At 33.4% G+C, this 107,551-nt stretch overlaps 7 protein-coding genes, 1 long non-coding RNA gene, 2 other non-coding genes and 2 pseudogenes across 36 annotated transcripts; 5 read left to right on the top strand and 7 right to left on the bottom strand.

Annotated features, from left to right (window-relative positions):
* Positions 1-12,062: 12,062 nt before the first annotated feature.
* LOC123883588 lies at positions 12,063-17,349 on the bottom strand. 24 transcript variants are annotated; one of them, XR_006800254.1, is made up of 10 exons: positions 16,813-17,190; positions 16,563-16,673; positions 15,404-16,139; positions 14,718-15,154; positions 14,195-14,330; positions 13,925-14,109; positions 13,639-13,676; positions 13,103-13,205; positions 12,420-12,534; positions 12,063-12,320 (listed from the first exon to the last, which is right to left on the bottom strand). It is a non-coding gene; the product is annotated as an uncharacterized LOC123883588 (long non-coding RNA). The 24 variants fall into 24 exon arrangements; XR_006800252.1 differs by having other exon boundaries at positions 16,010-16,139; XR_006800241.1 differs by having other exon boundaries at positions 16,010-16,139; positions 16,563-16,698; positions 16,813-17,183.
* A 2,408-nt stretch (positions 17,350-19,757) lies between these two features.
* On the top strand, positions 19,758-21,529 carry LOC123883587 (phospholipase A1-Ibeta2, chloroplastic-like). Its single transcript, XM_045932435.1, has one exon. It carries the CDS (start codon positions 19,957-19,959, stop codon positions 21,499-21,501), a length of 1,545 nt encoding a protein of 514 aa, XP_045788391.1. The 5' UTR covers positions 19,758-19,956; the 3' UTR covers positions 21,502-21,529.
* Positions 21,530-25,521: 3,992 nt separating this feature from the next.
* TRNAE-CUC lies at positions 25,522-25,594 on the top strand. Its single transcript has one exon. It is a non-coding gene; the product is annotated as a tRNA-Glu (tRNA).
* Positions 25,595-29,412: 3,818 nt separating this feature from the next.
* LOC123883586 (ras-related protein RABD2b) lies at positions 29,413-32,962 on the bottom strand. 2 transcript variants are annotated; one of them, XM_045932434.1, is made up of 8 exons: positions 32,779-32,962; positions 31,508-31,580; positions 30,958-31,005; positions 30,822-30,869; positions 30,349-30,420; positions 30,100-30,255; positions 29,906-30,009; positions 29,413-29,717 (listed from the first exon to the last, which is right to left on the bottom strand). In XM_045932434.1, exons 1-8 carry the CDS (start codon positions 32,790-32,792, stop codon positions 29,624-29,626), a joined length of 609 nt encoding a protein of 202 aa, XP_045788390.1. In that variant the 5' UTR covers positions 32,793-32,962; the 3' UTR covers positions 29,413-29,623. The 2 variants fall into 2 exon arrangements, with proteins under 2 accessions (XP_045788390.1, XP_045788389.1); XM_045932433.1 differs by having other exon boundaries at positions 30,100-30,420; positions 32,779-32,948.
* A 12,759-nt stretch (positions 32,963-45,721) lies between these two features.
* Positions 45,722-49,569, bottom strand: LOC123883583 (putative glycerol-3-phosphate transporter 4). Its single transcript, XM_045932430.1, has 3 exons — positions 48,462-49,569; positions 46,691-47,233; positions 45,722-46,571 (listed from the first exon to the last, which is right to left on the bottom strand). The coding sequence occupies exons 1-3, from the start codon at positions 49,393-49,395 to the stop codon at positions 46,534-46,536; spliced, it is 1,515 nt and encodes a 504-aa protein (XP_045788386.1). The 5' UTR covers positions 49,396-49,569; the 3' UTR covers positions 45,722-46,533.
* A 2,870-nt stretch (positions 49,570-52,439) lies between these two features.
* On the top strand, positions 52,440-56,130 carry LOC123883584 (vesicle-associated protein 2-1-like). 2 transcript variants are annotated; one of them, XM_045932431.1, is made up of 8 exons: positions 52,440-52,635; positions 52,771-52,888; positions 53,649-53,719; positions 53,842-53,923; positions 54,493-54,608; positions 54,698-54,826; positions 55,288-55,362; positions 55,854-56,130. In XM_045932431.1, exons 2-8 carry the CDS (start codon positions 52,825-52,827, stop codon positions 55,989-55,991), a joined length of 675 nt encoding a protein of 224 aa, XP_045788387.1. In that variant the 5' UTR covers positions 52,440-52,635; positions 52,771-52,824; the 3' UTR covers positions 55,992-56,130. The 2 variants fall into 2 exon arrangements, with proteins under 2 accessions (XP_045788387.1, XP_045788388.1); XM_045932432.1 differs by having other exon boundaries at positions 52,444-52,635; positions 55,857-56,130.
* A 2,861-nt stretch (positions 56,131-58,991) lies between these two features.
* Positions 58,992-63,881, top strand: LOC123883582 (probable inositol transporter 2). The gene is made up of 6 exons (XM_045932429.1): positions 58,992-59,236; positions 60,307-60,377; positions 61,682-62,017; positions 62,127-62,234; positions 62,415-63,011; positions 63,332-63,881. Exons 1-6 carry the CDS (start codon positions 59,104-59,106, stop codon positions 63,806-63,808), a joined length of 1,722 nt encoding a protein of 573 aa, XP_045788385.1. The 5' UTR covers positions 58,992-59,103; the 3' UTR covers positions 63,809-63,881.
* A 4,078-nt stretch (positions 63,882-67,959) lies between these two features.
* LOC123883581 (F-box/LRR-repeat protein 3-like) lies at positions 67,960-70,415 on the bottom strand. Its single transcript, XM_045932428.1, has 2 exons — positions 68,691-70,415; positions 67,960-68,241 (listed from the first exon to the last, which is right to left on the bottom strand). Exon 1 carries the CDS (start codon positions 70,161-70,163, stop codon positions 68,694-68,696), a length of 1,470 nt encoding a protein of 489 aa, XP_045788384.1. The 5' UTR covers positions 70,164-70,415; the 3' UTR covers positions 67,960-68,241; positions 68,691-68,693.
* A 2,913-nt stretch (positions 70,416-73,328) lies between these two features.
* Positions 73,329-75,568, bottom strand: LOC123886819 (annotated as a pseudogene).
* On the bottom strand, positions 75,164-75,236 carry TRNAE-CUC. Its single transcript has one exon. It is a non-coding gene; the product is annotated as a tRNA-Glu (tRNA).
* Positions 75,569-76,547: 979 nt separating the features above from the next.
* LOC123886818 lies at positions 76,548-83,332 on the bottom strand (annotated as a pseudogene).
* A 15,667-nt stretch (positions 83,333-98,999) lies between these two features.
* LOC123883580 (GATA transcription factor 26-like) lies at positions 99,000-104,972 on the top strand. Of its 2 annotated transcripts, none has more exons than XM_045932426.1 (8): positions 99,000-99,639; positions 100,842-101,219; positions 101,776-102,208; positions 102,680-102,752; positions 103,045-103,148; positions 103,343-103,529; positions 104,020-104,131; positions 104,271-104,972. In XM_045932426.1, exons 1-8 carry the CDS (start codon positions 99,600-99,602, stop codon positions 104,570-104,572), a joined length of 1,629 nt encoding a protein of 542 aa, XP_045788382.1. In that variant the 5' UTR covers positions 99,000-99,599; the 3' UTR covers positions 104,573-104,972. The 2 variants fall into 2 exon arrangements, with proteins under 2 accessions (XP_045788382.1, XP_045788383.1); XM_045932427.1 differs by having other exon boundaries at positions 99,037-99,639; positions 103,343-103,505.
* Positions 104,973-107,551: the final 2,579 nt, after the last annotated feature.

Raw genomic sequence — 107,551 nt, 5'->3', positions numbered from 1 at the left:
ACAAAAATTTATATGGTAGTAGATCTATGCAAAAATATGAAAAAAATTGATTCACAAAAATAAAATAAGAACTCAATATTTTTTTTAACCTGTCCTTGTTAAAAAATAATTTCAAAGGCCTAACTAAAATGGCTAAGCTTCCGGAAAAAACATAAAGTGAACAAAAAAAAAATACAATATGAAGATTTGTTTCGATGAATTTACTTCAAAAACCGCTATAGAAGTTAATTGTTGCGTTTACGTAGTTAAAATATATTTTATTGTGATTAATTAAAATATGAATATTTTGTATGTTAGTTATAAGGATGACAATATTTTATATCATTAATGTTATTTACAATTTAAATAAAAATTATTCTTTCTAATTTTTTTGCATTTTTTTTATTAAGGCTTCTATTCTTAATATTCGGAGTCGGGCCTCCAAATTGTCGGGACCGGCCATGTCTTTTACCCTAACTCTTCAGTTGAATTACTCGCTTCATCTTTAGTTTTTCTTCTATTAATTTGTTTCAAAATTAACTTACACGTGCTTGGCATGTTTTGTGCATAGATGATTGCTCAATCCTCCTAAAATCATTTTCTTATAAGTAATATTTATTAATTGTTAATATATTTTCTGGCAAGAATATCTTGGTATACAAACTTTACCCGTGAAAGGATAAAGGTTCAGAATTGTGTACATCTGGAGAGATGTAGTGTACTATAACCCGGTTATATTTATATACGAACTGTTTGATTAAAATTAGACGACCTAAATTTTCAGCTCGAGTATTATATATTTAAAAACAATTAAAATTTGATCCTAAAATCTAAACCGTCTGACATTAATCAAACAAATAAGAGTAAAATATTGTAGTGAGTGATACATGACATGTCCGACCCTGACTATTCAGAGGCCCTATTTGAATAGTAAAAAACGGTCCCTAATAAAAAAAAGCAAAAAAAAAAGGCGTCATTATATTTAATTATAATATTTTAAAAAATAAATATATACATATACAATATATATAATAACAAAAAAAAAAAATCGAAATTAGGCATAAATGTAAATAACATCCAAAAGACATATTCTAAAACTAGTCAATAACATCAAAATATAACTTTAAAGCTAATATTGTTATCAACCTTCTAGCTATTTAAAAAGAGTCATCCTTCTAACTCGTCTAGTTAACTCATTAAGTGTTTTCTTTTTTCGTATGTTTCTTGCATCCAAATTCAAACTTCCTATCACTACTAGAAAATAGCATTTTAGAGTCCATTTTTAGCGTTGACCCTCGACACAAACGATATTGGAGGCATAGTCGCATAGAAGAAGGTGAACTAGATAGACAATATTGAAGATGAACCGATAAATAGAATTTATTGATAACTAGTGATTAGAATTAAAAAATTAAATATATATTTTTTGTTTGACTTTAATGCACTTTTGATCCCACTATTTTGAAAAACCTGAACTTTTCCCGGTGTGCATTATTTGTGGTCATTAGCCTTCAATAATGCTTATTTATTTTTTTTAACCATTTTGTTGACGGACTTTGTACATTATTGAGGGCTTCTAACCCTCAAAAAATTTGGTCAACAATTTCATGTTTTCTTGTAATGTTTGAAAAATCTGAACTTTTGATCTTCCTATTTTAAAAGCCAACTTTTTTATCCTCTTATTTTGAAAAACATGAACTTTTGATCCGCTATTTTAGATTTTTCTGAATTTTAGTTCCCGAACTCAATTTGGTCAGAATTCTGCTAATGTGTCAAGCTTATTAATGACGTGGCAGTGTCCATATTCACAAAACGTTTTCATGTTTTTCAAAATAGAGGGATAAAAAAAGTTGGCTTTTTGGGCTAAATTTTAAGAGTCCTGGGCCTGACGGGATAAATTTTGGTTTTATTAAGGACTTTTGGGCTGAGCTTCGGGGAGATGTTATGCGTTTTATTTTAGATTTTCATCGGAACGGAAAATTATCTAAAGGTATTAATTCTACTTTCATCGCGTTGATCCCGAAGGTGGATAGCCCCCAAAGGTTGAATGATTTTCGGCCGATCTCTTTAGTAGGAAGCCTCTATAAAATTTTGGCAAAGGTTCTCGCGAACAGGTTGAGGCTAGTTATTGGTAGCGTGATCTCCGAGACTCAAACGGCATTTGTTAAGGATAGGCAGATTTTGGATGGTATTCTTATAGCTAACGAGATTGTGGATGAGGCTCGAAAATCTAAAAAGGAACTCATGCTTTTCAAGGTGGATTTTGAGAAAGCGTATGATTCGGTGGATTGGGGCTACTTGGACAAGGTTATGGAGAGAATGTCATTTCCAACTTTGTGGCGGAAGTGGATTAGAGAATGTGTAGGTACGGCCACAGCGTCTGTTCTTGTCAATGGCAGCCCAACTGATGAATTTCCTTTTGAGAGAGGCCTTAGACAAGGAGATCCTTTATCTCCTTTCCTTTTTCTTTTGGCTGCTGAGGGTTTGAATGTTTTGATGGAGTCTTTGGTAGCGAGTAACTTATTCGATGGGTATAGAATTGGGGAAACTAATACTATTTCCGTGTCTCATCTCCAGTTTGCTGATGATACTTTGCTTCTTGGGGGGAAGAGTTGGGGTAATGTCCGGGCATTGCGAGCTGTTCTAGTGTTGTTTGAGACTATGTCTGGTTTGAAGGTTAATTTTAATAAAAGTATGCTGGTGGGGGTGAATATTCCTGAATCCTGGTTAGGCGAAGCTGCGTCTGCTCTGTGTTGTAAAGTGGGAAAGATTCCTTTCATTTACCTGGGGCTTCCTATTGGGGGTGATTCGAGGCGTTTGAGTTTTTGGGAACCAGTGATGGATCGTTTAAAAAACCGATTATCTGGGTGGAAGAGTCGTTTTCTTTCTTTTGGTGGTCGCTTGGTTCTGCTAAAGTCTGTCTTGACATCTTTACCTGTCTATGCTCTCTCCTTTTTTAAAGCTCCTTCAGGTATCATTTCCTCTATTGAATCTCTTTTAATTAAATTTTTTTGGGGTGGGTGTGAGGATAATAGGAAAACAGCTTGGATCAACTGGAAAACTATTTGTCTACGTAAGGAGTATGGAGGCTTGGGGGTTAGGCAGTTGAGGGAGTTTAATTTGGCACTTTTAGGTAAATGGTGTTGGAGGATGCTAGTGGATCGAGAGGGGTTGTGGTTTCGGGTGTTGGCAGCTCGGTATGGGGTGGAAGGAGGGAGATTGCGAGATGGAGGGAGGCGAGGATCATCGTGGTGGCGAGAGATAGCGAGGATTAGGGAGGGTGTTGATGAGTCAGGGGGCAGATGGTTTGGGGAGCATGTGGTGCGGAGGGTTGGAGATGGCTCTGATACTCTTTTTTGGACAGACCCTTGGTTGGATGAGACTCCTTTGTGTGAGCGATTTGGTCGTCTGTATGTCTTGTCAGAGACTAAGTCGTTTACGGTGGCTGAGATGTTTTCTTTAGGATGGGGGTTAGATGGGGCAGCGTGGGTGTGGCGGAGGCAGTTGAGGGCGTGGGAGGAGGAGATGCTGGGGGAGTGTCAGACTTTACTTTCTAACATTTCATTGCAGGCACAGATTTCAGATAGGTGGCAGTGGCAGCCAGATCCTGATACAGGCTACACTGTCCGGGGAGCTTATGAGCTTTTGACTACTCTTGATTCGGTTATTATGGATGATGCGGAGCACCTTGTTTGGCATTCTCAGGTTCCTTTGAAGGTTTCCATATTTGCATGGCGATTGCTGCGGGACAGGTTGCCTACAAAGTCCAACCTGATTTCTCGAGGCATTTTATCTTCTGAAACACATTTATGCATTTCTGGATGCGGGGAGGCAGAATCAGCTTATCACTTATTCATTTCTTGTAGCTGTTTTGGTTCTCTTTGGGCTTTAGTGTGCACTTGGATTGGCATTCCATCGACGAGTTCTACTACTATCCGGGATCATTTTGTTCAGTTCACTTATTTAGCTGGTGGATCTCGAGCGCGTAGGTCTTTTCTGCAACTTATTTGGCTTGCTAGTGTGTGGGTTATTTGGACAGAAAGAAATCACAGATTGTTTACAGGCGCAACCAGTACTCTTATTCAGCTATTGGACAAGATCAAGCTTTTTTCCTATAGGTGGTTGAAGACGACGAGTGTTACTCTAGTTTTAAACTGCCATAGTTGGTGGTCTAGTCCTTTGTTATGTTTGAGCCTTGTATGATTTTGATTGTTGTATTTCTTTCTTGGTCCCATTGTAAACTTTGTTAGTCTATCTTGGCACACCTTGTGCTGAGGAGGCTGTTTTACTTCAGTTAATATATATCTCATTTTAGCTTTTTCAAAAAAAAAAAAAAAAAAAAAAGTTGGCTTTTAAAACAAGCGAATCAAAAGTTCATATTTTTCAAAATAGGGGATCAAAAGTACATTAAAGCCTTTTTATTTTGTATAATTGTTTTTTATCGCCTGTTTATTTAGGCCGTGTGACACATGAACAGGGCCGAAAATAATAAATGTACATATAGTAATTTGTACATGAGCTTATATTATAAGTACAATACCTTTTTAATAGGGGATTATTATTTGGAATAGAGTGAATAATTTTTCTAATATTAATTTTTTTTCTAATATTAATTGAAAATTTTAATATTGTAAAAATAGTTAGATATAAAAGGCCTTCAATTTTATTATTTTGTTAATTTTTTGAAGTGTTTCATTTTAAATTTTGCTTTATGTCTCTATCTAGCTTTATTTGGCCGGCCATGATATTAGTGGTGGAGAATCATTAACATGAAATGATTCAAAAAAAAAAGTACACATGAAAAATATTTTCTTTGTTTCGTACGTTTTTAATATAAGAGAGAGTTTCCTTTCTAGATTCATAAAATATTGAATTTATTTGGTCTATTTCTTAGTTCAAATAAATAAAATATTTCATGAATCTAAAAAGTTAACTTTTTCATTTAGATACGACATCGAAATTCGTACTTGTGGATACACTTCTCAATTTTAACGGAGAAAACACGATTTGATTGGATTTTGGATTTTCGCGATTTTAAAATATAGAAGTAGGGCGGATAATGAGTGCACTAGTATCTGTTAAGAAGTCTCACATCGGTTGTGAGATGGCCTTGACAAGTGTTTATAAGCAGGTGACAATCTTCACCTTACAAGCCGGTTTTGTAAGGATGAGTTAGGCCAAATACTCATTTATAAGATGGTATCAGAGCCTCTCCCCGATCCGTTGGGCCACCTGTTATCAGGTTTTCGCTATCGGACCACCCACCGTTTATATCCACGCACCAAGCCCAATAGTGTTGGGCGTGAGAGGGTGTGTTAAGAAGTTCCACATCGGTTGTGAGATGACCTTGACAAGTGTTTATAAGCAAGTGACAATCCTCACCTTACAAGCCGATTTTGTAAGGATGAGTTAGACCCAATACTCATTTCTATTAGACATTAATCCTCGAATTTGCTATGTTTGTACCAAAATTATATTTTTACTTCGTCTAATTTGAAAACTCTTCAACAAACTCTTAAATTGTCTTAATAAACACGTTGTTTCCTTATTTATTTTATTGCATAAAAAAATCAATATGTTGAAACGACATAGTTTTAGACCTTTTACATTTTTTTGATAAAAATATATTAAAATGCAATACAAGTTTACGTTGGGATGGAACACAGATATCTGAATTCGATTGAATAACATAATGTGGTTATATTTTTTATTCCCACTAAAAATCGAAGCAGATATAGAAATACTTGAATCTCATAGAATTTCAAAATGAAAATGGTAAAACTCATGTTGTCATGCTTACTTCTTAGTTCTTATAATATTGACTTAGGATCAAATTCTGCATCCGGCGGCAATTTCTGAAGGTCAAGGCCTCTAGATCATGTACACACTTCATTAGACCGGAGGAAAATAATATATGCTATTTAAAATACTTCTTAGTTCTTATAGTATTTTATAGATTTTTTTTTCTAGACAAAGATGATACACGTCGTATATAATTTCAAAACACAATTATTTCTTACAATTCCTCCCCCGTCCCTACTTATAATAAACCCCTTTGAAAAAATATTGTCCCTAAATATATATAAAAAGATATATAAAACGTGTCATGTAAACTTAACTGAATTGGTAAAGATATTATATTATATATGAAAAAATGAAATTCGAACTTCAGTGTCGGTGTTTACTGTTTTGAGGTGGTCTGCGAGCTGAGACTTGTCTGCCGGTTACTGCTGCGTGTGTGTTGGCTCTGCCGTCGTTGGAAATGTAGGGCGTCTTCGAGCTGAGACTTGTCTGCCTAGGTTCTCATTCTACCGTTGTCTCATCAGCTTTTAGCCTGAAGGAGCTGTTTTTTGGATTCTGATGGGCCGATCACTTTTGATTCGAGATCGGGAGTTAGTGTCAATCTAGTGGCAACTTTGGGGCTGGGTTAATGTATTTGGTGGCCTGAAATCTGAGAGGTGTCTTTCTGATTTTGGGATTAGGAGGTGAACCTCTATTAGGTGGTGTTTGTTTTGGTGTTTATTTTTGGCGTTCCGCATATATACGGCGCCCTGTTATGTAGTTACTTTTTTACCGGTCTCTGTTCGTCTTGTGCAGAGACCTAGTTAATAATATATTTGCTGTTCAAAAAAAAAAAAAACTTCTGTCATTCACCTTAAAGATAGAATTATTAGTTTCTAAACTACTTGACAAGAAAAAAAAATACATAAAACCTAAAAATTATACACTCCCTATTCTGATATATAAACAACAAAAAAATATTTCTTACTTTTCACACGGGAATTTGCTTCATGATAATAAGAGTTGTTAGAAATCGCGCCTATTTTCGTTGGCTGAGACCAAATCGCGCTCGGTCGCAGAGATGTTTGCTTTAGGGTGGGGGGCAGATGGAGAGGCGTGGGTGTGGCGGAGACAGTTGAGGGCGTGGGAGGAGGAGTTGTTGAGGGAGTGTCAGTTTTTACTTCTTGACATTTCTTTGCAGGATCAGACTTTGGACAGGTGGCAGTGGAGCCCAGATCCTGATACAGGGTATACTGTTGGGGGAGGTTATCAGATTCTGACTCATCAGGTTCATGCTGCCTTACATGATGCGGAAAATCTTATTTGGCACCCTCAGGTTCCATTGAAGGTTTCCATCTTCGCGTGGCGCTTATTGCGGGATAGGTTGCCCACGAGAGCCAACCTGGTCACTCGTGGAGATCTGTCTTCTACCGTTGACTCTTGTGTGTTTGGTTGTGGAGGGACTGAATCGGTCCATCACTTATTTTTATCTTGTAGCATTGCTGTCTCTCTTTGGGACTTAGTTTGTGTGTGGGCTGGCATTTCTTCGTTGGAATCTACTACTTTACATGATCATTTTGTCCAGTTTACAGCTTCGGCAGGTGTATCTCGAGCACGACGGTCTTTTCTACAGCTTCTTTGGCTAGCTTGTGTTTGGGTGATATGGACAGAGAGAAATCATCGTTTGTTCAAAGGCTCAATAGGCACACCTCATCTTTTGTTGGATAAGATCAAGCTATTCTCATTTAGGTGGTTAAAGTCGACGAGTATTACGTTAGCTTTGAACTACCATAGCTGGTGGTCTAGTCCATTGTTGTGTTTGGGCCTTGTATGATATGATTGTATTTGCATCTTTTTGACTCTATTGTAAACTTTTTTAGTCTACCTTGATACGTCTTGTGCTGAGGAGGCTGTTTGTGTTAATATATTTCATTTTGGCTTCTTCAAAAAAAAAGAGTTGTTAGAAATTACGATCTTTATCAATGGAAGGGTAACTTAAGAATAATAACAATAAGTGTATTGTATGATTATAATTAAATAGTCAACATTTATTAATATTTTAGATCAACAAAAAAACATAGCATATAAAATAGACACATTAAATTCCTAATCTAGTTTTTTTTTTTGTTGTTGTTGATTACTATCTAGTTTTCTTAATACATGTTAATAAAGTAGGAGGACATATGTTCTCATGAGCTTAGCTAGTTGATAAGGAACATCACATTTTATATGTAGGGATCGAAATTCAAACTCCGGACACTCCACTTATTATCTATCTTAGGGTGGAATTTCTAGCCACCCGCTATCTGACAAAAAAGAAATGAAAAGTAGGAGGACTTATAATTAACTAATAAGAGTATTCACATTGAAACCAATAAAAAACAGCAAATAAACAAAAAAAAATAAAATAGATATGTTTAGATGTGTAGTGAAAACTACTTATATTGAATTTCGGAATTCTTTTTCAAAAACGAACCAAACCACATGTACAAATATTAGAGTTTAATTGATATGCACCGATAGTATAAAATAGTTTTGCACAATCGTCCAATAAACAAGCATTATTTTGCCATGTCATATCAAGAAAGTCGGGTGGAGTGGGGTGATGTGGCGGAAAACATGGTTGATATTGATTGACAGTGTAAAATTATTTTACACCGTCAGTGCATATCAATTAAATCCTAAATATTAATACTTTTATTTACCAGTGTGATATATTATTAGTTGGATTTTATTTTTTCTTATAATGGATTTTTTTTAATAATACGTCGTTAGCTAAATTTAATATACTATTTTATATTTCATGTTTTAAATATATATATATATAATCAATTATTATCATACTTATTGTTAAGAAGTCTCACATCGTTTGCGAGATGCCTGACTATGTGTTTATATAGTGAGAACAATCATCACTTTACAAGCCGATTTTGTAAGGATGGATTATGCCCTTCTAGGTATCCGATCGGGCCATCCACCATTTATATCCGCGCTCAAGCCTAATAGCGCTGAGCGTGAGGGGGTGTGTTAATAAGTCTCACATCGGTTGCAAGATGGTCTGACTATAAGTGTTTATAAAGTGGGGGCAATCCTTACCTTACAACACCCAATTTAAGACTTATTATTTGGATGTACATGTTATATCTTAAACAATAAAGTTCATCTAAAGAAATTTAAGACTTATTGTTAATTTTTAGTATAATATATGTTATGTTTTTCATCAAATGTTGACTTTACCGTATTATAAATTATTTTTTTACGCAATTGTAATTTGGATATTCAAAAATCAATTCAAATTAAATTATTTTTTTAATGACAAATATAATATATTATATAAATATAAAAACAAAAAAGGTATAAGAGAAAGTTCAAGAAAAAAAAAGTTTCAGAAATACACTCTACTAGAATCCAATAATCTCTAAGGTAAGGCAAGAAAACAAAGACAAATAACACTGCAATGAAAATAAGGAGGTACACCACCAACAAACTAGAACCCCTCAAAACCACCATCATGAGAATAAGAAAACTCCTCACCAAGAGAGAGACAAAAATGAACTACAAGTAGGACAAAACAACAAGAAGACTTCCTATTCCCCTACCCTTCAAGGTACACAAGGTTACACTTTAACAAACTGTAATTTTTCGGTTTTGAAAATCGTTTTTAAAATAATAGCAACTGTGAATTTATTGGCCGAGTCGCGGTTCGATATGCTCTCTTTAAGACGTTTCACGGCACTACCCAAATTGTGCAAGGTAGACTATCAACCGTGAAGTCCCCAGGATAAAACAGCCAATTCAAGCGAAATACCGTTAACTACTGCACTGTAGAAAATTACGGTCAGAAAAACACCTCCGATGGTTACTACGAACCAGTCTAGATTGATATGCAAATATCAATTCGAAGTGGTAAACCACTTTCTCTGAAACAACAAGAAAAATTAATTTGAAGTAAGAATAATATTGAGAGAGAGAAGAGAGAGTTGCAGTTTTTGAACGTGAAATTAATTGTGAGAAATGATGTGTATTTATAGGGAAAGAATGCAACTGATGTGGAGCAAGAAGTGGGAGAGAATCAGGGCCAGCACATCAAAAACGTGGCCACGATTTCAGGGATCTCAGTTATGACTGAGTTCAAATTAATAACGGTAATAATTCCGTTTGACTTGACATTAAGCACAAAAAACATGTGCGTTTTTGTTGAACCGGTCACACTTAGTGAAAATTAATTATTAATTAATTTTATCACTTCTGAGTATTAAAAAATTAAGATATCACCAAGCCCAAGCCCAGGCCCGGCCCGACGGCGCGCGCGCGTGTGTGATATTCGACATTGTGTGCGGTCTCCCTTTCTTACAAAAGTGGGTACCCCAAGGGCACACCCTTGGTTGCCACTTAGTGGTATATAAACACTACTAAAGGTAGTGACCCATCCAATGTGGGACTTAAATGTGAACTTTTTCAAATTCACACCTTTAGTTCTTTCACTTGTGTTTACATCTATGCCAAGTTCATCATACAAGTAGCTAAGTTGCTAACTTGTTCAACAATGTTCCAACACAAACTCTATCGGTTCTGACATAAAGTATGATGGATACCCCACCCATAAAAGGGACAGGGGGAGTAAGAGTTTTTAACTAGAAACTACATCTAAAATAAAAGTTTCATCCTATCAACCTAAAACTCGACAGAAGTGAGTCATTCAAAACTGAATTGAACTCAGTGTTGGGTTGGATTTTTTTATTTCTTGAAACCAATCCAAAACGACTATCGTGAAATATTAATTAGGGACGGATGAAGTACTACCGTAATCGTTATAGTTCTGACCAGGCGTGGTACTGGTAGGCTCGTTAAAACTTTTGAATATTTTACAAATTAAAAGCTAATTTTTATTAAATTATAGCTTAGTTCAATTCATTACAACTTAGATCCGAAGTAAGATTGCGTCAGAAATCGTGAAATATATACTTGGACCTGTTCGATTTCAACAAAAATATAGTATAAATTACCTATAAAGTGAAGATAAATATTAATTAAAATGTCTAAGTTGAGGAATTTTTTCCTTGAACGCCTAGCTATAATTCAATGTTCAAACAATTTTAAAAACAAATTTAATACTTTCGATCAAACATTTTAGACTATTTGGGCTCTTGAAACTTGAAATGATCAACCTACATTTTACTTTATCTATTGTTTAAAATATATTAATCAAAGAGGTCTACATATACACGTACGATATAATATAATTTGGAGCCAATGTATGTAATTTCCAAGTTCATCTCAAAATGTGAAAACTTTTAACCAAATCGTTTTATATATTGAGATCTAAAGTAATTAGGTGAGAGTAACATGTGGTTTGACTTCAAAAGAATTTTCATTTTTTTCTCTTATCCACGCATGTATACACATTATGTATATAGTATTATTCTTAGCCACATTATACGAAAATTCATTTTCGTTTTATATACTAGTACTATTATTCTTTCGTATAATAGTGTATATAATAGAAAAAATAAAATTGATCAAGCCAAATTCATTTTTATATATAATGAAAAAAAAAATAAAGAATATAATATTATATGAAAATGAATGTTACCCAATTCAAGTTTATATTCTTTATTTTTTGTTAAACTAAAATTGATCAAATTCACCGTTTTATAAACTTTCATGGTCTCTTTCAGCACGCATTATGCTGTGAAGATTACTTTGTTGGTGTTAAAAATTCACAGTCTAATAACTCACGAGAACAAGAATAATAATACATTTCAACTTCTAAAGTACAACATTAGTCACTTTTGATATTTTAATTAATATTTTCAAGTGTTGATATATCATTCGACATATATTTATGAAAATACACTACAAGAAAAAAGGCAAGCGACGACCCTTGAAAAAAAGCATTAGCGTCGGTTTTTTCCGTCGCTAATTGATTGCTGCAGCGGTTGGACAAGTGACGCAACAAGCAGCGTCGCTAAGGCATACAGCGACGGTTGACATAAACCGTTGGAATAACCGCCGCAACAACGATAGCGTCGGTTGTATTGATTTTTGCTGCAGTTTCCAACCGTCGCTATTTGTAATTATTTTTAAAGTTTCTTGAACTTTTAGCGTCGGTTTAAACCGCCGCAACTTACATTTTTTTTTTAAAAAAATGTTTTTTTTTTTTTTTTTTCTGTTTCCTACAAAAAAAATTACATGCTTTTTTTTTTCCACAATTTTTTTTAAATGGTGTATTTGACACTCTTGATTCCCATTAATATCAATATAACAAAATCTAAACACATTATTTTACTAAACACATCATATCAAGTAATTGATTCTCACAATTCATGTAGAAAACAATACTCATAAGTTTACATCAAAATTGCTTTGAGTTAACACACAAAAGCAATATAGAAAATCAACTATATAGATCATCTAATTTCACACTTGAATTACTGTTGGTATACCTTGAAATCCAATTCTATAAAAAAAAACAGTCCCTAATTCCAAAGCAAGCTTTAACGCTTGCAACCGCGCATCCGTGCACATCGTCATCATGTAAACCACCTTCACAATTTGGCCTTCAATTAAATAAAGTAGAAACAACCATCAAGGACAATCATAGAAACTTGACTATAATCATAAAGCTCAAAAATTAATTACAACTTTTGAAACCTCACCATGATAAACAATAAGGATAGGCAACTTCCACTACATTAGCACCATGTGCCTTTGCCTGAACCATGTCAAGAGAATAAGTTCTACATTATATTGGTGAACTCCAAGCCTCCCACCCTTCAAGCAGATAAAGAAACAGAAATTGGTAAAATGAGTTCAATATGCTCAATGACACAAAGATATTTGAACCTAGTAAATGTTAATTTAAATCTCAGGTTCTTACGTAATAATACTAAAATTGAAGAAATGAAAAACATCCTTTATCGAATGTTGAAATTGAAAACAGATGTCTACTGCATAGTTCAAAACAGATCATTAACATTGCAGTCCATGGATCAATACTAAGAAAAAACTAACATTGACACAATAAGAAAAATAACCACTAAGAGAACAAACATGAAACTGACTTATAATTAACCAAAACAATAAGAAAAATAAAATGTGTAACATTGAGAGTTAGACAGAGCACATACTTATAACCATAACATATAAATGGGAAGTATAACAAAAATGAAATAGGCCATGGGAAATAAATTTCAAATTTAATGTCAAAATTATATAAGATATTACTTGTTAAACCTTTCAAGATACAGCAGTACCACTATTGCTAGGCCATGGTAAATGTAACATTCGTATTGAAATCATTAGCGTCACATAATCTAAAAAATCTACAGTTAACACATACCTCGTTCATTACTGAATGCATCCGATTAACAAATTTAGTTTAAGAATTCAGAATTTCATGCATATTGATCCAAACGCATCCAACTTCATCCTCCATGCATCTCCTACACAGGTTGCAGATGAGATGCATAGTCATTATTTAATTATACATACATAAATCCTTATAACAAAGATTAATTATGACATTTCTACTTCCTTAATAACAAATGTAATAATTAATTGGAACTCTTGTAAATAAAAATGAGATTCTATTAAGAATGCAGCGGCGGTTCATAACCGCCGGAGTACATCTGGAAAGCGGTGGCGGCTTCCCAACTGCCGGTTTAATGGGAAGGCGGCGGCGGTTACTAATCACACGCCTCAATATGTGTGCCGCTATATTCTCTTTTCCTTGTAGTGGTTATTCATATGTTAAGAAACGAGCAAAACTATTACAAGCAAGGAAGCATCCAAGTTATAATTATGTTTCTAATACCTACGTCTACCATCAGTAACAATTTCTAAATGAAATTTATCATGAAGATTTGAATTGTTTACCTCATTGTTTATCAATTCACTCCTTGGTCTAGGCATTTCTGCAAAACAAACAATAAAAACAATAAGCATGAGAATATATTTAAATGTTCTATAGATAGACACTAATTGATGATGGTGTTTAAGAAAACTAGCAATGTCAGATAAAACCCTTCATAAGCAAACTAGCAAATGAATATGCATAAGTAACCTAGCAATAACATATTTCATAAGAAATAACATGTCAGATCAAAAACTTCACAAGACTAATTGAAATTTCAAAACTAATTGCATGACCATAACACGCAACTTCCAGTTGTTCATCCAAAGTATTTAGAGAGCAAAAGGCCTCTTGATTATCATCCACTTTCATAGTATCAAGTTTATCTTCCTGGTTATGTGAGCAACTTTTAGATGGTAAATCACATTGTAGAGCAGAAAGTTCAGTCGGAACAGAATTATCAGCAAGGTTAAGCTCCTCCAGGTTGTTGTTATCTGATAAAAGAGAACAATATAACTATAGGAATTACAATATAACTATTTTGAAAAACCAACAACCACATATGATTTTTAAGTATACCTGCAAGAGCCTCAATTATGTGAAGAACTCCAGCAAGACCAAGTTGCCACTTCCTACCAAGTTGACACTTCCTTGGTATCGAAACTTTGAGACAACACTCTGGGTTTATGAGAAGCGGAAATAGAGTATTGCTGCCCTGTATAAATTAGAGAAATTAAAACACACAATGATAATAAAACTTGTTGAAATCACAATTAACAGTAAAGCAGGCACAAACATACCTAGATCTATATAAACTGCAAACTAAGGCAAAGGATAATAAAATTGAACAATACCACTAAACTCAAAAACCTAGATTAATGGATACAAATTGAACACAAATTGAACAATACCACTAAACTCAAAAACCCTAAATTGAAGAATATGGAAATTGAACACATAAACTCAAAATCAAACAAGAGAAGAATCCAGAAATTAACAAGAGAAGATTCCATAAATTGAAGACAAAAATTAACATAATTAAAAATTGAAGACACAGGGAGAGAGAGAGAGGGAGAGAGAGAGGAAAAGAGAGCTGTGAAACCTTCGTTGAGGAAGAGATATGGCAGTGACGAGAGGAACTGCTGTGGCAGAAGCTACGACGAAGAAGAACAAGGGCGAAGAAGAAGAGCTAGTGCGAAGAAGAATTATGGCAGCGAAGAGGAACTATGTTTCGTTTCAAGGGAAATCGTGAAAAACAAAGATGAGGATTTAATCTGTGCCACAGCTAGTTTAAATGGCTAGGGGTGGCGGTTTGTAGACCACCCGCCCCAGTTTGCCCGCCACTATATGCTATTTTTCTTGTAGTGAATGATCTTAAGGTGAATGAATGAATGACCTGCAAGTGCCTTCCACATCTTTCATTAGCTTGGAAACAAGATTATCGTGAAGATTACGACCAAAGTAGCGTGGATGCAATTGCATGTTTCACTCCAGCACAATGTGGAAAAACATTTTCTTATTTCTCCCTTTTCACCCAACCTAGATTCAAAGAATACAGTCAAATTCATAGAATAGAACGGAAAATCATATCGTAGCAAAGCAAGAACTGCGAACTAGTGAATGGAGAATAAACAACAACAAAATCAATTCATGTTTGAACTATGTGAACTAATCATGCTACGTGCTTCTCCAATGAGTGAACTCAACACTAGTCCAATTCCAAATTTCCAATCTAACACACTTTGACAAAAAAGAAAAAAAAAATCAATACTTGTTCATTCATCTAACCTTCTCACTAATGGCATCTTGGACCATGACAACATTAGTGTTGATTGCAAAAACAACATCAGAAGTCCGAACTTCGGTGTCGAAGAATTCAATGTCTTGTTTCAAAGTATACTCATAAAAAAAACTCATACAGAGCTCAATGCAATACAGAAAATGCATTACATCCAGTTAAATTATAAAGTATATTATGTATTGAAGCTAAGACGACTGTTCTACAATCACAATGGAAAGGACAGATCATAATCATATAACTCAAAATCTCAAATAGAAAGAAAACCTATATGAAACTTGCAGTCAGGTTCATTAGAGTCATTACTCAGTACCATATTAATACTAATTAGCACAACCAAAGGGCCAATGCAAATGTACAAAGAACTGCTTGTGACTCAACGTAGAGCATAATACAATCGATGAATATCTAGACAATGACATGATTGGAAACTAGAATAGCCCCAAAAATTAGCAGGTGACCAAATTCAGTTAATGCTTAAACATGATAAGGCAGATGCAAAGCCTAAAATTTAATCTGTCAGTGTCAAATGCATCATCAAATTCACCAAGAACTCGTAAAAATCATAAGAAGATACTAATTGTAAAAGGGTATACCATTAAGAATTTTAGCAAAAGTAAAACATATAGTCACTGCTGATCAACCTCAAGAGATTTGCTCTCAATTGCCCTAACCAAAGCATATATGCACTAGACAAATCAATCCATTCTCCAATAATATCTTAACCTAAAATAGTCCAAAGAAATTGTATTAAAAATTGAATACGTCTAAATGAGCGACGGTTCTAGAAGGGATTACACATTGTATTAGAAATTGTATTTATCATATTGCTATGAATTATCCAATGAATATAAGAAATTATTAACATCAAAGACCTCCTAGTGAAAATATTAGTCAAAACTTGTGGCCTTAATTTGTTAAGTCCAAAATTTGATAACATTTTAAATGTTTGTGTGTGAACTATGATTATACTATTAACCAATTAACCACAAATTAAGCATTCTAATAGGCAAGATATCACTATAATAGAACTAAAATAGGGTTTCAAAAACCTATTTGAACAACATTGAAATTTCAAAAACCTAATTACCAGATTTCAAAATCATATTAAACTAAGTGAACCTAATTACCAAATTTAATCAAATGAACCTGAATTATGAAGATTGAAGCTAAAGGTTGAACGAATTTGAGGAGAAGGGTGAACGAAGGTGAAATCAGAGAATGAATCTGAAGCTTGAAGGTTGATGAGGAAGAATGAATCTGCAGCTTGAAGGTGAAATCAGAGCTGTGGTGAAAATGTGAATCGTGAATCGTGAATCTAAAGCTTGAAGGAAACGTGAATCGAAACGTGATGCGGTGAAAAAGAACATGAATCGGAAACACCGAATTGTGAACGAACCTGAATCGGAAACACCGAATTGTGAACGAACCTGAATCGGAAACACCGAGAGAGAAAGAGAGAGGAAGAGAGGTGGCGACGATCGGAACGGCAGCTATGGAGAAAGAGTGTTCTTTTGAGAGTTTAACATGATGAGGGAAAAAGTGAAGAAAAAAAATTAAGGGGAAAGTAATAAAAGGTTCTATTTTTTCCTAAATTTCTGATGAGCAAGCAGCGGCGGTTCTATCCGCCGGCATTACCTATAAGTCATACGCCACTATTACATGTACAGCAGCGGCGGGTAACTAACAGTCGGTATATGTAGAAGCGGCTGCGGTTCCAGGTCAATTGCCGCTAATTGACCATCGCTAAATTCCTTTTTTCTTGTAGTGATAGTTCACCGTATAATTAACTGTCATGAATTAATATATCAAATGTATTTTATTTTTTTTTGATAAATTATATCAAATGTAATTTTGAAGTAGCAATACTTTAGGCATAATCTCATGTGTAACAATCTAATAAATGAAAAAATTGATGGAAGTAACATATATACTTGAATTTAATAGAAATAAATTTCACTAGCTAAGGCCATGACTTGAATATTTACGTTAAATTTCCGCAAAGAATAAAGTGCCAGACTGTATACGAAGTTGACAAATACAAACTTTTCTAATAGTTGAAACTTGAAAGTAGTTAGGTGATACAAAAAAATTAATGTCAAACACAACATTTTGTGTACTTGTGGAATCTTGTTTCCCAAGAAGAATGAATGAATAAACATAAACCAGTCAATTCAGGCTAAATAGAAATGATACCGTTTCATATTGGTCGTAGACATATTGGAACATGACTACTATATAGGGTTTCATATTCATTTCATTTTCGGGTGAAAGTTTAATGACTTCAATATTTTTTCCATCCACACAGTAGTAATACTTAATGTATTCAATTTAATTGTATTGATTGAGTCAAAAATATCTATATTAGCAAAAACTTTGATCAGACCATGTTTCACCCAAACAGTGTTTGTAAAAGTGATTGACGCTGAACTTGGTAAGGAGAACCACAGTTCGATCCCCGCAATTGCGATCGAGAGGGGGCTGAAACTACTTGATGCCAGAACTGACCCCCGAACCAAATTAAACTGGTGGTGAAAGTAAAAAAAATAAAAAATCTCAAGAGCGTTTAATTGAGATTAACTCAGTTGATAGAGACGTCGTATACAAGAATTGGTTCTCTCAAGTTCTCGACACTCAATTTATTGATCTTAAATGTAGAATTTTAATCACTAGGCTGTTTGAGAAAAAATAAAACTCGCAAACTGATAATAAAGACGTGTAAACCTAGTAAAATATTGCAATGATATGTTGAGACGTATGATCGAACTCGTAATTTTTCACTTCTCAGTATATTAAAAATTAGAAAAACATAGGGCCTGTTTGAAACAATTTTAGATTTTAGTTTTTAAAATGTGCTTTATAAAAGTGTTTTAGAAAACTGTTTTTAAAAAGAGAAAAACAAAATTTATTTAACCAGTTTTACTTTCTTAATTTTAAAAACTGATAAAAAGAAAACAGTTTTTGAAAACACTTTTGTAAATTTGAATTACCAAATCATGTTTTTTAGTTTTTAATTTTTACAATATTTTCATAAATATTTTCTTTTTTTTGATTAATTTTTATTTGAATGTAAGTGAACTTAAATGGAGCTCAAATTGTAAAGAATGTAAGAATAAGTAGGTGTATCCGATTTAAATCTATATTTCTACATATTACGTACAATATTTTTACTAATTAAGTGAAAATAGTGCTCACAAAACTATTATGACAACTTATTAAAGATTTGTCTATTAAACCAAGGTCAAATCACATGTTACCCCTTCCGATCTCATCTAAAAGAAAAACAAAAAATCATTTTTTAAGTTTTTCAATAACTAATATTAGTTAATGTATAAACATAAAAAATAAACTTTTGATTATACATAGGACTGGAGAAATATTACTTTTGTCATTTTTTTTAAAGGCTTAATTAGTCTTTTGGTCCCTTAAAGATATTTTAGGTTTCACAATGATTACTTAAAGAAAAAAATGTCAGGATTGGTCCCTTAAAGACACATTTGTTTCTCAATTGGTCCTTTCGGTCAATTTTTTACAAAAAACGTTAGTTTTACTAGACTGAATTGTGGATGTCATTAAGTGTAAGTGGTCCACCAAAAACCTTATTAATTTTTAAAATTTTAACCATTGGAATTTTTTGTTATATTTGGAGTTAAAATTTAACGGAAAAGACCAATATGGCAAAAATATATGTTTTTAAGGGATCCATCCGGGCCTTTTTTTTTAAGGGACCAATCCGGACCTTTTTTTTCTTTAAGGGACCATTGTAAAACCTAAAATGTCTTTAAGGGACCAATAGACTAATTAAGCCTTTTTTTAAATGACAAAATATTAATTATCATTTAAATATTACTCTCTCCGTCTCAAAATATAAGAACTAGACGACCACTACATGCACACCAAGGCATAACTTTGATTACGAATATTTTTAATTGTGCATTACTAAAAATTATAGAAATTTGATATTTTAAAAATACTAATTAAACAAGATCTTATATAATAATATTTACATTTATATACTTTTAGAAAAATACGGTCAAAACAAGACATATGAATAGTACATTTAATCAAACGAACTCTTATAAAATAGAACGGAGGGATATTTGTTAGTATAATACTAGTACTTTGAACCGTGAACCTCAACTCTTTAATATTAACTCAAGTAACTTAAACAATCGAGCTCTTCATATCACCTTATTACTTTTAATTTTATCATTGAAAACGTTATTGCTCTCTATACACAAGACGAGTAGGATATTACTTTTTGTTTGAAAAGAAAAAACAAATTCCAGCGTGTTGACTCAAACATACATAAAATATTTCCCCCGTTTTAGTTATTTTATCACAACAATGTCACATCAATGGTTTTTTATTCTTTCATTAAATCAACAATGTCAATAACCAACCAAAAACTCTTCTTTATATACACTTCTTCATCCATTCCATTTCAAATTAGTTGCTAAATTTTTCAATTAGCTATCTTGGAAGAACAAGACAGCACATCACAACACATTCTCATTCTTTTTGCTGTCTGTCTCCAACCATTATGCAAACAATGAATTCCACTTTACCACCACACATGTTCCAAACCAAAAACACCACCTTCACATGTAGAGCCTCTTCCATCAACAAACATCTTCCACCCATCTCTCCTCCACGAAAACCACTTTCTTCAACCACCACCAAGTTACATCTCTCCAATCTTGATAAACTCCTTCAAAAACAATCACCAATCCAAACAAACGACACAACAACCACCACAACAACCATAACTGAAAAGAAATCAAAGAACATTTTGGAGGGTCTTGATTTGTCTAACCTTATATGGTCAGACAAGAAAACAACCGACGATCAAATGTCGCCACACCATCTCAAAAACCTTCAACATCTCCTCACCAAAACAGCGGAGTATTCTCCCCGGAACACGCTCGGCAGCCACTGGAGACAATACCATGGCTGCAATGATTGGAAAGGTATGTTAGATCCTCTAGATGAGAATCTCCGGCGAGAGGTTGTTCGTTATGGTGAGTTTGTACAAGCTGCGTATCATTGCTTTCACTCCGACCCCGCCACATCACAATACGAACCACCACAATCACGCCATGTGTCACTTCCTGATAAATCGTATAGAGTGACAAAAAATTTATATGCCACGTCATCAATTGGGTTGCCTAAATGGGTTGATGACGTGGCTCCAGATCTTGGGTGGATGAGCCAGAGATCCAGCTGGATTGGATACGTTGCAGTTTGCGATGACAAAAGAGAAATTTCACGGTTAGGTAGAAGAGATATTGTTATATCTCTTCGCGGAACTGCCACGTGTCTTGAATGGGCCGAGAATATGAGGGCCCATTTAATAGAAACTAATGCTCAACACGGAAAAAACTCCAAAGTTGGGTGCGGTTTTCTTAGCTTATATAAAACCAAAGGGACTCATGTTCCGAGCTTAGCCGAGTCAGTGATCAAAGAAGTGAAGCGGCTCATGGAAGTTTACAAAGGCGAAACACTTAGCGTAACAGTAACCGGTCATAGTCTCGGCGCGGCTTTAGCTTTATTAGTAGCCGACGATCTCAGTACTTGTAGCCCAAATGTTCCACCCGTGGCTGTTTTTTCCTTTGGTGGACCCAAAGTTGGTAACAAGGCTTATGGAAACAAAATCACAGCACAAAACGTGAAAGTTTTGAGAATAGTAAATTCTCAAGACGTGATTACTAGAGTTCCTGGAATTTTCGTTAGTGAAGAGTTTGAACAAAAATTGAGAAACTTTAAGGCTGTTAGCGAAAACACACCATTGGCTTACTCACATGTGGGAGTCGAGTTGCGCGTCGAAACAAAGATGTCGCCGTTTTTGAAGCCTGATGCTGACATGGCATGTTGTCATGACTTGGAAGCTTACCTACATTTAGTTGATGGTTTTTTGGCTTCCAATTGTCCTTTTAGAGCCAATGCTAAAAGAAGCTTGGCTAGGTTAATGCAGGATCAAAGTTCTAATGTAAAAAAATTGTATACTAGCAAAGCTAAAACAATGAGTGTTAATATTGAAAAACAGAGAACTTTTTCGATCTCTGATTGTTTGCCTAGTCCATCGTAAATGTGAATACGACAAATTTTTTCCTTTATTGTTGTGTTTTTGCATGTGTTTATTATGTTTAAACCACTAAATTAGTCTCTTACATTATAGAGCACTCACGTATAAGTTTATCGTTCAATATTTTATTAAGTAGAGTGTCTGAGATTTAAACTCCAACTCCTACATATATAATGTGATGTCGTTGCAAATTAAATTAAACTCATAGAGTACGACACGTACTCTATGAGTTTAATTAAACGACATATATCTGGAAAAAGGCTTAACCAAGAATGAAATCAATTGTGTTTTGTGTGACCTTAAACTATTTCAATATACATACTTACGCGTATGTGTATGTGATGATTAATTAAGTATTGCACATGTGACATCATCTTGAGTGAGGCACAAAAGTACCAATAGATCGAGATATTTAAAATGTGAGCGCGTATGCTGGGCCAGGCCTGGACATGTGAATATGAATGAATTTTTAAAAGTTATTGCGTATCATCTTTCATTCAGATTCCGTCATTGAAGTACTACTACCAAGTACCAACTACCAACAATATAAACAATCCTCTTATTTTTAAAACAAAAATATAAACAATGCTTCTAAATTCATTTCTCATAATTTTGAGAATGAGTTCTTTTTTTATTTGTTGTAAAACTTAAGAATGAGTTCTCCGTCTAATAAAAGAATCGATCAGTTCTCATGAGCATAGCTCAGTTAATATGGATATAGTATTATATATGCAGTGATCAAAGGTTTAAATTTGAGATCCACCACTTATTAATTTCATTGGATAATTTTCAGCTACTAAACTAGTTGGAATGTCTTTACTTTTTTTCCTGAGTTTCTCCTCTTAGCTTAAAAAAAAATGGTCTTGCTAACGAGTGTCCCCGGGACATTCTTTAAGCATTTCACTAAAAGAAATTTTTTATTCAAAAAATTAAATACTCTAATTTCCAATGCGTTGACTTTACGCATTTCCATAAAAATTCTATAAAAGACTTACTATTTAAGGACTTAAAGAATGCCCCGGAGGCACTATTTAGCATTTGCCAAAAAAAAAAAGATAATTTCCAACTTCAATTTCATTGGATAATTTCCCCACTTGCAATTTTGTCAAGTGCATGTTTTCAAAAAATTGCACTTTGATAGTCTTGTTATGTGTTTGTTCTCCTTTGAATTAGTACTCATAATAAGTGCTGATGTAGTGATGTGGGGATTTGTAGTAGTGTGGTTTGGTGATATTCTCTAAGTTATAGATTAGCTAGTTTGATAGTCTTGCTTTGGATCTGACCTATCTTGCTTGCAATATGTTAGTTTTGCAAGGCTTTTGTATTTGACCTTGTATCTTTGTTTTAGCATATTCTTTGTACATCTCATCTTGTGTTTGGACTAGTTCTTAAGATGATTAAATTTTTCTTATTTAAAAAAATATTGGCTTAATTGCAGTTTTGGTTTCCGTATTTTTACTCTTTTGCATAATTGATCCCCTATTTTAAAACTTGACAGTTTTTGTCCTTCTATCAAATATTTTGTCTAAAATATGGTGATACTGATACAACATGTTTTAAATTAAGTTTATAAAGAAATTTTCTTAGAATTTCATCAATATTGACATTTTCTCATCATCACATCATATATACCATATCGTTTAAAACATATTATATTGTCAATTTATAGTAAACAAATATGATAGAGGGACCAAAACTATCAAATTTTCTAAAAATATCGTACCTCGTACCAATACCCGTACCAGATACCAGTACCGTACCTAGGCAACATAGCTCTCAAAAGTGTTTGGACCATTTTTTACGAAAACGAAATTCAGAAATTTTTTCCATTGCATCGTATGAATTCAAATGTTAGGCAGGACCAGGATGCTCATGTGTTTTAGCAAATATATACTATGACACAATTTTACAAATACAATACGTGTGATTGATCATCAATATTGGATTAAATCAACATTTTGAATTTTGAATTTTCAATTGGAAATTGAATCTTAATTTGAGTTGCTTTGATTTATCTACCATGCATTTATTGTTTCTAAAATGTATTCGCATGAATTCTCACTTAGAAGATTTATTATAAAGATTAATCTAACGAATTAGGATTTTTTTATAATCTATTTTGATAAGCTTATGAATAATGCATAAAAGTTAATTTATTTATATAAATTATTTTGTATAAGCTTAAAAATATGTCATTTTAAACGAACTCCATGAATAAACAAATAAGCAAAGATATTTTTATTAATAAATCTGTTATGTCTTTGGTTTTGTGAAAAAAAAGCGGAAGGAAAGAAAATTACGGAAATCGATGGATGAATTCATCCATCGATTTCCGTAATTTTCTTTCATTCCATTTTCTTTCCTTCAAACCAAACAAACCCAATTACCTAAACAAAGGATTTGACTAAAGACTTTGGTAAAATAAGTCAATTACCTAAACAAACTAAAGGATTTGACTACTAAAAGCTAAGCTCGAAAAATGCCTCTGATGTATTAGCTTTCAGCTACCACGAAGAAATATTTAACTTTTGTCAACCATGTGAAGCAAAGGCATTCCCATTCTACCTAAGAACAATACAGTGAGTATAATTGATTATTATAGTTCTCATTAAATATATGGTATATTTACTTCCACTATACAATAACTTATATGGCAAGTATACGCTTATCAAATCGTTAAACAACCTTTTACACATACATACATGATTTTAAAATTGAAACTTAGAAAGAAAAGAAAGATATTTAATCTTCAATTAGGCTTTGACAAGGCTAATCACAATTCTAACACTATAGTCGTCGCCAGATGTAACCCCTTATTCAAATAGACCATCATGATCATCATTTATTTTTCAATTAAAAGTCAATTATGCAACCAGTTATTAATTTGCTAAGACTAAGCAATTGTTATTGTTAATTATGAATGAGTGCGAGTGTGCATCAATTAATTCAACTTCATACGACTTTTATATCTTTCACATTTTAGAAAATGAAAACTATTCCAACTATGCAACATTGTTTGTGAAGCAACCGTGTAAGTAAAACAATTTCGTGTTAATTTACCGTTTTTGACATTTTAGGAACAAAACTTAAGTGCCATGCTTTTCTTTTTAAAATAAAGAGTTTCAAAGTGCCAAGATTTTGCGAAAGAGCACCAAATATTTTTAGTCTCTACACAACAACCATATCCATTAGAATGAGAGACACTCAATACCATCCATATATGATTTCACATTGAAAACAAAATTGATGTACTTCTAATCTAAAGTTACATTTTGTTGTAACTTCGATAATTCTGCATTAGAAATACACATGCAACAAAATGACATCCTATTGTCCACTATAAAAATAAAAGGAATTATTTTTTTATATCCTAAAGTTTAGTTAGATTATTGATTTTTTTTTTAACAAGTAAATTATTGATATTGTGTACGTTAAATTCATTCATAATTTAAATTAATTTTAAAATAATTAAATATAAAAAATAACTTGTCGATTGGATAATCAGTACATATTCAATTAAATTTTGTGGTACGAGAGAGTGTTCATCGGAAAATTTCTTATAGTATTCCATAGATTCAAAATAAAATCTTACACCAATATATACTTTATCAAAAGGCGTTCAAGAGAATTTATGTTCAATACTTTGATGGAACAACTTATTAGTCATATTTTACTTATTTCACGACCGGACTTCAAATTACCATATATAATCTCCTTTCCCTAAAAATCGGAAGATTGACACAAAAGACAGAAAGAAAGGGGAACTCTTGAGTTGACACACAAACAACCAATATAATTGATAGATAGATAAGTTAATTGGACAATCGGTTAATGCAATATTTTATGAGGTGAATTATGATAGTAACTATCTTAAGCATAAATTTAACATACATATACATATGTTTTTTTTTTTACAAGAACATACATATGTTAAAATCACCTCTTACGATATGTTAAAATCACTTCTTACATATGTTGTGTAACTTACATTATAAAGTTACTAAGCGAAAACAATAACATCAATCCGTTGTAGTCTAGTTGGTCAGGATATTCGGCTCTCACCCGAAAGACCCGGGTTCAAGTCCCGGCAACGGAATTTTATTTTTCTGATAATTCGTTTTTTATTCATAAAAATTGACGACTATGTATTTTCCCTGGAACACTATTCTCGCTGCATTTGCAAAGAAACATGGGAGTTCTGGAAATGCTCGTCAACTGTTTAAGAAAATTACTGAACCAAATACTGTTTCATATAACATTATGTTGGCATATCATTGGCACCATTTTGGTATTCATAACGCTCGTGGTTTCTTTGACCGTATGCCCGTTAGGGATATAACATCGTGGAATAGTATGATTTCGGGTTATGGATGAGGCGCGTAGGTTGTTTGCAGCAATGCCGGAGGAAAACTGTGTCACGTGGAGTGCGATGGTATCTGGATATGTGGCTTGAGGGGATATAGATGTTGTTGTGGAGTGTTTTTATGCTGCACCTATGAGGAGTGTGATTACATGGGCTGCCATGATTATTGGGTACACGAAGTTTAGGAAGCTTGAATGGGCGGAAATATTGTTTATGGAATTGTGTTTGAAGACTTTGGTCACATGGAATGCTATTAATCGTCTAACAGATTCACTTCTAAAGGAAGGAATGTAGTACAATAGTAAGGGAATTAAAATACTGCAAAGGTGGAAGAAGGTTCAGTATAACAGAAAGAGAGAGAGACTGCTTCCAATTATTCCACACCCTTTCTAATGATATGACTTGTTATTTATACTAGAGGTCCTTGAGCCTAACGTTTGGTTCACGCGCCCTGACACTGCGTCTCACTCCTTGAGCTGCCACTTCTATTGTAATGTAACAGAATTTGTTACCTCCTTTCCTCCACTACTCTTCATTACAATACCTCCTCCTTTAAACGCAACCTTGTCCTCAAGGTTGAAGTGTGGATAGTTGTCCTGAATGTCTTTAAAAATTCTCCGTCCTCGATGATGTAGGAGAGTTTCCTTAATAATTTATTATTTTAGCTATATTTAGTTTTATTATATTTTAGGCGGATTTCTTGTTTTTATATTTCACCTAGATTAGTTATTTTTATATTTTAGGTAGATTTGTTATTTTTATTTAGTTAGGTTAGTTATTTTTATTTTTACAATCTTTTAGGAGATTTGTTATTTTTATTTTTCACTACTATTTAAGCTAAATTATTGTAGCCTTGAAGGCAACCTTTTGATTCAATAAAAATTCAGAGATTTTTCTCAAATTTGGTGGATTCCAAATTACTCTTTCGGTGGACTCCGAAACCCTATTTTGACAAGTTTGTGTTTGCTGCTTGTCTTTATCCATTAGGTTTAGCGTTTTGCTAACCTAGCGTTTCCGTACTGCGTCAGTTGGTATCAGAGCAGGTTTCTCCTGTTCTTTTCTAACGTGATCAGATGGGAGATCAACCGGTGACGAAAGCAGAGTTTTACGGTGCCATGACGGCTTTAACCGCGGCCATCACAGCTCTGACAACACAGGTGACAACGTTATCCAACAACAACCGAAACTACAACAGCAATAGAAACAGTAACAACAACAGAAACGGCGACAACAACCGCAACAACCCATCTACTAATGACTCGAGTTCTGAGGATGAGGAAGTTGTGTCCGAAAAGGGAGGTGAAGAGAATCCAACTAGGATAAAAAAAATTGTCTTGTGCAAGTCTGGCGATCCACAACTTGATGTCGACCTACCTGTGGCGGCTCCGTTTAGGCCAGATGTATTTGTGCGAAATCCGGCAACAACCTCACCGCCACTAGAACCTCCGGACACTAGGATGCAGGCGGCGACTTCCATCTCAGCAAATCCTTCGCATCACAGCCGTCACATTGAACTCAAGGATTTTCTTATAGATCGGGTTCAATTCGGGTTTTACCTTAAATCTTATGGTTTAGGCACTAGCTCAAACCTGTTAACTGAGTTGGGTCAAATACCCTTTTGTGATAAATTTCCAATTCTGTGTTCTATCTTTGAGCAATGGAACCCCGGTGGTCATTTGGATGTGTTGACACGAGACAGATCCTCTCACTTAATTCAATGGGATCCAGGAGGGTGGTCTCTTGTTCATTAGAGGAGTCAACCTGCAAAGGAAGCTCTTTATCAAGAAGAGAACTCGGGGTCGAGTTCTTTTGAGGTAGAGGAGACTGATGTAGGAGAGTTTCCTTAATAATTTATTATTTTAGCTATATTTAGTTTTATTATATTTTAGGCGGATTTCTTGTTTTTATATTTCACCTAGATTAGTTATTTTTATATTTTAGGTAGATTTGTTATTTTTATTTAGTTAGCTTAGTTATTTTTATTTTTACAATCTTTTAGGAGATTTGTTATTTTTATTTTTCACTACTATTTAAGCTAAATTATTGTAGCCTTGAAGGCAACCTTTTGATTCAATAAAAATTCAGAGATTTTTCTCAAATTTGGTGGATTCCAAATTACTCTTTCGGTGGACTCCGAAACCCTATTTTGACAAGTTTGTGTTTGCTGCTTGTCTTTATCCATTAGGTTTAGCGTTTTGCTAACCTAGCGCTTCTGTACTGCGTCACTCGATATGGCAACCAACTTCATCAGAACCTCAAGTGCCGAACACACTACTACTCCTACTCCTCCTGAATCCATATACCTTTGTAAGGCCGTTAGTGTCACGTGTCATGGAAAACAACCTCTAGTTCTCGGCATAGATGACAACTGTGATCGCTTAATGTTGAAATGCGGCAATGAGAATTGGAAGGAGATCCGCTACATGTCAATGAGAATCGGAGACATCTGCATTCTGCCATTTCAAACGCCGGCTTTATGCCGTTGACAATACTGGACGGACAATTATGGAAAAAGTTTTTTCATGGTGGGTTCTTTAAACGCTTGGTGGAGAGTGGGGGTGATTTGTTGTTAGTAAACACTGATAAGTCGCTTGAGAGGTTTTGCTTGTTTAAGCTTAATGAGAAGGAGAATAAATGGGTCAACTTGACAACTCTAGGCGATAGGATTTTAATCTTGGGACATGGATGGTTGTTTTCTGCTTCTGCTTCGGATTTGTGTGTTGCCAAAGGGAATTGTATAATCATTGTGAATACAATGAAACCTGAGCCTGTCTATGTTTTTGATTTGGATCAACGTCGGCTTTCGCCTATTGTTGATTATCCTGAATATTCTAGCTTGTTCTGCAAGCCTCTGGGTGGATCTTCAAAAGCTGGATTCATAATTGACTATGCCATCTTAAGGTTGATCTTGGCTTGTAATCTAATTACAAAAACTTTTGAGTATATAAATCTACAAAGTTGAGTATACAAACTTTTTACAATTATTATAGATAAGTCATTAAGCTATAATTAATGTTGTAGGCTTTAGTACTAATCATCTCTATCTTATTGCTTAATTTTATTTCTAGTCAGTCCCTTCTCTTCGGTTGAATGATTCAATTATGGCAAAGCTCTTGTATTTTTAAAAATTGTTATCATTAATAATTTCATTTTTTTTATTACTGTCAAGCAGGTTGGCTTTAAATCTGTTTGTTATGAATGAAATGATTTGTATTGTCCAGCAACAACAAAAACAAAGTATGAAACTAATGAGTGAATGACTCTTTTCTAAATTTGAGTCATTTAAACAGCCTTCCAGTATGATCTGGCTTGAGGAAGGCTGCGCTAGAGCCCAGAAGCTCTTTTCAGAGAAAAAAAAATACGTCCAAAGAAAAAAAAATAGAAACTGGTAATAGGGGATCCTTTTGAAAAAAAATAATAACTCAGTTTCTATATATTTTATTTCATAAACTTACAAGAGTGTGGGGATGCAATGGAACAACATTCAAACTCCTACAGAGATAAGTGAACGAGAATACAGGAAGAAGCTATTGCGTAATGTTAAAATGCACTTGAGACAAAGAACAAGGTAAATACTGCTTTTCAACAATATTCCTAATTTTGTACATATTTTTTTTAATCAAATACATTGAAAAGAATGGAAGTTTTAAAGAGCTGAAAGATAAAGAGTAAATCATGACGAACAATCTTTATATGAAAGCATTATGTAAAAACTAGTTTTACATGCCACAGAGACACATATGAACGTCTAATGAATAGTCTCTAAGATGAGCAGCAACCACCCTTCTGGTTCACTGGCTGTCCTCGAATTTGGACTGTCGGAGGCCTGGCACTGTTCGCTGGTTGACTTGCCATTCTGTGGAGAAAAGGTACCAGAGACAAAGCAAACGAGGTCAATCATCAAGGTAGATCAGTATCCATTGACTCGACAAAGTTCTTTGAACTTCACAAACTCAAACGAAAAACTCAACAGTTGTCCCATCCTAAGTTCCTAACAGTTCCATCCTAACAAATTTAATGACATTATATACATAAATTGCATACCTATTTTTTATTTCAGCAGCCATGGCCATGAAAGCCTGTTCCACGTTGCTGGCATTTTTAGCACTAGTTTCCATGAAAGGAATTCCAATTTCATCTGCAAATGCCTGAAAAACATAAAAACGTCAGACAAAAAATTCAAAAACATGTTAGTGGGAAGAGGAACACGTGTACATAAATGAACAAATTTAGATCACCTTAGCTGTTTCAGAGGACACAACTTTACTTTCCGATAGATCACTCTTGTTTCCAACTAGAAGCTTATTAACATTTTCACTTGCATAACGATCAATTTCGTTCAGCCACTGCTTAACATTGTTAAAGCTCTCTTGGTCAGTGACATCATAAACAACCTGCAACAAATTAAACAAAAAGATTACACCATTGTTCCCTAAGATAACATAAAAAGGAAATTGCTGACGAACAACCAGTTTAAAAATACTCACAATTATGCCGTGAGCCCCACGATAGTAGCTGCTAGTGATAGTCCGGAAACGTTCTTGACCAGCAGTGTCCCACTATACAGTAAAAAGATGTAGAAAAAATCTGTCAACAATTATAGAATACAGTAAAGCAACTTACCCAGATAATTGGGACGGAATGTTTGAAAAGGAAATTCATTTCCTAATTTTTAATGAACTGGAAAAACTTGGAATGAGCCACTTATCACATGAACATGTAATAATTACCCAAAAAATTAACAGAAAGATAGCCTTGGTACATGGGAGATTAAATTCTAATGGATCATTATTTCAAGGCATGTTCAAATCCATTTTTGTACATATAATAGAGACAAATTCAAAAATGTAATTTAGATGTAGAAAACAAATTGGCATAGATAGAATCGTGTAAAACTCCCATTAAAATAAAAAACAACTTGTACAACATTCAAATAACATTAACTTGATCAGTGACTTACAATTTGAAGTTTAATGGTCTTCCCGTCCTGCTCAACAGTGCGGATTTTCTATAAAAGGTAGCATGTTAAATATTGCCACATTTGTGTTGAAAATAACATGGAAAAAAAGGTTAAGTGGTGGATGTTGAATGCTTACAAAGTCGACTCCAATTGTACTGATATAGCTGTCAAGGTATGAATCATCCTGTTTCACAGAAAAATAAGATATTAAGAAGTGTAACATCCACTTCTCAAAATATAATTCAAGGTAAAAGCTTTTGTTTGACATTGTAATCTTCAGCCATCAAACAAGAGAGTCATTTGTATGTGAGAAGGAGTAAATCTTGCTATTGGACCGAACCATTAATTGATATGAATAAAGCTGTGACTATGTGACATGATGATGCGACTAATTAAAGCTTTTGGTCTTGACTCTTAACAATATATGGTTTATGGTCAAGATTAACTCCTTTCACTCTCTAATGCACATAACCCTCTCAGTCTCATTGTGTGTGACATCTCACAAACAAACATATAACACACACACACACACATATTTTCAATGCCTAAAAAAGTATCCAAAGTTCTAAATATTCCACTTCAAACGGAAATGAAATAGTGGGAAAATTCAACTTCATTATTTTTTAAAACGGTGGCCAGGTTACCTAAAGAAGGAAGAAACAAAAGGAAAGAGCCTCAAAACTTACAGCAAACCTCAGGAGGAGACATGACTTGCCCACACCAGAATCTCCAATCAACAAAAGCTTGAACAAATAGTCACTGAAAATAACATATGGAAGCTCCAATCAAAGATATGATATTATTAATGAATGTCTATCCTTTTCTAAAAGGGAATGGCCAGAGCAAGGCAGGTGAGTATGATATGATCCAAATAAGTTTTAGTATGTCTACAATGGACCAACTTTTAACAATCATTGATATACTATGAGGAAAAAAACTAATTAATTGATACTCCCTCCAAATTTTGAATATAAGCAAAAAAACAACTTTTTTTAGGTTCATTAAATAAAACATGTATCTGGACCATTTTATTAATATAACAATGGAGACGATAAGTTGAATCACGTAGACCCAAAACTTAATTTGATCATGATATGCAATATGCAATGCATATCCGAACTAATCAGCAAAACTCAATCTCATGTGTACCACAGTAGACAGCAAAACAGCCACGTATATAAATAAGACAACATTTATAATTAATTAATCCTATAGACTAAAGTCATGTACGGACAACACATTCTTATTTATTAAATTATTTGGTGATCTGTACAATGTTTGTTAACACATACCCACATGAACTTCACTACCTTTGCACAAAATCTTTTGAGTTTTGTTCACTTGGGAAACTCCCTAATACTAAAATACAAGATACACAGCTAAAAAAATGCCTCTAATAAATTTTGGTGAGGACCACATTTTCCTTAGACATCATATTCATAGATCTATCTATCTATAAGAACATCAAAGATCCCCTTATTCACATCGGTAAATAAATCCAAATTTTCAGAAAATCATGCCGCCCCCCATCAAATAAAGAATACCTAATGACTAATGTCACAGCAAATTTATGAAAAGTGCACCATGCTGCTCTGTGCTAAACTGAATTGTTTAGCTAATAGAACAATTGGACATCTCTTACTTAGATAGTACTCAACCGAATTTCAACAGTGATATCATCATCATCATCATCATCATCAACACGATCATCATCACTATATATAAAATTCTAAAATTAAAATTAGAACCGAAACGGGATCACATAATCAAACAATTAGATGAACATGATAGGTAAACGGATCTATAATCTAAAGTAACGGATCTAAATCAGAAATTAGGTTTCGAGAAACACGATCCATGCATGAGAGAAAAAGTAAAACAAACACAAAGGCGAAGTAGGAGTTGAGAAAGCAGTAAAATTCGGTAGATCTAAAAAGCGAAGAGGATTGGGACTTACTATTCAGGATTCATGATTGGAATCGGAGGAGAGGGAGGGTTTGATGACGGCGAAGGGAGTTACCGGTGTGATCGATCTTCGCCGGAGAAAGAGAAAATTGAGAAGTTGAGAGAAAAGAGAGAAGAAGAAATCGATGAAACGTGTGAGGAAGTGGTGTTTTAAAATGACCCGCTGGTGTCGGAGTTCTACGCATCAAGGGAGTGGGGTCATGACGTATACCAATAACTTCGGTGCTTGACACGTGTTCTGCACCATTTACCGAATTACCGAATTGGATAACTTCTAAAAAAAATAATATTAACGACACCCGTGCGTCCGCACGGGAGTCGCGGCGTTGCCGCTCCTCACTTGGTAAGATGAAAGGATATAATATTTGGTAAAAAAAAATAGAAAAAGAACAATGGTAAAACCATCATAAAAAAACTTTAGGTCTCCGTATTAATTTAGGAATATAAATATAGATAATGTAGAAATTATGAAGAAAAAAAATAGGCTACCTTATTAATATATTAGTAAAAACATAGGTGTTGAAAAATCACAAAAAAAAAAACTTATGTTCATGTATTAATATATGAGTATAAATATAATCCCGTAAAAATTATTAAAAAATAGGCAATCATATTAAAATGTTAGTGAAAATATAGGATAGGTCTCGCAACAGTCATCAAAATAATTAGGTCATCGTATTAAATATGAGTATAACCAGAAAAATTGTAAAAAAAAATAGACAACTTAATTTTTATTTTATTTTTGTTTCAAACAACTTAATTAATATATAATTAAAAGTATAAGTCCCGTAGAAACCACACAAACAAAAAAGTTTCCATATTAATATATGAGTTTAAATATAGGTCCCGTAGATGTTATAAAAGAATGGACAAACTTATTAATATGAGTAAAACACATAGGTTCCCATGTACCAAAAAAAAAAACACATAGGTCTCCAGAAATCACACAAAAGATTAGGATCTCGTATTAATATATAATTATAAATATAGGTCTAAAAAAAATAGTAAAAAATTGAAAACTTCACTTAATAACATAAAATAGTAATTTATTGGGAAGTAGATTAAAAATTAAAAAAATAGAAAGATATAATATTTGGTAAAAAAAATAGAAAAAGAACAATGGTAAAACTATCATAAAAAAACCTTATGTCTCCGTATTAATATTTGAATATAAATGATAATGTAGAAATTATGGAAAAATAGGTTACCTTATTAATATATTAGTAAAAACATAGGCCTTGTAAAAACCACAAAAAAATTAGGTCCCAGTATTAAATATATGAGTATAAATATATCCTTTTAAAATTATTAAAAAATAGGTAACCTTGTTAATATGTTAGTGAAAATATAGGTCTCACAAAAATCATCAAAATAATTAGGTCACCGTATTAAATATGAGTATAACCCGTAAAATTGTAAAACAAAATAGGCAACTTAATTAATATATAAATAAAAGTATAAGCTCCGTAGAAATCACAAAAAAAAAGTTTCCATATTAATATATGAGTATTTTATAGGTTCCGAATATGTTATAAAAGAATGGACAAACGTATTAATCGTATTAATATGAGTAAAAAACATAGGTCCCGCATAAACCACACAGAAGATCAAGTTATCGTATATTAATATATGAGTATAAATATAAGTTCACAAAAAATAGTTAAAAACTGTAAATTTTATTAATAAGAGTAAAAACATAGGCCCTGCGTACGTGTATGATATAAACTGTTGTTGTTTTATTTGGCACACCTTGTGTCAATCAGGACTCATTATTAATAATAAAATTCATTTTAGTTTGTTAAAAAAAAACACAGGCACCGCAGAAATCACACAAAAGATTATATCCTTCTGTTAATGCATGAGTATAAATATATGTCAAGAATGAGCAACTTTATTAATATATTAATAAAAAAAATATATGGCTCGTAAAAATGAACAAAATAATTAGGTCCTTGTATTAATATTTGATCTAGTATAACCTGTAAAATTATAAAAAAAATAAACAACTTTATTAATATATGATTAAAATTATAAGTCTCGTACAAATAAAAAAAAAGGTTATCTTATTAATTGATGAGTATAAATATATATAATCCTACATAAATTATTAAAGAACATGAAATCTTATTAATAAGAGGAAAAACATATGCCACTTTTTGCTTTTTCATAGCCGCCCCACAACAACAACATAGTAAACCCTACTTTTTGCTTTTTATTCTTGTTCATCTTTCAAAGAGGGATGATTTTGGATCAATTTTGATATAAAATCACCCCTTTTTGATTGTTTTATATATTTTTTTTATTTAAAGGCTTTAATGCAGTTTTGGTCCCCCTATTTTCAATTTCTTGAAGTTTTGATCCCCCTATTTTAAAAACCAACTTTTTGGTCCCCCTATTTTAATTTTTCTTGAGTTTTGATCCCCACTCCATTTTAGGGTCAATTTTGATGACATGTCAAGGTCATTAATGAAATGACATTGCACACTTGGCAAAAACATTATCCATGTCATCAATTTGGTATTTATCTTGTTTTATGGATTAATGTTTGTTCTTCATTTATTTTCTGCAACTCAATATTAAAAATATGATCTTCCACTCTTTGAGTTTTAGGGTTTGTTGTTATGGATGAAACTTATTTTGAAGGAAGGGTTAATAGTAATGGAGTGAATGATGGTGTTGATAGAAACATATGACGAAGGATGACGATGGCGTTGAAGATATATTAAAGAGAGGGATAAAAAATATCAATCACTAATTAATATATTTAATTTTTTTTATAGATTCTTTTAATTTTCTTAATATTTAAAATATACTTATTGAAATGGAAGAAAAAGTTTAATGACATGAATATTGTTTTGGCCAAGTATGTCATGTCATTAATAATCTTGACATGTCATCAAAATTGACCATAAAATGGAGTGGGGGACCAAAACTCAAGAAAAATTAAAATAGGGGGACAAAAAAGTTGGTTTTTAAAATAGGGGGATCAAAACTTCAAAAAATTGAAAATAGGGGGACCAAAACTCCATTTAAGCCTTATTTAAATAAGTGATTTTTCACACATTCTTATGTTTCATTTGAGTTTTCTTTTGTTGTTTTTGTCTGATGTTGTTTTAATCCAGTCTTAGTGCAGAGTTTTTTTGTCTTGAGTTGGCGTCTTGGTACGGTGTCCGGTTTAATTCCGTTGTAGTACAATGTTTGTTTTGTTCAAATTTGCTCCGATTCAGATTCAGTGCAGATTCACACGTACTCTACTTACTTGAATAAATGAATATTGTTTGTTGTTAGTCTAAAAAAAAAGAAAAACATAGGTCCCGTAGAATTCACACGAAAGATTATGTCCCCATATTAATATATGACTATAACTCGTAAAATTATAAAAAAAATAAATAAACAACTTTACTAATATATGAGTAAAAATATAAGACCCGTAGATATATCCATAAAAATTAGGTTCCCGTATTAATTTGAATATAACCCGTAAAATTATTTTAAAAAAATAGGCAACATAATATTTTAGTCCTTTTTTTTCTCCAATAATTTTCTTCCGCATAGAAAAATCTCATAAGAACGAAAGTCATATCTTTCTTATTATATCTTTCTTGTGTGATTTGTTTATGGTTTTGTTTCTCTGACTCTTTGTAAACTTTTGTAGTCTACCTCGGTACGTCTTGTGTTGGGGAGGTTTTCTATGTTACTGTACCGGGCCATGGACCAGGGTGTGATTTGTTAAGGCCCAATACGAAAAAGCCCAATGGGAGCATCTAAAGGAGAAGCATGAAAACAACCATGAAAAACACATGATAAGCATGATCCACCATGACTTGGAGAAAAAGGAAGAAACTTGGAGAAGAAGGAAGAAGCTTGGAGAAGAAGGAAAATAAACCACCCACTACCCATGACTTCCTCTCCAAGCAAGGCAGTTACTTAAGAAACAAGAGGAGATTTTTTGCCTATAAATAGGGTCTGTTTCAAGGAAGAAAGGGGATGATTTTTCACTGATTCTACAGAGGCTCTCATTCTGAGAAACCACCATACTTTCATTCTTGTAAAGACACAATTCTTTCAATCTTGTAAAGAGAAAATATTTTTCCTCTGATCATACTTGTATCCATTATCAATCTTGAATAATACAAACCCCCTATGTTCTTCACCAGAACATTTTGGCGCCCACCGTGGGGCTGCGGTAAAATCATTTGATCCCAGCCTATCACAGAAACTAGACAAAAATTAAACATCACCCGGTAAAACGATTCCCAGGCCTCAAAGTTTCATCTTGTTCATCGACACAACAACAATGTCTTGTCATACAAGCAGCAGTGATTATCTCCCAACGTCGCGAGAAAAAATTGATTCGGAAAAGTTTGAAAGGGAGACACGTACGGGGCAATTAGGAAGGGAGCAATTTTGGATATATGGCGAGAACAGGTAGCCTTGGTTTGTTTCGCAGTATCCATTACCATCGAAATCACCAATGGAGAAGAACTCCTGGAGAATCTCAATCCATCGTGTCGTCGCCGAACGAGTTCGTTCTAGTTGCCAACCACGCCATATCGTCGCGGTTTGATTTATGAAGGATTTGTCGCCACCATCGGATTCATAAAAGAACTGTCCTCGCCGCTGATAGATTCGTGTAGGAACCACTGTGTCGTCACCAGGTCTATGAGGAAACCGGTCTAGTGACCAGGCTTGGAAAGAACGATGAAGAACAACAATCTACTTAGAATCTACTCTGTTCATAATCCTCAGGAAAGTATTCTAAAAACATGTTTTAACTGTGAAACTTTCCTACAATTTATTATTTTGATTTATTTAGCAGTGGCATTCATGCCGTATTACATCAAAACGTAACACCACAAGACTAATGAAAAACCCATGGTTAATAACATGTGGATTGATCAAGTTGGTGTTAATGGCCGCATAATAATGATATGAAGTGGGATTTTCATTGTCACAAATACATTAAAACATATGAAATATAGTAGTGCTAGTGTATATGCCTGTTTGGTGTTTGCTAAAATGTAGACAGGCCACATAGCAAGAATTATACATTGTTGTTAAGGAAAATAACACAGTTCGAGGACGTTTGATCCAATGAAGCCATCAAACTCTAATTTGGATTGGATTATCAATTACAAATTCACACATGGAAGGAAAATCAACAGTTCTGTCATTCAGAGGGAGACTAATGAATAAAATTATAGCACCAAGTTAGAAATATGGCCAGGCTTTGGAAATAACAGGGAGAGTATGCAGCGTTTTGATATCTCAAAGTCTGATGTTGTCGCAAGCTCTATCTCGTTCATTGTCACACGCTCACAGCATATCAACCGGTCTCGGTCATCATCCAATGGCGTAGATCCGATGAGCTAATCAGCTCGCACACTGCTTCAAGCGACAATCGTTCGTAAAACCGATGTTTTGGTCCTTCACGATGGAAATGATTCATCGCCCCAACAGAGGTGATAATAAAACACGAGTAATTGGTCATTGGTACCACTCGGCGAGATACAAGTCGCCAATTAACATTCCAATTGAAGCATGTTCCGTGATGACAACCGCAATGGAACTCAGTCACGCCGCGCCAAAACAGGCGACTCCCGATCCAGGTGTTAACGTTCTTTTCCTCTAACTTACCATTTAATCATATAGTTCTCGCTCTCTCTATTGTGATAATATATTATTTGCGCATATATACGTTATCGGTTTTATTAACATGGTTAATTTATAGTTCATGAATCACATTCTATCGCCATCTATAATAATAATAATAATAATAATAATAATAATAATAATAATAATAATAATCTCATCAATGAGTAAAAGAAAAGAACATCGGTACTTATGTATTTCAAGGTTAATAATCACTAGAATGAGACTTGTTTTTCTTTTGGTGTGCCACTTTACAAGATCTAAATTCAAGAATCGCTGTTCTGTTTGGTTCAAAACTGTTTGTGCTTATTTGATATATGATATCTTTAATCCTGCTATAAATTATTCTAGCACACGATAAAATATTTTGTGTGATTGTATGAACTAACTTTCTTAAGACCTCAGGTAAACATTTCAAACATGAAAGAACTTTTGCATGAAAGAACTTCAACTCTGATAAGTAAGTCAACACTTTAAATTAAAATGACCAAGACAAATATAACCATCAGAGAAAGTATAAAAATTTTCATATGTTTCTACATTTTTTCGGTTAAGAACTAAATCAGTATTCTTCTTACAAAGTATTTAGCTTTTAACTTATAACTAACATGAATATGCTTTCTCTACGTATCACATTTTTATCTGTTTCGTTTATCGATTAATTAAAATTAATCATACATGCAAAACTAATGGAGTATATGAGACTTATTATTAACCGACCTGTTTTTAGTGCAGATACTTGAAGCACTTGCTATAATGTCACCTTCTTTGAAATTTATTCTTTTGAAATCTTGATTAGGAAATTTAGTTTATTCATCTATGATTTCTATTTTGATTCATTGATGTTAATCATAGTGCAGGACAACGAACAAATGTGGAAAATTAACATGAAAATTCAATAATTATCACTCGGCGAGATAGAAGCCGCCAACTAATATTTCAGGTTGAAGCATATTCCGCGATGACTACCGCAATGGAACTCAGTCTCGCCACGCCAAAACATAATTGTTTTTCTTGCTAGGCGAGGAGCGCCGCGACAAACCGCCCATGGCGGTATCATTTTCGTTTGTTTTATTTTTCATATATTATTATTGTTGAACTTCTAATGTATTAAATCTTGTTTGCAGAAAATAAAGGAGCAATGGGACACTCTTTTCTCTTGAGAAAACAGGAGTTTTTATCGAGGCTCATTGAATTTCAAAATTCTAGTAGTTTATATCTTCTTGCATATGTCAAAATATTTGCGTCAACCTGATTAAGTTACGGGCTCTGAACCAACAAAAATGGTTATCTCAAACTTGAGCTCTGAATCTTTATTAAAGATCAACTCAGATGTGAGCGCTGAACCATTAAACAAGGTTGCAAGGCCTTGGCGTTACCTGTAAGTCTTACGAGTTGGGTACGTCAGAAAAAGAAAAATTAAACAAGGTTGCAAGGCCTTGGCGTTACCTGTAAGTCTTACGAGTTGGGTACGTCAGAAAAAGAAAAATTAAACAAGGTTGCAAGGCCTTGGCGTTACCTGTAAGTCTTACGAGTTGGGTACGTCAGAAAAAGAAAAATTAAACAAGGTTGCGAGGCCTTGGCGTTACCTGTAAGTCTTACGAGTTGGGTACGTCAGAAAAAGAAAAATTAAACAAGGTTGCGAGGCCTTGGCGTTACCTGTAAGTCTTACGAGTTGGGTACGTCAGAAAAAGAAAAATTAAACAAGGTTGCAAGGCCTTGGCGTTACCTGTAAGTCTTACGAGTTGGGTACGTCAGAAAAAGAAAAATTAAACAAGGTTGCAAGGCCTTGGCGTTACCTGTAAGTCTTACGAGTTGGGTACGTCAGAAAAAGAAAAATTAAACAAGGTTGCAAGGCCTTGGCGTTACCTGTAAGTCTTACGAGTTGGGTACGTCAGAAAAAGAAAAATTAAACAAGGTTGCAAGGCCTTGGCGTTACCTGTAAGTCTTACGAGTTGGGTACGTCAGAAAAAGAAAAATTAAACAAGGTTGCAAGGCCTTGGCGTTACCTGTAAGTCTTACGAGTTGGGTACGTCAGAAAAAGAAAAATTAAACAAGGTTGCAAGACCTTGGCGTTACCTGTAAGTCTTACGAGTTGGGTACGTCAGAAAAAGAAAAATTAAACAAGGTTGCAAGGTCTTGGCGTTACCTGTAAGTCTTACGAGTTGGGTACGTCAGAAAAAGAAAAATTAAACAAGGTTGCGAGGCCTTGGCGTTACCTGTAAGTCTTACGAGTTGGGTGCGTCAGAAAAAGATACAGCAAAGAAAGGCGAGATTATCAACACCGCCAGAAGAAGCTTACACACAACCAAAGCAAGGCGATTCATTATAACGCCAAATCATTTGCAACCACCAAAAGGCATCAGGTATAAAGTTATTCATAAATGATATATAATTATATTTAAAGTGCTAAAGACATTGTAGGTGCAAAGTTAAAAATTTCAAAGGCGAGATTATTTTCAACACCAAACACAAAGTACAGTGGAAGGGCGACTCCGAGCAGCGCCAATTCTTTTTAAAATCGCCAAGAAGTTACAAAATAAGGCGTGCAAGCCTGGCAGTACGAAAATCAACTACAAGTGGCGAGACAGATTACGCCAGAATACTTACAATCCTCAAATATAGAGTGTCAAAGAAAATAAGAAACTCATGTTGAGTAGAAGAAGCAGAAGTATAAACTAACAAAGTTACTAGCCACAAAGTTTTAATTCGTTTCCAAGAAGGAAAGGCGATCCGCGAAAGACGAAGAGGCGAGATTGGTGACAACGCTGGCTCGAAAATGCAAATACGATGGAAAAGAAGGAAGGGCGACTTGCCAACTTGCTCAAAGTCGCCAAGAAACAATGACAACAATATTCAAAGCCACAAATGGCGTGCATCAAGATATTCAAAAGTCATAGAAGGGCGTACAAATTATCTAAGAAATATAAACAACAAAAGGAAGGACAAGGCGACAAGCAAACAAAGAGTATGAGTCAGCAACAAATAGGCGACATAGAACCACGCCGAGACATAATAATCGCCAAGTTACTTCATTCAAAAGCACTTCGCCTTCTTGAAGCCTCGTGCTTGGGGGGCTGTGTACCGGGCCATGGACCAGGGTGTGATTTGTTAAGGCCCAATACGAAAAAGCCCAATGGGAGCATCTAAAGGAGAAGCATGAAAACAACCATGAAAAACACATGATAAGCATGATCCACCATGACTTGGAGAAGAAGGAAGAAACTTGGAGAAGAAGGAAGAAGCTTGGAGAAGAAGGAAAATAAACCACCCACTACCCATGACTTCCTCTCCAAGCAAGGCAGTTACTTAAGAAACAAGAGGAGATTTTTTGCCTATAAATAGGGTCTGTTTCAAGGAAGAAAGGGGATGATTTTTCACTGATTCTACAGAGGCTCTCATTCTGAGAAACCACCATACTTTCATTCTTGTAAAGACACAATTCTTTCAATCTTGTAAAGAGAAAATATTTTTCCTCTGATCATACTTGTATCCATTATCAATCTTGAATAATACAAACCCCCTATGTTCTTCACCAGAACAGTTACTATATCTCATTTTGGTTTGTTAAAAAAAATATTAGTCCTTATATCAAAAACAAAAAATCTTAAAAAAAAAAAACTTCTAAAAAATATCATTTATTTTTCAACTATTTTCAACTTTGTATTTAATTTTTACTGTTTTTTTTAAACTAAATGTATCATTCACGCGCAACTATAGAGAATAATCCTCTTGAGGTAACTGACAATTTTTATTGTTTTTGTCTCACCATTTTTTTACGGGAGTTTTTCAGTTTTTCTCCCACCATATTCTTGTATTAAATTAATTGAGTTGAACTACAGATTGAAAATTAACTTAATTAAATATTGGATTGAAGTCCATAAATCAAGTTGAGTGAATCTAAAATAACGAAACATAAACAATAAATGATAAAATTACACTAAAGAAAGGGTTGGACTCAAATAAAATATCATAAATAAATGGAAACAACACCATGTACCTCTATATTGTAAAAAAAAAAACCATACATTTGTTGTCTTATTTGGTATAATGCACTTATGACGTTGAAATAAAGAATTTCATTGAATCTCTCATTTTATTTGTACATGAATTTTACTCTCTTATTATAAAAAAGAAAAAATAAATAAACACTTCCCCTTTCTTCTTTTAACTTAACTCATGTTGATTATATGTTGGTTCCAAAAATATAACAAATTAATTCATATGGCTTAGTGGTAAATCTAATAAGAAGTGTAACTAAAAGGTTAAGGGTTCGATTCCTACTAAGAAATTTTTTAGCATTTTTCTACTAACTTTTTTTAATAAAGACACAAAATAACCCTGAATTGATTATGTGTCAAAAAATGAAAAAGGGGCAAATTAGGGATTTCATATTCCCCTTTCTTCTTTTAACTTAACTCATGTTGATTATATGTTGGTTCCAAAAATATAACAAATTAATTCATATGGCTTAGTGGTAAATCTAATAAGAAGTGTAACTAAAAGGTTAAGGGTTCGATTCCTACTAAGAAATTTTTTAGCATTTTTCTACTAACTTTTTTTAATAAAGACACAAAATAACCCTGAATTGATTATGTGTCAAAAAATGAAAAAGGGGCAAATTAGGGATTTCATATGTACCTTCTTTTCTTATATAGTAGATTTTTTTTTTTGTTTTTTAATATTAATATTTTATTTAATAGTGAAGTAGTATTTGATGTATTTGGTCTATAATATAAACAGAATACATTAATTATTTAATAAATCTTAAAAGTTACTCCTTTCGTACCATAATATAAGCAAAAAAAATATTTTCACATTTATTAAGAAAAATAAAATATGATAATTTCAAAGATGACTTTTGCTTATAACTGGGACATGAAAAAGTGATTTTTTTATAATATGGGACGGAGGGAGTAATTATTTTTTATAATAATACTCTATTTTTATTTTTTTGATAGAGTTCAACCTCCCAAAGGTAGTACTCTATTACAAATATAAATTCATCACATGAATGATTCACATAAGAACAAATATTAATAATAATATAATTTGTGAACTTATCCAATTATTATTTTTTAAACATCAAAATTATCTACTTAACGGTATACAAATACATATCCAAACTCTTTGTAAACAAAACAAAAAAAAAAAAAAAACAATACATACCCAAACAAAATTCTTTGCCAAAATAAATCACCATATATATCTTATAATCTGCTTAATTACAATTTTGTTCTTCCGTTTTCACAATTTTACAGAATTGGTCTTTCAATTTTAAAATTTGACAATTTTAATCTCTACAAATATTTTGTCTAAAAATTAGTGATGTGATGTGATATGTTTTAAACAATATGGTATATGATCTGATGATAAAAAAAATATATAAATAAGAAAATACTAGTTAAATACTATATTATTATTAATAAGAAAATTTTATTTTTGAACTTTTTTTAATACCTTAAAAATGTAAAAAATTATCTTATCAAAATTAATTTTGTGATGCATTTCCTTTTTTGCATGACCCATTTTTCTAATATATTTTTGGTCCCTAAAAAATTGTTTCACTTTGGTCTCTTAGAATACATCTTTTGTTTAGGTCCATTAAAGATATCTTGTTTACCACAAAGATCCTTTCTATTAGTTTTTTTTACCGAAAATATTAAGTGATGTACAGGTAGCACTATAAGTATTGACGTGACAATGTTGTGTGGCAGGACAGGAGGGACATTTTTGCATTAAAAAAAATGAAAGGGAAAAACTGCAACCTAAAATTTGCAAATCCATAAAAAACCTCGAACTCCCACCACTTTCTCAAACTCGTACAACAATGTAGTAGCCTTTGATTTTTACATTTGTTAACCATGCATACCTCAATTTTCTTATGAGCTGCAGTGATAACCACATTTGTTACCTTCCTTTTAATCATCTCTACTCTTCAATATCACTTTGCAGTGTGGTTCCTCCAGTGTCATGTCGGAGAAGGTTAAAGCTTGATAACTCAACAACGACGAGATTTAGTTCAATAACTGTGAAATTGATTCACTGATTGATGAACATGGTGATGATGATGTTGATAAGAAAATGATGTCTAAAACGACGCCGTCTTCTACGGTTGTTTATGCTAGACCACCTGTTCTTAATGTTTACTCTCAACAACAAAAGAGGAGTTCGTTTCTGACGCCAAACTCTGATGAGAGGACGGCGTTGAAGAGGAGGAGAATTGGGAGCAATGAGTTGGAGAGTTTAGGGATTGATTGGGATGTGTTGGGGAAATTCGATGGACCTAGATTGAGGGAATGTCATAATCAATTTGAGAATTCTGAATTTGATGGGAAGAACATGGTGATTCGGGCAGGGAAGATGAAGATGAACATGAGGGGTTGAGAGAGGTGGGGATGAAGATGAAAAATCCTAATTTTGTTTCCAAATCGCAAAATTCAATTTTATATAAAAATGAGTTGGATTAATATCCCTTCTGCCGCATAAGTCATCAACGGTGCCACATGTGCATCACTAACATTTTCTTAAAAAAAACTAACAAAAGGAACATTTGTGGCAAACAGAGATATCTTTATAGAGTATAGACGGAACATTTATTCATTGAAGGATCAAAGTGTAATAAAAAATTTCTTTAAGGACCAAAAGATTAATTAAATCTTTAAAAAATTTGGTGTTTGTTGGTGGAATCTCTTCTTTCTTGGCTAGCCATGATATAGCCATGATCAATTAGATGTGTACCAAGTCAGAAACAAAACTTGTGTTTAATGGTTTATTTTTTCAATTTCTGCATTAATCATGTCCTTTACTCACTTATGGTAATACTATTTGGCTAATTAGCTACAATATTTGATTGAATGGAAGTTTGAACGTTAACCAAAAAAAACTTACTCTACACTATCAACTGAATCGATGTCCCATTTTTTTACTCCAACTATTTCATCACAAAAAACAAAAAAAGGTGTGAATCATATACACAAGTTATGAATAACATTATAATAACAAATATATATTTATAACTTGTGCACCACTTAAACAACTCTTTTAAGGGAAGTAGTAGCAGTTAAACACACGTTTTTGCTGTGAAAAAAATATACAGTACTTCATAAAAAGCAATAGAGTAGGGCAAATGATAGAAAAGGCGAAAAGCCCATCGCCGTGGTTATAATTTTTGTTTCTAAATCACTATGAGAGTGTAATTTTGTAGAAGCTCCAAAATGTAGTTTTCGGACTCATGGTGATAGATAACATGTAATCTAAAGAAAAATAAAATCTAAACACAATTTGGGTTAAAAACATTCTGGCTTCATGAATAAAACATACACACAATTTATACAAACATATAGATCTGATCTAGTAATCCTTTAGATTTGATATTCACATGCAAAGAACTCTACAAGTTGAGCTCACACTTTCAATTTGAGCTCATAATTTTTTATGGTAGTTCACCTATTTATTATTATCTGTTAAAAATACCGAAAATGAAGACAACAAAAATGACTGTCTAACCGCTACTCAAACTTCAAGCAGAGTTAAACAAAAACAATACAAACCACACATATCATAGGCTCATAGCTAGTATGTAGCGAAAATTATCTAATTATTTGCCTATACAAGTTTAGTTGAGGAACATTTTTTCTTCTAAATCTCAACAAAATTTGAGATAGGTGGAGGATTTGGAATATGAACAAGATAGGAACTTATTTGTATGTCCTAAACCTGCTGCAGACCGAATTGAAAACAAAATCTCTTCGAATATTTTTTGAATGGAAATTTCTCTTCGAATGTGAGTATGACACAAGAAGAAAAGAGCCTCTACATGCCAGTTCTATCCCCAATAAAGAACCATGAATCCTTATGGAACCCTCTAGAGTATACTATAGATAACTAAATGGATGCAATCTACTACTCGACTTACTTATCAGCAGAGGCATATATCATCATCATTGAAAATATGAACAATGAAGTGGCCGCAGCAAGCTAAAGTCGGTGAACATTAACAAAATCTTACAACTTTCACATATATAATTACAAGACAGCCCAAGTACCAAGCACTATACTTTGACGATTCATGATGTACCGGTCAGTGTCACTGTCACCTTTCTTCTTGCAAAAGCGGTTGAGATGCAGCGGCTGAAAAAAAAATCCCAGTATGCCAATAAGATTATTAGGGATAATAAGATAAATAGACAAATAACAAAGTTCAAAATTCAAGATCTGGATTCAAAGTAATTCAAATATTTGATACTTACCTCCAGGATTTTGGGGTCTACCATTGGTCATAGTTTTGGACGTTCTCTCTGAGATTTCGGTTAAGATCAAAGGAGACAGAAGAAGGCCAGCAATAAAAGCCCCGAGAACTAGCATCATGAAAACGTCATCCCATCCCCTAGTTGACAAAAACCCTGTAAGAAGAGGGCCGATAGCTGCACCAACCGATCCCGTACCATCTATGATAGCCGTCACTGTGGCCAGAGCACGAGAGTCGCCTTTGAGAGAACTATGTGTACCCAAGTCAGCAGAGACAGCAGTAGTGATAAGCGCATATGGCCCATTTACGAATAATCCGGATACTATCATAAGTCCAATGTTAGCATGCATAGAAACACTTCCATATGATCGGTATAAAAGCATAGCAGGAATTGACGCATACATGAAGGTGGCTGCGGTTATAGCACGGGCACTAAGTTTGTCAGACATGTAGCCAGCAAGTATTCCCCCAAAAATACCCCCCACATCAAACAACGTTGAAAGGTTCCCAGCAGATTTAACAGACATATACTTCCCACCAATTTCTGCAAGATGAAAATTTAAATTTTTAAGGCAGACAAAGGTTTATGACCAGTGGAATTTGAAAAACTGGTCTATAAAAAGAAGCAGAATAGACATTTTGATAGGTTTTTTAACCAATGAAATGAACCAAAATAAGCATGTTTTAGGGACATATGCTTATTGATCCGACTGTCCGTGTAACATACTAACATGTAACTATAAACATTGAAAACCATTATCACCCTAGGCTTGGATAACATGTATATCAACTTCTCAATTGAATTGCAATCATATATAAAAATCTAACACTTCGGTATTTGAATTGCAATCATATATATCAACTTCTCATTTGAATTGCAATCATATATAAAAATCTAACACTTTGGTATTTGAATTGCAATCATATATATCAACTTCTCATTTGGATAACATATATATAAAGCTAACACTTCTGTATATGAAACTGCATTTGTAAAGCTTGATTGATCTATCTTATAAGTTATAACTCTCCTAAGTTGAAGCATAACTACTAATGGGAAGAGCTTGCCATCCCTAAAAAAGCTAGTATTACTATGTTGCTAATTATAAGCAAAAATGAGTAAAAGAAAGTTTTTGCATGTGGTCCAAAATTTGAATCAAATAAATCAATTTTTTTTACTTATTTTTGCCGAGAATTAGAGACGTAGGTATATCCCCAGCTTCCAAAAAGTTCACACAATCCAAAAAATGGCCAATTATGCAATTTCAGTTATGGTCTAATATATACAGAGTGAATCACTAATTTAGTCATGTAACAATATAGTTGAGCAACTTGATCCTTGAAACTAAGAAAGATATATAGAATTGAAAATCTACAATCATACTGGCGGAGCCAGAAAAATTATAGAGTCTGGGCGGTAAAATTTCACATGTGACATAATATATAAACAGTCCAACAAAATATCTCAGTTTTGCCCAAAACTAACCCCTAAAAATACCAAAACTTTTGGCCAGAGTCCGGCCAACTGCCCAGGCTTGCTGGGCCTTGGCTCCACCCATGATACTCGTTCTCATTCTATGAATTTGGACTAAATTAACATACTCAAAATGATTAATGTAATAGAAAAATTATAATTTCAAAGACTATAGAAACTAAGTGTCGTGTCCATGTCACATCAGGTGTGTTTGATTGCCAATTTTCTTAAATTATTATCGATATCTCTAATACTAAAACAAGGTAGAATGTAATGTAGGTGATGGAAGATTGATTACCTGTCTGAGTCAAGTAAAACGGCAACCAATAGAGAAAAGTATAAGCTACAAGCTTAGCAAAGAAAAGACACAAAGCAAAAGTAATAACACCAGGTATCATACAAGCTTCAACTAGTCCAATACTCTTCCCTCTCCCACCACTTTCACATCTTTTTTGTCTCTCTCTTTCTCTCTCCCCTTCAACACCACCAACACCACCAACACCAACACCAGATTTAACAATTTGAGCTTCTTCATCTCCATTTATAAAAGAAAAGCCAACATCTTCCGGATAAGCAGGTAAGAAAAAAAACACAAGAAACCCACCAAGCATAATCAACCCACCAAGTAAAACAAAAGACCAACCCCAACCATAATCCAAAACACTAGCAGCAAGAAGAGAACCACTAATATTACCAACAGAAGTATGTGCATTCCAAATCCCCATTATTAATCCTCTTTTCCTTTTCCCAAACCAATTCCCAATAACCGCAACAACTGAAGGCCAACCTGTTGCTTGAAACAACCCAGCAATCATTTGCATTGTTAAATAAAACCAAAACTCATGAACATTCCAAAAATACCCCATTCCAAAAACACCAACAAATATTCCACTACCAATCATACCCATTGTTAAGAACAAACGAAGATCCAACGAATCACCTAAATGACCTGCAACATACATACCAAGAGAGTAACATGCAAGAAATGCTAGATCGATTTCTCCTAATTTTGAAACGCCGTCAGGTCCGTTAAATGGGGCCCACCCGTGATAGATTGTTTTGTTGGTGTGTGTTGGATCAGGGCAGAGAATTGATTTAACGATTCCTGTTGGTTTTCTTGAAGCGTGGTAACAAACGTAAGCGATGAATGTTATTAGTAAAACTATGTAACGATATGTTTGTATGTTCCATTCTCTGTTTCTTATTAGTTTGATTCCTGGTGGTGGTGACATTGGTTGTAATGTTGATTAAATTAATTAATTGTGGTGGATGTGATGGTGATTATGATTGATTAATTAAATGTGCAGAAGAAGAAAGTTTAGTTGAAATGTGTAATGGAACAGAAAAAAGGAGAAGAAGAATTGGAAAGAGAGAGAGAGCGAGAATGGCGGGGGGAGGTAGAAAACGTGGCATTAACTAATGTAGAGACACGTGGATTTTGTGACGGGTGGTGAGGAATTATTCGGCGGTGTGCCACTGTTCTCTAAGCCGGTTACATGTGGCTTTTTCTTTTTCTTTAGGATTTTTTATTTTTTTTTTGGTTACAGAATTTTTTTATTTTTTATTTTTTTTAATTGGAAAATTTCCGATTTTCATATAGATAAGTGAGACTAATATGGAATAATTATAATGGATAATTATGAGTGTTTTAGTAAGATGAACATTAGGATAAGAATGAATAAGTATTACCGATCACACAACTCTGTAAATAGAACTATAGGATAATTATGAGTGTTTTATGGTATTTGATTTTGTGACTAATGGTTTAATCAAAATTCGTTTATTAGGGTTGTTCTGATAAAAAGATTAATTTTTTGAAAAATCTCTCTTAAATTTATATCAACTGAACTAAGCTCACGAGAAATAAACATAAGTTTTATTTGTATACAATTTTTTTTTTTCTAAATTATATTTAGTTAAATTTGAAAATACTTCCGAAAACATTTTTAATAGAAAAGTTAAGGAAAATGCTAAACAGTGCCCCCGGAGCACTGGTTAAGGATGCAAAAATAGTAATTTGGCATTGGAGTTTGTGCAGCCAACTCCTCGAAAGTTTAAAAAACGTTCTTTTCTTTTCAAAACTCTCTGTTTTTGGTTTCCTTAACCAGTGCCCCGGGAGCACCAGTTAGCATGACCCAAAAGTTAATAGTACATAACTTATCATCATCTTGTAAAAAAAAATTATATGCACTTATTTTTTTTTACACCTGCAAATAAAATAATTATGTGACAAACATGGCAATATATTCAGTATTTTTATATTTGTCTATATATAACTTTCACAAAAGCACGTTGATTGGGGTTAACATTCCTGATTCTTGGTTAGGTGAGGCGGCGTCTGCTCTGTGTTGTAAAGTGAAAAAAATTCTTTTCCTTTATTTGGGCCTTCCTATAGGGGTGATCCGAGGCGTTTAGGTTTTTGGGAACCGGTTTTGGATTGTTTAAAGAATCGTTTATCGGGATGGAGGAGTCGTTTCCTTTCTTTTGGTGGTCGTCTAGTTCTGCTTAAATCCGTTTTGACCTCTCTGCGTGTCTATGCTCTTTCCTTCTTTAAAGCTCCCTCATGTACTATCTCTTCTATTGAATCTATTTTGATTAAATATTTTTGGGGGAAGTGAGATTTTTAGGAAAATATCTTGAATTAACTGGAAAACTATATGCTTACATAAGGAGTATGGGGTTTGGGGGGTTAGATAGTTGAGGGAGTTCAACTTAGCACTGTTAGGTAAGTGGTGCTGGAGGATGCTAGTGGATAGGGAGGGTTTGTGGTTTCGAGTGTTGGCAGGTCGTTATGGGGTTGAGAGAGGCAGACTGTGTGAGGGTGGAGCGTGTGGGTCTACGTGGTGGAGGGAGTTGACACGTATTCGGGATGGAGGAGGTGAGGTAGGGGAAGGGTGGTTCAGAGAGCATGTTTCGAAAAAGGTGGGGATGGGTCCAACACTTTTTTTATGGACTGATCCCTGGGTGGATGAGACCTCTTTGAGGGAGCGGTTTGAGCGGCTGTTTGACCTGGCAGAAAACAAATCGACTTATGTGGCTGAGATGTTTATGCAGGGTTGAGAGGCTGGAGGGGAGGCGTGGGTATGGCGGCGTCAGTTGAGGGCGTGGAGGAAGAGATGCTGGGAAAGTGTTAGTCTTTACTACTTACCCTCTCTTTGCAGAATCATGTTTCAGATAGGTGGCAGTGGCAGTCTGACTTAGACGATGTTTATACTGTTCGTGGTGCATATCAGCTTTTGACGACACGAGATGCAATTACTTTGAATGCTACGTCAGGCCTCATTTGGCACTGACAGGTTCCTTTGAAGGTTTCCATATGTGTCTGGCGACTCTTGCGGGACAGGTTACCTACCAAAGCAAACCTGTTACTTGAGGGATTTTATCTGCGGCGGCCCATCATTGTGTTTCTAGTTACAGAGAGGTTGAGTCGCCTCAACACTTGTTCCTTTCTTGCAGCACTTTCGGTGCCCTTTGGTCTCTTCTCGGCTCCTGGACCAACAACATTTCCCACCCCCAAATCAACAACAGCAACCCATGAACGTCATCAGATTGCTTCGTAGTTAATTTTAAACTAAAATAATGTCAAAATCATTTTTGTTGTGGAATGGTTTCACATTAGATGTACTTAATAATGCCAAAACCATTTTTACTGTGGAATGGTTTTGTGTGTTATTTATGCATGGTGCATAAGAAATTTGCTTATGCACCATAACCGCTCCCGGAAAGAGTTGAGAAAATAAGGGGAGTGGATCTCCATCCTAGCCTCAACCGTTATTCTTAAAAATATAAATAGGAGACTAAAAATTAACAAATGATTCATTCACCGTTCATTATGACAGAAGCATGACACTAATATAAGTTTTATGTAAGAGGAGAAGCATAATCAAAAATTGCTTTTTTTTTTTTGGTAAGGAATCAAAAATTGTTTTCATCAAAATTTAATTTAAATTTTATCAAATAATTTATTTTAAAAGAGCTTATTAGTAATTACTTGAATTCGATTTACTACTAATTTTTTTTTACTTTTTTTGGTTGACAGACGAAATGGTAAAATCATTGAAAACTCACACACAAAATAAAATAACACGGATTTGAATCTCGATAAATACGGCTAACGCTATTTCTGTCGGTTGAGGTATAATTTATGAAACACCAGAAAATTAAAAAAGTGCAGATTTCACTGAGGTATCATACTCACTTTTGAAGCGGACGCCAATTTCAGTCCTATGGACACGTGTAGTGTTTCTCCCTCTTTTATTTCTTTCTCTCTCTCTCTCATGATGATTCTGTCATACATTCCCATGACATCACAGCGAGCGAACACAACTTACCATCACCACCGAACTACTCGTCTTTTTGTCTTTGTCTTTCCGCCATAACCAGAAACACAACATAACATAAACAAACCATTGCAACTCACTTTCCTCTCAGACTCAGACAGACTAACATATGTTTTTACCGCGATCTCAAAGGTTACAACTTTCTTAATTATATATATTTTATTATTATTATTTTTTGTAGCATTATTATTAATTAATTAATTAATTAATATCAGTTCATTTCTCTTTCACTTACTAACAATTTTTTATTTTTTGTTTTTCACGCAGTTTTTTTATTGATATTGTTGCGGTTGTGATTCTAGAAACTTCGATCCCTTCGCCATGACTACTGCTTCTATTGGAAATTCATTCATCACCATCAATCCTCCTGAGCTCCGTTTCCAATGTATGTAATCTTATCTTATTTGATAATCCAGTTCAATCGTATTAACTGCAACACTTTTTTCTATGATCACTGTGGTTTCTTGTCAATCCAATTTCGTGAAATTAATCACAGTTTACAAATTTCTCCATATATTGTTAATTATTCATGCCATGATATACTTGCATACATAATTTGGCTTCAAATCAAATGGAACAGTAACAATGATGATTTTTTAATAATTAGATAGTGACAACTGAGTAATTAATCACCGCTGTTTAATAGTCACTTATTTCCGTGGGGCATACAAAGTGGGTTCTCCCCTCTTAACAATTTTTTTTTGAGTCCTGATCGAACCTCTAACCATCTATTTAAGAGGTCCAAGACCCTTACCACTGGGACCAAAGTCAGGATCGAACCTCTGACATCTATTTAAGAGGTCCAAGACCCTTACCAATAGGACCAATTCCTTATTGGTCGGTAGAAATTGGACTAGTAAAACTATTGTTGATAAAAATATATGCCTTCTCTTTGATTAGTTTGAAGGTTTATTTTTTTACCACTTGAGAATTGGTTTAGTTTTCTGTAGTTATTAGTTGCATCACTTGTTCTTAACTGTGAATTTTGTTTAGATATATAACATGTTTTGTGAAGTTTGAAAGCAATGCTTATAAAACTTTGTTAGTGTCTGTAAACTGTGTGTAGCGGTAATCCTAATTCATTTCCATTATGTTTTCCTTATTAGTCTTGTGAGTTCTTATACTGCTAATGTTCATGTTACCAGTTGAGCTAGAGCAGCAAACATTTTGCGATCTTAAAGTTTCGAATAAGACAGAATACTTTGTTGCTTTCAAGGTATTCTTTTAAATCTCCTTACAGCGATCGACGGACAATTGTTTACGGAAATGCTTTTCTGCTTGTTATTTAGTGGATGGCTGCATATTGATTCCACTGTTATGATATTTTGCTTTTGCTAGGTGAAGACCACTTCACCGAAGAAATACTTTGTACGACCTAACACTGGTGTTATTCATCCATGGGACTCATGCATCATCAGAGGTGATTCTTGTCACTATTACAGAAACAATTCTAAGTCATGTTCCTTTTCTTATTTATTTGGGAAAAACAATATTTTTTTAAAACTTGCATTAAGATCTTTGATAATATGAATTTTGTTGTTGGAATACTGAAGTAGGCTCACCAAACGGTCTGCGCTGCACGCCTTTTAGAGATATTACTTAGAACAAAGTACTAGATATCCATCGACTATCGATTAAGCAGTAATTTGAAGATACTGTTTTATATTTTACATGAATAGATCTGTATTAGCCTTAAGACCTATTTGGTTTTTGACAAAATATGTTATGCGTTCATTTTTTTAATTACAAAAATGTTATTTAGGAAATAAAAGTGAAAACAAGGTGATATTTTAAAATCTACGAAGAATGTTAGCTTAACCAATTAAAGATCACAAAATGGAGTTTTGTTTTCCACATCGCAAGGACTATGAAAAATATAATACTAAGTTGCAAACCAACCATATGTATTATCTGCTTGTTTGTGATCTTAGGGCTATGACAATAATGTAGTATTAGCATATATCATATTCTCCAGTTTTTGTGATGCAGTCACCCTCCAAGCACAACAAGAATATCCTCCTAACATGCAATGCAAAGATAAGTTTCTCATACAAACTACAACACTGGATTCAAACACTGATGTTGATGATCTTCCACCAGATACTGTACGAGAGCCAATAACCTTGTTTTACAGGGTCATATCTACAAATTTGAAAAGAAAAAATGATCAAAATCATGTTATTTTTGCTTGCAGTTTAATAAGGATAGTGGAAAGTTAACAGAAGAATTGAAACTAAGAGTTGTATATGTCTCTCCTAACTCACCTCAAGGAAGCACTAGCGATGATACAAAGTACTCCGCACAAAAACTTGATACTTATTCGGTGAGTTCTTATGGTTCTCCCATTTACCCTCCCCTTAGGGTAATCAGTTTCCAGTTTTATTTTTATGCTTCCTCACAAATTTGGTTTAGATGGGATTATTTGCTAAGGATTCAAATGAAAATTTTCTGTTCATTTGATTGGCCATAGGTTATATGCTGATTGAGGTGTATGACTTCTGGTGCGACACCAGTCTTCATAATATTTATGCTGCCCTGGCAGCTCGCCGATAAATTATATTCGCAAACTGTAAAATATGAATCGATAGTTTAGTTGCTTGATGACCCCTGTTGCTGATTGTGAGTAGTTATCTCTATACATTACTTAGTATTACATAATATAGTGTTTTGCTTCACTATGAACCATTTCCTTCATTGTAGCATTTAATAGCCGTTGGTTAAAATTCTTTACAAATCCATTACTTAATTTAGATTGAACTTAATTAAATCATCTTTTTTTTGAAGAGTCAAACCTTGCAACAATTGAAGGAGGAAAGAGATGCTGCAGCCAGAGAAACGCGGCAACTGCAACAGGAACTGGTAATTATGCTACATCTTGTCCCTTATTATACTATGATCGTATGATTTGTGTTAAGATTTGATTTGGAGTTTAACTTCCTAAGTATAGAATGACTAAACTTGTAGTTGATTGAAAAAAATTCTAAAATTTTGAGCCACCGCCTCATAGCAAAATTCCAACAGTTAGAAGGCAAAAATTAGATGACTTATAGACAATACAGGTCAATGTGAATTATGACCTATTTCCTGTATCAAGATAGGAATAATGTTATTTATGCTAGTACTTTTATTCTATTGTGAGTAATGTTAACTCAATTTTCACACCTAGAAACGTAAAGTTGGACGGTTCGAACGATGGCTGTGAGGTTTTTTTACTATTTCCTGAGGGACTTTTAGCTAATGAAGAGCATAGTTTAATGTTAATTATTTATTTCTTTTGTTATACTGGTGTTTGAGAACTATGGCTAAAATAGCACTATAATCCAAATCCATGTGTTTTCTTTCTGGATAAGCAGGACATGCTGAAAAGGCGAAGAAATCGTAGAAGTGATCCGGGTCTCTCCTTCACCTTTGCCATGTTTGTTGGCCTTATTGGAATCTTGTTTGGTTTTCTTTTGAAACTTTCATTGTCTTTACCACCTACACAATGATTTCATACCGTTCAGAACCTTTGCATGCCGATCTTTTGGTGTTATTTATTTATTACTGTAAAGTTTTTTTTACATTTTTTATTATATTAATCATTTTGGAATCCTAATATGAAATTTTACTATACTATTCTCTTATTAATTACGGATAAATATCACCGTGAAATGGATAATAGCAAAATCAAACAAATGGACTGTTCTATAGAAACTTATGGGGGAAAATCCGTCTATTACTTTGTTTTTACTCCACTGTGACTTCATGGTAAAATAGCAACTGTGACTTCATGGTAATATAAACAATTGTCATTATTACTAGTTACTCCCTCTGTCCCAAAATATAAGGGAAAATTGGTCAAAGAAAGTTAATGTATCTGGTTATAAATTTGTACTAAATACATCAACTTTGATCGACCGATTTTCCCTTATATTTTGGGACGGATGGAGTATGAAATTGTTTGTTTGTTTTTTTTTTTTTTTTTATTGAGAGCATAAAATAATTAATTTTACATTTTATTATTGTATAAATGTAACATAAGCATAAGCATAAACTAAGAACAAAATCAGAAAATGAAAGAAAATAACTTTTCTTGATTTGCAGAGAAGTGTACACAATGCAAAGCTTGAATGATTTTTACAAAGGAAGTGAGACCTTTATATAGCCATAGGGTACATAAATTCATAGCATTTCAATAGATAAGAGTTACAATCCAATAAATGGGAAATAAGAAGGGAAATAGAAGGCCAAAAGTTGACGTATGCTAACAGTAGAGGCTGTCACGGCTGTGACATAGGCTACAGAGCGTGCTCCTTGCTTCTGCAAGGCCTGGCACGAACGTGACCAAATTTGCACGGCCGTGACAGGCTCCCAGGTGCAGAACTTTTTTGCCTCTAATGTTCATCTTCACCCACACATTAGCCATAATCTTCATCCCAAAGCTTTTGTTTTGCCTCTAGTACTTTTTTTTCTTCATCCAACTCCATTAAAAATTGCTTACGCAACTATTTAATACAAAGGTGAGAAATCCAGAAAGTGTTAATGACATCAAATATGATCACTTACACTTATTTTCTTATTTTTCTTCTTTTCAAATTCAAATCCAATTTAAAAGATAAATTTGTTACCAACAACATTATAAATTAACTTATCAATTACCATAGTTGGAAATTAAGAATATGTATAATAAATATATGAACCCACCCAAATTCGAGAGAAGTGAACTTAAACATCTCATCACAGTCATGTAAAAGATAATTTTAAAATGATAACGACATCGTCTCGCGCATTTAGGCTCTGTTTGAGAAGCACAATAAACTAGCTTATAGCTTATGTCTTATAGCTTATAAGTTAAAAGACCTGTTTGATAACATACTTTTTATTTGTATACTCTTTTCTATTTTTATGTTGATTTTTTTTTTTTGGAGGGAATTGTATAATGGTTGGCCTGTGCTGTGCCATCGAACTACAGTTAGGGATTCCTCCAATGACTAATGAAACCCATAAGAAGAAAAAAGAGATCTGGTTGGACCTAAAGACTGTACCAGCACATGTTCTTTATTAATGTTCTTATTCACAAACAAAACAACCATTGGGAGACTCTGATTTCTTAAGCATTGGATTTAATGTGTTTGTGACTTAAGCATCGTTTCGTAATGCACAATAGCCGCTTGACTAGTTCAATCTCATTACGTAGTTACTAGTATTCCCCCTCATTCATTTTTTTTTTGTTTACAATGAGTTGGAGATCGAACTCAGGATCTACACATACTACCCAAATCCTTCACCACTAGACTAAACCTAATGATTTCCCCTCATTCGTTTATCCACAGATTTTTATATTGGTCATCTTATTAAGTCCAGTCGAACTAACACAAGTTCGGCTCGACTTATTCCTAGTCCTATTTATGATATATTAGCATATTGGTGATATTGATGTGTTCTCAAAGTCACCAATCCCGTACCTAGGACAAACATGAAAGAAAAAAAAAATTATGAACAAATGACTTTTCCAAAACTCGGTGATTGTGAACACAACTTGATATCAATTAAGAAAACTTGAATTTTATGGGTAAGATGACCGACCAACCAACACTTTCATAAAACTCAAAATGGAAATTTTGTTTGTGATTTCTCACTAAACCACTAAATCCTAATTTACCCATATTAGTTAATGAATGGATTTCACAAATAGATCGAGAAGTAGGAAGGGGAAATTTGGATTTTTAAAGATAAAGTATCCTAATTTAAGTTGTAAAAATGAATAAAATATAATGACAAATCATTTTTAGAAAATGTGGAAGAGGAAACCACTTTAATTATTAATTAAAGTGTTCTTAAAATCATTTTTTAGAATTAATCATGAGTTGATTTGACGGTGAACAGAGTGAGATTTGGTATGAAAGACCACAGTTTGATCCTCCACAATTGCGATTGAGAGATTATGAAACCACTTGATGCCATAAATAACTATAAATCAGATTAGCCAGTCCAGTAGACTGGATACTGATAATGAAAAAGGAAAAAAAACCATATTTTAGGAATTTGAATCATTCTTATAATAATAAATTAATATTGATTAATCAAAACATTAACTTGATTTGATCTAATGAGAAAAATAATTTATTCATATAATAAATTAATATTGATTAATTCATAAAAAAATATTAATATTGATTAAGAAAAACCTAAACGAAAATAATTTTAATGGTTAATTTTTTTATTTGATAGGTTTGAGTTTGATCTAGTGATAGTGATGAGAGAATGGTTAATGAAAATTATTTTTTGTCAAATAAAAAAACTTTTAATACTAAAAGTCCAAACCAGTCAACCATATCATAAAATGAAAGTAACTGTGACGAGATATTAGTTGACTGATGGAAAAATGAACCAGTAATTGGGGGAGTAAATTTAATGTTAATAATATTAGAAAGGAAATAAATAAATGTCCAAAATGGTCATCTTCACTTTTCTCCATCTATAAATATAGCCAAATTTCTCCAAAACACAACAACACTCTAAACAAAACAAAACAACACAAACCAAATAAAACAAAACTGGGTTGAGTAGTAGTAGTAGTTTGAGTTGTTCTTAGAAAGAGAGAAAAACAAAGACATAACCATGGAAGGAGGTGTACCAGAAGCAGATATGTCTGCTTTTAGAGAGTGTTTGTCTTTATCCTGGAAAAATCCATATGTTCTTCGTCTCGCTTTTTCAGCCGGAATTGGTGGCCTTCTCTTCGGTTATGATACTGGTAATTACTAATTACTTTTTCTCTGCTTTTTCATTCTATGTTTCTTCATAACTCTTCTCTTATGATCTTAATGCATCATTTCATGTTTTACTTACTGAAAATGATTTTATTGACTGCAAATAGTTTTATTGAATTCTTGTTTTTGGCTTTTTTAAAACTAACTAAAAAATTGAATATTTTCATGTTATCAAATTTTTTTATCATAATGCATGCAAATGTGATTTAAAGTTGAGTCAAAGGTTAAAGAATTGAATATTTACGAGATCTGAATAGAAACAAATATTTAGACAAGTCATTAGGTTTCATCTCGTGTTGAGTGAGATTTAGTCATATGTATGACGTCTCAAATTATAGTCTTTTTTTTGTCAAACATTGATGTTTTTTTCGATTTTCTTCAAAACAAAAATTCATGTTTTTTTATAGAAAAAAACTATGTTTTAATGATTTTCTATAGTTTATTCTAGCATTATTTAATCTCAATTACTACCTGTTTTTATAAGAAATAATAATTTTTTTAGATTAGTTGAATAACTGATGTATATGATCTATATTATAGTTCACATACATCAATTATTTAATGAATTATTATTATTCCTCCGGTCCTTTTTATAATAAAAATTAAAAAAAATTGATTTTTTTTTTATAAAAAACTTTGACCAATTTCAAATGTTTTAAATGTTTAATTTTTAAAATGTTTCTCATAAAAAACAGGAGAAAATATTATATTTATTTATTTTTTGACTAATTTTTTTTTTGGTTACATATTTTTTGACTAAATTAAAGGAAATATACAAATAATATCAAACAATGCTAGACTAATCTATAGGGATTTACATGGTGTCTCATTATTATTATTATTATTATTTTTGGTGTCTCATTATTATACTCCGCACATAAATGCTATTATTACTCTCTTTTTTTTTACACTATTATTACTCTTTTTTTGAAACAATAAATGCTATTATTACTCTTTGATTGGATTATTATTATATTTTATTCTTCTATAACTAAAAAAAATATTAAGAAAAAGAGGAAAATATTGAGGTTGATAATCGGTGGGGTATGTGCAGGAGTTATATCCGGAGCTCTTTTGTATATTAGAGATGACTTTAAATCAGTAGATAGAAAGACATGGCTTCAGGTAAATGCTTAACTCTCTTTAGAATTGTGATCATAGATAAATCAAGAGTAGACGCGCACACAATTGTATGCACGCACCATGCACACATGATGAGTTTAGGTTTATTTTAAATTTTAGTTTAATAACTATTTTATTTTATTAATAAATAAAATAATTATCTTGAATCTTGGATATACTATATATTATATAATATGGAAATAAAAGGAAATAAAAGACAAAATTAATAGAGATAAACTAATTCAAAAAGTGTTTCTTCTTCATAGAACAATAGTTAAAATTAGTGAAAAATATAGATCTGGTGTAATATGACAGCAATGAAATTATGTCACTTTAGTCTAAAAATAAAAATTGTTTTTTAAGTGAAAATTTTACATGGGAAACAAGTGTTTGCTTCTTTTTTAAACATCTATATTTGTCTCTCAAAGAATGAATTTTTATATTTTATTTTATAATTGTCAAAAGTAATGAAAAAGATGCACCGGGAAGCACATGCTTATGGAACAAATGTTCAATTGGGCCAACAAAACTGGTGCCCAACAAATCAGTTCAAGACTGAACAAACACCAACTAACAATGAAAAGTTGAAAACCACATATCCTATCTATTATATTATATTTGTAAAAGGACTTATTTATAAGTTTCTTTGATTGAAATTGAAACACATTAAACATGTATCGGTAAATAACTTTTTTGTGTCACATATAGAAATGTTTATTCAATTAATTATAATCTAAATTTATTTAAATTACCTTATTACATTTAATATTTTTTGCTGGTCTTACTACATTTAATTAAAACATTTAAAAGGATAAAATAAAAATTACGTATATCCTCTTTTAAAATGAAAAATAATTTAAAATATACTAAATATTGGAAAAACAAAAAAGAAATTTTCTAAATCTGCTACAAATGAAAAAGAAGCAATTTATTTCCTGAAAAAGGTAGTAACGTAACAATTTTTGGATGGTAGTGCAATGTAACAATTTCATAGCATATGATTTGATAAAATTTGTGAAAACATGATCTAATGCTGATGAAAAAATGCACTCTGCTTCACAATCATGAATGTCACCCGCGTATGAGTTTAGGTTTATTTTAAACTTTAGTTTAATAATTATTTAATTTATTAATTTTAACACACGCACACACGATTGTATGCACGCACATGAACACACACTAAGTGGAAAAAAATTGATGCCCTAAAATTGTGGAGCCCTGTGCGCCGTGGAAGGGAACGTTCATAGCATATGATTAGATAAAATTTGTGAAAACATGATCTAATGCTGATGGAAAAAATGTAACAGGAAGCCATTGTGAGTACAGCAATAGCTGGGGCAATTATTGGTGCTGCAGTTGGCGGATGGATCAACGATCGATTTGGACGAAAAGTATCGATCATTGTAGCCGATACCCTCTTTTTTATAGGGTCAGTTATCATGGCTGCTGCTAATGGTCCAGCTGTTCTTATTGTTGGTAGAGTGTTTGTCGGTCTTGGCGTTGGTATGGCTTCTATGGCGTCGCCTTTATACATCTCGGAGGCTTCACCAACTAGAGTTAGAGGTGCTCTTGTTAGTCTCAACAGTTTTCTCATTACTGGTGGACAATTCCTTTCCTATCTCATCAACTTGGCCTTTACCAAGGTAACAAACTAACTATGCCGCACGCATGTCTCTCTTGTTACTTACTTAACTCCGTTCTTTTTAAAGTGTCGTTTTTATGATATGCTCTAAAATAATTTGACCATGGCAGGCACCAGGGACTTGGAGGTGGATGTTAGGAGTTGCAGCTTTACCTGCTTTGATACAAATTGTACTCATGTTGTCACTCCCTGAATCGCCTCGTTGGTTGTACCGCAAGGTTAGTTTATCATCGTTAATCACACATTTTACGCAATCACATAATCCATACCACCAGATCGATCAAGATCAAACGATCCACATTCTAACCTAGGTTAATCTGAAGCAAAATAAAGTCGGAATGTGCATTATTATTATTCTTATTTTGTTTTTCATGTTATCTTTGTCAATAATGTAACAGGGAAAGGAAGACGAAGCAAAAGTTATTCTGAAAAAGATATACGAGACTGAAGACTATGACAACGAAATTCAGCAGTTAAAAGAATCAGTTGAAATGGAACTAAAGGATACAGAAAAAATCAGCATGATGCAGCTTATAAAAACAACATCTGTTAGAAGAGGTTTATATGCTGGTGTAGGACTTGCATTTTTCCAACAATTCGTCGGTATCAACACCGTCATGTACTACAGTCCTTCCATAGTTCAGTTGGCAGGTTTTGCATCAAACAGAACAGCACTTCTTCTGTCATTAATCACTTCTGGCCTTAATGCATTGGGTTCGATATTAAGCATATATTTCATTGATAAGACTGGTAGGAAAAAACTTGCATTGATAAGTTTGACCGGTGTTGTGCTCTCTTTGGCGCTTTTAACCGTTACTTTTCGTCAGACTGAGATTCATTCACCTATGGTTAGTCCCTTTGAAAGCAAGCAATTTAGTAATAACACATGCCCGGAGTTCCATACGGCAGCTCTCAATAATCAGAAATGGAATTGTATGAGGTGTATTCAAGCTACGAATAAACCTTCTTGTGGATTTTGTGCCGTTCATAACAAGGTAACTCACATTTCTATTTCTATTCTATTTGCTTATAGTCTGTAATCATATAGTCCTCGTCAGCATAACTAAGTCAAATGATTCAAGGGCTACTGATAACCTGATTACGTGAATATGAACTACTAGTATAAACAAATATAGTAATTAACTCGAGTTCAATTCCTACTTCCTAGTGAGAACAATTTTTGGTCAGGTATTATTAACCTAGTGGCCGAACTCTGGATTACCGGGGCTCTTTTCCCCTGGCAATCAAAGGGCTAATGCCAAAAAAAGTAGTAATTAACAAATATTAACAACATTGTTAAATTTGAAATTTGCAGGTCCAACCAGGGGCATGTGTAATCAACGATGATTATACAAAAAAACAATGTGGCAATGAAAATAGAGCATGGTATACAAAGGGGTGTCCAAGTAATTTTGGTTGGATTGCACTTGTTGGTCTAGGACTCTACATCATTTTCTTCTCACCTGGAATGGGAACAGTTCCATGGGTTGTTAATTCTGAAATCTATCCACTAAGATATAGAGGAATCTGTGGTGGAATAGCTTCTACAATAGTTTGGGTTTCAAATCTTGTTGTTTCACAATCTTTTCTATCTTTGACTGAAGTAATTGGCCCATCTTGGACTTTCATGATCTTTGGAGTTATTTCTATTGCTGCAATTATCTTTGTTATTGTTTTTGTGCCCGAAACTAAAGGTGTTCCGATCGAAGAAGTCGAGGATATGCTGGAAAAGAGATTTGTTCAGATTAAGTTTTGGAAGAAGAGAGATTATGATCAATATCAGAAGCATTGATTATGAATAATTATTGAGACTATTTTATGTTTAGTTTCTTAGTTTTTTAAGTAGTATTGTGGTTTTTCTTTTGCATATGGATTATGGATTATGGATTATTATTGTGTGATAGCATTTTAGTTCAAATTAGTTGGCTCGAAAGGCAAACGAGCAACAAGCTGCGTTGCTAACCTTTTTTGGATAACAAAACTAATCCTTTTGAATACTATATCTTGAGACCTAGAATGCACCACATTATGCATGACATAATAATATAATAACTATTAAATAATTTTTATTTGGCTATTGTGTTGGATTTTTTTATAAATATTTCATTTCTTTGCTTTATTATAATTACAATTACAATAGATGAGGTATTCTGTTCGATCTGTGACTTGTATATAATTTTGAGTTTAACTAGTATAACTTATCTGTGCTATTGGGTTAATGTTCAATAAAAATATTATTTTTTAAATATTTATAGTTTTATTTGTTAAATTTAAATTATTTTGAAATTTAATTTTTTGTAGGTTAATAGTAGTTTTATAGAGCAAAATTAATAAACTTTGTAAATTTTATGGATACTTAAATGTGAAAATAGTACATGTACACTTGTAAATTAATTTTACACTATAATTTAATGACTACCAAATCACATATACATTCTACTTTAATTGTATGATGACATAGATAATTTATTCATATTGGATGTTACTACAAAATTAATTTACACTAATAAAACATATATATAATGTGCGTCATATATGTGTCACTTACAAGTCTGAGTAGAATCATGTGTCTGACAACTTTGGAGAGAGTTGTTAAAAAGAAAGAGGTGAACCAAAGGAAAGATATATTGTAGGAGCTTTCGTATGCTATGAATGGTTGCATCAAATTATCAATGGTTGCAATGCAAGTTATGCAACATAACTTGCCACCATGCTTCCATAAAGTTTATGGATTGTACAAGTTGTAGGTATTCCATAAAGTGATTGGTAAGATTTAGATCTTTATTTGAATTTTTATTTTCTTTTGAAAGGAGATTTTTATTTGAACTTTCAACCGTTCTATATTTGCATATTTTTTCAACTTCGATGAAAGTCTTATTTTTATTTTTAGCTCTAGTGACATATTGAATGGAAATTATAATTTTTGCTAACAACATTGTAAATTTTGATTAATATAAGAATCAAAGGGTTCAACGTGTGATGATATATGGCAGATATACGTAGCCTTCTCATTACCTAAAACAAATAATAAATCCAAATCATCCCTTTTAAATTACTCTTAATCAGGGTTGTTCCCGACAATTTGAGAGTCCCGTGCAGGTTATAATTTTGGTGTCCCGTTTTTTTTTTATAAGCCGTATAATTATAGATATATAATATGAAATAAAAGTTACAGATATATTAATATCGAAAAGTTCACATCAAATAGATTCAATTGTTAGAATTTAATAACTTTTTATTCTTCAAATAGATTTCACTATTAAAATCATAAGAGCCTAAGTTTATTTTAAAATTGAGTTATAATAATTATATAATTTATTTATTTTAACACACACGAAAGCACACACGCACGCACACGAGAGTGCACGCACATTAAACTCTTTCACCAGCATAAATCACCACCATTAAACTCTTTACTATCATAGATCCGGCCGGGTCAAAGCGGTTTATGTCAGTTTGGTTAGTGAACCAGTTATGCATATGGACCAACCCGGACTGAGCACTGGTTTCCGGCTGGTTTCGTATCTTATTAGTGAATTGAATACTTGAAATTCAACTGATCCGGGGTTTTCCTCTTTTTTTTTTTTTTTTTTTTGAAATAACAGGTATAAATGAATTTTTTATCATAAAATGATTTTGTCTCCCCCTCCTTTTTTTTTTTTTGTAGATATTTTTATTCATGAGTAATAGTAATAGTAATAACACTCATTTTGAATTTAGTATATAATGCAATCCAGAATTTTTTTCACAAACTAAAACTTATAAATATGAAACCAAGTTTGATACAAAAGAAACAACGACTATTCACAAAATCATCACCAATTAGTGCAGAAAATTCACTTGACTTACAGCCAAAATACAGAAAATTTCCAGCATGCATAGTCTAACACGTTCAATATCTTTTAAAGCTCAACACTCAAAACTAAAAATCAGGAATTTAAATAGACTACTCCCTAACTTACATATAAACACATGACTCAATAAAAACAAATTAAATTTAAAATAGAGAACAACCTGAAACCACTATGCATCGTCGCTTCATTAAAGTTTGATCTGTCGGCAATTTATTATGTGTGTTACGCCAAACCACAAACGAATTAGATGGTGGAATCATCTTATAGCAAAGAACTAGTGTCCAGTCAAGCAGTTCATATGGTTCTTGCAAAAATTGAAACGCTTGTCTCGCCGTCAAGTTACCATCTTTGGAGGCCTGGCAAACCAATTTATCTACAAGAGGTTGTTTAGGGAGCACAACCTTTGTAATTCTATCCACTAAATTAGGATCTTTTTTCCTCAATACAACTAGGAATATGACAACTACCATTATGTATTAACGAAGAAACTTTAGCATCAAGAAAGCAAGCTGCTTGTGGCGGAATTTCTAATGCTTCCACCAAGAGAAAGCCTAGCCAATTGTCTTGCCAATAAGAAATATACTCACCCGCACTAATCAACCACCTAGTGTTTTTATGAAACGTGCCAATATGAGGTTTTAAACTGTGCCAAATATACGTTCTCAAATAGGAACTAACCGGCATATTTTCCTTCAAAAATTGATCTCTACACATACAAGCCCATTGCTCTTGACTAGAAGAGAATTTCCAGGACAACTGAAGAAGAAGAGATTCATTCATGTGTGAAAGAGAATGAGTGTCCAGCCATCTGGCATCATAAGGCTTACACACTTTAAGCCACGCCACCGTGCAAATTTTCTTGACATGAATATTGCCACTCCACATAAAATCACGGATCCAAGCTTCTAATTTCTTCACTAGGTTTTTAGGCCATAAATTTAAGTGGAATGAGTAAATTAGCATATCATAGATAATAGATTTTATAAATTGAACACAACCTATGACTGATAACAGCCTAAAATAAAAGTCAATTTGACTTTTATTTTGTCCGCAACAGCCTGAAAGTGAATTGTCTTAGGTTTGCTCACAAAGATAGCCCTGAGTGAAACCAAGAAAAGACGAAATGGCCAACGCCCGAGAAGGAGATACAGAGCCAGCATAAAATTTACTCTTCATCTTATTAATAACCTGACCAGAGGAGTCACCATAATGCTCAAAGATTTGTAACAAATAATGATGTTCTGATTATTTTAACCATGCAAATCACCACACAAAAAAAATACACAAATTAACCAGGCAAATGATGTCTGATTTCTACCATATTTTACATGAACATTACCAACATACATTAACATATTTTAATTTAGATTTACTCCCCTCAAATTTATCTAGAAAAGTAATGTCAAATAATGTTTCAGGCCAGAATTTTCGAGCAACATCCTATTTGCACTATATGCAATCCAGAATTATTTTTTTCATATAGAAAAACTTATTATAATGCAATGATTTTTTATACACAAGGTGTTAACACAGCCACATAATTTTAAATTCACTTAATTTTTGGGTTAAATGTAGACTATTTCTGGCATGCATTGTCCTTAACAAATACTATAAACTGAATGCAAGTGATTCCATGTCAAATAGTTCCCAGTAAATTGTCCTTAACAAACATACTACTATTAAAGTCATACATAAACAAAATTTAGAAGTCATACATAAACAGAAGTTTAGCATTAATCTGTTTTAACAAAACTTTAAATGGAATATTATTTTTTAAATAGAATCAGATATTTATTTTAAAAAAATTAGTATTGGAGTTCTGTTTCAAAAGTCCAAATGATGACTCCCACTAAAATTCAGTCCCAGCAACCGTCACAATCCAGCTAGTCATTTAAACACTAAACAGTTTCATGGAAACACTGAGAAATCAGATTGTGGTTAGTGAGATTCATTATAAACATTAGTCGTAAAAATCAAACTTCGGATGTAATGAATGCATCCCACATTGTATTGAGAATGTGAATTTTTCTAAACCAGATTATGCCAAAAGATGTGTTTCATCGAGTTAGTGAATGTATCAGACATTAGCTTTGCATTCATACAAACTTGGCACTCACAAATTAAGAAATGAAAAATACTAATAGTACTAATTGATAGCAACAGAAAAATAAAAAACACTGAAAAAGGTTTTACAGAAAAATAAATAGCCAAATGAAACTCCAAAAAAGCATTAGATGCCAACAAACACTGATTTAGCTACATCCACATCTGCAAGCTTCCCCTAACGTAGCACGACTCAGTTGAAAACCAAACCAAAGTTGCATTAGCATCTTTAATTCCTTTCAAATGTCCTCAAATGGATTCTGAATCCCTGCCGTCATGTTAAAGAAGTAAAAATTTCAATTCAGTTCACAAAACAAATGATGAAACACCTAAAAATGAGTCTAACAAACTAGATTTTGACGAGTCTATAATATGAACATGACTGCACCAACTTAAATAATTCAATTTGTAGCATAATATCAACCATATCATCCATAGAAGATATTCACAGATTGCAAGTTGAATCAAAATAGAAATTGTTATCGGTCGAATTCCAACCAACAAAGAAGATCATATCGACATATATCTACATAATCTGGTGGTGGTCAATTATTTAATTCAGTTCGGCCAATGATGTCTTTGATTTCAAATCACATGTGTGTCCACAATATATAACACAATTACATAGGCAATTATCATGTACAGATGAGCAAATACACATTTGTAAGTTTATTTTTAAAAAAGGAAATTTCTAAATGAAGTAAATATAAATCTTACATTTCAGAGTTTAAGGTTTGTAAGAGCAGTTTCAACAAGGCATCGTCGACGCAAGAAGAGTTTCATCTCTGTGTCACTAAAACAATAATCGGGCTGTGGAGCAACTATTCTTCTCAATGATGGCCTTGATAATACCATCGAGGCAATAACATTAGCATGTACTTTCTGACAACCATTTAAATTGATCTCTCTCAGTTGTGTGCAGTTTTCTACCACATAATTTAATCCTTCCTCTGTGACATGGCAACAATGTTCCAGTAACAGTTTCAAAAGTCCACGACAACTCTTTGAGATGACGTAGAGTGCTTCATCATCAACTTCTGTATGTGACAAGTTCAACACCTCCAGGTTGGGAACATCGAAGTTCATCACACGCAACTTCATTCTTGAAGCCTTGGCTAAGTTCAACTGTCTAATCTCAGTACAATTCGTTAAAACTTGGCAAATATCATCTTCATATAGGTCAGGGCAAGCACTAAAATCAAGCAGCTGCAAATTGGGGAAAATGGAAGCAAATAGTAGTCCTACTATGCCTCTATTACTTAACTTATAGGAAGTAAAAGCGAGAGAAGTTAATTGAGGGCATGCAATAGAATTTTTTGCAGCATACAATAAAAAATAACTGGAACCGGAAAAGGAAAAAGACCTCAAAGTTGGTCTCTCAGAGAGAGCAGAAGTAATACCGTTGTTAGTTAAGTGCTTACAACCAATTATGATAGCTTCTTCAAGAAACTTCCAGTTCTTGAACAAGTAACAAAGGCATTGATCGTTGATGTAGTAATGATTAGTTAGATCAACCTTTCGGAGTTTGAGAAGTGATGATGAAAGAGCCTTTACTCCTTCAATGAGTAATGAGTCATGTGACCTTCCGTGGTAATCAAGGTTAAGGTTAAGGTTAAGGTTAAGTTGTTCGAGCAAAGGAAAACATTCCGCGATGAGCAAGAGATAAGTGGACGAAAGAGATCGAAGGTGGGAAAATGTGAGTGAGGTCAAAGTTGTAATATTTTGGGAGACAAGTCGTAAACCTTCTGTGGGAAATTCGATTCTGAAATGAGTAAGTTTAAAGTTGAGATGGAGTGATTTGAGAGTGAAAAATGGTAAACGAGAGATTTTGCAGAGAGTGTTGTTGAGGTTGTTTCCGGTGAGATGAAGAGAGTTGAGATTGGAGAATCTACGAATGAGGCGAGAAAGGAAATTGGACGGACGGATGAAATCATTGATGTTGACGGTTGGTTTGCAATTGATGATAGTGACAGACGGTTTAAAATTGGTACGGACATTGAGTGAGAATAAAAGATTATTGGTGATAGAGAGAAACTGTTTCGAGACGGCTGAGAGTGAGTGGATGTGGTGGTTGTTGTTATCGTCGACGTTGCCGTAGTCGTTGTTGATGAGGAATTTGAAAATAGTTTCCCAACACTCATTAGGTAAAGAATAATCTACTGCTGCAACTTCAAGCATTCTTGTCGCCATAGTCGCTGTTGATTTTGTGAAGGAAGATAAGCGGAGATTTGATCTTAGGGTTTTGATCTGTGAGGGTTTTGATTTGAGTGAGGGGTTTGCCGCGTGAAGTTAGGGAGGGAGGGAGGAAGAGATTTGATCTATTCTCAAGGTTTGCTTATTTATTGGGGGTTTTGCCTTTTATTTTTGGGTTGCAGGAAATGGGTCGAATTTGGATAAAACTAAAACCCAAACCACATATATACTCCAAATAGATTTATTTTTGCTGCTGTACCGGTTACTCATGCGTTCTACGTTTTTTCTTATTTTTCATTCTGCTACTTAAGTAGCGGACGTTATAAAGTTATGGTGTTTTTGGGATCTCCGCTACCTAAATAGCGGATGAGGTATTTTGGTAATTTTGTAGGATGCGCGAGAAAATTAATAGAGTGGCTGAGGGTATTTTGGTAATTTCGTAGAGTGACAAAAGTAAATCTCACTTCAAATTGAGTGAAAGAAAATGATGACCCATTTTAACATTGGATCAGATTGGATAATTCCATTGAGTTGGGTAGTCAATGAGTTATCAATTTGTTTTTTTTCTTGGGACAAATCAATTTGTTTGTTGATATTAAATGACTAAATGACGAATGATTATATTTTTTATAAAATTTGTCGACAAAAAATATATCCTTTTATAAAAATAATTAAACCTTTTTATTTTCTTAAAAAATAGTGTAATCTAATTGCACTTTTTTTTAGCAAAATAAAATGATAACCATCATTTTTTTTTCATAAAAACAACATATTTTTACTATTTTTAAATAATGATATTTTATTAGCATCATTGTTTTTAAATGATGAAAGGAAGTCGAAAAGTGGCGCCCAATTGATAGTAAGAATGGATTGAACATGTATATTATTCTCAGGGTACATGGTTTGATTCCCACAGAAGGCAAAAACATCACTAGAGAGGAGGTGGAGAAGATCGTGAAGTGGCAGTGTCAGGACCGCCTAAGATGGGGCCTGAGTTGTTACGATAACCATCTTAACTAACATTTTTCATGACCAGTAGTTTGTAACGTAATATCAAGATTCAAGATAACTTACCTGAATTATAGAGCTTATGTTTTTAACTAATACAACCTTTGCCAAATTAGTCAAGGGTCCATTGGTCATAACTGTAATCTTAGACCCTTGTTTCAGTGTTTATCTCTAGGTGCTCCAAACTTCACAGAGTTTTCTACCGTGTACCTGACTTATGTAAAAAAGTTATTTTGTGTGCATAATAGAGTGGTATACAATCCATAAAATTCTACTGATAGGCGGTACATCATGTACAAAAATTTTCAAAACTCCTACAAACAATGACAAACATTGTCTTCTAGAAATAAAAGTTCACGGTCCTCCTCATTCTCATAGATGAGACAATGACTTGATTGGTGTCAGTTTAACAAAAATAGGGGAAAACGAATATGTGTGCCTCAAAACTCAACTCATTTATTTTTCCTTTTATTCATCGAACCCAAATTAACCAAGTCACCGTCTCATCCATATTGACGAAGAGAACCGGGAGCTTTTACTTCCCGAAAGCATCATTGATCATCGTTAGAGTTTAAATGAGATTGATCTACTTGATAACACCTATCAAGATAGTCCATAACAAATCTCACCTACAATTCCAATAGTATTCACGTGGTAATACTCTTAATTCATTCTGTTATAGTTTTTAGATAAACAGTACCATTATTTCTTTCATAGAAATATCAGTTTTCATTTCCCACAAAAACATAATGGTTTCAATAATGTCCTATGAATCATAATGTAGATGAAACTAACTAGAAAGTACCTTCTAGGGCTTCGAGGCAAATCACGAGCAAGTCCAAAGAGAGTGTCAGAGTCAAGAAACCCACCATTGCCGTGAGGAATGGCTTTAACATACTTGCAGTCACCAACAAGCGGGAAACTTGGGTTTGATTGGTTCATTGCAAAAAAATCACCAATACCAACTTTGATATCATCACGACCCATCATGTGCAGTAAGTCATAGATTATATCTATTGTTGCTGCATTTGCCCACCCTGTTGGGCTTGCAATGATTGCCTAAACAAACAAAAGTAGAAAGAACCAACACCAAAAGTATTATGTGAGTCTATGTCCCAACACCCTCTATGAAGTTTTTTCATTTGGCACACTTTCGATGTAGTATAATAGGCCTAATTCAAAGAAATATAAGCATGAAAAATCAAAATACCTTAGGTTGATCACTTCAACAGGAACTTTAAGGAGGTAAAATAGAGCAAGAAAATCCCCTGCACTCATGTCTCAATCTTTTGCCTATATATAGGGATTTTATGTACGAAATCACGGTCACAAAATCATTACCTTTGTTATTTACCCATGCTAACGACAGAAACAAGTATCAAAGGCCCAATGTATGATTCTGTGTGTCATTTACCTTTGTTATTCTAATCGAATGCAATTTATCTTTCAAAGTTCTTTTAAATTTCATTGCAGTTTACTTCTACTTTTCTGCAAATTTACTTTTCAAAAGCCCTTTAGGTGCAAACACTTTTAAATTCTACTTCGACTTCATCAAAGCAATTGTCTTTATACTTGAAGTTTACAATCAAACTCATAAGGAATGATGAACATTCATATTTTTCTGGAAAACTGTGCACAAAAATGCTCCAGGATTTCTAAGTTGATCCTTCAAGTAATTAAATTTAAACTAGCGTTTGTTTACCAAAAACAACGGTAAACAAATTGGCACGCCCAGTGGGACCCTTTTATGCGTTATTTTCTTTCAGAAATTTGTTATTCCTTGTAATTTATTTCAAAAATCTGTGTTGGTGTTCTATAAATATAAGTTATTTTGAAAGTGTATGCGATTAAGAAGTGGTAGAATCCTTCTAGAAATGGTGAGACCACCCCCTAACAATGTTTTCACATCCAATAATCAGAATAACCCATCAAATGCTAGTGCTAATTACTTTTAGAGTTAATTTACAGCACCATTGACAACTAACTCAACAGGAGATTTAATTAGATGCTAGAGCAATGAAATTTGCGGTGTTCCTTTTGTGAATAACTGATACCAAATCGACTTTAAGGTGAAGAGCGTGACAGCATTTCTCTTGTAATAAAAACATATACCCTTAAATATAATACCATTGTGTAAGCTGCACGCCGTTGAGCTTACCAGTAATCACTGCAGGAGCAGAACCCATCTTTGAAATGATGAAACCTCGTGGTATCTCTAACAATGTTCTTTTCCTTCTATAGCTGAGATGTACTTGATTGCAGAGTGGCAATCTCCACAAACCCTCAAATTTTTAAACACCCGGATTGGAACCCCAAATGGTAAATTCAAAAGTCCAAATGCAATTGCCAGTTTCTCACTATGGCCATAAAAGAGGCTTTTCTTTCAACTCCTCTCCTACATCATGCAATGCAAATTCAAGATCTGACACATAGCCTGTCACTTGACCTAAACTCATGTACAACATTGCTTATTTCAATTCAACTATATCCAGGGGACTTCACAACGTTATTTTCTTTCATTAATCTTCAGATCCTAGTAACATGTTCCCATTTGTTTTGTGCCGCATAAACATTAGCCAATTGAACACATCCAGTTGCACTAGTTGCATCAAGCTCAAGCAGATTCTTGGCAGCAGACTCAGCCAAGTGCAAGTTTTTATGGATCCTACAAGCACCCAGAAGTGTACCATATATAGCAGGATGTGGCTTAAAAGGCATACTTTTTAACATATCTACAGCATCAGATCAACCATACATGCATAGTGCTCTGGTCTAGTTTTAATACTAAAATCCTTAACTATTGAGTTAAAATATTGGATCCCATGATTTACCAATCCCGCATGGTTACAGGCTAATAATACAGCAACAAAAGTAATCCAGTCTGGCTTTATATCTCCATTTTCATCTCATCAAACAAACGAAGAGCCTTTTTGCCAGTCCATGTTGAGCATAACCAGAAATCATTGCATTCCACGTTACAACATGACATCTTTCTGCGGAATCTGAACAAATAGCTCCCATGAATCCTTAAGATCCCCACACTTGGAATACATGCTAATCAATAAAGTTACTGCAGTTGTATCCCTACTCAATTGAGATTTACAAACTAATTGATGAACTTGTTTACCGAACTGCAAAGCTGGTAAATCACTACAACCCAACAACACACTAGTCAAGCTCAATTATTAGGTTTAACCCCCGTTTACAACATTGTCTTGAAAAGCTTTAATCCATCCTCTGCCCTACCATTATCAACATACCAAACAATCATAGCATTCCATGTCACCAAAGTCTTCAAACACAATTCCATAAACAATCTTTCCACCAATTCAACCTTCCTAAACTTAATGTACCCAGTAATTATGGCAGTCTATGTAAACGCACTCCTCATAGGTGCAGCATAAAAACACTCCACGGCAACATCATATCCCCGCAAGCCACATATCCAGACACCATCGCACTCCACGTGACACAGTTTTTCTCCGGCATTGCTGCAAACAACCTCATCCATCAACCCCACCTGAGCATAACCCGAAATCATATAGTATCCCACTATACTGTATCCTTGACGGGCATACGATCAAAGAAACCACTAGCATTATGGATACCAAAATGGTGCCAATGACATGCCAACATGACGTTATATGAAACAGTATTTGGTTCAGGAATTTTCTAAAACAGTTGATGAGCATGTTCGAAACTCCCGTGTTTCTTTGCAAATGCATGGAGGATAGAGTTCCAGGTAATAGTGGATTTCAATGTCATGTTATTCAACACACGGAGAGCAGAATCAACATCACCGGATCGAACGAGTAACTGGCTATTAGTTTTGTTGGAACCAATGACATTGTTATGCTCTTGGTGGGTTTGGGTGAGTGTTTAATGCAACAAAACATGTATTAAGAATGAATAATCACAGAGATTCTGATCCTTAGACCTTAGTTAAGAATGAATAATCACAGAGACTCAATGTATAAAAAAAAAAAAAATTCCGTTGCCGGGACTTGAACCCGGGTCTTTCGGGTGAGAGCCGAATATCCTGACCAACTAGACTACAACGGATCGATGTAATTTTATTCGCTTAGTAGCTTTATAATGTATATTATAACAACCACATAAATGTATCCTTTAAAAAAAAAACCACATATGTAAGAGGTAATTTTAATTTTTAACATATGTATGTTAAAATTATCCTTAAGTTGGTTATTATCATAACTCACCACATAAAATATTGTATTAACTAGTCCCCGTGAACTTAGCTCAGTTGGTAGGGACATCACATAAATTATGCAATAGCTAAAGTTCGAACCCCGGACACTCGCAAGAAAATCCCCTGCACTCATGTCCATGTCAAACACAACAGGTTTCCCTAAGAAATAATTGAAAGAGCTCATTTTGGTGATCTGGACTATGTGAGGCATGCATTGACCTTGTTCACTGATTTGGCTGTAATTTTTGTGTGGATTCTCGTTATATTGGTGAGTTGAGTTGGACTCAACTTTTTATATTTCTTAGTTTGTAATATTCTTTGTGATTTTGTAATGACAAAGTTTCTATATTCTTTCACGGATGAAGAATTCAAATGTGAAAAATGAGAGGAAGAAGAAGATGAGGGATTGATATCCTTCTTTTTTTTTTCTTCTGGTAATGCAACTCATGGAGATGAAAACCAATAGCTTGTCTATAAAGTTTTTGTTTTTCTGTTGAAATTGTCTGACGTTGGTTTATATCATGTAAAGTTGTAAGTTGATTGAATTTAGTTATATCCCTTTTATCATCATGGTGATTCTGCATCTATAGGTTGTGGATCTGTCTGTCTTTCTTATAAACAGAAGTAACAAAGTACTTTTAACACGTTTACTTATTCATTTGGTGTTAAAACATTAGTTTTGTTCATTTGGTCAGATTGTTAGAATAATCGACCCTAAGGTGACGGAATAGGGTTGCAATTGCATTGCCATTTGCCAATTCCTACTTCACAAGAGGTTTTGATTGATTTTAGCACCAAAATCTACGATTTTAATTGTTGTATGTAATTTGATGTAATTTCATGCCTTGGTCGAAATTTGGCTTTGCTATATCAATGCGCACACAGTTTCTACTGGGCATTGTTTGTAAATTATTATTAGTCTTTATAGACACTAGAACATCGACCCGTGCGGTGCACGGGTCTGATTAGCTGTAAAATATATAATGATTAAATAAGATATGATAATTCAAATAATGTAAGGTATATGAAAAAAGTTGAGTAACATTAAACGATAGTTCAACAATAATTTTTGATAAATATTCATACAAAGAAAATTATGTTATATTACAAAAGACTTCCTTATAGACCACATTCGAAGTCTTAGTCGTATCTTCACTGTCGTCATCGATGATCAATATTTTTAATCCTTTTCTAGAAGTAACTCTTGAAATTGCAACATACAACTGACCATGTGAAAACACTGGCGATGGAAGATATATCCCAACATGGTTTAAAGATTGTCCCTGACTCTTATTAATAGTCATCGCAAAAGAAATCATTATAGGAAATTGTCTCCGTTGAAATTTAAAAGGAATTCTCACGTCAGATGGTGTTAGAGAAAATCTAGATATGAAAACCTGATCACCAATATTACTTCCTAGAATAATTTTTCCTTCAAGAGCACGTTTTCCCAATCTCGTAATAATAAGTCTTGTTTAATTGCATAATCCTAATTTTTTATTTAAATTCCTTAATAGCATAACTGGAACTCCAACTTTAAGTCTCAACTTGTGATTTGGAAGTCCCGACGTAGAAATCGTGTTCAAAAATTCGGGAGTATGAACATCATTCACTGTTTGACCATCTACATTTTGTGTGATTGAAGTATCATAACTCAAATATGTTTTTTCTTCACCAGGAATTAAATCCAACATATAATCATTTATTGTGTCGACTATTGAATTTTTAGGAGCTAGTATAACTCTATTTTGGAAATACGTTATATCGTTCATGTTTTGTAAAAGTTGGGGATAGAAGCAAGAGGATCACCTGAATTTGGAATCAATAAATCTGATGGAATGTCAAGTTCTAAATCATCGTCATTGTCATCTCCAATTTCTACATCGCCAACACCCAAAACCCATTCAAAAAAAAATCTTCTTTGTTCAACGTCTGCACTCGAAGCACCACCGAGAAGCCTCATGTTTTTACTCAATGTTAAAACTTCACAAAAATTCCAAAGAAACAAAGAATTAATAGTAGCATGAACAACTTCTAGCCTTGTACCTTTAGGTATTACTGGTATAATTTGTCTAAAATCTCCTCCAAAAACAACAACTTTTCCACCGAAGGGAATGTGTTTATTTTTTCATCAACAGACTTGAGAATATCTTTTAAAGTTCGATCAACAACTTTGAAACAGTGTTTGTCCATCATTAGTGCTTCATCCCATATAATGAGCTTTGGTTTTTGTATTAATAGCGCCAAAGGGCTTTTAGGAACTATGGTACATGTTGAAAACTCGTCAACATTTAGAGGAATACAAAACCTTGAATGTGTTGTTCTACCGCCAGGTATAAGCAATGCAGCGATCTCATTTGAGGCAACTGTTAAAACTATCACACCTTTTGAGCGTAATGCGGCTGACGTGGCCCTCCGGATAAATGTATTCCCTGTACCGCCATAACAATAAAGAAAAAACACACCAGGTTTGTTTTCGTTAAATCTTGTTATGATTGTGTCATATACTTTACGTTGCTCTGAAGTCATAGTTGACATCAATCTAACATGTTCCTCAGCTAATGATTGTCTGTTATAATTCAATTCGTCGTGTATTAAACTATTTTGTATATCAGGAACTAATGATGTGTCTGGTCTAGGCATTGGAGGATAATCTTTTAAACTCTTCCCATAACTACGTAACATCATCTCAATATCTGCTAGTGCATATTGTATCAATTGATCATCGGTTAATATTAAATCTGCAATGTTAAAATCAAAATAATGAATGTGATTAGTGACATGACTATGGTTGTGTTTGGTTGTATTGCAAAAAAAATTGATTTAGCAGAATTGAGTTTGATAATAACTTTTCAAATCACACGTGATAATAACTTTCCAAATCTCACACGATAATTATTCTCTAAATTTATGATCCGGTAGAAAAAAAATCATTGATCAGGAAAGACATAAAAATATTTCATGATGAATAATATAGTCAACAATAATTTTGATATGATATACTTTTAAAATTGATGGTGTTTATCAATTATTGCACATAATTTTAATCATAATTTATATATTTGCCATAGTGGTTCGAGATATTTTTTTGCATTGAAGGGTTGCGGGTTCGATTCCTAGTCAAGACAAAATTGTATTATTTTTTAATAAAAATTGCAAGATAAAATGGAGGGAAACTAGGGAAAACAAATTAGGGTTTATGGTTTGCTTGTGTATACAAGCTTATAATATAAAAGATATGTTTCACCCTTATTTGACACACTAATGTTTACAACACCACGTTTTATAGCTATTTTCAGTTTAGGTTTTGTATTTATGAAAGGCATCTCTTCGTGAGATATTTTTGGTAAGAATAATTGCCATTTCAAATTGGTGGTAAATCTATTGAGATCAAGCATTTATGCTCTATATATGTTATGTACCAAAAAAAAAATCTATAGCTTTACTATAGTTTGAGGCCTGCCATTCTATGTTGCCTAGGTACGGGTACAGTACCGATATCTGGTACGAGTACTGGTACGCGGTACGATATTTTTAGAAAATTTAAAGTACGGGTACGTTAATAAAAAATATTTTTAAGTGAATTGCTTTGAAGATTTAATTTTTTTTGGTCCACCGTCTCAACTATTTTCATAAAAAATGAGAGATAATTGAAATATAATAAAAAATTATAATATTTTAAGAGATTCTTCAACAGCCAATATGTTTTTTCCGCATTCATATCATAAATCAACCAAATAAAAATGGATACGGAATCGATGCGTATCATACGAGTACCATGGAGTATGCGGTACTGGTACGTACCCGTACTATACCCGTACTATGCTACATAGCTGCCATCCAAACACTCCAATAGGAAGGCTTTCTCCATGAAACACCAAGAATTTATTACAAAAAAAAATTTGTCCAAAAATAATTGAATTCAAACAAAATTCTTTTAGAAATTTGATATCTTTATTTGCAACTTTACTATTAATATATTAAAATCGATTATCATCAAAGTTTGCTTATTACTTTTAACCACGTTGCAAATTTTATATCCTTCATTATAATTTCACTAAAAAAATGTAAAATAAATATAGAAAAAAGATATGATTAAAAATAGAAACAAAACATAACAATCTATACACAAAAATACGAAGCAAAACAAAAAAACATTTAGTTTTCTCATGGAAAATAGAAAAGAAAGACAAAATAAAGAAAAGAATCTAAGAAACTAGTGTAGTGTGGGTCTGTGGGAGACTACTCTCAAGCTCATCAAAATTAACAACTCTTGTAATTGATTGGATTAGCACATGGACTGATGGAAAGTAAGGGATGCAACTTCATGCCAACACAATCTTATTTGTAATTTTTGTAGCATCTTCTTCAATTATTAATACCCATCAAAATTCCTGACCATTACTCATAAAATACGCCAACTCCCATAAAAAAAAATTTAAAAAAATTATGAATAGTTGAATGGAAATTAAATGATGTTTTGCACCTTTTGTCTAGTTGTTTTCGAACAAAATAAAATTATTATGTAGTACTATATCATAATAATGCACACCACTCAACTTTCATTATTTTTCCAATTTTCTTTGTCAACCTTATGAGTAATTTTTTAATTAAAATAAAAATCCTTGTTAAAAGTTACACATATACCGACATCCTCAAAGATAAAAGTTAACTTGAAAAACATTATAACCACATACTAATAATATTGTTGTAGTATATTCTAAGGTTGAGAATGAGATTTTGTCCGCAAAGAAAAGGTTGAGTATGTGATTAATGTGAAATGATTTTATGTGTGTTGGTAACGTGTTATCTTAATTATACGATTTAAAACCAAATAGGTCCCGGTCCAAAAACACCTTGGTGTCCCCTTTGTGTATTTTTTTACTAAAACATAACGATATTCATTCATTCAAATTGGCATAGTATATCGATCAAAATCATTACAAATTCAAATTCGCTAAAAACTAAAAGGGATGAATCTGCGAACATGCTCATATCATTCGAGTTAATAGCATAAAACGGCTTAATGTAGCCTACAATTGATATGACAAAATTCAAATGTCCGGAATAGTCGCGCATCCGGATCTGCAACGTTGATGATGCTATAGTCATTGAATCTGCACTGAATATGGATCAAAGCAAATCTCCAAATCCGAACAAAACAAACACTGTACTAAGACGGGACAAACTCCGTACCAAGACGGGAAATCAAAACAAACAACTCCGTACAAAGACGGAATTAAAACAACACTAAACAAAGAAATCACAAAGAAGAAAATCTCAAATGAAACTTAAAACTATGTGGAAATTATTTATTTAAAGTAAACAAAAAATAAAAACGATCAAGAGGGGTGATTTTGTTGTAGTAACCGTGTAGTATATAAAGGATATTTTTGGTCTATAAGTATGAGCTCAACTGATAAAAATTATAAAATTGTTAGATCAAACGTTATGATCGGAGTTTGTACAACGGCTACCCAGATTCACTTGTTCGTGTGTGAGTTTATAATGGTTTTGACATTTCGTTTATTTACCAATTTTTTTTATCTTTTATGTAACACGAAAGATTTGATTTAGTGGTAAAAAAAAAAAAAACAAGTCTTAGAATACTAGAGGTTCTAGGTTCGATCTTTACTAATACTTTTTGAGAAAAGTAAATGTAATTATCTTTATAAATGTTGTAAGAGTCATGAGAGTCTTCTCTGTCTTGAATTGGAGCATCATTCCCTCACACTAAGTTTTTCATTATAAAAATAAATTATCTTTTATGTCATCAGCTGTTGTGTGTGTAGTGAAACGAAATTTTCAAAATCCAATTCTTCATCCCTAAGTAATATAATGAGACAAGACCAAGGCTTCTAATATCGGACAATGTCAAAGAGTGATTTACCTTTACTACTATGGATTTTCCATTTATTTATTTATTTTTGGTGTTGAAGGGCTAACGAAACTCTATTTTTTTGGACATGTTTTACAAATAAATAATTTTTACTAGTGATTTCATATTAACTAGTTAAATATATTTAATTTTCTTGTAGAATAAAAATAATAGTATAAATTATGTTAACTATTCTTTCTCTTAATTTAATTTATTTTGAAAAATTCTTTCATGAATTTTATAATGTAATATATTGGAAATGATAAGATTAAATAATGAACTCAATTTCTTATATTTGACCATGGTGAGAGTACTACTTTTGGTTTTAAATAATAGCCAATCCAATAGAGGAAATAAAGGGTGCAACGTGAACGTGTGGTTTAGGTAAGGGATTGCCTTGGATTTTATTTTAGATTAGAGGGATGTGGAAAAGTGAGGAAGAAAGAGTATATATATTACAGACCAATAGAAAATTAGAGGGAAAATTGTCATCGGTTATATTATAAAAAATATCTATATAGACAGTAGGTGATTCCAACTCGCAGCTTCTCAATTGTGTTGAACACCTATATCCACAGTAAGATTGGTGGTTTAGATATATATTGTGTATAATTTAAAATAAAAATATCTGTAGAAAAAATTTAATTAAAAAAATATATAAACATGAGAGATATAATTGAATATTGTGATTCTTTTTTTATAATTAAATATTGAGATATAATTAAAAAAATCCTGTTTACCACATTGATCAAATTTATGGCCATACTTGCCACAAACAAAGCAAATTAGATGGAGTCCCTCATATTCAATCGTAAATTTGTATCCACGTATAATAATGTGAGGAGCCAAAACTTTAATTATCTATATCAATCTCAATACATATACATTTGCCATTAAAAAAAAAAATCTCAATACATATATGTGCATAATGCCCTCTAGAGTGGATGAAAGTTAGACGATCAATTTTTAGCATGGTTCTCAACATCGATCATATCCTTCATAAGAACCTACCATTGTAAAGTTCTAGTGGGAGTTAGGAATATGGATTCAAACCGCCACTTCTTAATATCATCAATATTCTTAAAAAATAGAAGTCTCCATCTTTGGACAATTAAATAATGATCAGCAACACGTCATGACCCTTCAAACAAAGCATGATTGTAATCTACTCATCTATAAAGTGACTGGAAAAGAAATCACCCGTCATATCAGAGATATTGATAATACCTCTTTTAGACCGATTTCGCCGCAAATAATTTTCCAAGGCCTTGTAATGGATCTTCGTTCCTAAAGCATTAACAATTGATGTCTTTTTCCATCGTTGAGTCCATGGAAATTTTTTTTCTCTACACCTACAATTAAACCTTTACCCCTACATTAATTATGATATTCCAATTTTACTCTTTATTATATTATTTTTTTAAAAAAAAATTATACCTACACACTTTGTAAAAGTGTTTATGTATGAATATTTATACTTATACACTTTGTTCTGATATGAATATTCATACCTACACAGTTCGTTCTGATATGAATATTCATACCTTCGTGTAGGTATGAATATTCATACCTACACACTTTGTATTAATGTTCAGGTATGAATATTCATACCTACAGAGTTTGTTCTAATATAAATATTCATAACTACACACTTCGTTCTGGTATGAGCTTTTTATAAGTGTTCAGGTATGAATATTCAAACCTACAACATTGTAGTAGAAGATGTGCGTAGAGATCCTAAAAAAATTGAATAGACTAAAGTAAAAAAAACAATTTAAAAATAATATAATAAAGGATAAAATTGGAATATCATAATTAATGTAGGGATAAAGAGTTAATTGTAGAGGTAGAAAAAAAAATTCCTGAGCCCATTGATCTCATTCATTATCCTCAAGAGGGATAACAAGGTCATTATCCACATATAAATTCCTGAATTGCCTTTGAATTCATTTTCCTCATTGTTTCCTCCATGATGCATGTTTTGAGATTATCATGAACATCTTCACCAAAAAACATTGAGTAATTTTGCCTTGTACGAGCTTGAACCATTGAGTGTCTCTTTATCGCCATGAGGTTTGTCCTTACGAGTGCTGCGATAGAGGAGGTCTTCCTCCTTAGTTGAAATCGTGTTAGCGTTTTCACTTGATTTTAATTATATATTTTATATTTTTGAATCTTTACATGATTTTAATTTTAAATGATGTGATGCAAAAATGAAAGAATGACAATTATATTGTCATATAAAAATGATACGACATTAATTTGTGCGGTAGATATGTTAGAAGGGTTGCATTTTTTTTTTGTCAAATAGGTTAATGGCTAGAAATTCAGTGAATAAGTGAGAGATTTCGAATTCAAACTCTGATCCTGCATAAAAATATATCATTCCTATCATTTGAGTCATGCTCCCAGGAACTTCAAATTTATCATGTGCATTTTGTTGAAAAATTATTTGAAATTATTATTATTATTTTTTTTTTTTTAAAATCACCTCGAACGATCCTTTAATTTTAAATAATGTAATGTAAAAATACAATACAAAATTAAAATACAGAATTTTGTATTAAGAGAAAAACTATTCAATTTATGTAATTTTCAATGATGCAATTGAAAAATATTGAGAAAAAAAAATTGTGTAAGAAGAATGAGCCATATTTAAAGCCAACCAACCCTACTTTAGCTGTCTCTGTCAACTTTCATTCTGCTTCTTTCTTTCATCTACCTCAATTCTCATCTAGGTGATTTTGGACATTTTTTCCTTAGTATCACATTTTTTTCTCTTTTTATGTTTTTGTCTCACATTTTAAGCCACGTTTTTCTCATAGTTGATTTCAAAAGGTTTTAAATTCTTCTAACGGAGAAATTTGTTTATACACAGATGAAAAAAAATAATCAAAATTATAATCCATGCAATAGTATACAGTTTGTCTATCGAAATAAACTAGTTCAATTACTTACACTATATATAAACTAATAGATTGGACTCTTCACAACAAATTAATACACATATGTTTCTAAGTGATTATACACTTTCTTTGGCTCCTTCCATTCATCAATATCAATCACCCTTAGTTGTCTTTACATACTTGATGTGTTATATGAACATATGACAACAAAATAGTTGAATATATATTAGAATAAACTACATAATATTTTTTTTTTCAAGTAGCTTAGTGACTGAAAAATTCACCTTAAAGGTGAATAAGTAGAGTGTCCCGGGTTCAAATCCAAGCTCCTGCACATATAATGCGATGTCCGCTTGTTGTTTTTAATTTGAAAATTTCGAAAATAATGCTACTGCTGTAAAATATTATCGGCTGAGTCGCGGGTGAATACGCTCTCTTTAAGACGTTTCACGGTATTACTCAAATTGTGCAGAGTAAACTATCAACCGTGAAGTCTCCAGGATAAAACAGCCTTCACAATTTTAATACCGAATTGCTACTGCACTGTAGAATTCGGGCAGAGATACACCCTTCTATTGATTCGATGAATCAATTCAATAATTGATACAAGAGTATCAACTCAATGAAACAACAAGGAAAAGGAATTTTTTTGCGTGAAAGAAAGCAAGGAGAAAGAAGGAAAAAATTGTTCAGAAACTGTATGAACTGATTAAAAATAATGAAAGCAAAGACTGCTATTTATAATGCAGTTTCAGAACGAATTTGAATAGTGGGGAACTGATTTTTCTACATTTGAGGAATCAGATGAATTTCAAAAACAAATCACATGTGACCTATTTTTAAGGAACAGATTCTTCTTTTGACTGAGCAACAGATAAGTGCTGACACAGCTTTGAAGACTTGGTTTCAGGCACAATTAACATGTGCGAAATTAAAAACTCACACACTTAAAGAAAAAATAAATTTTTCTTTTTCTTATTAAAAATTAATATATCACCTAGACCCTAGCCCAAGCCCAAGCCCAAGCCCGGCCCGATCCGAGCCGAGCCGGTCGAACGGACGGCGGCGGCGGCGCGCGCGCGTGTGTGATATTCAGCATTGTGTGTGGTCTCCCTTTCTTACAAAAGTGGGTACCCCAAGGGCACACCCTTGGTTGCCACTTAGTGGTATATAAACACTACCAAGTAGTGTGATCTTTCCAATGTGGGACTCAAAGAGTCTTTTTTCAATTCACACTATGCATGGTTCCAATACTTGTGTTTATTTCAAATACCAAGTTCCTTCCAAATTCTCATCATGTTCCAACAATCCCCCACTTGAATTTAAAAAAGTTGTTTCAGAAGTAAGATTGTGCATAAGCAAAGGTGACGCTTGTCTTGAACCTTTACATAGCGAGTAAGAGCCCGATTTAACAAGAGTGACGCTTGTCTTGAACTCTATCTCGGATTTTTCTCAAACCGCACACAACCTCTCTTAGGGTGTATTCTTTGGCCCGTGCGTTAATGGCCCTGCACGACTATCCTGTTTCATGAATGATCTAGGAGTTCGCCTCAAAACCCCATAGGAACCGGCCTCAGTTCCACATTCATATAGGTGAGTCTATCTGGAGTACTCCTGAAGCTTGGTACTCCACTCATATCAGAGTCTAGATCTCATTAAGAGTTTCTATTAACTCAACCTTTTACTTCTGCTTCAGGATTCATGCTTCTTATCTTGCATGTTCACGTCCTACCACTCACAACTTGTTGTTTACCCATTGGAACCTAATTCTTGGGATCTCCAGTCTTTTAGGTTGGGTTACCATTATGAGCAATTCATAGGCATTAGTCCTATTTTTACATTAGTATTATAGACTTTCTCTTTAGTCAGTCCTTTCGTCAAAGGATCCGCTAAGTTTTCATCAGTGCGTACATGATCCACTCTTACAGCCCCTTTAGAGATTGACTCTCTCACTGTGCTGTGCTTCCTTCTAATTTGACGTCTTTTACCATTATAAAATCGATTCTTAATTTTAGCGATAGCTGCAGTACTATCGCAGTGGATCAACACAGCTGGCATAGGTTTTTCCCATAGGGGAATCTCAGATAACAAGCATCTCAACCAGCTTGCTTCTTCACTTGCTGTTGCTAGTGCTATTAATTCAGATTCCATAGTGGACTGTGCCAAAATGGTCTGTTTCTTAGATTTCCAAGACACAGCTCCTCCGGCTATATTAAATATAAAGCCACTAGTTGCTTTGGAATCATCTGACAAGGTGTTCCAATCAGCATCACTGTATCCTTCAAGCACGGCAGGAAATCTCTTATAATGTAATCCGAGATTCATGGTTTTTTTAAGATAGCCCATGACTCTCTCAATAGCTTGCCAATGCTCATTACTAGGTCTGCTAGTAAATCTGCAAAGAAGTCCCACGACATAGGCTATGTCGGGTCTTGTACAATCAGTGGCATACCTAAGACTACCAATGATGCTCGCATATTCAGTTTGTCTAACACTTTCACCAGTGTTCTTAAATAGTTTTACACTAGCGTCATACGGAGTGTTCTTTTCTTTACAGTCATAGTAACCATACTTCTTTAAGATCTTTTCCACATAATGTGACTGATCTAGGGATATTCCCTTCTCAGACCTGGTAATCTTGATTCCAAGAATCACACTTGCTTCTCCGAGGTCTTTCATATCAAAGTTGTTACACAACAGTGATTTCACAGCATTTACGGCAGAAAGGTTTGATCCAAATATGAGTAAGTCGTCTACATAGAGACACATGAAAGTGCAAATGCCATTTTCGAATTTGTAGTAAATACATTTATCACTTTCATTTACTTTGAACCCATTCGACAACATTAAATTGTCAAACTTTTCATGCCATTGCTTAGGAGCTTGTTTTAGACCATACAGAGACTTATCTAACTTACAGACTTTATTTTCTTGTCCGTGGATCACAAATCCTTCAGGTTGTTCCATATAGATTTCTTCTTCTAAGTCACCATTTAGGAAAGCGGTTTTAACATCCATTTGGTGTAAAGTTAAATTAAAAATTGCGGCAATAGAAATAAGTACCCTTATGGATGTTATTCGAGTGACCGGAGAAAAAGTGTCGAAGAAATCTATATTTTCTCTTTGTCTAAAACCTTTGGCGACAAGGTGATCACTGTCGTTTCGTGATCAAAATAAGTTTTAATTAAGAAAAGTAGTAACAAGGTAGTTAACCTTGGTCGTCTCACAAGGACCTCTAATTTAATAATTAGTAAAAATAAGAACAATGAATAACACAATTAAATATGGGGTTTTGGATTTGTTTAGATCGAAAGAGTAGTATTAGAAATTCAATTGATAAAAAGACGATCAATCCATTGGTTTTAGGAAAACTTCGTTATGATTCTATCCTCGGTTCACATAAAATATTATTTATATATTCATGCCTTGGTTGGTTTATAAGACCGATTATACAAGCGATAAACAGTTTATACGAATTCATTCGATTAAGCCAAGAATGTGTTCAACTAACCATGAGTAGTGAACAAGCGTCACTTAGAACACGGTTTGTATCATGACAGATTTCGACCAACCCTTTTTTTGCTAAGCGCGAAAAAACCTATATCAATTCCTATTCGAACTAGTCATACAAGCGATGAATCAATCCGAAAAGTCTCACAATATATAACTCAAAATAGAGATTAAGCATCACTATATTCGAGTTTCATAAATAAATAAAGAGCATGAATTGATAAGAGAAGACAGTAAATAAATAAACTGAATTACTATTAAGAATTGAACCTCAAGAAGTCATGAACGATGTTCCCGTATACCAATGAATCAACCTAGGGTTTTTAGGCTTCCATGAGAGCAAAGCAGCCCTTCTTTTCTATTTTGCGTGAATTCAGAATTATCAAACCCTAGCTGTGTTTTTGCTTAAGTACTCATAGAAAATTGGGCTTAAAAAGCTACGGGTCGAAAAACATAAGTTTGACCCGAAATTACATTATTTTCATAAAGTCTGGAACATAAACGTAAATATTTGACTGCGTTGCGCTCCGAACTGGGTTCTGGCCTTAACATGAAAGTTGTAGATCTTTCTCTTGTCTTTCCAACGCATATTCGCACACCTCAATCCGATACTCGTAGCTCAAGTTATGACCTGCAGACTGAGAAGGATCAATATGTCATTAAATACGAAAATTGGTCAAATAAATTCATTAAGGCTCAATTGTGACCCAAAACTTAGAAACATAATAAAAACTCGATATTATTGTAGAAAGACTACTAATATGCTAAATTATAATACTAGAAAATATGTGCCAAAATGCACTGATCACAAGGCGAGCCTTGTACTTTTCTATAGAGCCATCTGATTTTAGTTTCTTTTTCAAAATCCATTTACAACCAATAGGTTTGCAACCAGGAGGCAAATCTACCAGATGCCAAGTTTTGTTAGATTCTAGAGAATCCATCTCATCGTTAATAGCTTCTTGCCATAAATCTGCATCCAGAGATGACAATGCTTCTTGAAGATTTTTAGGATCTTCTTCTAAAGTATATGCCGAATATTCGGGACCATAGTCTTTAGCTACTCTCACTCTTTTACTTCTTCGAAGTTCAATTTCAGTATTGTTGTTGCTCTCAGAGTTTCTTATCACAGGAATGTGACTTGATTCGGTGCCCCCACTATTTCTTAATTTGAAAGGAAATTTATCTTCAAAAAAATCAGCGTCAACTGATTCTATGATTACTTTAGCATTCAGGTCAAAAAACCTGTAAGCTTTACTGTTTGCAGCATACCCTATGAATACGCATTCATAGGCTCTACTAGCAAGTTTTACTCGCTTCGGGTCAGGTTTCCTGACATAAGCTAGACATCCCCAAGTTCTCAAATAAGACAGGTTTGGTTGTCTTTTCTTTAATGTCTCATATGGTGAGATCATTTTCTTAGACTTAGGGACTCTATTCAGAACAAAGCAAACAGTCAATATAATTTCCCCCCACCAGTGTGAAGCAGCGCCTGAATTTAACATTATAGCAACAACTAATTCTGTGAGAGTTCTATTTTTTCTTTCTGCTTTACCATTCATTTCAGGGGAATATGGTGCAGTCGTTTCATGTATAATTCCATGTTGTTTATAAAAATCATTAAATAAACTAGAATTATATTCAGTTCCTCTATCACTACGTAATCTCTTAATTTTCATACTAAATTGATTTTCAATTTCATTTACAAACACTTTAAACACATCAAATGCTTCACTTTTATGTTTCATTAGATATACAAAGGTGTAATCAGAACAATCATCAATAAATGTGATAAAGTAACGTTTGTTATTTCTAGTCAAGGTTCCATCTAATTCACATATATCAGAGTGTATTAAATCCATTGGTTCAGATTCCCTAGTTACTGACTTATGTGAACTTTTAGTTATTTTTGCTTGACTACAAAATTCGCATTTTTCTACATCATCAAATTTTAATTTTGGAATTAAGCCTAAGTGACTTAAATTAGATATTGATCGCGAATTAACATGACAAAGTCTAGAATGCCAAATATTAAAATCACACAAGGAATAAACAGAAGTAGAAATTTTATTCAAATTCAAATTGAGATCAACATTTAACTTAAACATGCCGTCAGCGGCGTACCCTTTCCCAATAAAAATACCATTCTTAGTGATGGTATACAAATCAGCCCCTATAGTTTGACTAAACCCAGCCTTATTGAGAAGAAAACCAGAAACAAGATTCTTTTTCATATCTGGTACATGCATAACATCCTTCAGGATCAGAGTCTTTCCGGAAGTAAATTTCAGCTCTATATCTCCAATTCCAGCAACTTCAGAAGTGTGAGCATTTCCCATCTGCACCTTCTTGTTCTCAGCAGTAGTGTATGTTTTGAACATAGCACGTTCATAACAGACATGGCGAGTTGCACCAGTGTCTATCCACCAACCATCAGTAACACCGATCATATTGATTTCGGTGATCATTGCAGCATATGCCTCTTCTACGGCATTCAGATTAGCAGGCCTTGGCCTTGATTTGTTTCTACACTTTTTTGCCATATGACCCGGTTTCCAGCAATTAAAGCACAGAAATTCACCAGCATCATTCTTTGGAGGAGGTGGTGGAGGAGGTTGCTGTCTAGCAATAGGGGCCTTTGAAGGATTCCCATTCTTAATCCGAACAGGTGCAGTACGGTTCTGATTCTTGAAATTTTTGCCCGTAGGCTTCAGAACCGCAGCAGCAGTGGATTTCTTTTTGTTGTTATTGGAGACAACCAGAATTTTCTCTTCTTCTTTCATATCTTGCCTGCGAGATTCTTCCTCAATACGGAGGCGAGTAATCAAGCTTTCAATTGAAAATTCTTTAGTTTTGTGACGAAGAATATTTTTAAAATCTTTCCAAGAAGGGGGCAGTTTGTCAATAATAACAGCAATTTGAAACTGTTCATCAAGAGGCATACCTTCAGTAATAATTTCATGTGCAATCTTCTGAATTTCATGAGACTGCGCTTCAACAGACCTTTCATCAACCATCTGATACTTTAAGTACCTGCTCACAGCATATTTCTTTGCACCAGCTTCTTCAGTGTCATACTTTTTGGTCAGAGCCTCCCACACATCTTTAGCAGTATTGTATGATCGATAATATCCTCAGTAGCCATGATAGTGTTGAAAACGTCTTAAAATTGTTGTTTTTAATTTGAAAATTTCGAAAATAATGCTACTGCTGTAAAATATTATCGGCTGAGTCGCGGGTGAATACGCTCTCTTTAAGACGTTTCACGGTATTACTCAAATTGTGCAGAGTAAACTATCAACCGTGAAGTCTCCAGGATAAAACAGCCTTCACAATTTTAATACCGAATTGCTACTGCACTGTAGAATTCGGGCAGAGATACACCCTTCTATTGATTCGATGAATCAATTCAATAATTGATACAAGAGTATCAACTCAATGAAACAACAAGGAAAAGGAATTTTTTTGCGTGAAAGAAAGCAAGGAGAAAGAAGGAAAAAATTGTTCAGAAACTGTATGAACTGATTAAAAATAATGAAAGCAAAGACTGCTATTTATAATGCAGTTTCAGAACGAATTTGAATAGTGGGGAACTGATTTTTCTACATTTGAGGAATCAGATGAATTTCAAAAACAAATCACATGTGACCCACACTTAAAGAAAAAATAAATTTTTCTTTTTCTTATTAAAAATTAATATATCACCTAGACCCTAGGTCTAGCCCGATCCGAGCCGGCCGGACGGACGGCGGCGGCGCGCGCGCGTGTGTGATATTCAGCATTGTGTGTGGTCTCCCTTTCTTACAAAAGTGGGTACCCCAAGGGCACACCCTTGGTTGCCACTTAGTGGTATATAAACACTACCAAGTAGTGTGATCTTTCCAATGTGGGACTCAAAGAGTCTTTTTTCAATTCACACTATGCATGGTTCCAATACTTGTGTTTATTTCAAATACCAAGTTCCTTCCAAATTCTCATCATGTTCCAACACCGCTCACGGGGACAAACAACATAATATTTAATCACCATACATATAAAGTGAGATAACAACTTTGACATGGTAGCACAACATAATCAAAGATTTAAAATAGATTTTATTACGGTATGAGACTTTGTAAGTGTGGGTCATTAATTAATTATGCTTCTTTTTAGGCGGAAATCTTTTCCATCCATATACTTCCTTTGTCGTTACCGCTGCACTCTACAGGACACGTCGTCTGACCATCTTTGTCAGTAAAACTTTTGATAAGACCAGTCGAACCCTTCGTTGAATTATCGGTTCTGATATCACTGTTGGGTCACGAGGGGAAGCCAGAGATCATCCATATTGTGTTTAGAGCAGCCATAGAAGTGAGTTGACACCACATTTTTACCCAAAATCAATGTGAGACTTAACTCACCTCACACTTACTACAATAAATTTAATGGTAAGAATTTGAATTCTCTCGTACATCATTTTTTTTTGGTACAAAATTCTCTCATACATCATTATAAAATAGTTACTTTACTTATGTCACTTTAATTAATAAATAAACATTTCCTCTTACTCCAATTAAAAAATAAAATCATTTTGTGATACCATAATTTGTTTCAAAATTATCACATTGATAAGAAATTAAGAATGTTGGTTGGAATGGCTATATATCATCATCTATAATTGACCGGATCCCTCTTTACGGTCTAGTTGCAAGATCTGTCAAGTTGGTGATTTGTGAACTCCTAAATTGATATTGCTGGAAGACTTTTAAAAATACTAATAAAATAGTAAAGGGTTTCCATAATGCAAGACATGTTCTTTGGAATAACAGAACCATTACTCCATTAGATTTGTCTTTGTTTGAGACCTATTGGCCGTTGATTTTACCAATGTTTTAGAATGAGTGTGGAATCCACTCTCTCATGCCCTATAAAGAACAATCTCTTACGTAGATTAAAAAAAGGCTTAATTAGTAAAATAGTCCTTAAAGATATTTTTGGTTTTAGATTGGTCCTTAAAGAAAAAAAAGGTCTGAATAGGTCCCTTAAAGAAAAAAAAGTCTGAATAGGTCCCTTAAAGACATCTCCGTTAATCAGTTTGGTCCCTAAAAAATGGTCCGAATATGACCAAACTGATTAACGGGGATGTCTTTAAGGGACCTATTCAGACTTTTTTTCTTTAAGGGACCTATTCGGACTTTTTTTTCTTTAAGGGACCAATCTGAAACCAAAAATGTCTTTAAGGGACCATTTTACTAATTAAGCCTTAAAAAAAAGAAAAATGTTAAACAGTGCTCCTGGAGCACTGTTTAAGGAACCATATATAGTAAAATAACATCGAAACTTGTGCAGTCAACTCCTCGAAAATTTAAAAAGTTTTATTTTCAATTAAAAATTTTCTTTTTCTGATTTCCTTAACCGGTGCCCCAGGGACACCGGTTAGCATGACCCTAAAAAAAATTGTATAAATAAATAGACAGTTATATTTTTACTATATTATTTTTTTTTTTATTTAGTAGGTCTCTGAATTATTTGAGAAATTTAAAATTGGTCTCTAAATTAAAACAAGTTGCAATCAAGTTATTGATTTTTTTTAATCAATCAAGTCCTTCTATCAAATTAATATCTGTTGGATGGTTTTCCAACTTTATTGTGTTGAATGATTTTTCAACATCTTTTTGTTTTACGTGTTTCTTTTATAACTTCCCAAAAATCTCATTTTGTCCTTTGGAAAAATATTCGAAACGCAAAAACCGAAATTGAGTCATATTGTTGTACACGTTGTGCCAAACATCGTGTATCACATTTGTCCCCTAAAAAATAGAATTTCAAAGTCATATTGGTGTACAAGGTGTTCCAGATATCATGTAACACATTTGTCCTTTGAAGAACAAAATTTCACCATAAACATCCGTAGAGGGGTGTATATCTTAACATACGAAGAGAGTGTAATGTAATTTGAGTATTTCTCAACTCCCAAGAAAGAGAAGTGTAATATACTCAAAAGTATAATAGTTGATTATAAATTTTTATTAGTTTATAATAGACCTATTTAAAAAAATGCAAATAATTTAACAAATATGAATTAAGAGTGATGCACATGTTACCCGTGTTATTAATTAGATAATGTAATTGGGAAAATATAATCAGAGTGTGGCATGTGGTGGAATTTTTAGAGACGAAACAAGAGCCTGGAGGGGAATATTGGAAACGGTTCAGCCCTGGTGGCAGAATTATGGGGTATTTTGTCAGCCCTTCAGGTTGCTAAGGATAGGGGTTTCAACAGAGTAATGTTTGAATCTGACTCAACAATTGTTATTGATCTTATTGTCAAGGGATGTCCGAGTAATCACCCGTGTGCGACTATAATCTCCTACATCAATCACCTTAAGATGCAGGTTTGGGAGGTGACTTTTCAACATATTTATAGGCAGGCAAACCAAAATGCAAACCGACTTGCTAGTCACGCGCTTATTATATCTATGAGTATCCACGTTCTTCATAATTCTCTACCAGGTTGTATTAGCCTTTTATGACAGAATAGTGCTGACTTTTGTTTTAGTCGTGGTGTTCCTCTTTAGTTTGACCTAACGACCTCCCTTGTAGAAAAAAAAATATAATCATTAATGATAGTTATTTTGTGACAAATTAAATTTATTTATAAATATGTCAATTATTGTAAGGTCCAAGGGACTATTATATATCAAATGGCCTAACGGGTAGAAAGTAGAAACTGGCCACCCTTTGATGGAAAAGGCAAATAATTTAGTGGCTTCATCTTCATAAGGTCCCTTAAATTAGTCAATTAAGCTGACCTAATATTACAGTTTAAGATATGGGGTTGGACCATTTTTCTTTACACAAAGTACACAAACTCCATCCTCCATAGCCCAATTTTCAATCCTAGATTAAAGGTGAAAAAGAAGCACTAAAGATAAGGAAATTCACAAGGCACCAAATTAGTCAAATTCATTAGATACCCACTATGCATCATGGACGCACTATTTGTCATATTATCTTCTTACATTTTGAGCCATTCCATTTATTTATTAGTATATTTTGAGAATTAAATTCAATGACTTTAAATTTTTCAATTGGACTATGTCTTATTTTTAATAGACGTACTTTTTTTATTGGTCAAGTACTAATAAGTCCATAATATATAACTTCAACCTTGGGTTATGAATTATTGCATGCGAGATTCATGTGGTTATGTCACAAGCATCCTTAATCACGGTTGGTTTGAAATCAAACAAAAGACCTAACAAAAGCAAGCAAAAAACAAGTATTATTACTAATGGTAGGACCATGAATCAAGAGTCATGGCTTAATCGACGGTGTTGATTAGGTTTGTGACAAAATAAAATAGTCACAAGGTAATGCTACCCTATGTTTATTATTCCTTTTAACCCCATAAAGATCCACTCATACTAATCAACATAACGTCGTCACACACAAGAGAGAATATTAAAATATATGAATGAATAAATAATTTCAATTATCCATTTTTATCATTTATTTACCAAGTATTATCCATTTTTCATGTCATTACAAAGTTATACATGCTTCACCAAAAAAAGAAGAAAGTTATACATGTACACAAGTGCTAACCCGAGTTTATGGTTTAGAGTTTAGACTGAATAGTTTCATCTCAAATTCGAATATAACCCGAGTTTGAAGAACAAACTTCTCAATTGTATGTGTAAGTTTCAGTTAGACATGACAATGGGGCGAGGCAGGGACGAATATTGCCCTCCCCAAACATAAATCCATAAAGTTCGGGTCTCCTCAAACATTTGTTTTCACGTGAATTTGGATTGTATTTTAGTATTTTTTTTTATCAAACAAAGAAGTTAAATGTCCAAAATTATTTTGTTTCAACAATATTTTTTTAAATAAAGAAAAGAAATAGAGAAAATGGTTTGTTTAATACTCATATTAAAAATAAACATATAAATATAATTTAAGAAATTGTTTAAGGGTTTCTAATATTAGTGTTTTAGATTGGCCTGATTTTAGGCCACCATGACCTTACGACCCATCTCCAAATTAAATCACACTCTGCATAGAATTGGTCTACGTACGCAACCGTGAACAACGACGCAACCATGAGCAACAACGAAACCGCTTCAACGATTATACAGCTAAGACATTGAAGAATATTATCATCAATTTGCTCCTTTATTAACTTGAGCGTTGCAGTACCTTTAAGTACTACTCTAGTTCACCCAATTTTCCCGGTCTACATTCAAATCAATCAGTATTAATATTTTTTTTTATATTTGTAAATTGGATCAACCAAAAATCAATCAAATTGAAACTGAATTTCATTAAATAAGATCATCTATATGTGTTAATGAAGTTAACTTAACCGATCTGAATTGAGTGTGGTTTTAATTTATAGATTTTTTTTTTACGGTAAAGTTTTAATTTATAGATCAAACAATGTTTTTGTTCGAAATGGATCAGAGATGAAATGAAAACAAAGGTCTGAGTTGGTCGAATACAACATATGACAACGTAGCTATTCCGTGAAGAGTTGGTGTATTTGCAAGGGCTCCAATGTTCAATGCAAGGGTTTTTGGAGAGTCAACTTAATCAATATGAATTGCATGTAGTTTTAATTTACAGATCAAGTGATTTTTTTGTTCAAAATTGATCCAACATTATATAGTGAAAAAATAAAAACTAGGCTTAAAAGTTAAAACTAAAATGGAAAAAAAAAAATTGTTTTTTAAAGCATAAATTAGACGCAAGACAAAGATGGATAGTCTTTTTTAGGTCAAGTAACCTAAGATGGATAGTTTTTTATATAGGTAAATTATGGTATTTTTTTGTGGAAATATATGGACTAATTCCCTCAAACACAATTCAAATATTTTTTCTATGCAGCATGTAAGATTTGAATTCAAAACTAAATAAGTGATTTAAATATTTATCACTTATGCCAAATTATGTTGGTGTTCATGGGTAGCCTTTAATTTTACTTGATGAGGCTTTGAAAAATTACAAGCAAAGCATAGAAAAGTCTCCGGTCAACAAGAATTATGCAACGATATATTGATATTCCACCTATCCGTTTCTCTCTTAGTTTCTTTTGTCAGGTCTTGTGAGTTTAATTTGAATGCAACGTAATAAAAAAAAATTATATATTTAATTAGATTTTACCAGTTTATGTCATAAATTTTTTTGACAGTCATAATTTTTTTTTTGAAGATATGTCATAATATAATTTAAAAGTAACTACATAAACAAATTTTTTTTATATTGAAATAGACAAATCTAATTAAACATATGTGTAAAACTATTTTATAATATATACAAATTAAATTATTCGATTAAAATGAAAACTTATTCTACAAAAAAAAAAAAAAACCGCTTCAATGTTGAAAAAGTTGGATTATGTACAAATTAAATTATTATTCTCTTAAAATTAAAACTACAATGTTGAAAAAGTAGATACATAATTAAGAATAAAAATAAGAATAGAATTTATAAGATACTACAGTACAAGTTATTATTATATATTGTCTATTCTATAAAAATTATGGTACAAAGTTTATACTATCATTTAATATTAATTAATCTCGATAAAAAATTTAGGTTAAATAAGTTTTTACTTCTGTAAAGTAGACGAGTTTTGGTTTAACCTCGGTAAAAAACTTTTTTTTTATTATCCATTGTAATGTGAAGATTCTCTGGTTTACCCCCCTCATGAAAAATGTTGACATAAGATTCCACAAAATGATGATGTGGCATGGTCAGTCATGGGGTAAACAAAAACTCGCTAATATTACAAGGGCAAAATGGTGTTGGCTTGGGTCCTTGGAGTATGCTCCTCTCAAGGTCTGAGGTTCGATTCCTCTTAGTGCAAATTTCGGTGGGCTAAGTCCATACCGAGCAAATAAAAACTCTGGCTTTAAATGGGGCCCCCGCAAGTGGGCGGTGAGATTGTTTCCCTTGGATTAGTCGATCCTAAGGCCGGATACCAAATTTTCAAAAAAAAAAATATTACAGGGGCAAAAAAATAGAATCTTAAGTCAACATTTTCCATGAGGGGGTAAATCAGATAATCTTCACATTACAGGGAGTAATCCTTTTTTTTTTGCAAGGGTAAACAAAAACTCGCATACTTTGCAGGAGGTAAAAACTTATTTACCAAAAAATTTATTAAGCACATAAATATTCTCTCATCTCAATTGAATTTTATCTATACACAAGAGTTAAAGATCGAACACATGATCATTTACTTTTATTTTTTGGTCAAGTAGTTTAGTGGCTAGAATCTCACTTTTTAAAGTGAATAAGTTAAAGTATCAGGGTTCGAACCTCAGTCCCTACAATTTACAATAAAACAAACTTCATTCATATGCTAGAATAGCAAACAATACAAGAGATGAAGATAAGTAAATGCTCACTAAAGGTACATATAAAACTTTCTATTGACAATATAACGCTAACAAACTAAAATTTAAATCTTAACAACCATACTAAATCCTTCCAGATATGACCAAATGTAAATAATAATTTGAGATCCACAGTCTTTGATGACACCCGACTCCGGAATATTTTTTTTTGCATGTGTTCGCATAAAAAATCGATATATGTGGTATTTGAGATAACCGATTCTGCCACATACTAACAACATATTTGCAAGGTTGGGAGAAAATCGACCTTAGTGATAACCGACACGAGCCTTTTACTTGAACTATAGTATCCATGCCTTTGAATTTGTATATCATTGTTTGAACCTATAATGAATCAAAGCTGATATGTCACTCCGAACAAACAAAACACCGCACTAAGGCGGGACAACCAAAAACGTCGCACAAGACGGCGAACAAACCAACAACGCTGTAATTAGGCGACAAAAAAAATATTAACTCAAATATATGTAAATAATACTTATTTAAATAAACAATGAGAAAAATGATGGAGATGATTGATTTCGAGAAAAAAAATGACCCAAAACCATCCGTCTTCGATGAATGAAACAAGAAGAAATATTGGGAGAATACAAAAATTAGGGTCTAGAGAAAGAATGAACTCAAAATCTTTACCAAACATAATGAATAATGAATAGTAGATACACACTATTTCTCTTACTTTAATTAATATATGATGTTATACGCATGAAATTTTTACTTAATGTTTTACGGTGACTAATAACTGCAAGATATCGAACTCCCACTAGAAATCAAACTTATGTTCTTTTTAAACGATTTGTAAGTTCATTAACCACTTAAGTCTAACGTGTTGTTAAATAAATTATTAATCATGATTGTATAGATATGAATAACTATAATGATTTATTAGAATTTAATAATTTAAAAAATTTAAATTTTAGTTCAACAAAAAGGAAACTGAAATTCCTCCAATAACAACAATGAATTAAAATAAAATTGAGAGAGAGAGAGAGAGAGAGAGGGAGAGGGAGTGGGTGAAAAAACAAAAAATAAAAAAAGGAGAAAAGCTCAACATTTACTTCTTGTACAATACAACTAAGAGGTCACACACAGACCTTCCTCTCTCTCTTTCCATTGCACCTTCCTTCCTTTCTCCTTTTCTCTGTCATTTTTCAGATTCCTCCAATGCTCTTTTCTCTTTCATTGGATTGTACATATTCTCACCTTAAATACCCACTTTTCAATTTCTCTTAATTCTATTTCATTTCTTTGCTTTTTTATGTAAAAAAAAGCACTTTTAAGGACTGTAAAACCAAAACTGTTTCTGGGTCTATTGGTTTTTGCTTTTTTCTTGTATACTGTTTTCTGGGTTTCTTGTAGAATTAAGTTTTCAATACCCACTATTACTATAAGCCGTAAATTAGGCTTAAAAAGAACTTTTTTTTAATTGAACTTTTTGTTTTTGTCAATAAATAAATAATTTTCTGGTTTTTTCTGCAATTTTTATTTGGCCCTTTTGTTTGAGGAAAAGTTTCAGACATGGGGAAACAAGGTCCTTGCTATCACTGTGGAGTTACAAGTGAGTTCTTGTTTCTCCAATATACAGTTTTTTTTTTTTTTTTTGCAATTTTTTTATGGAGTTATTATTGACCTTTTTTTTAAGAAAATAATTATAATAATAATTGTGAATTTTTTTGATTCAAAGTGTGTTGTGATTTTGATAAAATATAGATATGTGTTGCTGGCTAATATTAACAAACAAGAAATTTTGTTGTAATGTTGTTTGTTGTTGTTGTTTTGTTTAATTGGAATTGCAAGTTATTGAAAATTGAAATCTCTATTGATTTCCTCTTTTGGTGTGTTTTGTGTCACTACTTTGTGTGTTCTTTGTTTTTCTTGACTGTGTTTGAATCATAAGCAAATGTAATTGGTGCAAAATTAAGGTTGGAATCTATTGACTATTGGAAGGAAATGAATGGTTACTGCATAGGCAGGACATATCGATAAGAGTCGACTCATAGTTCACTTATTTCACATTTGGATAGTAATGTGAACATAAGAGAAAAGGAAATGACAATATTGTGCAATTGTTAAATGTCCATTGTTAATCCAAGTTGTTTTGATGCCACTTTGTTAATCCAAGTCCCTGCATTGTATTCAATGTTTGGAGCTTTCTCAATTTGATTTTGAAACAACGATTTTATTCGTGCTGATCACTTCAATAAGAACAAAACTCGCGACTTAAACCTTAGAATGTTGTTTTTCTGATAAACTTGAAAAAGTTTCCAAATGTTGAAGTAATTGTTGTTGGCGTGCACGTCCAAACTCTAGTGCATATGTCCGACAGCAATGGTATCAGAACATTGATGTTGTTATAATCCTTTTGGTTCAAATCCAAGCATTACCTTCCTTACATACACGGCGTCTTAATTTGAGTTTACACATTTTTACTTGAGGAATTTAGTGCAGAACGATATCTTTGTTATCCTTGCAAAAGGGTATTGCTATACAACATCTAAAATATTTAGAATAGCTAGTAACAGACAGATATTAGACAGTTAAAGTAGGAATTGCTAGTTCCTTATGATCACGACTACTGACAGATGATTCTATTCAATCTCAACCTTAAGATGTTTGCTGAATTCAGTTTTGTAGTATATCTTGGAAATATGAACATGTGATTGTTAATTGTGTATCCAATTGGAGATAAAAGTCTCTTTCTTGTTTATATGACGGTCGTTGGCATTTTATAGATTTTCTAACAAATAATCCTTGCAACAGGCACACCACTTTGGCGTAATGGGCCACCTGAGAAGCCAATTTTGTGCAATGCATGTGGATCTCGATGGAGAACAAAGGGAACACTTGCAAATTATACTCCTTTACATGCTCGGACAGATACTGTTGATTATGACGATCAAAGAGTTTCCAGGTTAAAGATTGTATCATTAAATAAGAACAAAGAAGTGAAATTGGTCAAACGAAAGAAGAACTATGATAATGCTTATACTGCATCTGGAGAGTTCACGCCTGAATATAATCAAGGATTCCTAAAGGCTGTGGATGAGGATACGAGCAATAGATCAAGTTCAGGGTCAGCCATCTCTAATTCAGAAAGCTGTGTTCAATTTTGTGGCACCGATGCTAGTGATTTGACAGGTTGGACAATGGTTGTTTGCTGATTTCGTTGAAATTGATTTATTCATAACCGATCATGGCAGCATTGTCCTTTCAGTTGAAATAGTATAGATCTTGATGACATCCTGATTTGTTTGAGCATTATCAAGAAGTGGATAATAAAATGAGAACAAAATGAAAAAGAAATTTGTCGAATTGTAAATCAACATATATGGCCTTTGTTTTCCTAAAGGAAGACAAGTTATTCTTGCTTCAAAGTTCTAGCTGGGCATTATACATTAAAGTTGCCGTCTTGATTAAACGAATTCAAGAAGTGATTTAAAAGATCTTATAAATAAGTTCTAGTTGTGCCTCAAAGCAATTTCAATAGCAAGTTTTACAGTTAAATATATATAACTTATCAACTGTCTATTATTGGAGTGTGTGTGTGTGTGTGTGTGTGTGTGTAACGATACTTTTCTCCGAGTAAAATATGAAGTTTTGCATATATGACATGTTACATGATCTGTCTAGTTATTGTGCTAAATATTTAATCTACTGCAAGTAATTATAATAAAAGATTGTTTGGTTGATTTAGGTCCTGCTCAGTCAGTGGTCTGGGATACTGCGGTGCCTTCAAAGAAGAGGACATGTGGAGGTCGTCTGAAGCATTCTTCTGTTGAGAAGCTCACAAAAGACTTGTGTACTATTCTTCATGAACAACAACAGTCTTGTTTTTCTGCTTCTTCTGAAGAGGAACTTCTTTTTGAAAGTGAAACGCCGATGGTCTCTGTTGAGATAGGACATGGAAGCATGCTTATTAGGCATCCTAGCTCTATAGCTCGTGACGAAGAGTCTGAGACTAGCTCTCTTTCAGTTGATAATAAACAATGCCTAATGAATGAGGCATATTCGTTCTATGGTTCAATTCCCATGCTCAGTGATTATACTGGCATGAATTTCTCTTCTCAGGGAGTTGCAAAGGTCAGAAACTCTGCTGGCCAAAGAATACAACAGGAGCAACTTGAGAGGTATGTTTCTCTACGCATGACTATAGTTAGTCTTCCATTATTGCTAGTTAGGTACTTATGTAAGAGTATCAATCAATAGAATGAAATAAAGTTATATTTTGTCTATCACTGCTGAAAACAGTTGAATTCCTGTGATAGTATGAATTTGGTATTTCGCCAAAAGTTATAAAGCACTTACACGGATACGGCACTGACAAAGACACGTAGACACTAGTAATAATTTGAGAAAATAGAAGTGATTGAATGTAATCACATGTGTCGGTGTCGTGTCAGACATCACAAACAACTTCAATCTAAAGTGTCAGTGCTACATAGCTCAAAAGTGGTATGGGGATTTCAACCATAGTCTTTAAACCTGTGGCTTTGTGAAGAAATATTAGAGATAATCATGTGGAATTTGTTTCGAAGAAATCATGATAATTCTGAACTGTTAAGACTTAATATTTTTTTTTTTGCTTTTTGAAATTTCAGGGAGAAGTCTCGGCTTGAAAAAATAGAAGTTCTTGGAAATCATGATTCACCCCTATGTATAATAGATTTAAATGTGAGTTGCATGTGCATTATTTTTTCCTTCTTTTTATTGATTGTTCAGCTAAGTTGAGTATAATTTGTTTTGGAATTTTCAGTATACTTTGTTTCGGAATCTTTTCTTAAATTATTCATGTGTTACTCTTAGGACTTTCTGGATAGTGACTGAATTTTAAAATAGTTTTACGCTGCTAGTACATAACAAATTAACAATTAATCTCTTACAATTATATCTTGGTCGGTAAAGCTTCATAACATATCCGTAAAATTGTTGAATGCTTAATGCAATATCTATCATGTTTTTTTAGGATGTAGTCAACTATGAGGAGTTTTCAAGAAACTTGACAAATGAAGAGCAGCAGCAATTACTGAAATATCTCCCTGTGGTTGATACTGCTAAACTTCCTGATAGGTTAGAATCTGTTTATGTTACTTCTGTTTGATAAAAAAATAAAATTATTGATGTTTATCATCGAATACTCATTTGATTTTGTTTTTTAAGTTATAGTCCTTGAACTTAAGTTTCCATTCTGTCTTTCTGGAATAGGGAATAGAAGTTATTTAGAGTGAATGAAACTTCATTGACCGGTAATGTTATATGTGCAGCCTTAAAATTATGTTCAATAGCTTTCAATTCAAGGAGGATTTAACCTATTTTCAGAAACTTCTCGGGGAAGGTGTCCTCGATATCTCTTTGTTGGGGGCAAACCCTGAAGACTGCAAGACGTTGAAAAGGCTTGCATTGTCTAATCTGTCAAAGTCAAAATGGGTAAAACACTATAATTTTCTAAAGGTTTGTGTTGGATCATAATCTAGATGCTAATGCCTGTGTTCATAACTGAATTTATAATGATACATGTCACTATAATCAGTGTCTTTTAATCATACCTTTTGATTGGTTTAGTTCAAAATGTAAATTCAATCAATCCAAATTGATGTAAATTCAACCAATCCAAATTGATTTGGATTAATCGATTTGGTTTTTAGATTCTTTTGTTTAAATATGAATTCTTCAAAACATAGAAATCTAGTTTAAGCAGTAGATATCAAATAAAAGTCTAAACTAATTTATCAGTATCTGAATACAATATCAGACAAATAGATCAAAATATATCCCTAAATTCTATGTTCAATTTTAATTTAAATGTCAATCATATTTTGTTTTGGTTTGGATTGGTTTCAAAATTTGGATCTGGAAACCAATCCTATCCTTTTTTTAAGATGATTTTTATCAGTTTTGATTGGATTAGTTCAATTCTAAATGCATTCTTCTATGAGTGCAGAAAGGCGGCATCAAAACTGAAAAATATGATGATATGGAATCTCCTGTTGTAGCATCAAGTAATACTGCGAATGCGAAGAGATTGCGTGTCAGCCAAAATCAAAATTTTCCAGGTTAGCTGAAAATCTTACAATGCCTACTACACAAAATACTGACTGTTAAGCCTTTACTTCAAAATACATGAATGCAAGTCACATAACTCGTAATTTATTATCCATCGTTAACTAGAGTCATTCATCTTGCACATTTCAGAATTGAAGACAACAATGAGGAGTCCCAAAAGGGTGATCGTAAAAGCTGGCTGTGGCGGCAAAGAAGTTGTAGATGGCTCTAGCATCAGTCCGGAAAGCCTATTTGCATTGCCTCACAATGGTGGCTTGCACATGCTGGATTCTTCAAACTTTTTTGACGAGAGTTCTGATCAGGATCTGCTGCTAGAGTTTCCATCTAACAATTCTTTTCCACAGGCAGAGCTCCTGCTCCCAAATTCTAGCTTGGTAGCTCAAGGCAGCACCAGTAGTAGCTCGGTATATTCTCATGTCACTCGTCCTTGATTAATCTTTCACTAGGTTATACCTGGAAGACTACGGACACAATTTTATGTTTGGTTACGGTCCGCATGTTTTGCTTGCGTCTTAAACACCAAAATCCTTGTACAAGAGATATGATGAATGTGCTTTTGTTTTCTTGCAACCTTTTTGAGCTTGGATTGCCAAGGGATGCAAGTTGGATGGGCTTTTTGTATAGGTTGATGATAGATTGTAACATAATATATATAGCACGAAATGCGGAGTGATATTCTCCAGACTTTTGTATGCAAATTGTAGCTTATGTTTTGTGAATTATTTCACACCCTTCCCCCACCCCACAGAAACACCATTCATTTGAAGAAATAAATGGATGAACAGCTTTACAAATGTATGATGAAGAACTAAACGATTATTTTGGCCGTAACTAACTTGCAAAACATGACACTTGATGTGTTTGGTTTTATGGTATAGAGTGCAAGTGATTTGGTAGTTATGAAGCAAATAATGGTGCATTGGTCACAAATGTGTAGCTTTGATTGTGCAACATGTTTGTTGAGTCATGAGCAAGAACAATATGGTGAGGCAGTGAAGGCGATAGTTAAAACATGGTGGTATTGGATAATTTGGGTCGCATTTTGATTCAAAAAGTAGATTCATCTCAATCGACTGGTAATTCTAAACAAGTTTGAGAGTCTTTAGCATTTCTTACAATTGTCGACTTAGTTTGATTTTAGAAGTTGACATGAGAGAGTTTGGTATAAGATGGAATGGAATAAAATGAGTTAACATTCAATTGCTTAGATTTAAAAAATGAATGTTATCCCATTACATTCCAGTTCCACCCTATACCAGTATACCTTCAACCTAAACAACCCTTTGGTAGAAAGAAATAAAACTAAGTCAATTTGGTCATGAATAGGTTGAGTTCCCCAATCATAACAGAAAAACAACTTTCAAATGAAGAAAATTTTCAGCACTTGAATATTTTTAAAAAAGAATCAAGTAAAATAAAATTAAATTAAAGCACTTGAACATTCAATAAGCCCTTAAAAATATGCGCATATATTGAATAAAAACACAACAAACTATTCCAAAGTAAAGATGAAAAGAAGAAAACGAACATGAACATGATGTATAAAGAACAATAAATTAACAACCATGGACAAGCAAAGAAGAATGGAAGAGCGACATGGTCTAATGAGTATAAAAAAGAAAACCACAGTGGTGCGAAGACTAGCACTGGTGACGAGCCTCATATGATGTTGATAGCTTGCAACGGAAGTTTGAAAATAGAGGGGCGTCACAACTGAGGGAGATGATGGAAGAGATAACACTGCAACAAAAAACAAAATAGAACGGAGGGGAGATGGGGGCAAAAGGTTAAGCTATTAAACAGAAGTTCGTGAATAAGCACTTACATATATCGATCACTTCATTTCATCTCTAATACAAGCCTATAGGTATATACTGATTAAGTTCATAATAGTCATTTTACCTGCAAATATTATGTTGACACATGAGACCAATAATTCTTTCAAGCGCTTAAGCTATTAAGCAAATATACATGAATAAGCGCTTATTACATATATCAACCACTTTATTTCATCTCTAATACAGTCCTATAGGTGCACGCCATCAAATTTTGGTTTGCACAGTACAAATAGAAACTGCATAGAACGAGTCTAGACATTTTATACCTTGAGTTTTTGGGTGTGCGGGTTTAAAAGTATAAAATTAGTTGCACCCAAACTACAAGAGCCAAACAGAAGATTAGTTGCATCAAATTATCAATGGTTGCAATGCAACATACATCACATATTTTTGGCCTTCCGGAGTTTCAGAGTTATATGCCTTGACAAGTAAGACACTGGATTATTGGCATCTATCCACCAAATCTTGCCACCCTGCTTCCATAAAGTGATGGGTTGTACAAGCTGTAGACATCACTCGATACAAGATAGAAATTAGAACCCTATACCATTAACATCATAATCAGTTAACATCAAAAGACAATTTGAAGTGCAAGTGCCACGGATGAAATTGAGAATCCTCCACAACAGAACCAACAAAATCCTCAAACAATCAAAAGTAACCTCGAGAAAGAGGTTGATTTCAGCTACTTTTCAACCTCATCATCATACTTGAAGATTTTGGATTTCCTACCCGCGGGTAACCAACATGGACGAGGAAAAGTAACACCAGATCGCATTGCAGTGTCCAACAAAGTAAGACCCTTGGTTTCATCTTTTTTGGCATTCTCTGCGAGAACTCTCAATACATCAAAACAAAAAACTTCCTTTCCTCTGCACTTCTCTGAAATCCCGATCCATTTCCAGAACCTTCACCGATCTCATTATTTGAGTTAACATCCCCATCATTTTGAACAACTTCAGTTTCAACATTTTCCTCTGGAATAAAGTTTTGCATTTCAACATCTTCCTCTAGGACGGATTTCGCGTCCATCTGAATTTCCCTGCAAGAATCAACATTCACCTCTTCACATTGCTTTGAGGTAGAACATCTTCACCAAACTTGCAAGCATTTTCCACTTTCCCTTCATCACAATTTCCCATACCATCTTCAACTTTCTCTGATTGAACTCCTGAACAACTCCCTGCAGGATCATCAAACCCTAATTTCAATTTTTTTCACCGGGCTCTCACCGAAATCAGAAACCCTAAAACCATGAGAAAGATTCTAATTGACAGAATCAGCATCAAATTCATTCTTCAATTCTTCAACTGAGCATCCTGAGAAAACCCTAACTCAGAATCATTTCCAAAATCAACAAACTCCGAACTATCTGACAACGCATGATATCCTGCGTCAAAATCAACGGCTTGATTAACTGTACAGGGAGGAACATCGACGACGTCGGAAGACGGAAGCAAAGACTCCTCCGGTGGAGTGTGGAAAACATCTTGGGTGTCAGGTGGAGATAACATGACGACGGGAGCGGAGGAGGCTGGGAAATCGGCGTCAGCCATTTCGCGGTGGTTGTTT

This window comes from Trifolium pratense, linkage group LG5, assembly GCF_020283565.1.
Source record: "Trifolium pratense cultivar HEN17-A07 linkage group LG5, ARS_RC_1.1, whole genome shotgun sequence".
NCBI classification, from domain to species: domain Eukaryota; kingdom Viridiplantae; phylum Streptophyta; class Magnoliopsida; order Fabales; family Fabaceae; genus Trifolium; species Trifolium pratense.
Note: the sequence above shows the minus strand (reverse complement) of the source record. Positions and strands in the feature narration are given on the sequence as shown.

Coding starts and splice junctions, on each gene's coding strand:
- LOC123883581 (XM_045932428.1), bottom strand. CDS start 70,163: ATGGCGACAAGAATGCTTGAAGTTGCAGCAGTAGATTATTCTTTACCT.
- LOC123883587 (XM_045932435.1), top strand. CDS start 19,957: ATGCAAACAATGAATTCCACTTTACCACCACACATGTTCCAAACCAAA.
- LOC123883583 (XM_045932430.1), bottom strand. CDS start 49,395: ATGTCACCACCACCAGGAATCAAACTAATAAGAAACAGAGAATGGAAC. Junction 47,234..48,461: donor GTTTTACTTGACTCAGACAG/GTAATCAATCTT, acceptor TTCATCTTGCAG/AAATTGGTGGGAAGTATATG. Junction 46,572..46,690: donor TAGACCCCAAAATCCTGGAG/GTAAGTATCAAA, acceptor TTTTTTTTTCAG/CCGCTGCATCTCAACCGCTT.
- LOC123883584 (XM_045932431.1), top strand. CDS start 52,825: ATGACTACTGCTTCTATTGGAAATTCATTCATCACCATCAATCCTCCT. Junction 53,720..53,841: donor AATACTTTGTTGCTTTCAAG/GTATTCTTTTAA, acceptor TGCTTTTGCTAG/GTGAAGACCACTTCACCGAA. Junction 54,827..55,287: donor AAAAACTTGATACTTATTCG/GTGAGTTCTTAT, acceptor TTTTTTTTGAAG/AGTCAAACCTTGCAACAATT.
- LOC123883580 (XM_045932426.1), top strand. CDS start 99,600: ATGGGGAAACAAGGTCCTTGCTATCACTGTGGAGTTACAA. Junction 102,209..102,679: donor CAACAGGAGCAACTTGAGAG/GTATGTTTCTCT, acceptor TTGAAATTTCAG/GGAGAAGTCTCGGCTTGAAA. Junction 103,149..103,342: donor ACTGCTAAACTTCCTGATAG/GTTAGAATCTGT, acceptor TTATATGTGCAG/CCTTAAAATTATGTTCAATA.
- LOC123883582 (XM_045932429.1), top strand. CDS start 59,104: ATGGAAGGAGGTGTACCAGAAGCAGATATGTCTGCTTTTAGAGAGTGT. Junction 60,378..61,681: donor ATAGAAAGACATGGCTTCAG/GTAAATGCTTAA, acceptor AAAATGTAACAG/GAAGCCATTGTGAGTACAGC. Junction 62,018..62,126: donor TCAACTTGGCCTTTACCAAG/GTAACAAACTAA, acceptor TGACCATGGCAG/GCACCAGGGACTTGGAGGTG.
- LOC123883586 (XM_045932433.1), bottom strand. Junction 30,010..30,099: donor TGTCCTCTGAAACAGCTAAG/GTGATCTAAATT, acceptor TATGTTTTTCAG/GCATTTGCAGATGAAATTGG. Junction 29,718..29,905: donor GCTGCTGAAATAAAAAATAG/GTATGCAATTTA, acceptor TTTTCTCCACAG/AATGGCAAGTCAACCAGCGA.